The following is a 144,179-nucleotide window of genomic DNA, read 5'->3' as shown; positions in this document are numbered from 1 at the left end:
GCTTCAGTCAACTGGTGATGTTTAACCTTGAGTAGACTAAGGAATTACATGGTATCTATACATGTATGTAAAGCAGTAGTGCAGGGAAGAAATAATAGATATATTCTGCATATCCTGTGTTTCTTCAAAGGGGAGAAAAATAACAAAAGGCTAAATGTTGTAGAATGGTAGATCTCAACAAAATATATGGAAGCATTTTTTGATGCTTCAAATTCTTTAACAAAATAATGACTTCCACATTGGAAAAGTTGAAACATAGTCAGGATTACCACCTATGAAAAAGGTAGTTCAGAAAAATCCTAGACTGGAATGTTGAATAAACTATACAAAATGGCCATGAGGCTGCTTTCCCATTTGATCTAAGATACACTTAGTTTTCTGCAATAAACCAGCAAATTTAGAGGCACTCCCTTACCCAAAGCTCCAAAGTACTTAGAATACCATCTTAGGTGACACAGTAAACTTTCTGCAGATCCATGGAATGTTATTTAAGTGTTTTCCCAGTTAACACCAGGATCTAGATATGAAGTAGAAAGACCGAAAGACCACTACAGAGGAAGATACCTCTCATTAGTATTTGGTCTAAAGACTTTTTTTCAAGGCTTCTCCAGGATAAATGTATTTCTTGAAGCTAAGATTCAGATTCAGCTTTGGCTTCATTTTAAAGTAAAAACACTCTGGGTTACAATGATTTCTAAAATCTAAAGCTAACTTGCATATCACATAGTACAAAGAAGATAAGCACAAATCATTTACTGAGAATCATTTATTTAATACTGTTTGAGGCTTATCAGGAGGGTCCATTATACGCCATACATGTGTTAAACTTTCAGTCAGTAAACCAAAATTACACAATTCTTCTTCTTCTTTTTCTTCTTCTTCTTCGTCTTCGTCTTCGTCTTCGTCTTCCTCTTCCTCTTCCCCTTCTTGTCTTGCTCTGTCACCCAGGCTGGAGTGCAGTGGCACAATCATGGCTCACTGCAGCCTTGAACTCTTGGGCACAAGCGATCCTCCCACCTTAGCCTCCTGAGTGGCTGGGCTACAAGCACATGCCACCACACCAGCTAATTTTTAATTTTTTGCAGAGACGAGGTCACTACATTGCTCAGGCTTGTCTTGAATTTCTAAGCTGAAGATATCCTCCTGCCTCGGCCTTCCAAAGTGTTGGGATTACAGGCATAAACCACCATTCCTGACAGGATTTTTTTTTTTTTTTGAGACAGGGTTTCTCTCTGTCACCCATGCTGGAGTGCAGTGGCACAATCTCGGTTCACTGCAACCTCCACCTCCTAGATTCAAGCCAAACTCCTGCCTCAGCCTATAGCTGGGACTACAGGCATCAGGTATGCGCCACCATGCCCAGTTAATTTTTTTTTTTGAGACAGAGTCTTGCTCTGTCTCCCAGGCTGGAGTGCAGTGGCGCCATCTCGGCTCACTGCAACCTCCACCTCCTGGGTTCACGCCATTCTCCTGCCTCAGCCTCCCGAGTAGCTGGGACTACAGGCGCCGGCCACCACGCCCGGCTAATTTTTTGTATTTTTAGTAGAGACAGGGTTTCACTGTGTTAGCCAGGATGATCTCGATCTCCTGACCTCGTGATCTGCCCACCTCGACTTCCCAAAGTGCTGGGATTACAGGCGTGAGCCACGGCACCTGGCGAATTTTTTTAAATTTTATTTATTTATTTATGTTTTGAGACAGGGTTTTACCACGTTGCCCAGGCTGGTCTCGAACTCCTGAGCACAAGGAATTTGCCGGCCTCAGCCTCCCAAAATACTGGGATTACAGATGTGAGCCACCACACTCAGCCCCTGGCAGGATATTAAATTCTTAATTTTCTATGTAATACTCACAATTTTGGGTCCCTTAAAAGACATAGTTGTTTTTTATTTTTTCTTGAATAATAAAAAGAATGAGAGAAGATGAGTTCATGCCCTAATTCTTAAAAACAACTTAGAAATTATTGTAGGGATAATATAAGAACAGCAATATATCTGCAATACTCTTTATTAGATAATTGAATTAGTCCTTTCTCATATTGCTATAAAGAACTACCTGAGACTGGGTAATTTATGAAAAAAAGAGGCTTAATTGACTCACAGTTCTACAGGCTTAACAGGAAGTATGACTAGGAGACCTCAGGAAACCTACAATCATGGCAGAAAATGAAGGGGAGGCAAGCACATCTTACCATGGCAGAGCAGGAGGAAGACAGTGATCAGGCAGGTGCTACACACTTTCAAAGAACCAGATTTCCTGAGAACTTCATCACAAGAACAGCAAGGGGGAAGTCCACCCCTATGATTCTATCACCTCCCACCCGGCCCTTCCTTCAACATGTGGGAATTACAATTAGACATGAAATTTGGGTGGGGACACAGAACCAAAGCATATCAATAATTTTGCCTAATGTAATAATATTTCCTTAAATAGAAATGTGGAAAATAAAGCCATAGTCTTTTACCAGTTGTCTTTGAAATTAAGAATCTTCTTAGTTTTACCACATAGAAAATGGGTTTAACATTTATGTAGAATATATATAAACGTTATACAAACATTTATGTGTTATCTATTGTGCATTGAAGATGAAGAGCCTGGTAATTGTAAAATATTTTGTTAATAGTTTCATTTTTCAAAGTAATTAAGACATTAATCCTATTTTCAGTAGAATAACTTATATGAAAATGCTGACTTTAAGTCTGAAGTAAACTTTTTTGACATTATAGAGCCCCAGTGTTCTGAGCTCTTCCCCCAAGAGCCTGGCCCATATAAAAGCCCATTCTTCCATTGCTGTCTTGAAAAAAATCTTATGTTCAGGACTTTTTCTTATCATTGCTCCTTCAGGCTAAGCCTTATTTGTCCATCAGCTTTCTTTTTGTTTTTTCTTACTAATATAGATTAAGTTAAAAAAAATAAAGCAAAATATGCATAAAAACATTCATGTATTATGTATAATTGCCTTTCAAAACCTTAGTTACTATGCTAAGGTGTTTAGATTCTAGCTCAAAGTTTTTAAATTATTTGCTTTATAACTGAAAGGGAAAGTCTGTTTTTTTCACTTCTTATAAAGTACCTTCCTAGCCTATGAGCCTTTACCAGTCCCTGGGATCCACTGGGATTAACATTTATAAACTGCAAATACACAAAAAGCCAAGGGCCAAGGATTTCCAAATAGGTATAAATACGTTTTCCTTGCAATGGTAAAATGAGGTAATACAAATCATCATTAAGGAGAATGGAGAACTCTCATTTTCAATGAATACTGCAATTAAATTAAGTTTCTCTAAAAACTCAATTGGTCTGAGTTTAGAATCTAAAATGCATAAGAAAGTAGATTTCTGATAATGATAGGAGGATCCCACTTTTCATATTGGATGGCTATGTATGACTCAATGTTAAATATTAAAATACTAAAAAATTTAATGTATTTAGTTCCCTTTTTTGAAAGGGCTAGGGCTTCTAACTTCTAAAGCCACTTTAACATTATGTTTGTAGATTTAGTTTTAAGAATATTATAGCATAAACTAAGTAAAATGTTGCCAGAATGTTTTTCAATATGGAGTAAAATTTTTATTGATATGTACTTATTTTCTATAATGGGAACTAAACTCACATAATTTTAAAAGAAGATAAATTTTAAAGTATAAAATGAATGGATTTCTGTTTTCTCAACTGTCTCCATAAATTACATGCCAATATGAAAATCTCTCATTATTATAAGTATGTAGAACATTTATGAAATCCAATGTTCCTTTTCTTTGTCATAGTTTAAAGTTAGTTTTCACAGTACTTCACTTAAAAGAAAATTAATTCATCTCTGCTGTGTAATCCTTAGCCCTAATATATTTCAGTCATGGTTTTCCCTTTGTGGCTCTGATATTTACACTTTAATTCACAGCACAAAAATATGTGAAATGACACTATCAGTGCAACAAACGATATGCATTTCAATATTTTGGAATATAACTTCACAGAAACCTTGATACATTATTATATTTCACAAAAGCCTATGGTTAACTCAGTCTGTTATAACACTGTGGGACTATAAAATATTTTAGATGATATAATGAGGAAAGAAGATAGATTTAAGTGGAATACACTATTACCAGGGATTCATCAGTTACCTGCTCTCTTTCTGCCTTCCTAGGTAAAATCAAGATCAAAACCATCAATACAGTAGCACAAGTATTCAGATTGCATTTTTTTTGTTTTTGAGAAGGGTTTTAGGGAAACGTTTGGGAAATGCAGTCTGAAGAACATCTAACCCATAGACATACAAACGAATAGCAGTAAATAGTTGGAACAAACGGAATTGACAATTTATATTCTGAACGTGTCTCATATGCTGGAAGACTAAAACTTTCTTTAACCTCTGAGCCCTTGTCATGGTTTCTCAGTGATTAAAAAAGGAGAAAAGCTACTCCTTTCAGTAAAGGACTTGAGGAAGCTTTTAAAAACATAGGTTTTTAAAAACATAAATGGAATTAATTAATTAGAAAACAATTATATTTTATAAGGATCATTAAATTGTGAGCCTAGATGGATCTTTACTTATCTTTGTATCCTCAGACCCTAAAAGTATCCATCATTAGGTAGAAATTCACTAAATATGTATTGAATGAATTACTTTTAAAATAAAATAATACAATAATTTTTGAAAATTTAGCTTCTTTTGTATTTTTAGATTTGGCATTAATTCAATGATAATAACTCAAATTTTACTTTATTTTCAAAGGTCAAATCTATATCATTAAACATTAACATTTAACATGTAATCAAAACAATATAATTAGTCATACTTGTAACAATATTATTAATTGTATTAATTCCATATTAATTTTTACTTAAAAACATTTTCCTGGCAAAAACAAGAGTATGAAACATATCAAATAGGATGGAAATCTAAGTGAACTGTTGAGGTTGTCATAAATAGCTAGTAATAGAAATGTATAGCAGAAATGTGACTAGGCCTGAACATCTATCACTTAATTGGTTAACTAGAATAAGTATCTTTATTCAATTGAGTCTGGAGTTTATTTGCATTTATGACCAGATACTTGGAAACTAACTATTATTGCTGTGATTGTTGTTGAACTTTTAATGAATTACATGCTGCACCAATTTTAGCGGACCGTAATTTCTTCTCTAAAAGTACAAATGTGTGAAAATTACAGCAAAATGGAAATGCTGACAGATGTTCAGCTAAAGTATCACTACCTTGGACTTATTCCATATTGTGTTTTCAAGCCCTGTTTTTCTCCTCAGATAGTTTAAGAAAACCTCTAAACAACTCTTGAAATGACAATACATCTTCAATGAGATCTCTCATGAATTCTGCACATTTTAATTCTCAAATTATGTTAAATGTCTAGATCCACTCTAGGATGACTAAATATATACAACTAAGTAATACAATTTACTAAAAGAATTGCTCCCTCTAGTGAAGTCACAATATTATTTCATTTCCTGGCACTCCTGTACTGAGTAATTTAATAAATGTTATAAATGATGATGACTATTATGTTGATGATAGTGGTCTGGCCTACTTTTGTGATATTAAATTTTAATGTTTTCTGTGCTTGAAAACAGGAAAGTTAATAATGATTGATTACAGCTGTTTACTGGATATTTTAGAACATTACATTTAAAAACTCTGTGTTGAAAAAATAATTTATTTCTAAAACTCTTGAGATTATTTCTGAAACACTATTGGTACTATGTGATGTTGAGGGCTATGACAAAGTTGACATTAGCAGAGTAAAGAGGGGAATTAATGCAATTGTCCTAATAATTAAAAGTGTTCTGGGGAAAGTAAGTTTAACTGGAAATCTAATTTTAGCCATAATGCCTATCTTTGCTCTGGTTACCATATACCTAAGAAAAATTAGACATTATCAATCTTATTCCTCTCTACTAGTCAGAAATATTGTGCAACTAATCATACAGATGTAAGATATTTGAAATTATTGGACTTGTATTTAAATTGCTGTTACAACACCTGAATATAAATCAAAATAGTGGGGCTGCTGTAAAAGGACAAGTATTATTTAATTCTCAATTTGTTAATGCAGATCTGGCCTTACTTCATTTTAAATCACAGGAAAGAGAAATCAAAATGGAAAAGTTATCCAGGTATTTACATTTATACAAGTGATTAACTTAAATGTGACAATAATAATAAAGAAGAACAAAACAAAATCAGTGAGGAGATTCACTTTTCCTTCCAAGTAGGACCGCATTTTCTGGGGAATTTGAATTACCTGGATAATTATTTCTGTACTCCACCACTTTGTCTGAAAAGGCAAAGCATTTTTACAATAATGATTACATTCAACATGCAGATAGCCCGGGTTACCAGTCCCATCAAGTTACTGTTTTCCTGTATCAATAATAATAGAGTAATTCCACCAAATTTTATGTAGTTTTCGCCTTCCAAGTGCTTAGCAAATATTAATTCATCATTGTAGCATTCCTATGAGGAGGTAAGAATTTTTAATAAAAAAAATAATCTAGATTAATTTACTTGAAAGCACACGTGTAAGAGAAGCAGAGAAGCTCTAAAAAATTAAATGATTATATAAGGATATGAAAGAAGGCAATATTATTTTATGGTTCATTCTCTCTCCAAGTAATTTGAAGAGAAGCTCTTGGGAGTAACAGGCCCGTCAAGGTTTAAAAAGATTTTGTCTACAGTCTCGTCTTTCAAGTGAAGGAACAATTAGCAATATTTCCATGGAGACGTGACCAAGTCCCAGGCCAAGAACAACCCTCGCCCCAGGCACCCAGCCCAGGCCCTTCCTGGGGTTCACTGGACCCCGCCAAGAGCAGAAGCCTCGTGTCCCGCACGCTGGGCACCCGCATGAGGCTGCCTGTGGCTGCCCCGCAAGGTCCTCGAGGCAGAAATCTCGGTCGGCGGAATCCAGTTCGATGCTGTCAAGGCTGCCAGTCTCCTCCACACCTTCCCGGAGGCCTCCTCCTTTCCCTCCAAGGCCAAGTGCGCCATTTATTTTGAGAAGCCTGAGGCTTCGTCCTCGTCCTGGGGACCTTTCCGCGCACATCTCTTGCTCCTGCATCCTAGAGGGAACGGCGCTCTGACCTGGAGGAGGCACTAGCCCGACGCTGGACGCACGCAATCCTGAGAACAGGCGGGCTGGGAGCACTGGTGGGCCAGGGCTGCGGCGTCCCGGGCAGGGTCGGGCCGGGCCTCGCCTTCGCTGCGTTCCCAAGCGGGGCCCTAGAGGAAGGGGCGGAGAGGGTGATCCTCTGAGGCTCCTGAGGACCGGGAAGGGTGTCCACACCCGGGAAAGGGAGGCTATTGTTTTGGCCTTTTACTATTCCACGCTTTCTCCAAAAGCCTGGTTAAAAGTCAAGGGAAGGGCCGGGTGCGGTAGGTCACGCCTGTAATCCCAGCACTTTGGGAGGCCAAGGTGGGCGGATCACGAGGTCAGGAGATCGAGACTATCCTGGCTAACACGGTGAGACCCCCATCTCTACTAAAAATACAAAAAATTAGCAGGGCGTGGTGGCGGGCGCCTGTACTCCCAGCTACTCGGGAGTCTGAGGCAGGAGAATGGCGTGAACCCGGGAGGCGGAGGTTGCAGTGAGCCGAGATGGCGCCACTGCACTCCAGCCTGGCGACAGAGAGACACTCGTCAAAACAAACAAACAAAAAAGTCCAGGGAAGTGGTTGGTGGTAGGTAAAGTTCCTTGGTCTCTCTGATGGGGTGACTTCTATCCACCCTGAGTCACCCGTTTGTGTCCCAGCTTTCAGCAATTTCCCCCCAGCTCCCTGGTACTGTCCGTTGTGAAAATTTGAAACGAAAAAAAAAATCTGCCCTTGGGTGTTCCTAAAACTTTCTGATTGTTTCTCTGGATAGTGGACAGCTGCCATGATAGGCAATCCTCACACCGTATCACGGCGTGTTGAGTTTATCCCAAGATAACAGCGTCTTTGTAGCAATAACTGATGAGGAAGAACATTTTATTTATTCATTTATTTTTAATTTCATAAGTGATAAGAAACCAAGGGTTTGGATGATAGAGTTCAGAGGAAGGAGAAACGCAGGTGTGTAAAACGAGACATTTGGCATATTCAGTGTTGGAGAAAGGCGCTCCTTTTGGAAAGATGAAGTTCAGGGAAATTCATTGTTTCTCAGGTATTTCTGTTTTCCTTAGGATGTTTCTAATTTTGATCACCCTCATTTAAGGAGACAGAAAAAGCTAAGTGAGAACTGGACTTCAGTTCATCAAATCTGTCTTCATTTAGGCTTCAGTCAATCCTTTGTTCTTTGAAAAAAAATCCTCCCCCACCACATCCTACCCCACCATGATATTATAATAGTCCAGCTAAACTACGTATAAAAAAGAATATAAATAAAATATAAGTATTAAGAACACCCAAAGCCGGGTGAAATTATTCATACTTGCAAACGTTGATGAGCTAATTTGGCTCTGAGCTTGCCTAGAGCAAGCAGTAAAAAATAGAAGGCATTTTGGTTTCTGCAAGGCTACTTTGTAAAATCTTTGATCTGCCACTAGAGGCTGCTCTTAATTCTTAATATGTCAGGACTAATCCAGTGAGAAGTTTTTTTTTCCTCACAGCCAGTAAGGAACTGGAGATTACTTTAGAAGCTGCATTTCTTTGCTGTTATTTGATGTCTTTTTCCCGCGAACCGTTCTTTTTCCCTTCCTCTCTCTTCCCTCCCTTCCTTCCTTCCCTCCTTCCTTCCTTCTTTCTTTCTTTCTTGGGAGAGGCAGAATGGCACTACGTCAGTTCTGTTTGATTTTGGCTTGCATCCAAATAGAAAATAAAGACACTCTTAGTTTGGGCTTACGCTTTTGTATTTCAGCATAGTACATAGGCTTACGGTGTTTTTGGCTGCTGTTACTAAATTTTCCTTTTTGCAATTTGAAAGAAAATTCATCTTTTATTAAGGCACAGTTTATGACCAAAATGCATTGTTTCTATCGCTTTTCTTATTAACTATTATAGTGAATTAAATGGTTGTTCTCTTTGCCATTCCCTTTTTAATAAAATAAGGGATATTCAGAAAGGACTTTTTAAATAGGCAAGATATAATTAGATCTTAAGCAAATACAGGATGAGTACGAGGTGAAGTTTTATGAAATGTTCCAGTAGTGTATAGAGATTTATTTCTTATCAAACGCATATTGCATTAAAAAGTATTTGGATTTCTGACAAGTGATACCCACGCCTTAAGTGTCAGATGGCAAAGTATTAATCTGCAACATGAGACTTCAAATAAACATTTAGCCTTCTACATAATATACAAGACCTGCCATGATGGTTAATATGAGTGTCAACTTGATCGGATTGAAGAATGCAAAGTATTGATCCTGGGTGTCTCTGTGAGGGTGTTGCCAAAGCAGATTAACATTTGAGACAGTGGGCTGGGCAGACCCACCCTTAATCTGGGTGGGCGCCATCTAATCAGCTGCCAGCACTTCCAGAATATAAAGCAGGCAGAAAAACGTGAAAAGGCTAGACTGGCTTAATTAACCTCCTAGCCTTACATCTTTCTCTCATGCTGGATGCTTCCTGCCCTGGAACATCAGACTCCAGATTCTTCAGCTTTTAGGACTCGGACTGGCTACCTTGGCCTATTGTGGGACCTTGTGATCCTGTGAGTTAATACTACTTAATAAATTCTCAAATATATATATGTATATATATATATCTCCTATTAGTTCTTTCCCTCTAGAGAACCCTGACTAATACACCTGGCTTTTTTGACTCCCACATCTCATTGTAACTTGCAAAGGGGATGGATTCTAACATTTATTGAACTTCTGCTATGTGCCAATTACTCTGCTAGGTGTTTTATGTACCACTATCTCATTTATTCTTTATGACAGCTTTACGAAGCAGATATTATCACTTTTTTTAAAATGAGGAAATAAGCTTAAAAGTAACTCATGGCTGGGAGTGGTGGCTCACGCCTGTAATCCCAGCACTTTGGGAGGCTGAGGTGAGTGAATCACCTGAAGTCAGGGGTTTGAGACCAGCCTGATCAACATGGTGAAACCCCATCTCTACTAAAAATACAAAAAAAAAAAAAATTATACAGGTGTGGTGGCGGGCGCCTGTAATCCCAGCTATTCGGGAGGCTGAGGCAGGAGAATTGCTTGAACCCAGGAGGCGGAGGTTGCAGTGAGCCGAGATCACACCATTGAACTCCAGCCTGGGCAACAACAGCAAAACTCCATCTCAAAAAAAAAAAAAAAAAAAAAAAAGGAACTCATTCAGAATTCAACAGTGACCAAGGAGTGAAGCTGAGAGCAGATCTGATTTGGGTGATGCCAAAGCTCACCTTCTTTTTAATTCATCACACTATAAGTTTAGCAAGGACGGGCCAGGTGTGGTGGCTCATGCCTGTAATCCCAGCATTTTGAGAGGGCAAGGCGGGCAGATCATGGGGTCAGGATATCGAGACCATCCTGGCTAACACGGTGAAACCCCATCTCTACTAAAAATACAAAAAATTAGCTGGGCATGTTGGCACATGCCTGTAGTCCCAGCTACTCAGGAGGCTGAGGCAGGAGGATCGCTTGAACCAGGGAGGCGGATGTTGCAGTGAGCCAAGATGGTGCCACTGCACTCCAGCCCGGGCGACAGAGTGAGACTCTGTCTCAAAAAAAAAAAAAAAAAAAAAAGAAGTTTAGCAAGGACAAAAGTATTATTAAGGAATCATCCATACATTTGATAGTTATTGAATTTTATTTTTATTAGCTAAAGTCTATACTTCATTCAGATTACCTTGGGTTTTATCTAATATCCTTTTTCTGTTCGAGGATCCCAACCATGACACCACATTACATTTAGTTGTTTTAGGGCTCCCTGGGTTCCTCTTGGTTGAAACAGTTTCTCACACTTTCACTTTTTTTTTTTTTTTAATGATCTTGACAGTTTTGAGTAGTGGTCAGACATTTTGTAGAATGTTTCTCAATTGTGATTTGTCTGATATTTTTCTCATGATTAGTCTAGGGTTATGGGTTTGTGGAGGATGGACACAGAAGTAAAGTGCCATCTTCATTATATCGTATCAAGGGTACACGTCAATATGCTTTGTCACTGTTAATGTTGATCTGGAACACCTGGCTGTGGTATTGTTTCTCAAGTTCTCCACTTTACTGTCATTTTGTGTAGAGATTACATGTCCCTTTTTTGTCCAGGCTGGTCTCGAACTCCTGAGCTCAGGTGATCCTCCCTCATTGGCCTCCCAAAGTGCTGGGATTATAGGCATGAACCACTGCACCTGGCCCAGATATCTTCCCCCCGCCACTCCCTTTTTTTTACTGTATTTTTTGGGAGGAAGTCACTGCGCAGTCTGCTTTTATTTATTTATATACTTATTTTATATTTATTTTTTTGAGACGGAGTCTTGCTCTGTCGCCCAGGCTGGAGTGCAGTGGTGCAATCTCGGCTCACTGCAAGCTCTGCCTCCCGGGTTCACGCCATTCTCCTGCCTCAGCCTCCCGAGTAGCTGGGACTACAGGCGCCTGCCACCACGCCCGGCTAATTTTTTGTATTTTTAGTAGAGACGGGGTTTCACCGTGTTAGTCAGGATGGTCGCGATCTCCTGACCTCGTGATCCGCCCGCCTCCGCATCCCAAAGTGCTGGGATTACAGGCGTGAGCCACCGCGCCGGCCCACAGTCTGCTTTTAAGGAAGGGATAGCTATGCCTTACTTCCTTGAGGCAGAAGCAACTACATCACTTATTTGGACTTCTGCATAGGAGATTGTGTCTCCCATTTATTGATTTATACATTTATTTATATCACTATGGACTCATGGATATTTATTTTATACTTTGGGTTATAATTCAATACTATGTTATTTATTTTCTTGCCCCAGTTGGTCCAGCTTTGGCCACTGGGAGCTCTTTCAGTTGGCTTCTGTGTCCCTCTGACATACTCCAATCATGAAGTTTTTTTATTTTGCTTTGTTTGGTTTTTGAGCACTTCCTTGCTTTCTGATGCTATAAGATGGTACTGGCTCATCTTGTATATTTCCTGCCCCAGTCCTAGAATGAGCCATTTCTCCAAGGAGCCCTGGTTTCTTTTATGGGAGAATGGTGCTAAATGTGCTCCATACTACTGTGTCTTTGCTTCTAGTGTTCGTCAACTGACAGAGCAAGGAAAAATGTGTATATACTGACCCCTATATATACACATAGCTATAAATATCTCTATATGTGACCATTTGTCTCTACATTAAGCTAAGCATGAGTTAATACTGATGCCTTAAACTCTAATCCATTACCACATGGCTCATTCTAGCCTTCTTCCCTTGCTTGTCTGTAACCTCTCACTCCGGTAGTGTGAAACCTGGGTCCTGCCATCTTCTATTTGTGTAATTGTTCAATTACACCATATATATAGAGCAGATCAGAATTGTTAATCAATATTCCCATGGAAAATAACAGTCAACTAAAGTACAGTGCTTATGTATAGTTTCTTTTGCACTCAATCTTGCAAATTTCATTCATTTTCATAGTTACAGAGGTCAGCACTTTTTCCCCAACCCCTTTAAATGAGGTTGTAAATGTACTTGTAATACAGTTAGTTTTGGTTACTTTTTGTATTTGATCTGGGACCCCCCCTAAAGCCCCTAAATGACTTTTTTTATTTGCACATATTAAGGTTTATTCCTGTGCTGTATATTCTCTAGGTTTTGACAAATGCCTAATGCCATGTATCCACCATCACAATATCATCCAGTAGTTTCATTGCCCTGAAATATCCCCTGTGCTTCACCTATTTACCTCTCCCCCCGGCCTCAAGCCCCTGGCAGCCACTGATCTTTTTACTGTCTCTATAGTTTTGCTTTCCAGAATTGTATATAGTTGGAATCATACAGCACGTACCCTTTCAAACTGGCTTCTTTCACTTAGTAATAGTCTCTGAAGATTCATTCATGCCTTTTTATAAGTTGATAGCTCCTTTTATTGATGAATAATATTCCATTTTGTAGATTTATCATAGTTTGTTTTTCCATTCACTTATTGAAGGGCATTTTTGTTGCTTTCAGCTTTTGGCTATTATGCATAAATCTGCTATAGACATTCATATGCAGGTTTTTTTGTGGACATAAACTTTCAAATAAGCTAGGTAAATGGCTAGAAGTGCAATTGCTGGATCATATGATAAGATTATGTTTAGCTTTGTTAGAAACATTGTCATCCAAAAAGTACCATTTTGTGTTCCCAGCACCAATGAGTAAGTTCCTGGCCGGGCGTGGTGGTTCATGCCTGTAATCCCAGCACTTTGGGAGGCCAAGGAGGGCAGATCACGAGGTCAGGAGTTTGAGACCAGCCTGGCCAATATGGCGAAACCTCATCTCTACTAAAAATACAAAAATTAGCCAGGCGTGGTGGCACGCATTCGAGGTCCCAGCTACTCAGGAGGCTGAGACAGGAGAATTGCTTGAACCTGGGAGGCGGAGGTTGCAGTGAGCCGAGATTGCATCATTGCACTTTGGCCTGGGTGACAGAGCAAGAATCTGTCTCAAAAAAAAAAAAAAAAAAGTTTCTTCCTACTGCTCCACATCAATTGGTATTGCTAGTTTTTAAATTTTAGTCATTTAATAGGTTTGTAGTGATATGTTACTTTTCAATTTCCTAATGACAAATGATGGTGAGTATATTTTCATATGTTAATTTACCATCTACATATTTTAATCAGTAAACTGTCTTTCAGATCTTCATTGGTAAACAGTTTGTTCAGGCTTTTTTTTACTTTAATACATCAAAAGTTTACTTCTTATTTTTATTTATTTATTTATTTTATTTATTTTGAGACAGGGTCTCACTCTGTTGCTCAGGCTGGAGTACAGTTGTGCAATCAGGGCTTACTGCAGCCTCGACCTCCTGGGCTCAAGTGATACTCCCACCTCAGGCTGCCCTTGTCTCCCCACCCCCAGTAGCCGGGACTACAGGTATACACCACCACGCCCAGCTAATTTAAAAAAACGATTTTTTTTGTAGAGATGGGGTATCTCTGTGTTGCCCAGGCTAGTATGGAACTCCTGGGCTCAAGTGATTCTCCCGTTCAGCCTCCCAAACTGCTGGGAAAATGTTTACTTCTTACTCATGTTAAATGTCCACTGAGGTATGGTTGAGGGCTCTTTTTCACACATAACTGTTCTTCTCAAACTAGGCTGATGCAGCCACTATTTAGAACTTTGACAGTTGCTGCGCCAAAAGGAAAACAGAATATATTGAAGTTCTGTTTGCTCTGGAAGCTTTTGCTTAAGAAAGGCACATGATACTTACCCCTACATTTCAGTGATCAAACCAAGTACAATGACCATGTCTGATTATTGCTTTGGGGAGATGCAATTCTACCATGGGCCCCAAAAAAGAGAAAACTTGTAAACAATCAAAAATTCATGAACAATCCTAGTGAATACTAGATACAGAACACAGATATAGATATAGCGGTAGATGAAAATGTATTCATATTTTTTCATTGTGATAAAATATACACATCTTTTGCCTATTTAAAAATTGGACTTCCTGCACTTTGGGAGGCCGAGGCGGGCAGATCACGAGATCAGGAATTCGAGAGCAGCATGGCCAAAACAGTGAAACCCCATCTCTGCTAAAAAGACAAAAATTAGCCGGGCATGGTGGCAGGTGCCTGTAATCCCAGCTACTAGGGAGGCTGACACAGGAGAATTGCTTGAAACTGGAGGTGGAGGTTGCAGTGAGCCGAGATTGTGCCACTGCACTCCAGCCTGGGCGACAGAGCTAGACTCATCTAAAAAAAAAAAAAAAAAAAAATGGACATATTTTTTTCTCCTTTGTGGGTCTTAAGAATGCTTTGTGGCCGGGTGCGGTGGCTCACCTGTAATTTCAGCACTTTGGGAGGCAGAGGCAGGTGGATCACGAGGTCAGGAGATTGAGACCATCCTGGCTAACATGGTGAAATCCCGTCTCTACTAAAAATACAAAAAAAAAAAAAAATTAGCTGGGCATGGTGGCAGGAGCCTGTAGTCCCAGCTACTCAGGAGGCTGAGGCAGGAGAATGGCGTGAACTCGGGAGGCAGAGCTTGCAGTGAGCCGAGATCGTGCCACTGCATGCCAGCCTGGGTGACAGAGCGAGACTCCATCTCAAAAAACAAACAAACAAACAAAAAAGGAATGCTTTGTGTGTTTTTTATACAAGACCTTTATCAGATATGTGTCTTACAAATATTTTCTGAACAGTATCTTTCACAGAGCAGAAGTTTTTAATTTTAGTAAGTTCAACTTACCAGTTTTTTTATGGATTGTGCTTTTGGTGTTGTATATAAAAATTATCACCAAACCTAAGACTTTCTATATTTTCTTCTAGAAGTTTTATAGCTTTGCATTTTACATTTTGGCCTATGATCCATTTTGAGTTAATTTTTGTGAAGGATTACATCGGTGTCTGCATTCAGTTTTTTTGCATATGATGTCCAATTGTTCCCACACCATTTGCTACAAAGATGACATTCTCTCCATTTGAATTGCCTTTACTCCTTTGTCAAATATCAGTTGGTCATCTTTGTAGCTTGTTTCTGGGCTCTCTACTGTGTGTGTGTGTTTTTTTTTTAATCTATGCTTCTTCTTTCACCAATACCATGCTGTTTTGATGACTGTATTTTTATAGTAATTTTTAAAGTCAGAACGTTTGAGACTTCCAACTTTTTTCTTCTACTTCACTATTGTGTTGGCTATTCTAGGTATTTTACCTTACATGTAATATTTGCATTAGTTTATCGATAGCTACTACAAGCCTTGCTGGGATTTTGATTGGGATTATGTTAAATCTATAGATCAGGTTAGAAAGAATTGACATCTTAACCATGTTGAATCTTCCAATCCATGAACGTGGAATCTCTCGTCATTTATTTAGATTTTTTAAAATTTCTTTCACAAGAGTTTTGCAGTTTCAGTTATAGAATTTTTATTGTGTACCAGGTATGATGTAGATACAAGGATTACAAAGGTGTAACTGAGAAGAGTGCTGCCCTCAAGAAGCTGACAATTTAATAAGTGGAGATGGATAGTGGTAATGACATATGATAAGTGTTACAGGTTTGTGGGAAGAAAAGGTTGGAGTAGATAGTTCTATAAGAAGAGAAAGAAAGCACCATCATAGAAATGACATAAGTATTTGCTAAATGATAACATTTGTAGGAAGCCCTCTGGGCAGGAACAGTATTTGGTCGATTCACTTTTGGAACTTAGGGTTCAATGGCTTGGCAGTGAGGACTGAGGCTGAAGGGGTGCAGATCCCAGTAGATTGAGAGTGTCAAGTTGAGTGCTTTGAAATCTATTCTTAAGACAGGGTGAAGGGAAGGGACTGTGCGAGCTGGCGAATGGCATGCCAAGATTTTCATTAAGAAAGACTACTTTGCTAGTAGTATAGCAGGGTAGAGAAAGGTTATTGTAATAGGTTACATGAGAATTGGTAAGAACCAAGGTAGTGAATGTGGGGATAGAAAAAAAGACTTATATTTGAGAGATATTTCAGAAGTTAAATTGATAGATGGACAGGATTTAGTGACTAATTAATTGGATATAGGATAAGTGTGATTCAGAAGTTTCTGGAAAAGTGGTTATGCCACTGGCCAGAATCAGAAATACAGGAAGATTAGATTCGTGGGGGTTGTGGACAACAAGTTTCATTTTGGACTAAAACTTGACAAAGTTTGGGGTGCTTGGGGGTTATCCAGTGAAAGGTTTTCATTTAGCTTTTGGAAGTACAGGTCTCTTTAGGGCTACCTCCTCAGAGAGGCCTTCCTGACAACCCTATCTAAAATAGCATTCATCCCTCTATCCCCTTAATTTTGCCTTTTATTTTTGGTATAATATAGCTCATCGTGATCTGACGTTATATATTTATTAGATTTTTACCTCTCCCCCATTATGTCCATGTGAACATTGTCTATTTTACCTACTGTGTGGAATAATGTGTAGCTCATATAAACACTCAATAAATATGTATTAGGTTAATAAATGAATATATATGTCTAGGTAAGGTATAGGCAAGATATTGGCCTTCAAATACAAGTTTTAGAGGCATCCCTATACAGATGCCAGTTAAAAAACATGCAGCCATGGAGCCCTAGGGAATAGCATGTGGTATAAAAACAGAGGGAGCACAGTAGCCATATGCAGAAAATTGAAGCTGCACCCCTTCCTTACAATGTATACAAAAATCAACTCAAGATGGATTAAAGACTTACAGGTAAAACCCAAAACTATAAAATCCCTGGAAGACAACCTAGGCAATACCATCCTGGACATAGGAACGGGCAAAGATTTCATGACAAAGACATCAAAAGCAATCACAACAAAAGCAAAAATTGACAAATGGGATCTAATTAAACTTAAGAGCTTCTGCACAGCAAAAGAAACTAGCAACAGAGTAGACAGACAACTTACAGAATGGGAGAAAATTTTGGCAAACTATGCATCTGACGAAGGTCAAATGTCCAGCATCTATAAGGAACTTAAACAAATTTACAAGAGAAAAACAAACAACCCCATTAAAAAGTGGGCAAAGGACATGAACGCACATTTCTCAAGAGAAGACATAGATGAGGCCAACAGGCATATGAAAAAAAGCTTAATATCACTGATCATTAGAGAAACACAAACCAAAACCACAATGAGATACTATCTCACACCAGTCAGAATGGCTATTATTAAAAAGTCAAAAAATAACAGATGATGGTGAGGTTTTGGATAAAAGGGAACACTTATAAACTGTTGCTGGGAGTGTAAATTAGTTCAACCATCATGGAAAGCGGTATGCTGATTCCTCAAAGAGTTAAAAGCAGAACTAACATTTGGCCCAGCAATCCCATTACTGGGTATATACCCAAAGGAATATAAATCATTCTACCATAAAGACACATGCACTCATAAGTTCATTGCAGCACTGTTCACAATAGCAAAGACATGGAATCAACCTAAATGCTCATCAGTGACAGACTGGATAAAGAAAATGTGGTCCATATACATCATGGAATATTATGCACCCATAAAAAAGAACGAGATCATGTCTTTTGCAGTAACACAGATGGAGCTGGAGGCTATCATCCTTAGCCAACTAACACAGGAACAGAAAACCAAATACCACATGTTATCACTTATAAGTGTGAGCTAAATAAGAACTTATGAGCACAAAGATGCAAACAACAGATACTGAGGTCTATTTGATGAGAGGGACAAGGGAGAGGAGCAGAAAAGGTAACTATTGGGTACTAAGCTTAATACCTGGTGATGTATTAATATGTACAACAAACCCTCATGAAACGTGTTTATGTAACAAACCTTCGCATGTACCCCCAAAACCTAAAATAAATTTTTTAAAGGAGAAACTAAAAAAAAAAAAGTACAGAATCATAGAAAGCATTAATTTTTAAGCAGCAGGTGGAGGAAAATAATCTAGAAAAAGAGAATGAGAAAGAGTGGTCCAAGATGTACAAAAAGAAGTCCTAAGGATTCTAGGGGAGTAAAATTTCAAGGAGGGTGTTAACAGTTGAATTGTGTACCCCAGAATTCAAGTACTGAAGTTGTAACCCTCAATATCTCAGGATGTGACCTTAGTTGGAGGTGTGGTCTTTATAGGTGCAGTCAAGTTAAAGTGAGATCATTAGGGTGGTCTCTAATTCAGTATGACTGATATCCTTAGACAAAGGGAAAATGTGGCTACAGAGATGCACATACAGAGAGAATGCCATGTGAACATGAAGATGGCCATCTACAAGCAAGAAGACAGGCCTGGAACAGATCTTTCCCTCACAGTCCTCAGAAGGAACCAACCCTCCCCACACTTTGATTTTGGACTTCAAGTCTCCAGAACTGTGAGACAATACATTTCTCTTGTTTAAGCCACTTGGTTGTGATACTTTATTACAGCAGCCCTAACAAACTAATAAGAGGGAGTGGTCAGTCATCGTGCTTATTTTATTTTACTTTTTTTGAGAGAAGGTCTTGCTCTGTCAACCAGACTGGAGTGCAGTGGTGTGATCTTGGCTCCCTGCAGCCTTGACCTCCTGGACTCAAGCAATCCTCTCATCTCAGCCTCCCAAGTAGCTGGAACCACAGGCACGCACCACCATACCTGGCTGTTTTTTAAAATTTTTGCAGAGATAACATCTTGCTATGTTGCCCAGGCTGTTCTCAAATTCCTGGGCTCAGGCAGTCCTCCCACCTTGGCCTCCCAAAGTGCTAGGATTACAGACATGAGCCACTATGTCTGGCCCATCTTACTAATGATTGTTCTGGTTAGATAAGAAATGAAAAAAAAAAACCTATTGAGTTAGTGATTAATAGGTCAGTGATAGTTTAGCAAGAACAATTTCAGATGGAGAAATCCTATTTTGGTGGATCAAGGAGTGCATAGTAGCACACCAAATACAAACCATTCATACGTTTTACTTTAAATAAACTTGACACATGGAAGGGAAGGTGGTTTGTTGAGGCTCTCATCACTCCAGACTTCCTACTTAATTGTATTGATTCTCTGGCTACTTCTGTCCATCTTGTTTTTTTTTTTTTTCTAATTAAATTAGTCTTTCTCCTTTTATTTTTTTTAATGTAGGTTCTTACTCTGTCGCCCAGGCTGGAGGAGTACAGTGGTATGATCATGGCTCACTGCAACATCTACCTCCTGGGCTCAAGTGATCATCCTGCCTCGGCCTCACGAGTACCTGGGACTACAGGCATGCATCACCATGTCTGGCCAACTTTAAAAAATTTTTTTGTAGAGACAGGGTATTGCTATGCTGCCCAGGCTTGTCTCAAACTCTTGGCCTCAAGTGATCCTCCTGCCTCAGCCTCCCAAAGTGCTGTAATTACAGGTGTGAGCCACTGTGACTGGCTTATTCCTTCTAATTTTTTATTTTCAGCATTTTATTTCTCTGTTCCAAAATTTTTAGTGGTTCTTTGATTGCCTGTAGGATAAAGGCCTTGGGTTAGTTTTCAAGACTTCACATATTCTGGGCCCTACTATGCCAATTCAGATTTTCCTTTCTGCATTGGGATCCTAGTCCCTCACTCTCTCTTACATATATCAAAGTTATGAAAAACTCCAGCCTCCTTTTCTTTTTTTGTGTTCCCCTCTAGCTCTATGTAACTATCCTTCAAGGTAAAGTTTAAGCTCTATCTCCATTAGGACTTTGTCTCTTCTAACTAGTAATTAAGACCATCTTCTGTTATTAAAATGTCAGTTAAAAGCTAACAATTTAGTTTTATTTACAAATATACATTTAAAGATGTATCTACAGAGGCAAATAGTGGAAAATTGGGACTATTTCTGAATAATAGTAGTCAAGCAATCCTGCCTTTATCTAAAAATCCTACACAGGCCATTAGTTAACTGAAATCGCTAAGCAAGTAAAGCTTTGTGCCACTCTAGAAGGAACTCCATATTGATATTGGGTTTCAGTGCATCCATAAATTATATGCCTCCTTTTCCTCCAGCTGAATTTTCAGCCCACCAAGAGATAAATAAGGAGTTATTAAAGATTAAAACTAGATTGGAGGACATACCTTGGGCGTATGGTAATAACAATGAACCCAAAGAATTAGGTAGACTCACCACTCTGTCACAGCCATTCTGGGAAACTGCATCCTCACTTCCCCTATCCTATAGGGAGCCTTTATTGCTAAGTTTGCTTCATTGCTGAAAGCATATTAGAACACATGTTTCTTTGAACTGGTAGAAGATCCCTGAAAGAAAAAATAAAGGGTAGGTTGACCCATTTGTGCCTGATTCCTGCTGCTAAACAGGAGGGAGTAAGTGAGAGAGGAGCAGAGAAAGGCCAGTACTTTTGCTCTGTTTAAAGGTGCCTCCCCTTTAAGGGACACATTAGGAGTTAGCAATAAGTTCACACCTAACAGTCAGGAAAGATTTCTTCCTGAGAAGTTTCCTAGGGACTCATAGCACTTGGTTCAGTATTCTGAAAAACTTCAAGAAAGAATCCTTCCCCTCCACTCTCTCTAAAATAGCCCAAAGATTAACCTAACTCTTTAGTTTACTTTGTGGATACCTATACGTTTGAATTAATAGTTATAATTTCTAGTTTTTGGTTTGAAAAAGACTGGCAGTTAACAAAACAAGGCACAACTAAAATTATGTCCCTATGTGTGAGGTACCACTTGAAATCAAAGCATCCGCATCAGATCTTGTCACACTTAAATCTTACTCCTTATTGCCTCAAAATAAAGAACCTTTTCCTCTCAATGCCAACATAAAAAAATAAAATAATCCATGTGAGAAAATTTAAACATGACAGTCAGAACCAGGATTTAAAGTGGATTCCTGGGCACAATTACTTGAAGTATGAATTTGGTGAATGACAAAGATCAGATCTCAATTGAAACCCGGGACTCTTTGCTTCATAAATCAAGCCCACCTGCTCTAAATGTTATAGATCTCATGTTGCTCTGTTCTACTCTCATTTTGTGACTGCACATTTGACTTAAGGGTTTAAGCTAAATTTTGAAACTTTATATACAGTCATTGATTAACCTTAGCTGGATCCACAGCATAGTTGATCACTTTATATTTAAAAGGAAAAAAAAAAGCACAGCCCTTTGCTTGCCCCAAATTATGGATCTCTTAGTTTACCAGGCATTCAAGTTTTTTTATTGAGACATAATATGTTACATATTTATGGGGTACATGTGATACTTTGTTACATGCATAGAATGTGTAATGATCAAGTCAGAGGATTTGGGGTGTCCATCATCTTGAATATTTATCATTTATCATGTGTTGGAACATTTCAAGTTCTCTCTTTTAGCTATTTTGAAATACGCACTACATTGTTGCTAACTATAGTCACCCCACTCTGCTACTGAACATTAGAACTTATACCTTCTATATATCTGTATGTTTGTACCCATTGACCAACCTCTTTTCATCCCTCCCCTACTCTGCTCTCACCCACATACCCTTCCCAGTCTCTGGTATCTGTCATTCTACTCTCTACCTCAATGAGTGAGCACAGGTGAAATTTATATTTCTGTACCTGGCTTATTTCTCTGCTTAACATAATGACCTCCAGTTCCATCCATGTTGTTTCCAATAAAAGGATCCATTCTTTTTCTTTTTTATGGTTAAATAGTACTCCATTGTGTATATATACCACATTTTTCTATCCATTCATCTACTAATGGACACTTAGGTTGATTCCATATCTTTGCTATTGTGAATAGTGCTGCAATAAATATACAGGTGCAGTTATCCCTTTGATATACTGATTTCTTTTCCTTTGAATAACTGCCCAGTAGTGGGATTGCTGGATCATATGGTAGTTCTATTTTTAGTTTTTTGAGAAATCTCCATACTGTTTTCCATAGTGGCTGTACTAATTTACATTCCTATCAACAGTGTATAAGAGTTCCCTTTTCTCCACATCCTCACCAGCATCTGTTATCTTTTGGCTTTTTAATTATAGACACTCTGAGATAAGATGATATCTCATTTTGGTTTTTGATTTTCATTTCCCTGATGACTCATGATGTTGAGCATTTTTTCATATACTTATTGACCATTTGTATGTTTTCTTTTGAGAAATGTCTCTTCATGCCCTTTGCCCACTTTTTAATGGGATTATTTAGCTTTTTAGTATTGGAGTTGCTTGTATATTCTGGATATTCATCCCCTGTTGGATGAATAGTTTGCAAAGATTTTCTTCCATTCACAGGTTGTCTCTTTACCTTGTTGTTCATTTATGAAGGATAACTTTGCTGAGTATTGTATACTTAGCTGGAAGTTTTTTTTTTCAGCATTTTGAATATGTCATTCTCTCCTGGCCTGTAAGGTTTCTGCTGAGAAATCCTCCATTAGTCTGATGGGGGTTCTTTTATAAGTGACTGGATGCTTTTCTTTTGCTGTTTTTAGAATTTTCCCTTTGCCTATAACTTTTGGCAGTTGCACTATAATGTCCCACAGAGAAAATCTTTTTGAATTGTGTCTATTTGAGGATCTTTGAGCCTCATGTATCTGGATGTCTAAATCTCCTGCTAAACCTGAAGAGTTTCCATCTATTATTTTGTTAAATGGGGTTTTTAACGCTTTTGTTTTCTTTTTGCCTTCTGGGGCTCCGAAAACTCAAGTATTTGGTCACTTTATGGTGTCCCATATGTCACTTAGGCTTTGCTCATTTTCTTCCTCTTCTTCTTTCTTTCTTTTTGTCTGATTAGATTATTTCAAAAGACCTGCCCCCAGTTTGTGAGATTCTTTCTTCCTCTTGATCTAGTCTATTGTCAAAGCTCTGGAATGTATTTTGTATTTCATTCCATGAATTCTTCAGTTTCATAATTTCTGTTAGGTTCATTTTTATGATATATCTCTCTTTGGTAAATCTCTCATTCATATCCTGAATTGTTTTTCAATATTCCCGTGTATCTCACTGAGATTTTTTGCTGAGATCTGTTCCTAGCTAATTATTTTTGGGGTGTGTCTTATTTTTTTGCTTTTTCATGTTCACTGTGTCCATACTTTAATATTTGTGCATTTGATGTAACAGTAACTTATTCCAATTATTTGAATTTGCTTTCCCAGGGAAGGACTTTTTTTTGAAGATGGATCTATGGCGTTGGTCGGGTAGGGTACTTTGGCTTTGGTTCTGAGTACCTGCAGTAATGTAGTCTCTATATGATTTCTTTGGCTGTAAACAGTTTCAATAGTGTCTGTGATTTTCTCAGTGGCTTAGGGTGCAGTTATTAGTGCAGGCAAGTTCTGCTGGGGAGTGGTATGTCAGGCAGGCCAATCTTTAGGTCCCAGTGGTGGCAGCAATGGGCTGAACATGTCTGTCTTTGGGTTTCAGGGTGGTGTATACTGGCACTGGTGTCAGTGGGCCCTGGCAGGCCAATTATTGGGCCTCCAAATGGCTTGCTCAGATACCAGGAATGACAGCAGTGGGCCAGGCAGGTGGGTAGGCTCTTGAGCCCCTGGGCAGTGGGCATGGTGTGGGTGATATCAGTAGCAGTGGTGAGGCAACCCCCTTGGGCCGAAGAGGTCTGCTCTGATGTTGGTGGTGGCTGTGACAGGCTGGGCATATCAGTCCCCAGGCCCACAAGTGGCACATGTGGGTGGGTGCCAGATGTGCTGATAGCAGCAGGTTGAGAAAGCCCAAACTCAGACCCTGGGAGGAGTGCTCAGGTGTCAAAAGCAGTGGACTAGGCTGAGCAATCCCCAGGCCCTTGGATGGTGTGCTCAGGTACGAAGGTAGGGGATTGATCCAGGCTGGGAAGTACTGCCTTCAGGCCCCTGTAGTATGTGCAGGTGATGGCTCTTGTAGGCAGGGGGAGGGTAATCTTCAGGCCTCTGGCTGAATGCTCATGTGGAGGCAACAGTGGCTATACTGTGGCCTTGTTAATGGGGAGGGCAGAGTGGCAATAAGAGGGAGCAGCAATAGGCAGGTGGCTTGGGATGGGGTTGGGGGATATCACAGTGATGGCAGCTGCAGACAGTGGAATTTGTCCTCAGAACACATGAACATGCACAACCACTCTTTTGCTGGGGTGGCCAGGGTTGCTGATTGTGGCTACTGCCTCAGCCCAGGTGGTAGCCACTGTGAGCTGGCAATGTCAATGGGGCTCCAGAGACGTGGAGATTCACAGGCTATTGAGCCCCAGGACAGGATGCATTCTACTGGGGGCTGGGCTCTCAAAATGGTACCGTGCTGCAGCTGCTTAAGACTCAGTGGTTTGTGGGACCCAGCATGAGCTCTCTGTCTGGAGCAATGCCTTTTTACAGTCTGCAGGCAGCTCCCTATGTTATTCTCAAAGCCCTCAAGAGTCAAGGGACTCTCCTGTGCCTAGGATTATAGGGAATTGTAGTGCTGTGGGTCTCTCATTTTCCCTTTCCCCACATTAAGGATCCTCTTCAGCCTCCCAGCTGATCCCAAATGAACAGCCTGCCTTGTTTCCCCCTCCTTACTTGCTTTAGGTGCTTCCCATCACTTCTCTGTTGAATTCCAGTGTTCTCTCTTAGATGATCTATTGAAAGTGTGACTATCTACTCATTTTGATTCTTCTCCATTAAGGAAGCCCCTCCTCAGTTTACCAGGCATTGTGTCTAAATTTTTATAACTTTATTCCTAATAAACTTCAAGTTTGAACTTTTCTGAAAAATTAGAGAGCATGTAGTCTCTTCACAATCATGTTGTGCATAAATCTCTCGCTAAAAGCATACATTCATTTGAGCTTTTATAGATCCTTAGGCCTTTAACTCTTTGGATAAGAACCAGTTATATCACTCAGGCATAATCATTGTTATAATTTTGACATAGATCTTTTCAATTATAATACATGTTCAATTTATCTTGAAGTGTTAATTGCAAACATGTATTGATTAAAGTTATAGATTTTATGTTACTTTATCAAGAGTTGCTTTATTATTATTTTTCTCCAAGGGGAGATGGCTGAGGAGGAAGCTCGGCAATATTTTCTTAAAACATTTTATAGACTAAAACAACTGGAGCCATGTTCTGCATCCTGTAATTTTGGGGAACTTAATAATTTTGCCTCTGTGTTACAGTATATGCATGCAAAATTATTGATGTAAGAAAACCTTATCTTTGCACAATGGTTCTATTTTTGGAGTGGATTTTATTGAGATAGCTACCTCTCAACTTTCATAAGAATATGTCAACATTTCCTCAGTTCATCTGACTGTGAAAGTAGCAATAGAGAACATGTATACTCAAACTCACTTGTTTTCATGAAACTTACCAAAATTCAACTGAGTATTTTAGAGAGATTTTCTGAAGAATACAGATCATTTAATTTGTCAGATATTCTAAAATATAACTTTAGACTTAGCCAGTTATCAGTTAAGTCTGTACTTAGACATTATTATTTTGGCTTTCTGTAGAATTGCCTTGAGAACTGACTACTGAATTTAGAAAGGTGACTTCAGCAAGCACAGTGTTAGTGGAAGAGTGGGAATGAAAGTGTGAGTAGAATGGGCACAAGAGCGAAATTTTAGATGATCAGAAACAACTATTGAGACTAAATTTTTTGAGAGAGAGCCTTGCTCTGTTGACCAGGCTGGAGCGCAGTGGCGCAATCTCGGCTCACTGCAATCTCCGCCTCCCGGGTTCAAGCAATTCTCCTGCCTCAGCCTCCTGAGTAACTGGGATTACAGGCACATGCCACCAGACCCGGCTAATTTTTGTATTTTTAGTAGAGACGAGGTTTCACCATGTTGGCGAGGCTGGTGTCGAACTCCTGACCTCGTGATCCGCCTACCTCAGCCTCCCAAAGTGCTGGGATTACAGGCGTGAGCCACCGCGTCCAGCCAGATTATGTTCTTTTAATTAGACAAGTATGTGCATTCCAGAAAAGGCTGAGGATTCAAGAATATAGAATAAGCCTTTGCAGTTGACAGCCTTTTTCCTTCTTGTAGAAAAGTAACACAATATAAACTTTTTAAAAATTTGTGCTTGTCATAAAAATTAAAATTTTCCCTAGGCATTTAAAAATACATAATTTAATATGACACATGATTAAGTTAACAAACTAATATCTTTTAAGCCATTTGTTTTATCCTGCTTCATTTTTTTATTTTTTCCTTATGTAGTTTAGCTGCTTTCCCCAGTGCTAGTCTCAGTTTATGGGTGAAAGGGGAGAGTTTTTATTTGTATTTCACATGGACCCAGAATTTCAACAATCGATTGCCTTTATTTTAATGATAATGCATATAACATTGATCTCAGTTACTAGGACTACTGTTTAATGTTTCTATTTCTAAATTTTCAAATGGAAAAATAAAATGCCTGTCATTTTTCCCTTTGGGAAGTAAACTATTGGAAAAGAAATGAGATTCCTTCCATTCACATGCTGATATATGGTGATAATTATGACAATTTTATTATCTTCCTTTCCTTTTCAAGTAAAGTATCCCCTCACTTGTAGCTTTTCTTCCATCTTTACTTCAGTTTCCCTCCCTTCCTCTTTTCTGTCATTTTCTTCCTTCCTTCCTTCCTTCCTTCCTTCCTTCTTTCCTTCCTGTCTTCCTTCCGTCATTCCTTTCTTTTTTTTTTTCAAGAATACTTACTGGCTCCTTTTGTTAGTCTTAACAATTATTTTCCATAACATTCTTCCCTAGCTTATAAATTTTTCTTGGGGTGATGTAAAGAAATATTGCACTGGGGACTGTTTTCATTGAAACTGAGAGGCTCCATTTAAACCAGCTTACACATTGATATTATAGGCTCATTTATTTCAAAGATCTAAGGGATGTCTATATACGGGTAGCTATTAAATACATTTAGGGTCCCAAATAATGTCAGGTTCTCTGTATCCTTCCTCTCTTAACTCAGCTTTTTTCTGCTTGGTTTCTCTCCATGTAGCAGTAAAATGACCAGCAACAGCTCCAGGAATCTCCTAGATTAGTAACCCAAGCAGAAAGAGAAACTTTGCTGCCCTAATAGTTATGTACCATAACCCTGAATAAATACATTAATTTACTCTGCTCAGATCAAGTGAATACTCCTGAATTTACTACTGCAATTGGAGGATGGGATATTATGGTGAGAGGTAGGGGAAAATGAAGCTCTGTGATTTTCAGTTCTACCAAGATCACATGGAGTCCTGATGATGAAGAATCCAATATAAGAATGGGTTTTATCTTTGAATAAAAATATAAAGATTTTTCAGAATTAATGATGCAAATTCTTAAATCTGAAAGTAGAAGCAATTTGAAGGAGACAAACTTCATTAGCACCTTGACAAAAGGAAAATTATCACTATCTGTTGCAGGGACTATAAGACTTCTTCCTCAGCCAGTGCCACTCTGTGATTTATTTTAGTGAAGTGCTCAGGAGGAAAAATAAGTCTTTAAGCAGTAGTTTTATTGAACGATAAATATAGTATATTCATATACTGTAAAATTTACCCTGTTTAAGTATACAGTTCAGTGGGTTTTGGTATATTTACAGAATTGTGCAACCATCGCCATTATCTAATTTTAGAACATTTTTATCACCTCAAAAAAAAGCTTTAGCAGTCTCTCCCCATATTCCAAACCCCTGACACCCACCAATCTACTTTCTGTCACTATAGATTTGGCTATTCAGGACATTTCATATGAATAGAATCATATAATATGTGGCCTTTTGTGAATAGCTTCTTTCATTTAGCATATTTTCAAGGTTCACCCCTGTTAAAGTATGTGTCACTATGTTCTTCTTTATGGCTGAATAATATTCCATTTTGTGGCTGTACCCTCTTTGGTTTATCCATTCACCAGTTGATGGACATTTCAATTATTTCCATTTCTGCTTTTTGGTTATTTGAATAATCCTTTTGTAAACATTATTGTATATGTTTTTGTGTGGACATAGGCTTTGCTTTTCCTGGGTACATTCTGAGGAGTGGAATTGCTATATCATTTGGTAACTCTACATTTAACATTTGAGGAACTAGGGAAATCAATCTTGATGGTTTTATCAATGGTGCGTTCGAATAGGTCTGTGTGTCCTAACAGAAAAGAAAAACACATTGCTCCAGCTCTTTTCCCTTTACCACAGGAAATAATCTGTTCCAAATGCTACATGTAATCATTTATCTAATACTCCCAAAATTATCAAGGCTGAAGTAGACTCTCTGAGAGTCAGTCCATTCCATCAGTCTGTGCCAAGCAAAAGACCCTGCTTGCAGTTTTTTTATGCTACAGACAATGGGCAGGAAAGAAACACAGAGTTAAATGAAAATATAAACCAAAATAAAATCTGCAGTTCCATTTTTTATAATTCAGGCGCCAGTTCAGGAACTTCTCAAGGTATTCCAAGCAGAAATGGATTATTTCAGGAGATTAGGCAATTACATGCCATTAAAAGGCCTTGAGGGATAGAAATTAGAGGGTACATGCCAGCCTTTTGGTTTAAAGGTGGCATATCTCCACCTTTCTGATCCAGACATTAAAAACTGCTAAGATCACCCAGAAATGAGGACATTATGAGAATATATCTGAGCCTCCCTGAACCGCAGAGTTTTAGTAAATAGACAGGGACATAGAGTTCAGAGGCTGCCAATTCATGTCTACCCTCAACATTGTTTCCCCCTGCACTGTCATGGAAAGAAGAATAGCCTCTTCTCTCATTTCCTTCCGAATCTCATACGACTGCACATCATCAGCGGAACTGAAATCATGTGGAAGCCTGGGGAGTGCAGTCTTTAGCATCCCAGCCCTGCAGTTAAGGAGGACAGGATATAGAAGGTGGGAGAATTGGTGGCCCAGTGCCAGCAGACAATATCTAGCAGATCTTTTTACAATCTAAATTGCCATTAGGTCATAGACATTTTATTTATGTACATGGCAAAAGTTAATATTTAAGGGCTCTCTAGCGGAATATCAGGCCAACATATTGTCAACTGCTGAAGTTAGTCATTCTTCCTGCTCCATTTGTCTCATCCTATCCATTACTCTCTTAACTTGGTTTCTCTTTCCAATTGTTTTCTAAATCCACTCACTAATGTAGGACAACCAGTACCTAAAATAGGGTTTATTATATAACAGAAAATTTATAAATATTAGTTATTTGAATGAATGAATGAATGAGTACTTTATTCAGTTGTAATGACTAGTTTCATATGTCAACTTGACTGGGCCACAGAGTGCCCATATTAAACATTATATCTGGATGTATCCGTAAGGAAGTTTCCAGATGAGATCAGCATTTGAGTCAGGGGACTCATGAAAGTAGATTGTACTCACCAATATAGGTGGGCACCATCCAACATCCAATCTTTTGGGGACCAGAATAGAACAGAAGATGGAGGAAGGAGGAATTTGCCCATCCTTGCCCCTCTTTTTTTCTGTCTAACTGCTTGACTTTGGAGAGCTCATCTCATCTTTTCCTGCCTTTGTAAATGGGATTTACACCATCGGCTTCTCTGGTTCTGAGGCCTTCAGACTTAGGCTGAATTTCACCACTGGCTTTCCGGGATCTTCAGCTTGCAGATGGCAGACTGTGGGACTTCTCAGTCTCCATGATCACATGAACCAATTCCTCATAATAAAATTCTTTTTTAAGTCTTATATATCTTCTTTTATATGTAAATAAAATAAATTTCCATTTACACATATAAATTATATATAGATATAGCTCCTGTTGGTTCTATTTCTCTGGAAAACCCTGGCTTGTGCTAGCATTCTCTTTATTATTGCTCCTTTCCCCAGGCATTTTTGGTCTCTTGATTTCTGTAACCTTAGGTAGGACTACGTTAAGTCAGCAGCATTCTCTTACCATTATGGGTGCTTAAATAATGCCTGCAGCTTCTATTCACAAGTTTAAGGTCAGGCAGTGATTCTTAATTGAAGCTATTTGGCCACCCAGAGGACATTTGGCAATGTCTAAAGACATTTTTGGCTGGAGGAAGTGTTACTGGCAACTAGAGAATAAAGATCAAGGATGGTACTAAACATTTTACCGTGTGCAGAATAGCCCTAAAAAATTGTCAGGCCCGGCCGGGCACGGTGGCTCACGCCTGTAATCCCAGCACTTTGGGAGGCCAAGGCGGGTGGATCACGAGGTCAGGAGATCAAGACCATCCTGGCTAACACAGTAAAACCCCGTCTCTGCTAAAAATACAAAAAAAATTAGCCGGGCTTGGTGGCGGGCGCCTGTAGTCCCAGCTACTCAGGAGGCTGAGGCAGGAGAATGGCGTGAACCTGGGAGGCGGAGCTTGCAGTGAGCGGAGATCGTGCCACTGCACTCCATCCTGGGCTACAGAGCGAGACTCCGTCTAAAAAAAAAAAAAAAAAAAAAAAAAAAAAAATTGTCAGGCCCCAAAAGTGAATTGTGTTGAAGTTGAGAAACTCTGGGTTAGAGTGCAGAAGAAGAAGAAAAAAAAGAACTTTAGGAGGCTGAAGCAGGAGGACTGCTTGAGGTCAGGAGTTTGAAACCAGCGTGGGCAACATAGTGAGATGCTGTCTCTACAAAAAATTAGCCTGGGGTGGTGGCACATGCCTGTGGTCTCAGCTACTTGGGAGGTTGAGGCAGGAGGGTCACTTAGGCCCAGGAGATCAAGACTGTGGTGAGCCATGATCTTTCCACTGCACTCCAGCCTGGGCGACAGAGCAAGATTCTATCAAAAAAAAAAAAAAAAAAAAAAAGAATTGAATGCAAAAGGAGGAAAGGAGTAAAGATGATATCCAGCAGGGGTCACCAAACTTTCTGTAATGGGCCAGATGGTGAATATTTTAGTCTTTGTGGGCCATAAAATCTATTGCAATTACTCAGCACTGCTGTTGTAGCAGGAAAAGAAGCCATAATCCATACATAAATGAATGTATGTGCTGTGTTCCAATAAAACTTTATTTAAGGATGCCGACATTTATTTAAATTTTATATAATTTTTACATCATGAACTATTATTCTCCTTTTGATTTTTTCAACCATCTAAAAATGTAAAACTATGTTTAGCTTTCAGGCCTTACAAAAACAGGCAGGCAAAAGGTCACTAAACCCTGAAGTAGAAGAAGGAGGAGGAGAAAGAACAAGAAATAAATGACTATGGTAGAGGAGTATATTAGTTTGGTGTTTATATTAGGCTAGATTATGCTACAGTAACAGACAACCTCAAAATCTCAGTGATTTACAATAACAAAGGGGTATTTCTCATTTACAGCACATGTGTACTCTGTGCTGGCTAAGTTCTATTCCATGTTGTTTTTATCCTGGAATTCAGGCTCATAGTGCGGCCTCTATCTGGAATACTGCTCCATCTAGGAGCAGAAGAAACACGGAGAACATGGCAAACCAAGTGCTGGCTCTGGACGTTTCTGCCTAAAATTGACATACATCATTTTCACTCTGTTTCACTGGCCAAAGCAAGTCACATACCATGCTAGACTACAATGGGGTAGGATATAGAATCCTCTTCCAGACCAGGGCAATTACTATTTATGAACAATAACACAGGCTAACACATAGCCTACCCTTAGTGCCTTCAGTTGCTTAGGTTTGGTTATTCCTGAACCAAGGTTTATTTTATTCTTCAAACTAGTGTCTTAAGTAGGGATGGGGAGATATAATAGTAACAATAATAAGAGCTAACACTTATTGAGTGATTGTTATTTCCTATACATATGTCCTTTACATGCATTTTTGTATTTAATCCTCACAACTACCATTGAGGTAGCTACTATTTTGATCCTTACTTTATAGATGAAACAACAATGGAGAGGTTAAAAGCACTCAACTGCCAAGTAGTTGATATTCCAACCCAGGTCACTCTGATTTCAAAAGCATATTTTTACTCTAATACAGATTAAAATGTAGATTAGAGTGATAAACTGCCTGGGTTCAAATACTGGCTGGTGCCAAATACAACTTTTGTAGCCTTGTGCAAGTTCTATAACTTCTCCATCTCAATTTCTCCACTCTAAAATAAGAACAATAACAGTATCTACTTTAAGGGGGTTTTGTAAAAATTAATGTTATGTGGAGTGCTAGTGTTTATAAAAATGCTTGAAAAAAAAAAGGAAAGTTTGATGATGATGATTACCTAACCGTGTTTTAGAAAGCACCACTGGTAATTTGAATCCCCTCTTTTCTACTTCCTTCTCATCCCCCAATTCCCTTTGAGAATTATTGTTCTAGATTTTTGCCCCTACTCTGTTTTTTTCTACTTTTGGACTAACACTTCACCAACTTGGAGGGTAAGCTGTAGGAGTATCATTACCTTCAACCCAGGTATACATCTCACCCCTGCTTCCCAAACCTCCCTTGCCTGTCAGTTTTACATCTATGTTTTATTATTTAAACTCCTAATTTATAATTATGTGGGTACATAGCAATGATCTGGAATACAGGAGTGGGCTGCCTAGAGGGGAGGCAGTAATACTGGCCTTGCTTTTTGCTACATGACCTTGCTTCCCATATTTTCCAGTTAATTCTTGAAATTAAATGGTTACATTTTTTTCTATTAAAATTAATTATTTAAATTTACTGTGGCTTAATTTTGGAAACATCATATTAAATTTTTTGTCCCCTGTGAATACTGTGCAAAACCAAGCAAGCAAAGTAATAAACTGTGCTTGGCATAGATCTATCTATTGGGCATCAGCCTTTTAAAAAACAGGTATTGTTTGAGAAGGACCTGATGGTCTAGAAGACTTATTCTGACAAGGTATAGATCCATACTTTGAGTGTGGAGTGAAAAGAAGTAAACAATTTGTTCTCAGTTTTAATGCTTAAAATAGAATGAAATAGAACAACAAAAGGAAAACGCATGAAATAGAATGTCTTGTAGGCAAGTTGAAATCTGTTTTATTTACCACCCCCTTAAACTAACATTTTTCTTTTAAAATGTATTAATTTCATAAAACAGAAGCATAAACCATCTCACCTCATAATATGTCCTACTTGAAACAATACAGAGACTTCAGGTGCTGGTTCTGATTGTGGTCAGAATTTTAAGTTAATCTTATGAGGATAGTGGGGTTTTTCTGATAAGTTATGATGTTAATATGTTTTTGCTTCTGAAATAATTTAAAATAATATTTAATATTTTTTGGTCTGGAAATTTCTTCTTCTATATCTGCCACCCACAACCCAGTCTACATTTGAATTTAGTAGTTTGGCTGTACGGATTGAGAGGTGATAATTAAGAAACAGCAACAGGAAAGTTTATAAAGTTTCAGAGTACATGATTAGGGCACATTATTGTATAAATAAAGTTAAAGCTAAGGTTTTGTTTCCATATGCTTCAACTCTCATCAAGCCAATTCTAAATTACCTTACATTTTTGAAAGTTCCAAATAAATTTAGATTTTCTAGATATAGCAGATTGAAACATCGTAACTTACCATCTTTTCTGCCTATTGGACTTACATTATGGATCTAGGAGGTATCAAGTGCCATATTAAACATATTCTTGCCACCAGCTTCTATGAAATTGATGTCTTTAATCAAGTCATGCATTTAAATTTGATCAGTGCTATTCTGTATGGATTAGGATCTAAGGGTTTATACATAAAATTGATCTATAAGGAGATATATGCTCAGATATGCAGAGTCATGCTGGGGATGCCCACAGGTCTCCCCATTTTCACACTTAGATTGCGAGGTGAGGTCAAAGCTAAATTCTAATTCCATTTAGTTTTAAGAAATAATCTGCCTTCTCTCTTTCCTGAACAGTTTCCAATTATTTAGCTTTTTTCCTCTAAAATCCATGGAGCAGAGTTAAGCACTATGTTCCCTCTAATTTCATAGCATATTTGAAGGAGCTTTGTAAGGAATGGAGCAAGAGAAGAGAGTACCAAGCATGAAAAAGGCCAGATTCTTGAATCATATTTGCAATGTGTTAAATTATTTGGGGAACACTGCAGTTATTTTTATTCAAGAGTCAAGTGACACTGGAAAACAATACTTTTTCAAGATAATCATTTAGATTTATTTTTAAAAAAAGAGGAGAGTTCTCTTATTGATTTTATAAGAGCAAAGGCAACAGTCAGCCATTCTTCTGGCTAATTCATATGATCCTCAAGTAAAACTTAAGCCCAGGTTACTTTGGTAGGATTTAAAGTAGTAAGACATATGTGAATAAAATGATATTAGGTCTGTATAATTCTGAATAATAAAATAAAGATTAAGATGGTAATATTGGTCCCTCAAGTACTGGTATTTAAACTTTAAAAATCAATCAAGAGAGAAGATTAAGTGGTGTTTCTTTGGTACTGAAAATGTAAAGCTAAGACCAAATTGTTCTACTTCACAGATTTAAGATACAAAGCATGATATTTAAAGGTATTAAAATAACTATTTCATTATCTTCAGTTTGTAAAGAATCTCTTATGAAGTACACTTAGAAGAAATCCCTGAGTATATTAAGTACTCTATTAGTATCTTTCTTCATAAACAAAGAGGAACAATTTAAAGGCTTTGCAAGACATATAAACACAGTGCTTAGTAAAAGCATTATCTGTTTATAAGGCTCTCTCCATCGTGCTTGTAAATTAGGCCACCAAATGCTTCAGAGGAGAAACAATAGATTCACAAAATTAAACTCTAACATTTGAATACATTAACCACTCTCAAGTAAATTAAAAAACCATTCTCTGATGGTGTTTCTATGTTGTTTTAGCCACTCGATATTGTTTTTCACTGTTTCCAGCACTTGTTCCCTAGGTTTTTCTCCTGCTCCAGCTTGTGGATATTTTGCAAAAAAGCTCTCCATCTAGAAAAGAGAGGGGAGTAATTAGGATTGTCATTTATAGCCAAATTAGTCTTCAAGAATTTCATTCACAAACTGGATTTGCTTTCTTCTTACCTAGAAATTCAGTATCACTGCACAACATTGAGCTACACCTCTGGCGCATCATTCAGACTGAACCCATCTCTCAGATTAGCAATAGTTACCCATGGCTTTTGGATCCCCACAGCATGTCAAGCCAAAATAGGCTCTGACATTTTGGGGAAGGATGGCAGCATGTCAGTCGCTAGCATGCCCATTTCTGTTTCTGCTGCTTTCTCTATTTTCTCTGAATTCCCCAAGGTGTTCCCTGGAAAAATCTCACCTATGGAGTGATGGTTTTCCTTAGCCTTTCACTCCAGGAGTCTGGAGTATTTTAATGTACTTTCAGTTCACTTATTAAGGACTCATAAAACAAATCTTTCTTAAAATTAGTGCTGTACTCCCTCTGACCTCCAAAGCCCTACCCCAAACTCAACCATACTAGGATTATTTGCTATAAAAATAAGAATAATTTGGCTTTTTAACATACAGAAAACTCTTAGCATTCAATATCTAACACACAGATATTGAAACTTCATACAATCTCTGCCTGTTCAACATTAATAGACATCTCTCCTCCTTTGGACTTGAGATATTTGAAACCTGAAAGATTTGAGATTAGTTTTGAAATTGCAAAACTATGAATTCTGAATGGAATCAAATCTTGACCTACTTGTTCCAGAGTTACATTTACAGGAGAGGCGAGACTTTCTGCCCATGATTTCATGAGCTGAACTGTCTGGTGTGGCCTTCTCAGCCCCCCGCCACCTCAACTTTTGCAGCTTTTAAACTTTTTTAGAGGCTCTTTGAATTGTTTTATGTTTAGAAAAAAAATAGGTGTACATTTTATTAGATACAAGAATTATTTCTCAATTCACTGTGTATACTTATCAAGATAAATAAAGACATGTTTTACACCTTAAATATATATAATTTAAAAATACAAAACCAAAAAGAATTTTCTTTCTCATTGTCTTCTGTGATTTGAATTGAGAAAATATCATTTCTATTTGAAAAAATAGTTTCATTCTATCCCGTTACTGGGTATATACCCAAAGGATTATAAATCATTCTACTATAAAGACACATGCACATGTAGGTTTATTGCAGCACTGTTTACAATATCAAAGACTTGGAACCAACCTAAATGCCCATCAATGATGGACTGGATAAAGAAAATGTGGCACATATACACCATGGAATACTATGCAGCCATAAAAAGAATGAGTTCATGTCCTTTGCAGGGACATGGATGAAGCTGGAAACCATCATTCTCAGCAAACTAACACAGGAACAGAAAACCAAACACTGCATGTTCTCACTCATAAGTGGGAGCTGAACAATGAGAACACATGGACACAGGGAGGGGAACATCACACACCAGGGCCTGTCAGGGGGCGGGGAGAAAGGGGAGGGAGAGCATTAGGACAAATACCTAACACATGCGGGGCTTAAAACCTAGATGGTGGGTTGATAGGTGCAGCAAACCACCATGGCACATGTATACCTATGTAACAAACCTGCACATTCTGCACATGTATTCCAGAACTTAAAGTAAAATTTTTTTTAAAAAAGTTTCATTCTGCTCCTTCTTGGACAAATGCAGAGGAATTTATCTTCATACCTGCCACAGTTGCAGTTCAGTGTTGAACGGCTCTGCTATTGTGACAATTCGGCCAAGGTTTCTGTTATTGAGTGTATATCTGGAGAGAAATTTAGAGTAAAAGGAAGTGTAAGTGCTCAGAATGTTACATATTTTCTCTAAATGCAGATGTTTCCTTTTTATTTCATAGTTTTTAAAAGTAACTTTCAAAGTAAGCAAAACACAGTAAGAAAACCCATTTTACTTAAAATCATTCTATTCGAGATAAATTCTTAGTACACTCTGCACTTCTTTTGGTAGACAAATTGACACGACCCTCTCAGATATGGAAGACTGCTTGTTGTAGTCCCCAAATCTGTTTTTTTTTTTTTTTTTCCTGCACACATGAGCGCCCTGCTAGAGACTGTTTCTCAGGCTCTCTCATAGCTAGATGTCCACAGGTAACCCAATTCCTACCAACAGAACATTAGCACAATGTTCAGCTGCAGCTTCCTTGCTTAAATAAAGGGAAATTGCTTGCCTAGACTTCTTGGTTTTTTTTTCCTCTTCCCCCAAGCTAGAACATGTACATACCAGTGATTCGTCTTCAGCCATGCAGACAGGATACTGGCCTGGCCTCACAGAGCAGAAGCACGCTAACAACTTGGACCACTCACTTCAGGAGTCTAACCGTAGTGAGAACTAATTACCCACACATGCCCTTTCAGCGGCTGCCTTTCTATGTTTCCGTTACGGCAGAACACCTCCAGCATCGTTATGCTAATACTCTATGCATCTTCCTACTGGTACAGAAATTTAAATATAGGCTATTTATTCTGCTTTCGAAAAGCTTTATTCGTTGCTGGCATGTGGGGGTTATGATCTGTATCAGTCTGCCTAAGCAAAGAAACCTAAAGCTAAGTTCCAAGACAGAATTTTAAAGATGATATTCTATCCCTGTTCTCTTTGCATTTTCTTTCATAAAAAGCAAGAATCAGAAGTTTCCTTATAGACCACAACTGGTTGTGATAGAGGTAAAAAAATCTCATCACAACTAATCACAGTGCAAGAAACCCACAAAATTATGTATAAACCTTAAACCCCTGGAATGTTGAGGAGGGATACAAGAAAATATGTACACAGCAATAGGATAAATTTTACATTTAAAAATTATTACAGGCTGGCTGCGGTGGCTCACGCCTGTAATCCCAGCACTTTGCCATCTCAAGGTGGACAGATGGCTTGAGGTCAGGAGCTCAAGACCACCCTGGGCAACATGGCGAAACCCCATATCTAACAAAAATGCAAAAAGTAGCTGGGCACGTGGTGGTGTGCGCCCCACAAGTAGTCCCAGCTACTTTCGGGGGTGAGGCGGGAGGATCGCTTGAACTGGGGAGGTCGAGGCTGCAGTGAACCAAGATTGTGCCACTGCACTCCAGCCTGGGTGACAGAGTGAGACCTTGCCTCAAAAAAAAATTTATATATATACATATATATAATTTTTATAAATATTAAATATTTCCGTTCCTATATATATATGCAAAGGCAGAAATCATGAAGATAAAAGCTGATAGATTGTTTTATGCAAATTAAAAACTTTTATACTGAGCTGGGAGGTGATGGTTTGCCCTTGTAATCCCTGTGACTTGGGAAGCTGAGATGAGAGGATCCACTGAGCCCAGGAGTTCAAGACTAGTCTGGGTAACAAAAAAGTTTTATACAAAAAAAAAAAAAAAATCCTACCATATACAAAATTAAAAGCCAAATACTAATGGAGAACAAATCGTTGTAATATATATGATAAAGAGCAAATATTTTTGCCATATAAAGAACCCTTACAAATTGGTAACAGGGAGAAATATGCCAGCATGAATTTAGCAAAAGAATGAAAATGTACCAATGAGAAAAGAATAAAATGTTCTAGTAATCAAGCATGATTTCAGTGTACCAGGTCCAGTGCCCACTCTTATCACAGATGCCACTGAATTTAAAGCCAATATGTTTTTTCATCCCTAATGTCATCAGTCATTATCTAAAATGTGATTCTGAGGCATTAGTAATGCTGCCCCTAAAAGTGTGTACTTTCTTGCCTCTGACACATTTCCTAGATCTCCCCAGGCTCTTGAACCCTTTCACCTAGCCCTCTGGAACTGTCCCTTTACAGGGAACACTACTTCTCATTCTCACTTAGAGAATGTTTATATTCCCACATCCTTTGTAGCATCAGGTCAGGAAGTAGTCAGTGTGCTCATGCTCCCCATTGCTGCTTCCAGACCAGCATTCCTCCAGCCTCTTTAAAAACCTCTGTTCCCTTATGTTAGTCCCTCGCATTTAATGATACATTCTGGTACCTGACTCCTCCAAGCCATGCCATCATTCTAGGTAATTTCTAGATCCACATAGATGAATGATATAACATCTCGTCTCTTAGTTCCTTAACCTTATTTCCGATGATATTTTCTTCACTCGACTTCAGCCACCAAATTCCTATGATACTTTGTGATCATCCATAAGTCATCTGCCTCTAAAATTGCTAATTTATTCACCCTCTATGACATGTTATGTCTTTCAGTTTCCACTGTGACTGTTCTTTCACTTTACCTGGACTTCTGGCCCTTTGACTATTCCCACCCCTCTATCACTTAAACCATCAGATCTTCCTATTCTTGCATTTATTTCTTTATGTAGTTTAGATTCCATGGTCTACCATTTTGAATAACATTTTTGCCTAAGACCTGAACCTTTTTATACTTTAATAATTTATGTATAATAAAGTATACATGTATTTGTGTGACTCTTTACTTAAAATTTGTCTCTACTCAAAGCTTCATGACGACGGAGAACCAGGTCTGCTTCTCCTTACTACTGCATCCCCAATGCCAGTCATAATGCGTAGCACAGAGTAGGTGCTCCACAATATTTACTGGATGGAAGAAATGTAATTTAAAATGAGATATCAGTTTTCACATATTCAATTAACAAAGATACATAAAAATAACAACACTGAGCATTGAAAAAGGTTGGGAACATAGGCAGTTACTAGCAACAGTTTTTAGAATGGCAATTCTGCAACATTTATCAGAAACCCTAAAAATAAACACATCTTTTCACCCAGTAGCATTACTTCTACCACTACTTGTATTCTAAAGAAATTGTCAAGGACATTAAAAAAAACAACGAAGGATTCAGTGTACAAGACTGTTCATCAATACACTACGTATAGTTGTAGGGAAACAATTCTATTGTCCAACATATAGGGATTGGCTAAATAAACTAAGATGTATGTACACATTGAAACATTATTAAGCCATTCAAAATAATATTGAAGATGCACACTTAAAGACATGAAAAGACACCCACAATATAGGATGATGAGGAAAAAAAGCAAGTTATAAACCATATTTATAATATGTTTCCATTTCTGTAAATTAAGTAAACAGCCATGGAAAAACTCAAGGAGAAACAGTAATATGACAATAGGAGTTATTTCTTGGTGGTTGCATTACAGGTAATTTTTATACTTTTATTTTTGTTTGTATGCATTTTGTGCAAAAAACACATACCAGTTTCACAATAAGAAAATAGGAATTTAAAAAAGCAAATCACACTGAGTTGCTTTGATGAGATTCTATAGATTCAAAGAAAGTCTGCTAATTGCAGCTAATAAAACAATTTTTTCAGTGACCTTCTATAATTTCTGTAATATTTATTTCTGTTTTGTCTAAAGGACATATTTAGAAACTAGCAATGAATATGCTGAGTGAAAACTGCAACTACTTGTTTAAATACCAGAAATGCCAGAACAAAATATGTACACCCCAGGAAACTAATATCATATAAAGTATAGAAAATAAGGGAAAATATACTGCATGCTTATCGTATTGGTTATTTTTAAAAACTAAAATAAGGATTTAATTATATTTTAAATAATTTGAAAAAAATTTACAAATATTGTCTTCTTGGATTTAATATTTATACAAGTATACTGTTATCCAAGGAAATAATTTTAATACACACAAAACTTTTAAGTGCTTATTAAATTGTTTGGTTTATGAGGTAGTATTTGAAGGGTTTCAATCATGTCCTAATGACTTAGTTTTTCATCTACTGTCATAAACTAAAATCACACCACCTTATTATTGGGTCAACTCAACTTCACAGTTTCATCTAAGAGTTTATTGGAAGAAACAAAAGCAAAGAATAATTTCTGAAGTATCTTTGGGACTTTGTGGCTAAGTCTCAAACTGGCAAGGACATTAGCAGTGTGGCCATCAGTTGTCATAAAAATCACATGACAAAAGCTTTATTTAAATAGAAGATTATTTATTTCAGGATGACCATAAATTGTTCAGAAATGGAGATAGTAAAACTATTCATCCTGAAATTTGGAAAATGTTCAAGTGTTTGGGATTATTTGGATAAAGTTTTGCTCATTTTTGTTTAATTTTTATTATCCAATTTTCATAGGGAAGTTCTGTTTATTCAAGCCAAGTACAATTAATATTGGGTGTTTGTGTGTATTAGACATGTGGTTATTAGCAATTTTACGTTTGGGGCCATTTGAAATAATGTCTCATGAGAATTAGATCATTAGATTATGAAGAAATGCTAAAGCCTTGGGCAAGAGTTTTGGAGTACTTCTGGAAATAGTTTATCTTCTTATTTTATCTTGAAAAATAATCAATTTACCAGGCCTAATACATTTATTTTAAGGCCAGACACTTATGAATTTTATGACAAGGCAAAACCTTTTTTTTTCTACTTCTTAATTTTCCTGAAGTGAAACAACTAATTTTTAAAAATGAAAAATGCATTATTTGAAATAAATCACAGCATAGCTACTCAAATAGGCCTTGAGAAATATTTATTCAATAAACAATAAGTTAATGGCCATTTTATGCAAAATAAACCATTATTTACTTATCTTTTCATAGTAACTCAAAAGTAACTTTTGTGCTTCATCTACATAGGTTTCCTGCACCACACACCACAGAAAAAGAGATAGTTGTATGGTCTTTTCAACTAAAACAAAATACGCAGTATTTATCACTAGCCATATATTTTTCAAAATGGAGGGTATTACCTTGCATGATATAAACAGTTACATCTAGATAATAACATATTCTTAATAGGTATATTCATTCATTCTAAATTAAGCATTTCATTTAAACAATCATAAAAGATGAACAATGCACATGTGTGCGTGCACACACACACACACTCACATGCACACCAACCAATCTTCATAGAGATGGATGAACAGTGACACTCAATAGTTACAAGAATAGAAAAGGTAAAGATTTATCACAAGCAGGCAGAAGCAATGTAGTGTATTTTGGTTGGGAGCTAAAGGTAGAATCTGAATCTCAGAAGGAAAAGAAATGTAAATGGACATAATAGCACTCTGGTGAGCTGTGGGGTAGAAAAGAGAAAATAATTAAAAGTTATAATTAGAGTTGGTATTTCTCACAAGGCAGTCATTATCAATGAGACAGTGCCGCTGGATTGACAGGAGAGATTAAGAGGAGATAACACAGGCTATTTCCTAATGTACGGATTACAGATGGTAAAGGTCTTTTCATCAATGTTTATATGTTTATTTGGGACATACGTTTATTCTATATTCTATTTTATACTCTATCAAAGAACTGCCTTTTGGATGGAAATTGTGCATTATATTTAGAGTATCAGAACCAAGAGCAGCAATCTTTCTTCTGCACGGGCCTGAGGAAATACGAAGTTTGGAAAGGCATCTCTTTAACTGATTTTGCTCTTTTCCTTGCTATTTCCCATTTTAAAAGTTCTATTGCCTAGGAAATATAATTCCCTTTTAAGAAACATTCAAAATACTTGAAATTTCATTATCTGGTCAGGATAGGTAATAGTTATCACCCACATAAGCTCAGTATGATATAGAACTCTAATTTGAACCCAGGTCCAGTAATTTTTACCTAGCTTTCATCAAACATTAATTGAGAACTAAATATGTGCCTGGCATTATGCTAGGTACTAGCACAACAGGCAGAATTGTATTAACTTGTTTTAACCAAACTAAAAATAATGCAATTTAGTCTTCCAGATCTCAGAATCCTATAGGTCAGTTGAAACAATAATTGTTCTTAAAATTAACTAGTACATTGCTTCCCTGGAAGGATAATACCATGATCCTTTACCTCTAATAATATGCCATTTTAGATATTGTATAGATGTCAGAGACAGTGGCCCAAAGAAAAATGAAGGAACCAGTAGATAGTATGAAACAAAGAGAACAGCAGACCATTATCAGATCATCGCACCTGTTGACTAGATAGTCCCAGTTGAGTTGTATCCAATTCCAGGCCATGTTCTTCCCATAGCTGTTATATGAGATATATCGAATGACTGTAAACACATCCTGAGTTTTAATAAGGTTCGTGTCCTTGAGCAAATCCAAATACCTAAGAGAAGCCAAACAGAAAAACAATTCAAAGTGAACTTTTAATGTTCACCCTTAGCTAAATTCCAATACAAAATAGTTTTCATGCCAGCAATTCAATTCTTGAGGTATCAACTGACAAAGTTAATTAAATATGACAAATGATGAAAGACAACTTAAAATTTTCTGATATGTTTAACTGTTTTAAAAGACCAACTTATGATTTTAAAGACTAGTGGAATGTAAACTATAAAACATTTAAAATTAAATTATTTTAGAAGCACCAAAAACAATTTTAAAACACAGAATTTTAACCAATAATATTTTAAAACAGCATTTATTGAATAGAGTACTTCACACACTTACTTATTATCCCACTGGATTTTTAAAAGAAGCCAGTAAATTAAGAGAATGTATCTATGCTCTTATATTCTATAGGAAAGCAGTTGTTTGCTCTTCCCTAGATTGTAAGAAATAATCCTATAATGTAACCTATATGGCTATATTAGTTGGCAATAATTAAGAATACAAATAAGTACAAGATAAATTAAATGACTAAATGGATAGGTTTAATTGTATGCCATGGCTATACCTAGAGTAGCGTTTCTAGCCCAAGATCTTACAAGTGTATATTGTATTGAAAAAGTGTTTCCAAATAAGGTCAGCACACATTTTGTTCACTGTGACAAGGGAACCTCAAAAATAGATGTCTACTACTGATAGATTAGATGTATTTTCATGTTACTCAAGTCTTGCTGCCCCATGGCATCCTACCCATTGGCTTAATTCATTTATATCTTTAGGAAGATATTGAGATAATAACTACAACAAAGGGATCACTGTTCAACTTGAGTTGTGAGCCTTTGAGAGTCAGCCTTTGTCAAACAGAAAAGGTATTTCTAAATTATGTATGCTTTTATTAATATATCAAGACCCTTAGCATACTTGATGTAGAAATTTACCCTAAATGAGACTGGAGAAAACTCAAGCTTAAATAAATTCCATGCCACATGTGAAACTGGAAAACACAACCCCTTAAGAACAGGTCTATAGTTCAGCATGTACTTTTGTGCTATGCCAAAATGGCATGGGAGAGTGATAGTACATCGTAGGCAAGGTGAGGTGAATATATTACTGAGTTTAAGGTAATGATCCTGGTTCCTTCGACTTGTGGGTCCTGTTTATGGGAAGCTATCAGTTTCTTCAGCCTAGCAATAAGAGGCAGGGACACTGGAAGACCTGATGGGAAAACAAAAATACCATACATACAGCACAGGTACTTCATGAACAGAAGCAAGTGACTGGGACCACTGCTTTCATCTCTGGATGACAGATAGTGCACCAGAAGGTAAAATATGATCAATGAAAACTCAGCAGACTCTGGCCCAGACCAAAATAGGTAAACACCTTAAGGCCAAAGCAGCAAAAATCAGAGGTCTCTTTCTCCATCACCACAAGGGTGGCATGTCTCCCTGTGCAGAAGGACCATGAGGAAGGGAAGGAACTCTAGAAGACTGAACATTTACTCCAAGAGACTATTTCAATGAGAATTCTAGTTTAACAACTCATTTAAAAACTAGACTGGCAGACAAAGATAGTCAACATCAGTTGTTCTCCCTCTCACTGGCTCATCACTCAGCAGTGTGAGAACTCTTGGGAATAATCAGATAGAAAATCAAGGTCCTACATTTTCTTTGCACTTGCAGTTGTGTGGGTAAATCTACTTATATGAAAATACAACATATCAATCACATGTTTCAAATAAGAAAGGGATTCCAAGGAAGCTCGTACTGCAGCCTGGACTTGCTGCAGAATCTTCTTTTACTCCAGTCATTATTTGAAACTGGAAGACTCTGTACATGGTTAAAGTAACACACTCAAATGTGAGATATGTTGCTTCCAAAATTTAAAAAAAGTTTACTAAGTCCACTAAAATAATCTTTTTCTGTGGCATGTCAGTCAAGGTGCAACAAATTTCTTTTCCTTTGGAGGGAATGTTGTGATATGCTTTAAACTATTGAACTTCCAGAAATTGCACTAAAGTGGTGGGATCCTGAATTTATTTCATCCCCTAGTTCACAAGGTTCTTACTAAGGCATCTAAAGTTCTTGCTAATTTTCTTACCAGATACAATCAGCACAATGCCATCAAAGTAATGAATTAGTGATGTTTTGTGAAATGTGAAAATGATCAAGTTCTTTTTTTTTTTTTTTAAATAGATACGAGGTCTCGCTATGTTGCCCAGGTTGGTCTTGAACTCCTGGGCTCAAGAAAACCTCCTGCCTCGGCCTCCCAAAGTGCTGGGATTATAGGCATGAGCCACTGTGCCCAGCCAAGATGATCAAGTTCTTGATGAACTGTCATGGCAGAGAGCAGGAGAATTACTATATAGCCCTGAGGAAAGAGGCTGAAGGTATATTATTGGCTCTACCTGGTAAAAGCAAACTGCTTCTGGTCGTCCTTTTAAATTGGTACTGCATTGTAATTTACTGTTTACATTCTGCCTCTCCCATGAAGCTGTAAGTATCTCAAGGATAGATGTCATTTTTATTCATGTTTTATTCATTTTTATTTCCACAATCTATATATCTATACATAGAAAGGACACCATAAGTGTTGGTTAAATAAATGAAGTAAATAACTCAGACACTATAACTAAGCAAAAAATGAATTAAGGAAGAAGCTTGTTGATTTCAAGTATAAATGCAGAGTGGGAAATGAGTCATAGATGAGCTTTGTGCCTTCTGAGTAAAGTGTAAATACATTTGTGGCAGACACTCCTCTTTCTCTACTCACAGAGCCCAGTTTTGCTCTGATACCATTAGATATCCTTGATCTTAGGTAAAACAGACGTCTACCCCAGTCCCAGATAATTCTAATTGGCTCAAATCAGCCAAAGGAATTCAAGTTCACCCTAGTGAGCAAAGGATCAAGTAGCAGACCCAGAGTGTGACTCACAATGATGAAGGGTGACCCAGTTCTGGATTATGAGGAGAATTGGAGACAATTGTCCTGTTGGCATAAGAGACAGAGCCTTGTCAGGAAACTCTTTTGCTCCTGTCCTACCTCCATTACACATGTTTGTGTAAAAACAAAATGTTTCAAGCTCTGGAAGTCATGAGACATCCAACATGTCGATCATTGAAAATCAGAAAGAGAAGAGCCTGGGTCCTTGGTGAAAATGTTGAGCCGCTGCACACAACTGGAAGCTACCTACCTCCAGAATGTGTTCATATGAGATTACATTTCCTTATTGTTTAGGCCAGTCTTACATGGATATTTTGTTTCTTGCAGGGAAAATAACTTTTAATGGATTTTTTTGGAAACAAAACATCATACTTTAATCAGACTCTTAAAGAGACTGTGACACATAAACTATTAAATACTATTTATATATGTGAAATAAAAGCCCAACTTACCTTGACAAAAGAGTAACGTTCTTCACTGATGCTAATCCATACAGCAGTTTTTCTTTTTCTTGAGCTAATGAAGTTTTCTGGTATTGCTCAAGAGTGTAGTTCCATGAAATCTCATTGCCAGAGTTCTGCATCCCATACCGATACACCAGAAGCCTGAGATTTACGGGAAGGCTAGAAGAAGAAACAGTGTTTCAGAGATTTCAACTACTCTTTTCTCAAATGTGTCTTCTAAGCATAACAATGTGAGTAATCACCTTACAGTCCCATTTAGCCACTGCTCAAATAACGAGGAAGCATTGTTCAAGGCTTCTCTGTCTCCCATCTTGCACGCAAACCCTAACACGGAGGAACGGAGTAACCTTAAAAAACAAACAAATACAAATCCAGGGCCTTAAGCACTTTTCAACAAGTCTTAAAACAAAAAACAAATGTTAAATGAATTTTAGTTGTTAAAAAGTGAGAATAACTTTGTGACATGGTCTCCAGCATCATTCCATCCCAGAGAATCTGCAATAGGCTTCACTTGACCTTGGAAGTATTCCTGAAATAAAAGTATTATGTACAATAAGTAATAATTTACTACATATCAGTAGTATCCCAATTATTATACTCAGCAGCCCCTGTTATAATCTGTTTTCCTACTAATTCAGAGAACTTTGCGCTTGTCCTTAGAAAAACAATGTATTTAATTTTTATCACATTGCAATTTTTTTCAATCCTGAAAATATAAACCATCCCGGACCTTCCTGTAATGTTTTATAAAACTTTGGGTAAGGCCCTTTTAACCCCTATTTCTTAGTTAACATATGTAATAAATAGGAAAACACTCAACCTACTTTCTGCACTAAGATTGTTTAAGCATATATGAAATAATAAAAATAACTGATATTGCTTTAGGTTTTACAAAGCACTTTCATATTATTTGATCCTCACAATCCCATTACCGTAGGCAGGCAAGTGCTGGCATTCCTAATGTACAAAGGAAATTAAGACTCACAAATGTTAAATCATTTGTTCAAGATCTTTCATTTTGTAAATAGAAGAGCTAGAGATTTGAATCCAGAATTTGTTTAAAATTACAAGTGTCCTACTTACGTGCTACAGAAATCACAAAGCAAAGAAACGGTATTTAGAATGACTACATATGATAAAATCTCAATGTGGAAATACCAGCAGTAAGAATAAGAAGATATAATATTATATTTTAGAAGAATAATTCACTTTAACATAAATAAAGTCCATTTTAAAAAAGATCTAATTAGTATTTACTGTTTAAAATGTTGTATATTTTAAGTAAAATATTAATTGTTGTATTTCTTCTAACACTAAAATGCACCTAAGTGGTATGTATGCAGAACAACAAATTCTGATGTACTTCAAATTGAAAAAGAATAGACGGCATAGCTTTGCTTTGATTAGTCAAGTCATTGCACTTTCTTTTGATTCCACCTGGCAAGCAAACATGGTTTAGGTCCCCAAGAGATCCTTCTCTCAGAAAGCATCCTATTCTACTAATGGCTAAACATTTACTTTCATAAGATACCATAGCATTAACGTCACCTCAATCATAGGATATAGCTCTTTATCATCTTCAAACATGCTAATGATGTAGGTTACAGCTGAAATTGCTCTCTGCCATGGTAAAAAATTCTCTTCCCTTTTGAGATACTTGGTCAAGTTCAAAGCCACCTTATAATCTAGAAGTTGAGCTCTGAGAAAGACAAAAAAAAAAAAACCTCACAGTTAATTAAAAACCACAGACTTCAGTTTCCATTTAACTGAAAGTTTTGGCGATCAAAGCATTCCATGTTAATGAGGATTCTTCCATTCAACAATCAAGGAATTGCATTTATTGGTTGAAGCCCAATCAAAAAGTTTTGTCCGAAATTATACAGTAGGGCTTTCATACATTCAATAGTAAGGAAGAAGAAAGGCATTAAGATGTACATTTGAAAAAGCACAACAGCAAAATTTCAAATAAAACAAAAGCCATTTAGCTGTACAGTTAATATTGACAAATAGAAACTTTTAAATTTTAGGTTCCCAAGTGGATTATAACACATAAAGACACTATTATAAATGTATTTTGTTGAAATTATTTACATTTGCTTATGAAGAAGAAACATAAATAACAGTACTCATTAATCCTGAATGCTTAAAACATTCAAATTGAACTTTTATTGTCCTTTATAACATCTTCTTTCTTATACATTTCCCAGTAATATTCATTAAAAAAGTAAATTTTTCTCTTCTAGAAAATTTGAAGACACTATTGATATTTTAAAGGTTAAAGAATCCACTTTCTTCCCCTTTTGAAAGAATTTTAGAACCTTTTGAAATCAGCTCAGCTTTCCCCACTTCCCTGTCCTGTTTTTTGTATTCCCTGTCTCATGAAATTACTCTCTCAAGAAACCACTAGTACAAGAACCTCTATTTCTGACTCTACTTCTAGGGAACTCAACTCAAGACTGCTAGCATTCTTACTCAACTTTGGGTCTCAAACTCCATTTAAGTCCATAGACAAACAGCAATTCTGAAGGCCAGACTTGATTGAGAATTTTCTTTGTTCAAAAATATTCTGTTTATATAGTGAGAGCCCAGCCTGGGGGACTTAAATTATAGAAGTCTACTATATTCTATAGTGTAGAGAGGTTGGAAGCTATAGCTTAAAATTTCCACCAAATAAAATGAAGAAGAGGACAAAGGTCATATGAGAGCATTCTTGCTCTTCTATATTGAGCTAAGGCACCTAGGAAGGTTGGGGGACTCTTACAGCAGGTTTGTTTTTTGTTTTCCTGAGTGTAATTTGGAAAGACTGCACAGTGCTGCTTAGAGAAGCCTGAGTTAAGTAGTTAAGTATAGTGTCTTGTCAAACATGGCTCCCTAAAGGGACAATAAAAATTGTTGAGAGGTACCTGGGGGAGTAAAACTGACCCCATGTGCTTGGGTTCTTCGGCTAGTTTTTCAGGTGGTGTGAAGGGCATAAAAAGTTCCCAGCTGTCTAGTCACTCAACTGAACTTGCCAATTAAATTCAGGTTTCTGGCTTAAAACAGTCATTTTGCAATTAACTAAATCACCTTTGGATTCTTTTCCCATTCCCCATCTTCTCACTTCCTTTAAGGGAAGTCCATGAGAGGATGGGAAAAGTTGCTTATAGAGTTCTGTGTTGTTCTCTGGTCATCTCTGCAAACACTTACAAAAATGTTTGTATCTAAGGTCCATGATTTTGGCTTGACTGATGTTCACCTGCTGGTTCTTATTTGCTAACGTGGCCATTACCTTGCATATCCTTGGAGCCAGTGGTCCTTGAAACCTGGCTGAAATTCTGCTTAGATCATTAGCTTAGGTGGTCCTTTCAGCTGTTCTCTTTGCCATTCGTCCCTTACCTAGTGACTCCTGCCCCCACCCACAGCCTTGTCAGCCAGCATACTCTGCTTTCCCTTATGTTATTACCCACCCTCTCCTGGCTGTAGCAAGAAGTGGGCTGAAGAGGACAATATAAAGTAATTGCAAACAGAAAACAAAAAACAACAAAAACTATTGTAACAAGCAGGGGGTGGGGTGGGGGGAAGAATTATTTCTGTGTCTGTTTTGGCAAGGCCCCAAGACTAAGTCCTATGCTCCAATGCTCCAAAGAAAGACGCAGGACCCCAAAGCAGGACTAACATGGTCAAGAACAAGACTGTGTGGCTCTTTGCTGATAGCCCACCACCAGCCTATAAAAGAGGTTGGAGAAACTAAGGAGAGACATTTTAGTGGAGGCCTTTCAAAGAGTGCTGTCAGTATACTGAGTACACTGTAAATGCTCTCCCCTCCAAGGGCTAGGGGACCAGATGTTTTTCTGTCTAATTAAGACTCAGGAGAGAGGTTTCAGTGGGACCACTTGAAGAGGTTTACCTGTGTCTCCTGGAACTTGGAGGCACCGTGGCTTGGTGTCTGACACCCTGAGAAATCTAAAAGATGAGAGGCTATTTGGCTGCTGCTCTGGCCTCAGAGTGAAGAGATGGGACTGCATGGGGTGGCCTGTTCTTCCAAATATTGTCAGGACAAAGCACACATGACAACTTCCTATGGACCAGAAGTGGGTCAGAAGTGTCCACCTGCCCACCTCAAGGAAACTGCAGGAGAAAGATCCTTCTCAATGGAATGGATATGGGTAACAAAAATCCCATAAAAACACAACACAAGGAAAAGAATCAGCATTAAACATCAACAAAGTTCAGAGAGGACCAAAAGTAGGCAGCACATCAGGATTTTTCTCCCTCTCACCTACTCTCCCACCCTGTTCTCTTTGCCTTAACTTTGGAGAAACCAGAGGCAGCACGGTGACTCGGGAGACATAGAAGTTCCAAGCAGAGAAACGAAGAGGAAATCAATCACCCCATTCCCATTGCAGGTGACTGGCCTGAACCTGGCCTAAGCTGGGGGCAGGGAGAAGCTTTAAATGAAGTAGAAAGCTTTGATGATTTTACTTGACTGAGCAAATTATGGAATTGAGAGGGTTTGGATGAACTAGTGGTGATGGGTAAATTTCTTACCTTGAAAAGAGTCATATGCCCGCCAGGGCAGTAAGAGTACTACCTCTTCACATCAAGTTGGAAGAGACAGGGGAATAAAAAATTCATTTATTTTCAGATGTATCATTTAGTTCTGATTATTAAATATAATGGTTACTACATTCCTTTGAATACCTCAGTAGACTTGTTTAAATTCTAATCTTGCCACAGTTGCTCACCTATTTAACTACGCATTTCTTCTCTCTTCCACCCCCTCCACCAAAGTTTCATAATGGTCTTAGCTTAAGTGGTCTTTGAAGCTGCCCTCTTGGCTCTAACCAATGCTCGTTGAATCTGTTTCTCTCCGAGTCCCATTTTCCTCATGTGCTGCAGAACCTCATTGAGCCAGGTGATAGCACAGGTATTTTCTAGCTCTCTCATGTGATCCTACATATGTTTTGAATTTCAAATTTGTTTCATTTTCTTCCTCTCCATAGCTCTTCACAATTTTATGGGGCTGTGGCCAAGGAGCTGAGCAAATGTGAGCAAGTCTTTCAGTAGTGTAAGTTATTTGCTTTATACTCAGTTCCTCAGAGAGAGCTGTTCAAGAGGCTTTCACTTCATCCTGGAATAGAAAGGACCTCCTACATTGTGGTGCAAATTAAACTGTAGAGATAGTACAGTTCTTTGTAATTTCTAACAGTGAAGAAGCTGAGCTTTGGAACAGGACAATTTAAAAATAAAAACTAAATGATTCTGTTTAAAAATACTTATTGATCATCTCATTTCATCATTTAATTTCCCAGATTCTATTCTACACAGTGCCTGGCACATAGTAAGTTGCCAATGTTTATTTATTAAATGAGTGAGTGGTATACTGTAATATAGTGAAAATAATCTATTACATATCCAGGAGGTTAAACTTGGAGATTCACTAGAACATCATATTTTCTATTAGCTACAAAATGAGTGTAGATTACAAATTCAGAAGAGCTCTTCTAAACGCATCTTCACTACTAATTAATGGTGGATGCATTTTGGTCATGTAATACAATGTATTGAGTTTCTACATGCCAGATAATCTTTTAAGTGTTTTATGTCCATTATCTCATTTATTCCTCACAGAAGTCTTATAAGGTCATCTCTACTTTGGTGATATGAAAATTGAGCCAGAGAGAAGTTAAGAGACTTACTTAAGACTATATGGAACCAGGATTTTAATGGGGTTCAAGAGCCTGTTTTCGAACCCCATAATTCCTTCCTTGAAATATGTCAAGGTTTTCTGACTTTTAATATACTATCTAGGAACTCTGTGTAAAATAGTTTCCCCATGCCTTTAGTACTACTATACTATTCTGCCACCTCTCTATTTAGTCAGTATTTATTATCAACTATTATTGGCCACGTACAGTCAGGAGCTGGGTTTGGGTGCCTACCCTCATGAACCTTCAGTTTGATGGGTGAAATGCACAATTAATAAACAATAACAATAAAATATTATGAGGAAATATAGGGTCCCATAAGAAGGATACCCAATCCAGAGAAAGAGGCCATGGGAGGCTACTGAGGGAAGTGGCTCCTCATTCTTAGCACATTGCTCATATCTAGAATGAGGCCACTACAAAGCCAGAGAAATAAAATTGGCTGTGTCCTCAGCTTCTGCAAAGTGCTAGGAACTTAATAAATGCTTGTTAAATTACTGGTGTTAGACTATGTGAATTAAAAAAAAAATAGAGGTACCATGGATACTACTTAGTTCTCCCAATCTACACTTTTTCTAAAGAGCAGGTTACCTTCAGACTATGAGAAAAAGAGTCAAATTTTCCAAATGGTCCCCTAATTCTGATCAGTTCTAAAGCACCATAGCTCATTCTTCTTACCCCAGTGACCTGAACAAGATTTGACAATTCTAGCCATAAAATCTTACACTGGGCTTGGGCTCACAGAACTGAATTAATAAAATACATTGTTTGTCTTTATATTAAATCAAATTATGAAGGTACATTTTTGATCATTTGCAAATGTCACTTCTAATTAGCTCAAGGATCCTGATATAGACAAACCATACTCAAAGACAATAAGTTAGGTAAGTTTTTGTGTATACCTTAAGGGCTAATGTCAGTATTTTGACTATTAGGCTCATGTGAACTTTTGAAAAGAGAGTTAAGGAAAACAATAATGTTTTAAATAGTGGCTTTGGATATTTTAAGCTAAAATTTATTAATACTGCAATGTTTAATTCATTTTTAAAAGATTTATGACAAAACCCACAGTATTTTAAGTAATTTAGTCTCATTCTAAAACGCACCTTGCCAAGGCAAAAGCATCATCAATAAGACTTGCACGATCTGCTGAAGAAAACGTCTGGGAAGAGGGAGAAAGAGAGATAAAAAACACAATTCTTAAGGCAAAGCATGTTGAAAAAAATTAATATCATTAAGATGCTGTTCTTAGAACAAAAATAAAAGTTTCCAACCATTGCTATCTCTTACCTTGTGGTTCAAGGAGAGCGCTGTAGCTATCGAGTCCCAAGTTGCTACTTCATAATTTACACGATAAAACCCAATATGATCTGGGTTTATTTTGAGAAAAGCATTTCCACTAGGATTAGAGGAGTTCAAAGTGATTCCTGTAGTAGTAAATAAACACTAATGAGCAACATGTTTGCATGCACTGTGAACACAGAGAAATTAGACCCAGAGGGCAAAAATAAAATAAAAGAAAAGAAATATTAGCTCAAGGAGGCAGGTTTGATTTGGATCCAAAACCCAAAGCCTAATTTTTACTTAGTTGTCTAACGTTAGAATACCACTATAATGAGTGAGCTAAAAAAGAAATAAGTAATATAAATAATTATACTGTAATTTATGATGGATAGTTTTTACTGGCAGAAGCTTGTCAAATGGGCGAAATAATTTCGTGCTGGTCAATCCATCAATAAAAGAAAACAATGCCTCGAGACAGAGAAGTCCATGCCTTCAGGGGTAGTCCATAGATCCCTAATCATAATGGATTGATTACACAAAGAATATTCACCAGGGCAGCCTGGGGAGGGGATACAAATGTAAATACTCAAAATAATACTTTGTTTATTAAAATCAACATTGAAGTTGATGGAAATGGCTATTGCTAAGCAGGATAATACATTGATAATCAGCAACACTTTTAAAATGTTACTGTATCAAGAAGACCTGCAATAGAATTGAGATCTGAATGAAACGTTCTTGATTTTGTAATCGACTTCACACTTGTTCTTCCAATTTATTTATCTTTGTAAAGCCATCTACTTCCTATTTCAGTTGGTTACAACAATACTTTTCCATCAATGGATTTATCAAATTAGCATTCTTTCTAAAACAACATCCATATATATGTCAGGCTCTATTGTATAGATTTTAGAAGCCCAATGCTGAAGGAGCAGACTTATGTTTTAGGTAAAAGATATGTACTTAAAATAATAGCTATGCTTTGATATAACCATGTTCATTAGCGTTACTCCTATATTTTTCAGTTCATACATCATACACTCTTTTGTTTACATGAACAATATACAATTTAAATAATGGTATAGGAACATAGTATAGTTGAGAAGTTTCAAATATTTTAAGGTACCAACAATGTAGGTTGTGATATTGAAAAATAGGAGATGATGCTGGAAATAAAAGTCTGGCCTCCAGTATGAAGAGCCACATGCCATGTTAAGAATCCATCTTATGAGAGGGGAAAAGAGTTTTAAGCAGAAAAATAGCATGCTCAAGTCTATTTTCTGGAAAGATTTCACTAGTGGTATGGGAGATATTTTGGAGGCGATTCTAGCGACAAGAAGACTAATTTAGAGTCCACTGTAGTCATGTAGGGCAATAGAGGATGAGGGCTTACACTAATGTGGAGATGATGGAACTAGAAAGAAGTTGATGCATTCAAGAGACTTATCACAGGTAAAATCAATAAAATCCTTTTTCTGACTTGATGTGGACAGTCAGAGGAGGGGAAAATGGATTGCACAACTGGATGAATAATGGTGCTGCCAGTAGAGAATAGGGGAAGGTGAGTCAGTTTGGGAGGAAATATGATTTAAATTTTGGAAGTGTTTGCAAGGTCTGGAAGATATCCAGGACACAGTAGTTTTTCATAATATATGAGTAACCTCTCCAACAAGACAATAAGTTTCTTTAGGAACTTTCGGAGTAGGTAATTGATAAATTATAAACCCTTACCTCACTCATGTAGAATTTCTCTTTCTTTGTCATCCTCCCATGGACAAGTTGTTGAAAGGAAGCTAATCTTTTGGCATCTGTACACTTTGAATGTTTGTATCAGAAGGAGAGTTGCTTGCTAAGCATAAAGCCATATGTTACAGGAGAAAGAGCATGAACTTTTGAGTCTCACAGACCTAGGATAAAATCCTTGTTCTGTGACTTACTAGCTGTGTGACCTTGGTCAGATCACTTGACCCCTCTGTGTCCCAGTTCACCCCAAGGAAGACAGGGACAAAAATCCCTCACAGGGCTGTTGTGAAGATTAAATAAGATAACATAGGTAAAGTGTTGGTCACATAGTTATGTGCTACGTCTCCAACAGATGGTAGCTATCCCCATTATAATGAAAGGGGATATGCTGCCAGTTCTATAAATAGTGAAGCAAATATAAATAACGTTGAGAAGTTCCTGGCAATCCATCTAAATACTGCCATATTTTAGTGTGCTTTATATGTACCTAGTTAAGCCTGTCTAGAGTTACTGTGATTTTTCTCACTTTATAGATGAGGAAGCTGAGATCCAGGAAGTCAGTAGTTAAGGACTTTCCAAGTTCATGCTACTTTTGGAACAGCTGTCAACAGCAAAATACTGTTCAGTTGTTTAGTTACATAATGAGTAGAACTAAAATACTCTAGTAAGATTAAAATACAGGACTAATATACTGTATGTTTCCTTCTGTTACTCCATTTACTATTTTTTTTTCTGATTATAACAATAGTATGTATTCTTTATGGAGCACTTGGAAAATGCAAAAAAGTATAAAGAAGAATATAAAAATTACCCACCACAGTTAACATGTTTTTACCTGTTGTGTGTGTGTGTATCTTCTATCTGCACACATGCACAAACACACAACAAATATAATGGGACCCTACTGTTTTTATGATTAGCAATCCTTTTTCATTTGAAATTATATTTTAAACACCTTGCAATTTCATTTTATATATTTGGAAATCTAAGTTTAATGGACATATAATGCTGTATCAACTTAAAAATTGTTTTGTTCTGTTTCTTATTAGTTCTAGCTATGCCAAAAAGTATTGAATGAGTTATTTCTGAGTAGGAGCTCTTTCTAGAAAATTCTTACTTTTTTCTTTTATTATTTGCCTAGATGATAGAGAAAAGTGATAATCACCTTTTCAAAATTTTATCCAGAGCCTCTTTAATTTCAACCCTGATAGATTTCAGTAACAGAGCACAGGTAACAGTTCTTTAATGTTACTATCTATTATAAATAATTATAAAAAATTTTAGACAAGTAGACAGCTTATGATAGCCTGAGATTCCTAGAGAAAAAAACATTTTTCTTAGGTGATATGAATGCTGTGTTGCACTAATCCTTTAAGTGAATTATTTTTCAATGTAAAATTACAGAGTTTACCTCTTATTAAATTTTGTGTATCATTTGATAGTAAAACAGCTGAGGCCAGGCACGGTGACTCACACTTGTAATCCCAGCACTTTGGGAGGCCAAGATAGGAGGACTGCTTGAGACCAGTTTGAGACCAGCCTGGTCAACATAGCAAGACCCCCATCTCAATTTATTTAAGAAAGCAAAAAACAACTGAAAGACACGAGTAGTGCTTTTTAACTAATGACATGCAAAATATATTTGAAGAGCTAAAAGTTTCAAGTAGAATGCATTATTAGACTTTGGGGTCATAGAAAAAAATTTTAATTTCTGAAACTAAAGCTAACATGATCCATAATAAAATGGATTGGTTATCCATTTATGGTAATGCTTTCAACAAATTACCCATTCAAGAAAGTATTAGTCATTGTTTTAGTAATAATTACAGGGTCCATTCTGAATCTCAGCAAGTGGCCTAGAGAATCTGCCTGTAAAGAAAGGTGTACAAGCATACCTTACTTTATTGCGCTAGAGAGAAGTCACTTTATTGCACTTTGCAGATACTGCATTTTTTACAAATTGAAGGTTTGTAGCAAAGCCAGTCTATCAGCACCATTTTTCGAACAACATGTGCTCACTTCATGTCTCTAGGTTACATTTTGATCATTCTTGCAATATTTCAAACTTTTTCATTATTATTATATCTGTTAGGGTGATCTGTGATCAGAGATTTTTGATTTTACTATTGCAGTTGTTTTGGGGAGCCACGAACCACACCCATATAAAGTGAGAACTTAATTGGTAAGTGTTGTGTGTATTATGACTGCTCCACCAGCTGGCCATTCCCCTGTCTCTCTTTTTATCTTTCTCTTTCTCTCTCTCTCTCTCTTTCTCTCTCCTTCCCCTTGGGCCTCCCTATTCTTTTAGACACAGCCATATCGATATTAGGCCAATCAATCATTCTTCAATGGCCCTAAGTGTTCAGATGAAAGTAAGAGTTAAACATCTCTCACTTTAAATTAAAATATAGAAATGATTAAGCTTAGTAAGGTAAGTATGTCAAAAGCTGAGACAGGCTGAAAGCCAGGCCTCTTGTACCACACAGTTAGCCAAGTTCTAAACATAAAGAAAAAGTCCTTGAAGGAAATTAAAAGTGCTACTCCAGTGAACACATGAATGATAAGAAAGAGAAACATCTGTATTGCTGATATGGAGAAAGTTCTAGCTCTCCAGATAGATGGCCAAACTAACCACAACATTCCCTTAATCCAAAGCCTAATCCAGAGAAGGACCCTAACTCTCTTCAATTCTGTGAAGCCTGAGAGAGGTGAGGAAGCTACAGAAGAAAAGCTGGAAGCTAGCAAAGGTTGGTTCTTGAGGTTTAAGGAAAGAAGCCATCTCCAAACATAAAAGTTCAAGGTGAAGCAGCAAGTGTTGATATAGAAGTTAAAGCAAGTTAATAAGAAGATCTAACTAAGATCATTTTTGAAGGCAGCTACACTAAAAAACATTTTCAGTGTAGTTGAAACAGCTTTATATTAGAAGAAGATGCCATCAAGGACTTTCACAGCTAGAGAGAAGTCAATGCCTGGCTTTAAATCTTCAAAGGACAGGTTGACTCTCTCATTAGGGGTGGATGCAGCTGGTAACTTTAAATTAAAGCCAATACTCATTTACCATTCCAAAAATCCTAAGGCCCTTAAGAATTATGCTAAATCTACTCTGCATGTGCTCTATAAATGCAACAACAAAGCCTGGGTGACAGCACGTCTGTTAATAGAATGGTTTACTGAATATTTTATGCCCATTGTTGAGACCTGCTGCTCACCAAAAAAGATTCCTTTCAAAATAGTACTGCTTATTGACAGTGTGCCTGGTCATCCATGAGCTCTTATGGAAATGTACAAGCAGATTAATGTTTTCACAGCTGCTAACACAGTATCTATTCTGAAGCCAATGGATCAAGGAGTGACTTTGACTTTCAAGTCTTGTTATTTAAGAAATACATTTTGTAAGGCGATAGCTGTCATAGATAGTGATTGCTTTGGTGGATCTGGACAAGGTACATTAGAAACCTTCTGGAAAGCATTCACCATTCTAGAAGCCATTAAGAACATTCATGATTCATAAGAGGAGGTCAAAATATCAACATTAACAGGAGTTTGGAAGAAATTGATTGCAACCGTCATGAATGACTTTGAGGTGTTCAAGACCTATATGGAGGATGTAACTGCAGAGTGGTGAAAACAGCAAGAGAGCTAGAATTAGAAGTGAACCCTGAAGATGTATCTGAATTGTTGCTATCTCATGATAAAACTTGAATAGGTGAGGAGTTGCTTCTTACGGGTGAGCAAAGAAAGCGGTTTCTTGAGATGGAATCTACTCCTGGTGAAGATGCTGTGAGCATCTTGAAATGACAACAAAGGATTAAAAATATTCCATAAACTTAATTGAGAAAGCAGCACCAGGGTTTTGGAGAAGTTCTACTGTGGGTAAAATTCTATTAAACAGCATCACATGCTTCAAAGAAACCTTTTGTGAAAGGAAGGGTCAATTAATGCACCAAACTTCAGTGTTGTCTTATTTTAAGAAATTGCCACAGCCACCCAAGTCTTTAGCAACCACCACCCTAATTAGCTAGCAGCCATCAACACTGAGGCAAGACCCTTTATCAGTAAAAAAGATTACAACTCGCTGAAGACTTAGATGATTGTTAGCATTTTTAGCAATAAATTATTTTAGTTAACATATATACTTTTTTACACATAAGGCAATTGCACACTTAGTAGACTGCAGTATAGTGTAAACATCACTTGTATATGCACTGGGAAACCAAAAAACTCATGGACTCACTTAATTGTGATATTTGCTTTATTGCGTGGCTTGGCACCAAAACTGCAGTATCTCTCAGGTATGCCTGTGGCTTTAATATGTAACATGCAATGAATAGGAAACTGGAAAAATGCAACCCAATTATCATGAGGAAAGATTACAATTAGCAATAATTTTGGTAGTTGAAAAAAAATAACTGCAAAGGAGAGTTGGGTAGTGAAGATCTGTCAATGTGTCTCCAGTGTGCCCATGGAAGTAGGTGCCAAATTGAGCTGGAACATGTGTTTCAGGCTATTTGACAGGTCTGGTCCTACAGAAAACAGTGTATGTGACAGAGACCAATTAGTTGTTTACCACACAGTTCCCTTTTCTTCCTGGGTACAGAACTGGACTATGTTAGCCTTCCTTGCAGGACATGATTTGAGAACTGGCTATAAAATGTGGGCAGAAGTAACAGATGCACTTCTAGGCCTGATTCCTTCATTATCTTCCCCTGTCTTTGAGCTAGATGCAAAAGAACCAGTGAGGGATTCCAAGATGCAGGGGATGGTAAAGCCATAAGAAGGAAGAAGACAGGATTTCCAAGTCATTATTTGGTGGAGAGCCACCTAGGAAAGATGACAGTCAGGAATATCTCCTTTAGACTGTTGCATGAACAAGAAACTTTTATTGCACCAAGCCACTATTGATTGTTTCTAAAGTGCAATAATTAGACTCACCTGGCTAATGCAATATATCACACTATCACAATTTAAAGACATCTGTAAAATAATTAATCTACCTTAACTCTTCCTTAATTCTTTTTTTTTTTTTTTTTTTTTTTTTTTTTTGAGACAGAGTTTCACTCTTGTTGCCCAGGTTGGAGTGCAATGGTGCAATCTCGGCTCACTACAACCTCTGCCTCCCGGGTTCAAGCAATTCTCCTGCTTCAGCCTCCCGAGTAGCTGGCATTACAGGCAGCTATGTATAAAAAAGTATATATGTTAACTAAAATAATTTATTGCTAAAAATTCTAACAATCATCTGAGCCTTCAGCCAGTTGTAATCTTTTTTACTGATAGAGGGTCTTGCCTCAGTGTTGATGGCTATGCCTGGCTAACTTTGTATTTTTTCAGTAGAGACGGTGTTTCTCTATGTTGGTCAGGCTGGTCGCGAACTCCCGACCTCAGGCGATCCGCCTGCCTTGACCTCCCAAAGTGTTGGGATTACAGGCGTGAGCCACCGCGCCCAGCCCTTTAATTCTTACTAAGTAACTTGCTTCCTGGAAAGAGATACCTAATTAGGTGACATGAGTATTCAGATTCACTAACTAGTATATTTTAACTGTGTAAATTAACAAGTTAGCATTCTTAGTTAATCTCTTGTATGTTTGGTTTAGATAAGTAGATCTTCCAAGACTTGGTTGACTAGGGCTGAAGTGACAAATTGAGTTTCTAAACCAGCAAAACTGAACCCATAATCATCCAATCAAAGCTTGCACATTCCATGAGGCTTAGCTTGAAAAAATGAAGAAAGTGCTTCCCTCTTTGTCATCAAATACAAAAATACATGCCCATCATTATTTTGGTATTAAATATTTACGTATAATTATCACAGATGTTTAGTAAATCTATTTCTATAGAAACTGACTGGACAGTCTGGATAGTCCAAACCATCCAGAGGACACCCTCAAATCTGGAAGTAAGAGTTGCGAAAACAGCTATTGTAGAGTCCACACCACCTCCTAGAACTTAGACCCAGCCCAGATCCTATGCACTTAGAAATGTCTCTTTTAAAATATTATGTTTTAGCAAGATTGGTTACCTGATACCATATAACAACCTTCAATCCTTCTAAATGTTAGAAAGCAGTAAATTAAATGCAAAAAGGTGGTATGCTACTAAATGTAGATGCATTAACAATAGCCAAAATAGCAGCTGATACTAAAAGATGGAGACATAACTAAAATATATGCAGTTAACCTCTAAAAGTACAGCATTCTGGGGCAAACAACCCTTCATTAAACTAGGACTTTCTGAACTCAGAATGTACGTAGCACCTTGTTGATAATAGGGTGGACAGGAGACAAGAAATATGTGTAGTTTGTGTCATCAAGAAGCTTATAATTTAGTTGAGAAAAAAAAAAAGAGAGGCCAGGCGCGGTGGCTCATGCCTATAATCCCAGCACTTTGGGAGGCTGAGGCAGGTAGATCACCTGAGGTCTGGAGTTCAAGACCAGCCTGGCCAACATTGTGAAACCCCATCCTTACTAAAAATACAAAAAAATATCCAGCCGAGGTGGGGGGGCACCTGTAATACCAGCTACATGGGAGGCTGAGGCAGGAGAATCACTTGAACCCAGGGGGCGGACGTTGCAACGAGCTGAGATCGCTCCACTGCACTCCAGCCTGGGCAACAAGAGCAAAACTCTGTCCCACAAAAAAAAAAAAAAAAAAGAAAGAACGAAAAGAGAGAACATATGAAGCTTAATAACAATGATTTTGTTTGAAATATAAAGTAATAATACTAGGAATAAGGGCTGATGAAAGTGACAGGATAAAATATACTATATTTTATGACAGGAGATGATGACAGGAGAGATTATTCAGGGTAACTGGAGTAGCCAGAAAATGTTTTATAATAGAGGTTCTCTTCTTTCGTTAGAAATTATGAGTTTAGTTGTTGTTTTAACGCCTAAAATAGCACATACAATAGAAATGTAAATAAAAGACCTTGGGGAGAGTCCCACTATTGCCTGAAGAATTTCTAACTAATGAATCATAAAAGAAACCAAGAGGAGGGAGGTAGGACTGGTAACATGAGCTGGTTGCCCGTTTAGTACACTCAGGACATGTTCGTCATCCGTGCTCTAAGCTGAGAGCTGAAGATGTCCTCAAACAGGAAACAGGAACTTATTGTACAGCCTAAAAATGGAGCAGACACTTTGAAGTAGAAAAAGACCTCTAGTTTGCTTCTGGCTCAGTGACCAGACATGATTCTGAAGTTTCAGACAAAGGCAGATTTGTCATCAAAGCTCTGTGACTATCAGCCTCTTCATTTATTTGTTTATTCATTCATTTATTCAATAAACAATTATTAGATGCCTGCTGTAGATCCAGAACAGCAATAACAAATAAGCTCCATTTCCTCTAAGAATATTCTGTGGGGAGGGGAGACATAGATAGGTCAATAGTTAGAACAAAAAAATGTGTGAAATGTATTGACAAAGGGATACGAAGGAGTGTGAGAACTCCCTGCTCTTTCACTTTCACAGTCATGCTTCTGTCCAGAGCACACGTCTCCTCTACATTCAATTTTTATCACCCATTTATACTCTATCTTTAGCCTCTGAACTCTCAGCCTAGATATTTTTTAGGAATGCTTCCTGAACCCCCAAACCTGGGCTGATGCTTCTATGAGTGCTTTTGGTGATCTGCATTGCCACAGAGGCACTTAGGACACAGCATTATGTCTGCCTGCAAACCCATCCCTAGACAACCATCTACACAAGGGCTAGGATTGCTTTTTTTTTTTTTTTTTTTTTGCTCCAGCACTACCCCCATTCTTATTTCTGTGTTTTGCACATAAGCAATACGTGCTTGAAAGAATTAATCTAGTAATTAAGGATTAAATTTATTATTCCAAATATTCTAAGGAGTACATAACACATATTAGAACAATGTCTATTGCGAACTCTTGAAATGCATTTTACAAAGCACTTGAGTAAGCTTTAGTTATCTGGAAAATTCACTTGTATGGAAACTTCATTCCATGAAAGTGCTGGGTGAATTGTACTAGGGTAGATGAATTATTCATGCTTTCAAACTTGTAAACAGTAAATCAAACAGCTGCCGAGATATTCTTCCAATCCTCAATTAACTATGGTGACCAATGGGGAAAATATTTAGTAATAGTTAAACCAAATCCACTGAAAACCTTCCAGTGGAATTCTAACGTTCTTATTATGCCTTTTACCAGTGCTGTTACACATTGTTGAAAATGTCTTTTTTTTTTCCTGTCTTCTCCCTTTTCCTCTGGCAAGTGTACTTATGAATAAGAAAATGGTCAGAAGACCACAAAAGATAGAGCCCCGCACTGAAACACAGCATAAAATACTAAAACAAAGTGGCATTGATCTGGGAATTCTGCAAAAATTTAGAATTTTTTTTGATCACGATATTACAATAATTATTAATATAAATAAGCAAGAGAGAGTTTTGTTGTAATAGCAATCCCTGTGCAGAAGGGCTTCAGAAGGATTTCACCTCTATAATGACAAAGCTGGTAGTTTGTAGTAATAGTAAAAAAATCACAAAAACAGTTAACAATAAACTTTTTTTTTTAAAGGCCCAAAGGTGGAAAAAACATGCTGGATCCACAGAAAAACTTATACACAAATGTTTATAGCAGCATTATTCATAACAGACAAAAGGTAGAAATGATCCAAATATCTATCAACTGATAAATGGATAAACAAATGGTGGTATAGCCATATAATGGGATATGATTTGGCAATAAAAAGGAATGAAGTAGAGTTACATGCTATATCATGGATGAGCCTTGAAATCATTATGCTAATTGAAAAGTCACAAAATACTGCATATACACTTTTATTTATGTGAAATGACGAGAAGAGACAAATCTATAGAGGTAGGGAATACATTAGTGGTTGCTTAGGGCTGGGCATATGGGAGGCTGCAGGCATGACAGCTAAAGGGTATGGGGTTTCTAAAACTGACTGTGGTGATGATTACACATCTGTGAATACACTAAAAAACATAGGATTGTACACTTTAAATAGGTGAATTTTATGGTATGTGAATTATATCTCAGTAAAGCTGTTCTTAAAAGGCAATCTACTGGAAACAGAGTAAAAATTTATTGGCCAGGAGAAATCATACCTCATTAATATTTTAAAATATTTTACATGAGCAACTAGGCATATGTAAATAAAGAATGAGTGATCTACTTTTATCTTCAAGAAGACACAAGTGAAAGTCCCTACCAAATACTATTCTAAATCAAGTCCTCATGAAATGGGGCAAAGATGAGTCTGGTTTGTCTTAGAAAAGAAATAGTTTTGAAACACCAAAACAAATACAATGGAAAAAATATAAAAAGAAGGATTCTTCCAAGATCGCAGCTAAAGCTTGCCTTATCTATTATTTTTTTCATCAATCTGGAATTTCGTGAGAAGGTTTACTTGTTTTTATACAACTCTAACATTTTTCAAGTAAGGAAAAAATAAATCAATGGAGATAGAACACAAATATGTTTCCAAAAAATGGTCTAGTTTAATGGGAGCATTAAAAAAATCCTCAGGCTTGTCATATAACAGTTAAAGAAATTCAGTGGCTTATCTGATAAAAGAAAAAACAAAAAGGAAGGAAGGAAGGAAGGAAGGAAGGAAGGAAGGAAACTTACACATTGATCTTCCAATTGTTGGGCATGCGACCCTTCTCCTTTGGATATGGGTATTTATGATAAATCAGTCAGTCAAGATAAATCATTGAAAAGAATATCTCAAGGTAGAACAGTTCTGATTGTAGATGAAGATTTGGAATCATCAGTAAATTATTTAAGAGATCACTTAGCTGAAGTTTACATAAGTTCCAGCTTTACTGTTGCATCTTTATACTTATATTAGTTTAATGTGGTACATCAATTCAAAGAAGAAATAAATCAATTAATAATATTTACCTTCTTTTTCTGACCTATTAAATAACACACTGCTTGTTATATTATCTTCAGTCCATTTAACTGGGATATTCCATGTATAACTAAAATTTTTTTAAAAAGAAAAATTTAACTTTTATTACTAAAAGATAAAATTTCAAGAGTAAAAATCACTAAAAAGCAATAGACAAGTATATTTTTCTTTTAAATGATTATCTAGTCCATACTACACAATTAATGTAGTTAATACAACATTTTAGTGATGAAGATAAGCTGTGTAACTGTTTTCAATTTCTATAAATCTATAAAATTTAGAAATTGCACCAAAATTAGCTAAGCATGAAAAAGATTATTTCAATAACATGCTTTGGCATTTTAGAATAAAGATATTGCATAAATTACACAAATATAATACATCTTATTATAATATTGAACATTCACACACATACTTGTACACAGTCTAATATGCTACCATTTCCATCAAGGAACACAAAACATTTTTAGAAATTAGAAGACAAATAGTAAACTCTGTGAAGGAAATAACACATTTTAGAAATTATGCTGAAAGTCTACCACCACAATCATCCCCTAAAGCCTCTCATACCCTCCCCTAAATATCCCCTATTTAGAACTAGAACTGAAGTGCTCAAGGGAAGAATCATCAGGTAAGCATGTTTCAGGAGTTTTCAGTGCTTCTCTTTAGCTACTTAGTATTTTCCTACAGAGTGGGTAGGTGGGAGTTAACTTTGTATTTTGATATATATACTTAACAGTTTTGTCTTGAAATCTCATTTTTTTTGGTTTGTTCTTATATCATCTCATATCAGAAAATGCAGATCTGGAGAGAAGGTGAATCTACATACCATTGGCTGGTTTAGGTTTCAACTCAAAGTTGGTTTATCTGTCAACATTCAATTCCCTAACAGAGAATTAGGGTTAACATTTCACCTTTTCAAGATATAACAAAATTTATGTCATTCAAGGAGAATATATTTTTGCTATATACCTGAAAGAAGTAATCCCTTGTTTTATAACTATTGAAGTGTTTTACAGGATTGAGTTTTTTTTTTAATCAGCTCCTTTGGAGCATTTTACTGCAGTGGAATGTTTTTGGCTATACGTTTCATAAAACCAACATATAAATTGCTTCTTGGGCCTTATAGTGGACACTGTCAGTGCTTCCTCCATATCTCCTTAGACCCCTTTCTCTCTTTTTTTTTCTTTTTAGATGGAGTTTCATTCTTGTTGCCCAGGCTGGAGTGCAATGGCACGGACTCGGCTCACTGCAACCTCCGCCTACCAGGTTCAAGTGATTCTCCTGCCTCAGCCTCCCAAGTAGCTGGGATTACAGGCACCTGCCACCACGCCCAGCCAATTTTTTTGTATTTTTAGTAGAGACGGGCGTTTCACTATGTTGGCCAGGTTGGTCTCGAACTCCTGACCTCAGGTGATCCACCTGCCTCGGCCTCCCAAAGTGCTGGGATTACAGGCATAAGCCACTGTGCCCGGCCCCCTTTGTCATTTTTGTACACCTTGGATACCAGTGTGCTTTCCCTGCCTACAATCAATACCTGGGTCTCTCTGACAGAGGACTGCCTTCCAGCTACCTGAGCAAGGAAAGCCAGAAGTTCCTGGGAATTTACATCCTTCTGGATGTGGCCCTTAACAGTGACTGACAGGTGTGAGAATGCTTCCTGCCCCATCCATCAGGAGCACTCTGAAGTATGATCTGCACTGGCTCCAGGACTTTCCTGCAGGACTGAGTCAAAGTTACTCTCTTCAGGACCTGCTTCATACAGCACCTTTGCTGGGCTTCCTTTCCTTCTCTATCCCACTGCCTGCTCCCCCACTGATCTTTCCTGGAAACACTTCCTAACAAGTCACTTTCACACACATGATCATTTCAGGGTCTGCTTCTAGGGACACCAAACTAAGAGCCTTTGCACCTTCTCAGAAGACCGACAAAGAACATTCCTAAAATGCCACATCTTACCTATATATCTCACTTTCACTGGTCTGCTGAATTGGTGCTGCCATGTAAACTCACATTTTATGCTTCCTCTTCTTTCCCCAATGCCAATCTGACTGAAACAACAGAGCAGGCAGCGTCTGGATGACCTAGGCCCACAGTTAAGATTTCCTATTTTGACTATCCTCTCTAAAACATGGCCTCTGGGACTACACCAGGCCTCAAAAGGGCAGAAGCTGTTCTCCTAACCTCATGTACAAAAATACTGCTCTGAGGTCTTTAAGAGTATCATAAGATAAAAATGATAGAAAGTTGAGGCTATACAATTTTATAGTTTTAGAATCACATAATCTAATGTAATCTAAGCTGAGTAAAATCACAGACTTGAGAGTATAAAGTGTGAAGAAATGGAAATTACATAAATGAAACGATTGAGTTTTCTACATATTGGCTAATATTCAGGAGTATCAGGATTCATTTTTATAGACATAGTTCTTCACTATCTAACCACGTAAGAGGTTCTAGCAGTATGAAATATGGCCACTCTAATTTTCTCTAAGGAAACTGACTTTGATTGCACCAAGCTGACACACTTACTCCCATTCCCTCTGCCTGTTTACATGGAGTGGACTATCAAAGGCACATATGCTTTCCTGAGAGAGACATCCCGGGATGGAGATGTGAAACTGGCTCATTTCTAAGAGATGGTTGAGGACATGGTGTTAAAGCAATAACTTATACATGGGTGAGCCATTTGAATTATAAAAAGGTTCTAGTCAGTAAGAATTCCCTAATCTTGGGTTATTTAAACAGTGAGAAAATATTTATAGAAGATCATTGAACTCACAGTACAACTTAACTGGCCACACTGTCTACCAAACAGGAACACATCTGAACAGAAAGTAGATGGAAGTTAGGGTTGGAAAAAAAGCTAATTCCTTTATGGGTGCATGAAGGCATTTATTATGATCAAATTCTTCTTTTAAACAAAGAAGAATCCTTTTGCTATAATGGCTCTTTCTTATTTGTTCAGGAGCTACTACGGATTTTTAATAAACTTTCTCAACAGAGAAGAACCTCTTTTCTAAGTTTCTTTTCCTATGCATATATGACTTCTTAAAAAATAAAAATAGAATGAACATATTAACTTTATGATAAGCCATCACAAAAAAATTCATGCAACTAAGAATATAAATAAAATGAAAATAGTATCTGAAGGTGGAAACTGAAGACAAATATTAAAGACAGTATAAATGTTAATACGGTTCTATGTTCTAAGTCTTGGTGCATAAAATTTTAAAATTTATTGTTACAAAAATTGATTTTATACTGTGATGATATATTTAGTTCACTTGGCAGTAAAATTGTTTGGTTTGTGTGAAGAGAAATTCATAACCAACAAGCAGCTTGTAAAAATCCAACCCCATTAATTAAAAAAACTCCTTAGTTTAAATTGTTGACTGTCTTTGGCTTAAATTGTTGACTGTCTTTGGCTTAACAAATTAATGGATACATATGAGAGGAAGTAACATTTACTGGGAAATTTTCCCAGCGTAAGTTTATTTCTCAAGAGAGAAATACTTTTTAAATTTTAATATCCAGAGGCTCCAGCAGTATTAAATAGTTAATCTAATTTGCTAGAACACAAAACAGTAACTATAAAAGAAACACTTTATAGTTGTCAGCAGAACTACCACAGAGATTATTCCATGATTTTCGTAGTTGAATTATCACCTGAAAACAAGTCAGATCTATGTTTCAATTCATGTATCATGAAGAGGAAAAAGTGAAAAACAAATGTTTTCTCCATCGTCATCTAATCTTTCCTTTCTAAAATAAAGGTAAGGAGTACACTTACCTGCAGAGTTCAGGGAGTATACAGACACTCCCTGAAGAGACCTCATATTGGTCTAAGTTGTCAAATTTTCCTTTGTTGTGGTGTGACCTATTGATTTTCAGAACTCGCATTATAGCAGGATACCCAGTTTCTCTGAATGTCACTTAGTGTGGGAGGCTGGGTGTCTGAGGTTTCCAGGAAGAGAGGCCGGAAATGAGCCTCAACGAGGTGAGTACAATGGCTTTCTCAATGCTTCTCCAGTTCAGGTGTCAACTGGCTTCTTGGAAGCAGCTAATTTAATAATTCTGAGAGTTCATCATTCTCTGATGCCTTGGAAAGTCAAGTGCTTCGGCAATTTTAATTTTTGGAAACACCTGAGTGTGCTGTAGTGTGACTTATTTCCCCAAGCCCTGAATTGTAATCCAGGAAACAGGCTCTGTTACCCCCCTTATAGAGTACCCATCATGAAATGAGACTATAAAGATCTTTCTCTTCTGAATAAATATGGCTACGTTCACTGTGGTGCAAGATGAGAACAATATTCTAAAAGGAGATTGTTCTCTGCCAATTCACCTGATTGAATTCCTTCCACATTGTTCTTTAATTAGGAATTTTAGCTCAATAAAATCTTTGGAACATCTGCCATGCCCTCCAGCCCACAGCCACTCCTACCTAGCCCAGGCTTATTGTTTCCATCAACTATCACGTGGGCTGCTCATTGCAATATTGTCCTAACTGGTCTCCCTGCCTCCACTCCTCCCCAACTGCCCAGAATCTGTGATCAGTTCTCCACAGTGCAGCCAGAGAAGGGCTTTGAAAAATGTAAATGTGATCCTGCCAATTCTCTCCCTAAAATCCTTAAATTTGCATACTATTTTCAAAATCTTTAACATGGTCTGCATACCTGGTCCCTGCCTTCCTCTTCATCTTCACCTCACACCACTTTTCCCAGTCACTCTCTTCTATCCCATTTCTTGGAACCAGACTGCCTGGGTTCACATCAAGCCTCCATTATTTACACTGTGTGACCTTGAAATTACTTAATCACTTTTACCACAAATTCCTCATTTACTATAAAATAAAATGCATCTGAAGTGCTTAAAATAGTGCCAACCACTTGGTCAATGTTCAATAAGTGTTGTAAATCATGTGTACAAGACTTTGGGACTTTCACATATGTTGTAGTTTCTGTTTTGGGGCGGGGGGTTTGTTCTGTTTTTTTCAGACAGAGTCTCACTCTATCACCCAGGCTGGAGTGCAGTAGCATGATCTTGGCTCACTGCAGCCTCCGCCTCCCAGGTTCAAGCGAGTCTCCTGCCTCAGCCTCCCGAGTAGCTGGGATTACAGGTGTGTGCTACCATGCCCGGCTAATTTTTGTATTTTCAGTAGAGAAGGGGTTTCATCATGTTGGCCAGGCTGGTCTCAAACTCCTGACCTCAAGTGATCCATCCACCTAGGCCTCCCAAAATGCTGGGCTTACAGGCATGAACCACCACGCCCGGCCATAGTTTCTATTTTGAACATCCAGAGCAGTCACTTCCCCACACCAATTTGCTCACCTTAAATATCACATCCTTGGAAAAGAAAGCCTTCTGTGACCCTCCCTGCCCTACTCCACCTCCTGCTTCCCTCTCCCAATTAATTGAGGCTCAGCAAATCAGTGGACTCATATAGTAAGAGGAATAATTACTGTGAAACTTTCCAAATGGAAGCTTGTTTGACAAGAGACATATTTTTAGATTTAATATCCAAATATTCCAGTGGTTATTAGAGTTGGCCAACCTAATTTGCTAGAACATAGACCAGTAACTATAAAGGAACCAGTTTAGAGTTAAAGACTTTCTAAAACATCTTTTTGTGTTATTCTAATTGCTACAAGATAATTGATCTTACAATAATTTATATATGTGACTATAAAATAATGTCAATGAAGTCATTAAGGAGAAAAAGAAGACAAAGTGTCTCTTCAGTGACCATCAGGCAGTGGAGATTAGAGGACACGTGGGTGGGAACAGGTGAAAGATTCTCTCTGCTCAAGCAAAGCATTCAAATGTTGAAAGAGGGGGCAATAAAAACTGGGCATGGGTGAAATGGGAACAACGTCCAGAGGACTAGTGATGTGCTATGCTGCCAGGATCCACTCTAGGAGGGGCTCAGCTGGGTAACCCGGGCTAGGAAGATGTCCCCAGAGTGGTACATCCCAGCTCCTGGGGCCAGGCCCCGGACTGGAGTTCCTGAGATTTTGAATTTGTTTCCTTCAGATGGGAGCAGCTGGCACCCAAGAAATACATACGAAAATAACGATTTAGTTATGCAGAAATGTTTATAGTATTAAGATTTTTGTGCAAGTTGTATTCACGCAGGTGTGATAAGTTTTGAAATCCTCAGCTGTGCTTTGCATGCTTTATCAGCCTTTACAATATATAAAACATTTTTTAAAATTTGAGGTCAGCTGCGATGGCTCACACTTGTAATCCTAACACTTTGAGAGGCCAAGGCAGGAGGATCGCTTGAGCTCAGGAGTTTGAGACCAGCCTGAACAACCTTTTCTCTACAAAAACTTTTTTACACATTAGCTGGGCATGTTGGTGAGCACCTGTAGTCCCAGTTACTTGGGAGGCTGAGGTGAGAAAATCACTTGAGCTCAGGAGATTGAGGCTGCAGTAAGCTATGATTTCACCAATGCACTCCAGCCTATGTGATACAGCAAGACCCTGTCTCAGAAAATAAATTAAATAAATAAATACATTTGGCAAAGTAGAGAAAATGACATACTGGAATTGTTTTAATTGAAATACTTAGAAAATCTTAACTCAGTAGCCATATTTAAATGTCTAGAAAAATCCTGTTAAGGGTTTGATTTTTAACATAATGAAAATGTGCAAGAAATTTGATACACTATATTTGAGTTTTAATTTGTTGGATTCATAAAATATATAGAAAAAATTTTAATTAGATTTAAAAATCTGCTTCTTTGGTGGTGTTTGTATTTTGAAATTATAAATGAATTCGGTTAAATTTTAGCTAGTGTTGTTTAGAAGAATTTGGTTACATTTATAAGTTTCTTGTAAGTGATATATCCTTAAGAGGACTTGATTAAGTTTGTAAGTGCTGTTTAAATGCTCAGGAGAATTTAATGTGTGCAATTTGTAGATAAATTCATCACTACTCAAAAACTTAAAAAGTTAGTGTTGAAAAACCACCATCTCCTTACTCACCCTTCCCACAGGCCAGCCCTGCTCGGAAGCATCCCCTATTAAGTGATCTGGTTTTAGTACTTTTGTAGTCTAATTGGACTTTAAATGCCTCTGTTGTTTTATTTAGACAATATTTATTAACTTGCCCATTGAAAGAGGGTGATTGAGCTTATATATATATTACTTTCTCTTCCATTTCTCTTTTAATATAAAATTTAATAAAATAAAATTATTTTTAGATTTTCTGTAGTTTGTAATTGTGCCTCTAAATAATATACTCATACTGCCATTTCTTGCTTCATAAATTTTAGTCTTAACTACTCTCCTGACTTAAATGAGGATATCCACTGGAGTACTGGTAAATGTTTAACACCCAGTTTTCATATGGGCAAAACGTAGTATTTGCTCATTTCCACGTAATACTCCCATCAGGAGCATTTTCAAGCTACCAACATGTCACTGACAAGGAAATGTTACTAAGTTGGGAAGACAGCCGTTCCTGCACACCACTGAACTAGTATCCCAACACTTTCTCCCACCTTTTCTCCCTCTTCCATGTCCTTTTGTTGTCAGTTGATTTTTCTTGTTACAATGTCAAGACTTTATATTTGCAATTTATTCTGCCACCATAACAAAAATGTTTACATTTTCCATTGGCTGATTATAAAGTTAAAAGTCAATACCTAATATTTATGAAATTATAGCATGTATATTGTATATAGTGTTGGTCAAGGAGTGTGGGGAGATCTATTTCTTACACCATGGTCCAATTTCATGGCCCCTGAGCCACTTAAGTAAAATTTCTCTAATATCAGAGCCTTTTCTTATACTGTATCAATGGCATAAAATCATTCTATCTGCTTCATATTTTTGTTATTTTTTAATAAAGAAGAGAGGTTTAATTTACTCACAGTTTTGTACGACTGGGGCAGCCTCAGGAAACTTACAATCATGGCAGAAGGGGGAGAGGGACATTTTACATGGCGGCAGGTGAGAGAGAGCAAGCAAGAGCAGGGAAAATGGCCTTATAAAACCATCAGATCTTGTGAGAACTCCACTTCATATTTTTGGATTATAATTTTTATATACAGTCTTTGATTTGGGTTTTTTCTAATTTTCTTTTTTATAGTTGACCAAACGGATGGGCTTTCACCAAATCCTCAAGTTTTTTTCATCTTCCCAACCGCACTACCCACTGGAGAGAATTTCTCTTTTTCCTGGAGATCGCCTACCTCAGCCCCAGTCATCCTGCCCTTACAGGCACTCACAGCACCCTGAGCATTTCCTTTCGTGGTTTTCCTAGGTTGGATGTACCGTTTCCTGGATCCCGTGTCCCACGTATTTCACTTTTTAATTTATTTATTCATATCCTCCCTTCTTTTCTTTCTCTTTCTCCTCCAACCCCCAAAACCCTTTCTAAAGTGCAGCCTTGAGTAACTTTCAAAAAAGTGTTAAGTGGAAATCATTTTCTGGGGCTGCATTTCTGAAAGTGTCTTTAATGTACTTTCACACTTGGTTTAATTTTACTGGGTATAGAACCAGAGGCTGAAAATATTTTTTGCTTCAGTGTTTTGGAAGCATTGCCTCATTCGCTTCTTGCATTCAGGGTTGATGTGGAGAAGTCTAATGCCACACTAACTTATGTCTCTGTTTTCTGAAATTTTGTGAGGGTGTATCTACGTATGTTTTGGGGTTTTGGTTTTTCCTGTTTGTACTGTTTACTAAGTGGGGTCTGTTAATCAGAATCCTTGTGTCCTCTATTATGTATTTGATATTATTTGCCTCCAAGTTTCTCTGTTTTCCTTTTAAAGAACGCCTATTGGCCGGGCACGGTGGCTCACACCTGTAATCCCAGCACTTTGGAAGGCCAATGTGCATGGATCATGAGGTCAGAAGATCAAGACCATCCTGGCCAACATGGTGAAACCCCATCTCTACTAAAAAATACAAAAATTAGCTGGGTATAGCGGCGTGTACCTATAGTTCCAGTTACTCAGGAGGCTGAGGGAGGAGAACGGCTTGAACCCGAGAAGCAGAGGTTGCAGTGAGCGAACATCCTGCCATTGCACTCCAGCCTGGCGACAGAGTGAGAGTTTGTCTCAAAAAAAAAAGAATCCTATCTAGTCCAGGCACAGTGGCTCATGCCTGTAATCCCAGCACTTTGGGAGGCTGAGTGGGTGGATCACCCGAGGTCAAGAGTTTAAGACCAGCCTGGTCAACTCGGTGAAACTCTGCCTTCACTAAAAATACAAAAATTAGCCGGGTGTGGTGGCATGCACCTGTAATCCCAGCTACTCGGGAGGTTGAGGCAGGAGAATTGCTTGAACCCAGGAGGCACAGGTTGCAGTGGGCTGACATTGCGCCACTGCACTCCAACCTGGGTGACAGAGTGAGACTCTGTTTCAAAAAAAAAAGAAGCCAAAAAATAAAAACACCTATCTGCTGGGTGCTAGACTGTTCATATTTGTCTTCTCTTTCATATTTGCTAGCTCTATGTGTGTTTGCCCTGTATTTTTGGAGGATTTGCCAAATTTATTTTTAGTTGGTCTATTAATTCTTTTGAGAATCAGAAATCTAATCTTTCAGGTTCTTTTGTGTTCTCAATTTGTCCTTTCTAAGACATTCTGCTCCTAGTTCATTGGTGTAATAGTTCTTCATCTCTGAATGCATCTCATACGTTTATTTTGTTTCCTTAATTATGCATCTTATAAAGTCAGGAGTTGTTTGTTCACATGAAATTTTAACCTTTTATCCTTCCAAATTTTTTCATGTATCTTGTGATCTTTGTCATTCATATTTAAGAAAGAGTTAAATTGATTCTAGTGGCTGGCGTGTACTCTCTCTATTATCGAGAAGGGATTTTATACATACATATATGTGTATATATATAATTATTTATTTTATTTTATTTTATTATTTTTAGGGATGAGCTCTTGCTCTGCCACCTAGGCTGGAGTGCAGTGTTGTGATCATGGTTCACTGAAGCCTCAAACTCCTGACTTGAGATGACTCAAGTCGTCTTCACGCCTCAGCCTCCTGACTAGCTAGGACTACAGGCATGAACTACCATACTCCAGTGCCTTTTAAAAATTTTTTTGTAGAGACAGGCTCTTGTTATGTTGCCCAGGCTGAAGGGAGTTGTATTTTTGAAGTAAGTTTCTCTGCTGAGCAGAAGGTCTGACTGGGAGCTCTGCCTGTGTGTATGAGGGGTGCTGTCAGCTCCAGCCCACCCATCCTGCAAATAACATAATGAGGGAGGCTTTACTCTGAGAGTCTCAACCAAATGGAAATCCTTAGCTCTCCTCTACTGTTTTAGTCAATTTCTTTAGGAAACAAGCCCACTGTATTTTTTCCTGGAGCCATTGCCAGATTTCTGAGAGCTCTGTGCAGAGAAAGAAATGGTAGGTGGCGGAGAGAAAGTAGGGGTGAGGGGTGGGTCCAACTGGCACAAATTGTCCTGAGACTAGACTTTCAATTCATTGTCCTATTTTCAGCCTCGCTTCTTACTCTTACCCTTCAGTCTTCATGCTAACACTGAACCTAGAACCTGTCTAGGGTTAGGGAAGTTCCCTTATTATTATCTGGTTGTATTTTCCTCAGTCTGTATTTCTCCTTCTGCTTTACTTCTTCAGAACTCTGTAACACTTACAGCCCCTCCCTTTATTTTCTTTATTCTTGTAGGTTTATTTCTTTAGGTAATTCCATTCCTCTCTTCAATATCTGTAACGAACAGGATGCGGATGGATGTGCTCTGCCCACCATTTCAAACCTGGAAATCACTTGGCTATTTTTGAATTCCTTGTTCCCCTAAAGGCACTGTGGCTTCATACTTGTATATCATTCATCCATCATGTACTCAACAATAGGATATAAACAAATTACCAACATTTCTGCCAAATTTCTGTGTTTTTTTCAATGCATTATAGAGCCTTACCCAAGATGTGAAGGGGGCTGAGAAGGGTTAGCTCTTGGGTCCAACAAAAAGCGTTTCTGTGTGATGTTCTTGACACCGTTCACGTTAAGCACAGGATAACCCATCTGTCTGGTCCAGGTGTCCATTACTTCTTTCACTGGTAGCCTACTTGCCTAAGATTGAAAACAAAATGGAGATTAATTAATTAACAAATATGAGAAAATAAAAGGATAGAATAGTTAGATTAGAAAATGATTGGTAAGCCATTTGTAAATCAGACAAAGAAATATTTGGGGACATATACTCTTCCTTACCTCTTCCAGTGCTGCCCAAAAATCAGAAGTTTTTGCATTCTTGAATTGGTATTTTTCCAAGTATATCTGTGTGTAAAAAATAATCAGCATGTTAGAAGTCAATGTTTGCTTTTCTCATACTTTCACAAGATGAACCGAACCCCTGCTACTCAATTCTACCTCCATTGTGCAAAACCAGCCATAGATAACATGTACATGAATGAGCACGGCTGTTGCATTGATATTTGAATTCCATACAATGATCATGTATCATAAAATATTCTTCTTCTTTTGATTTTTTTCAACTATTTAATAATGTGGAAACCATATTTAGTTTATGAGCCTTAAAAAAAATACATGGATGGTGGGCCAGATTTGGCCAGCAGACAGTAGCTTGCTGATCTCTGCTCTAAGGAAATAAATATACAACCTTTTGAATAATAATGATGATGATGGTGGTGGTGGTGGTGGTGGATGAATTGGGGACATTATTCACTGTAAAGCATAAGTCTTCACTCTTCAAATATTTTAAAGTACAAGTCTTTTAGATTTAAGCTTCTTTTGGCAATTTTCTTTACAAAACCTCTTTCTATATGTGAGTTTTCAAATATAGTGTGATTTATCCCCAGAAAAAAATCCCAGTCTTCTAATCCCGTAACTGGGAGCCACTTGGAGTTTGCCAGTAAACTTTCCTAAGTTCCTGCTGTATCACTCCTCTGTTGCTTTCTAGAATTGTCCTGACTGAAAGTGGAGGTCTTTGATAGAAAATGGAACCATCTTCAGTGTTCTTAATGTTAACTTTGCACATATCATTTTCACTCTAAGTTGCTATAATTTTCAGTAGGTGCTGTACCTAAATCACGTTACCTCCTAAATTCCTCTTCTTTTCAGACATAGAGATAAAACAGTATTAGAAGGACTCCAAGAAGCCTGGAAGAGGGATGAAGCCACTTTGGAATGCTGCCTCCATATTTGTTCTTTTGGTTAATTCACTTCTTGGCACTACCACCAGAGGGCAGGCAAAGGAAGGGAGAAGCAGCAATCACTTTTAGGTATTCATTACAGAAAGTTGCACAAATCATTCATCATATCTTAATAAAATAATTGAATATTTGGTAAATCAAACGTCTAATATTTTTAAATAATAATAATTGAATACTTGGCATAGTAATAATTATAACCATAGCTGTGTTTTGATGACAATTTCTGTTGAATATCTTTTAAAATTAATTTAGAGGAGTTTGACTACTACAAGGTCTTGAGCTTAGAACCATGCAATCGTGGAACTGGAAGGGACTTTAAATATTATTTAATAAAGCTCCCACATTTTGAGGTGAAGGAAACTGCTCTCCCTAACTACCTGGGTGCCTTCAGAGGTGAAGAGATTTGCCTGAGATTATGATGAGGAGAATTCTGAACCCTGGATCAGTGTGTGTGGTTTTCATCACTGTTATTGTTGTTACTGTTTTTAAAATTGCAGTTTCTTGCTTCTCATGAACCACAGGCTGAATGGAAATTTATGTAATCAGCATATTAAAAGGTACTAATTTTATATTGTCTAGATTAGTGCTTTTATATTAAGACACTTCCCTCTTCACCTTGAATAATCATGTAATCATTCAAGTCAAAATTACACGATGACCTAGGTCACAGTTCATTATTAGTTGGAATCAGTAAGCACAAAAGGAAACGAACAATGTTTCTGTTACTAGTATCCCAAGAAGGGAAAAGACATTTTCCAGCTGACCCATTCCTGTCTTATTGACAGTACTACTGATACTAGAAAAAAAAGAAAGGAAGAATATATTCTCGGTTTCTATTTTATGACCACATATTGTTATGAATGTCCCCTTCTCTATTACATCTTTTATGTACACGTATAGCCTTAAAGATTTTCCAGTTGATAATTTTGCTCTTATTTCCCCCATCCTGCACCTATTTTGCTGTTTGAGGTTGAGTTTGGGGCAAGGTGATGAGCATGAAAGAGAATAGACAAATGGCCAGCCCCAGATTTAGTTCCACACCAGGTTAGCTAATAAAGAGTCACTTTGGGCAGAAAGTTAGTATTTGCAACAGAAATACCTTGAACTCCCATTCATAGCCTGTGGGATTTCAGGGCAACAATCATAGAGTGATGATGACAACTCAAGGAGGATATTGTTGGGATGCTCAAACTATGTGAACTATGGAACTATGTTCCAGTTGGTCTGAGGGTTTATTGGATGTGGCCCATATCGATCATATACTATTTTCAGATATTAGCTAGTGTTTGAAGATTGAAGGAAAAGGGTGTTTGGGTGTTTTGTGTAAATTCATTCCATAGCACTATAATGGCATGAAATATTAATATCTATTCTTCATAGTTCAGTTTTTAGCACCATCTGTGATCACAGTTAAAGGAAGACTTTTAACTTAAGAATTATTAATTTTAGACAAAACCGGTTTTTTAAATTAATTATAACATAGATACTAGGTTAAAGGAAATATGAGAGTTTTATGGAATTATTAGGATAGCTGTTCATTTTCAAGGAATCTTAGTACTTCTCTATCAAAGTCAATATGAAAGATTATTTAATTTGAAGCCAGCTCTGAAGATGCCAAAATTATGTTATTTATTAATTACAATTTAATTTAGAATCAAAACTATACAAACTGAATTTTAACTTAATTTTTGAAAATGAATCTTCTTTATTTCTATGTCCTGTATAATTTATTATAGGCTATTCACTCATTCATTCATTTAACAAACATTTTCAGGATGACGTAACATGTGTAATTAAACTAGGCCCTGCAGTATGGGTAAAGATATAGAAGACAGAGTCCCTGATTAAAGATGCTTACAATGGGCAGGGCACAGTGGTTCATGGCTGTAATCCCAGCACTTTGGGAGGCCGAGGCGGGCGGATCTCTTGAGCTCACAAGTTCAAGACCAGCCTGGGCAACATGGCGACACCCCGTCTCTACTAAAAATATAAAAATTAGCCGGGTGTGGTGGTGCCTGTAATTCCAGCTACTCGGGAGACTGAGACATGAGAATCGCTTGAACCCGGGAGGCAGAGGTTGCAATGAGCCAAGATCACGCCACTGCACTCCAGCCTTGGCGACAGAGCGAGACTCTGTCTCAATAACAATAATAATAATAATAATAATGCTTATAGTGAGGGAATATACGATAACATTTGAGTTTGAAACTTATGGAAAAGTTACAAGATGTTCTCATGATGCAGAAGCACAAGCACATAGCTTCTCTCTTTGCACCTAATGTCTCTACAAAATATTTTACTAATAGACAAAGGGTTAAAATATACTGATATACTTCCAAATATTTCCGAAATCTTGACTTTATTTCTTACTTTAATAATCACCTAGATGTTTCACTATTGGGTAGAAGGGGGCCGTTTTCTTTTAGAGTAGTGTAGAGAGGGCTAAATGCCACATAAGAAGGCTTGATGGGAGTGAGATCTATGTGAATGGTGACCTTCTCCTGGGGAATCACATACAGAAGAAGTACTTTCTGTGGCAGCCAGCAGGGGGCATTTCTCCAACCTGTTTTCTGCTCTCTGGGATGAATACCGTCAGCACTGCTACTCCTGACTACCTGGGTTATCGCAGCAGGCAGGATGTAGGTGGAAGGGAAAGAGTAGGAAGAGAACTTCATTTCTAGGCTGGAATGGGGCCAACCTGCAGAGACGGCAGTTATAGGGACACATTGTAGCTACTTTGATAAAATTAAAAATAAAAACAAACCTGGGACGATTGGCTTAGGGTCTGTTAGAAAAACGAAAATGAAACAGAAACATCTCCTGGAATAATACGCTTAAGTGGGATGTGTGAAATGTTTCAGAAAGTTTATTGTCATTTCTGTTACCAAAAGGAAATAAGCCTCTTTATTCACTGACTCCATTGTAATAAGCATACTAATATTGATCTTTTCTAATCTAATAATAAGGGAAAAGTCTTATACTCAGTATAAGGGATGACCTTTATAAATAAATTTAGATGTTTATATCATGTTGCTATGGAAAGAATTGTATTCCCTGAAATTCATATAAACCCTAACCCCCAGTGTGATAGTATTTAGAAACGAAACCTTTGGGAGCTGTCACATTTAGATGAGATCACGAGGCTGGGACTCTTATGATGGAACCAGTATCCTTATAAGAGACACCAGAGTGCTCTCTCTCTCTCCCTCTCTCTCTCTCTCTGCTATGAGGACACAGTGGGAAGTCTACCATCTGCAAGCCCGGAAAAGAGGCTTCACCAGAAACGGAATCAGCCAGCACTTTGATCTTGGACTTTCTAGCCTCCATAACTGCAAGAAAAATGCATTTCTATCGTTTAAGCCACCCAGTCTATGGTATTTCCTTATGGCAGCCCAAGCTGACTAAGACACATGTAAGGAGTTTCAAAAATAACTAAGTAATCTGTTTCAACTTCTCCATGAGACTTCTGCTAAATGATCATTACAGATACAATGTAGGTACTCAATTGGATGTAAAATCATCTTTTTATCTTTTGCTATATTATCTATGCCTCAGTAAAGAGATTAAAAAGTAATTATCCTTGATTAATCACATATCTTAACATTCACCAGCCACATATCAATGTAGTTTACTTTTGATATCACTTAAAGTAATAAATCATACCTGACATCCTTTTTGAAAATTCTCTGGCTTTATCCAGTCTTCAAGCATTCTCAAAATGGAAGATCCCTACAATGGGGAAAAAAAGACAAATGAAACTAATAAAGGCTATGTAAGGAACAATGATCAGTTATTACTCTTGCAACTAGTATTTCATGATCATATTTGTGAGATTAGTTCCTCAAGATGATTCTGCTAAATTATATGGCTCTATGATTTTAGGATGAAAATACCACTTGGCACAGTCCCTGTATCTATGCATCTAAAATAACTAAAAGGTAAAGAGAAATTGCTAAAATGGCCATCATTTCAGGGACTTCAGATTCAAATAATTATTGCACTTCCTGAAATAAACCAGCAGATGGGGCTTTCTTAATGAAAGAGAAATAGTCTAAAAAATCACATTCTTTGATGAATGAGGAAAGTAGTTTCAAGGTAAAATTCTGCCAACTTATTAAATATATTTTCATATTTGAAAATAAGAATTAGATTTAGCAGAGGGAAGTAGATAGTCAAGGAATTATCTGGTCAAATAGCTTAATATACATGGATACATAATTTAGGCATACAATCTTTCTCTTCTCAGTGGTCTATCTCATTTGCTTTCCTTTCATCTGAAGAATCTGATGAACATCTTGGCTCTGTACTTTCTTTTTATGTGTTATAAGGTTAGTACTGAAATGCACAATTTGTAATATTTTAAACCAATTTTCAAGTAACTGAATGAAAAAAGAACACTGCCCCCCACTTAAATTAGTAATTTTTACTGTAAGTTATTAAGCATTCTAAATTAATTTTATACCTATTTAGAAAGCTAAAGGCCTAGAAACATTTATTTATCTTGGACATAATATCTTAAACCTGAGGAGTATCTAGGACTAAGGGGAAAAATGATTGAATAAATTTAAACTTCTCCCATGTGAATAATTAGAATAGGCTATAAGTGGATTCGAAATTTTCATTTTGACATAAAGATAAAAGGAATCATTCATAATATCAAAGAAAAATGAATACAAGAAGGCTGAACATACACCATGGGAATCATATGAGAGGGAAAGTCAAAAATATGATGCTAAGAATTTCAAATGCTAATACATAGAAGCTTTTTCACTCAAGTATTCATTTTAATAATTATAATATTTTTGACTCAAATAAAACTTTAGGTATTACTCAGGATAACAAAATGTATTAGCTTGCAGTAGCTTCTAAGCACCTCAGTGTAGTGGGAAACCCATAAGAAGCTGAAGTAGAAAATGACTAAAATAAAAATTTAAATTATGTTACATACAGATGTGGAATATGTTTGAAGAAGAGACTATATGAAATATTATGGGACAGAATGTGTCACATAAATCTTGGAGTTACAGATTTCCAGCAACTTTTCATAAAATATTAGTGGAGAAAAAATCCTCACCTACAATATGCTAACAAATTCATCTTTACATCTTCTAAAAAGGAATAAAAGTATTTCCTTCTGAGTTGGATTTAAATGTTTATTGCAGGCATTAAAATGTTCTACTAGAAAAGCTGTGCACATATACGGCATTTCTTGTTGACCACGTAGAAGAAAAAGATTTATTGTCTTTTAAAAAATCAAATAAAACAATTTTAAATGTGATGCTTCAAGTCTAAATATTAAATTATCAGAATGAAAATAATTATATACAAATGTGTAAAGAGAAATTCTTAAAAATCTCTTTTAAAATTCTGTGACAATGACCAGCACTAAATTCTACTGAAAAGTACAAACTATTGAATATTCAGCACTCAGAATAACTTCTACACCGTTTTCCAAAGCTCACTGGCACAGTGTGACCATTCTTACCATTTTTAGGTATCCACTAAAAGAAAAGTCACTAAACAGGAAGATGTTCAAAACAATGTTCTATTTCTCCCACCTTGCTATAGGATATTCCATCAAAAACAGATGTTATTTCATCAGGGGTTGTCACAGTCACAATAATTGGATGCGAAGACATCAAAGAATCATCCTCTTGAACAGGTAATACATCTTCAAGTAACATTTGGTCACGCTAAAATGAAAGAATGAGCCAAAGGAATATAGTATTTCCTTTATACTAGTTTATAAACTAAAATACCATATATAAGAAAAATTGGAGGAAAATAAATATAAATGACTTAAGTTACTTAAACATTAGGTCTTCAAATTAATCATATTTTGCACTGATTGAGCTATATTGATTTCATTCCCTTCTTCTACTTCTAATTCCTTTTAATTTTTCCCCCAGATGACAGGCCGAGAAGACATCAACTTCTGTGAATTCTGCTTCTGCTACTTCTGTATGACTTTTGGATATGTGCCAAACTTTTCAAGCCCTATTTCTATATCTGTGCAATGAGAATGATGACATCACTCCACAGATTTGGTCTAAGAATTAAGAGAGGTTGCATATCAATTTGCCAAATATTGATGTTCAGGTTTTTCTAATATTAACTTGTTATTGGAATTTGGATACTTCATAATTAATGAAAGAAAATATTGGCAGTTTATCCTTTAGTTCTAATCACCTCTCGTTTCCCTCCTAGGTTTTGTCAGCAATACAGACTGGTTGACAGGCCTAGCAGTACTGTCAGATTTCCTTGGTTCAAAGCTCAGTCTTTTTACTTTCTAGATATGTAAGTTTAAGCAAGTTTCCTCACCCATTAAATAGAAGTAATTATGGCCTGTACTTTTTGGAACTGTGCACAGGACTCAGTGATAAAATTCATGGTTAGTACTTGGCATAGTACCTGGCACAGAATGAGAACCTAACCCATTAGCTGCTATAGTTATTTTGACTCTTAAGCAGTAAGATTCTGAAATCTAACTCTGCTAAATCACTACTAACTTTAAAAATTTCATTGGCTCTACTTAATTAAAAATATTTCCAAAACAGGAGTATGCTGTATTAGCTTACATTTTCCAATTATGCGGGTTTCATTTATAACAGGAAAGGTACTGCTGTCAAGTGATGACTGCCAATCAAGATAATTTTGACTTGCATTTTGATTTTTGTATACCTAGGAAGTTTACGTATGGTGAGTAGAAAGATCCTGTTCTCAGTGTCAGGAAGATTGACTATACCAGCTGTGTGTGTGATTTTGGATTTTGCTATCAGCTGTGTGTGTGATTTTGGATTTTGCTACCACCTATCTCTGTGATGTTGGAAAGTTCTATCATTTTCCTGGCCTTCCGATTTTTCACCAGTGAAACGAGGTATTCCATGATTGTGGTATTTATTGAGCTCGCTTATAAAATATCTTTATCTATCTGACCCTTCCATCCGCAAGACCTTAAATTGAGAACTCCTTAAGGGCAACAAGTGTATTTTATTCATTATTCATTTTGGAGTCCTCCATTTGCTGAATGAAGAATGAATGAATGGGCTGGGCTCGGTGGCTCATGCCTGTAATCCCAGCATTTTGGGAGGCCAAGGCAGGCAGATCACCTGAGGTAAGGAGTTCAAGATCAGCCTGGCCATCATGGCAAAACCCCATCTCTGCTAAAAATATAAAAATTAGCCAGGAGTGGTGGCGAGGGCCTATAGTCCCAGCTACTCAGGAGGCTGAGGCAGGAGAATTGCTTGAACCCAGGAGGTGGAGGATGCAGTGACCCGAGATTGCTCCACTGCACTCCAGTCTGGGTGACAGAGTGAGACTCCATCTCAAAAAGGAAAAAAAAAAAAAAAAAGGAATGAATGAATAGATGAAGGAATGAATTAATTGTTGTGTTGAACGATGTGATTAAATTTCATTTGAGAAGTGCATAGCAAATTCTTCTGGAATTTAGCCATTGCTTTTGAAACACAGAACTTGGAATATTAGACAATATTAAAATCTTATAATTTCTTATAACAGTTTGCTATAAGGGCCTCAGTATACTGTATGGGAGAAAATAAAGGACAACACAATTTTCCATTTATACAGTTTATTTTCAATAAATTATAAAATCAGCAATTTTCCATGTAGATGAGTAGTTTTCAACTGGAGGAGATTTTTGTCCCCCACGAGACAGCTGGAAATATGTGGAGACATTTTTAGTTGTCACAACAGGGGCTGGCAGGTTACTGGCATTTAGTTAATAGAAGTCTGGGATGCTAAGTATCCTATAACGCACAGGAAAGTCCCGCACAAAAAAAGAATTATCTACTCCAAAATGTCAATAGTTCCATAGTTGAAAAAAATCCAGATGTAGATAAGATTTTTAAAGAAGTAATTGTTGTAAATTAGACTTTTCGCTTTGTAAAGCAGGCTAGAGCAACTGTAAGGGCTTCAAGCATTTAACTTTTTTGTTCTGTCCAGTAGAGGGCAGTATTTTACACAGTACAAAACCTCTTGTAATTAGACACATCCACATATTTGCACATTCATATATGCAATCAAGAATACTCCCATGATATAAATGTAAATAACAACTATACCTAGCTTTTCTGAAAAAAAATTTTAGAGTTCATAAAAGTTTCTATTCCAGGCCTCTGAGGGACACACTACCTGTTAATAGTCATTACATGCACATTTGGGAGCTTTTAAGCTTACAAGATAGAAAATAATGTTCTATTTCATAAAGGAGAAAATGGACTCAGATATTATGTAACTTGCTCAAGGTCATATTCCCTGTCATGCATCTAAGAAATGATGTGTTCAGGATTTGAACTTCAATCTAACTAATCTAACTACTAAATTTATGTTATCTCTTCATCACACTGTTTCTGCAATCTGTCTGAAATAAAGTAAGTCGTTCACAAATGAGACTCTGACATGTTTTCAAAGGGTTAGTGCTATAGATACTTTCTGGAACACAGAGTTAACATTTTCTATGCCACCTGTTTTTTTTTTTTCCTGCCTTGATAATGTGTTTTGAGTGACTCTGTCAAGGATATCCCCAGATTGTGATGATCAGCTGCCCTTCTAGGTACTGGGAAAGGGCTGTAGGCAAGGTGTAGTCAGTGGAAGTCAGCTGGCTCCACCCTATCCTCACAGTGGAATTCCCCGCTCACCACTGTACTTGCCATCTGACTCGGGACCATTATCATAGTCCAAAGGCTTCCATCTGCTTTGCATGAGGAAAAGAGAGATTTCAAGTTTATGTGTTTAGGACTCACCATTTGCCAGTCTGTTTCTGCATGGTTTACTCCCAGAAACTCAAAGAAAGAAGCAAATCCTTCATTTAGCCACAAGTCTTCCCACCAGTCCATGGTCACAATATTTCCAAACCACTGAAATTATAAGCAATAAAGAGATAATTACATTCTTATGGGTATGGTAGAGAGGCCTAGAAAATGTCAAAACATTTATTTGTCCGTGCCAATGTTGTCACTGTGACAGAAGTGGCAGGCATTGTACTTAACATTTATTTCCTGCTTTATTCTGATTATTTAAATGATATTAAATTGTCTTTAGTTTATTGCCTTTATTTAGTTATTACTGGGGTATATAAATTTATATGAAGGCCTTGTGCATATTTCCTAAAGGCAAAACAATGTGGTTCAAAGTCTCTTTATGGCTAAATGTTTATTAGTACCAAGAAAGATTTTCATGCAAGTTTTTCTGAGTTGGCTATTTTTTATTTGCTAAGTCATAAATAATTTGAATTATTCCTGTGGTCTTAAGCCACTTTAAAAAAACAAGCTGATTCAGTGCTAAGATTCTGTACCTGATGCACAAGTTCATGGGCAACCACAGTGGCCACCCTCTGTTGGTTTGATGAGGCTGATTCCTTAGGGTCATAAAGCAGGTTCGTTTCTCTGTACGTGATGAGTCCCCAGTTCTCCATGGCACCAGTGCCAAAATCTGGAATAGCGATTTTATCTATAGAAGAAGAAAGAGTCCAGTGAGAAATACATTCTTTCCATTTGTTCATAGCTTTCCTTACCAAATAAAGTTATTTGGATGAATGTTTTTTAAAAGCCTAAAAATAATTTCTTAGAGTAAAGAACTGTAATCATGTGTGCGAACATTTCAGTCGTAATGCACTCAAAATTTCCATAGAGCATTCCCTGCTGGCTCCAGATATCAATGCTTTGTTTTTGTTTTAAAGAAGGACACTAATGGCAATGCCTCTATAATTTTATGTCTTTTGTTTCTCTCTGTATTTCATTTTTATTAGCTACATGTGTTTTAGGGGATAAGCCGTGAGGAAAAAGAGAAGTTTTCAAATTAGTATTTAGAAGTTCTGAGCTTCCAAGTGTATAGATACAGTCTTCCATCCAAAGACACAGATTATTCAAGAATATAAAACTCCATTTTTCTCTAATTCTATAAAATATTGATAGAAATACCAATCTAATAGCTTATCATCCGCTTTTATGTATTAAATTGGTTGGAGAAACATGGAGTTGACTATATTCTCTCTAGATTCCCTTACAGTTCTAAAATGTTGGACAGGAGTTTCTATAGTCTTACACATAATATCTGACAGGAGGAGGCAGTGTTGATCAGTTCTATGTTAAATCCCAAGACAGAAAATGCTCAGATGATTAGTGGCCAAAATACAGCTTCCCCAGTTAATGAACTGTAAACAGAATGTAATTTCTTTATTATTATGTATAATTTAAATGAGGCACAGAAATGAAAACAAATTGATTTTTCACTTAACATATAAGAGAAGGCCCTTTCTTTCTGGTTAAAATAAATATTCTTTCTTTTTTTTTGAGACAGAGTCTCACTCTGTTGCCCAAACTGGAGGGCAGTGGTGAGATCTCGGCTCACTGCAAGCTCTGCCTCCTGGGTTCACGCTATTCTCCCGCCTCGGCCTCCTGAGTAGCTGGGACTACAGGTGCCCGCCACCGCGCCCGGCTAATTTTTTGAATTTTTAGTAGAGACGGGGATTCACCGTGTTAGCCAGGATGGTCTCCATCTCCTAACCTCGTGATCCACCCACCTCAGCCTCCCAAAGTGCTGGGATTACAGGCGTGAGCCACCGCGCCCGGCCAAAATAAATATTCTTAAAGCTTTTTATAAAAGAATGAAGAGGGATGTATCTTAAGTAGAGGTCAAGATTACAATAGTAGTTTCCTTTTCATGTTATCTCATTTTTAGGTTTGGTTATTTTATCACAAGACAGTCATTTCAAAAGTAGAGAAGTATCTCCCCCAAGGGCCAATATTTTTCATAATGTTGTGGAGTGCAGTTTGCACTTAATCCTTGAACAAAAGGAATTTTTTGCAATCTCTTTTTTTTTTTTTTTTTTTTTTTGGTCAGTATTGGCATTGTAACTAACTAATTCTTGTATATTTAACTCTTTGGAGTCTAATAAATGCAGAAGTCACCTCTAAGGAGTCTAAGATATAATTAATTCTGAGAGGGTTGAAAATGCACATAAAACAGAATAAAGGAGTTGGGGAGAGGGAGAAAGAAAGAGAGGAGAAGAGAGTAATAAATGTGTGAGATTTCCACTTCTCAGGTTATCCTGGGTGCTACAACTGAGATAAAAGGCAAAGGATCTTTAAATTCATGTGCACAATATTTTATTAAATATTATTCTGATATTTTTAAATTGAGATGAGGTCTTCTGTCACCTAGACTGCAGTGACACAATCATTGCTCACTGCAGCCTCAACCTCCTGGGCTCAAGTGATCCTCCCACCTCAGCCTCCTGAGTAGCTGAGACTACAGGTGTGTGCCACAACACCTGGCTAATTTTTGTATTTCTTGTAGCGATGGGGTTTCACCATGTTGCCAGGCTGGTCTTGAACCTCTGGGCTCAAGCGATCCGCCCGCCTGGGCCTCCCAAAATGTTGGGATTACAGGCGTGAGCCACTGCACCTGGCCCAATATTCTGATTTTGATGAAAACTTGTTTCTTTTTCCAGCTCCTTCTCTAACATTTGTTAAGCAATCAAAAAATAGAATTGTATCCATTGAAGAGACATGCAGCATCTACAAGCTTGCTCTGAGCCACAGCCATTCCCATGCAGAGAATTTGGCATTCCCCTCGTGTGCATTGATAATTTATTAAAGTAAAGGCAGAAACAGAAACAGGAGGCCAACTGTTGGCTAATTTGTTTTCTTACTGCCTTCATTTCATCCCTACAAACATCTATATGGGTGTTATATTTAAAGTCTTTGTTAATAGCTCTCGAGCTTATTAATAAAGCATTTCCACTATTGATAGAAATGTCATATGCACACCATTTTGGTTGTAGCCCCACTTTTGCTTTATGAAGAATGATGTCTCCCTCTGTATTAGAAAAAATTATTGCTGGAAGGAGCACCAGTATTTCTTTAAACTGCTGGGGAATCTAGAATTTGCCTTGTACAACAATGGAAAGACTGGAAGCACATGGGGCTCTTACAACATCATTTATCCCTATTATTTTTTAACTTACTGATGACAGGGAGGCAGAGCAAGTATTGGGATGAATGCCGATTTTGAAATCAACTGATCTGGGTTGCTATTTGTGGCTCCATCACTACCAAGCTCTGCCATTTTGTGCACATACTTTCATCTTTATTTGGAAACACAAGATTATATATTCATCAGATAAGAACACAGTACAGGCTGGGCATGGTTGATTAGGCCTGTAATCCTAGCATTTTGGGAGGTCGAGGCAGGAGGCTTACTTGAGCCCAAGATATTGTTGGCATAGAATAAAAGGACTTAAGGATAACTGTTAACTGATGGTGACATAATTAGAAGAAATGAGTTAACTTAGATAAAAACAAAGGCAATATTAAAAATAAGAAAATTAAAAAATGATCCTCACCTAATTTAGGAAGAGAATAATTCATAGCAAAGTATTCTTCAAAATAATCAAACACACTTTTAGTTATGTTTGCAGCATATTCGGCTGTGTGCTTTTGCTCTGGCTGGACATAAATTGTAAGCTATTAAACAAAACACAAAAAATTCAGTGAAAATTATTCTTCATTCAACAAAATACAAAAACTGTGATGCATAACATACTTGAAAGAAAGTGGGCTTTGGAGCCAGATATGTCTAATTTGAATTCCAATTCTGCCTCATACTAGCCGTGTTGTCTCATAAATCACTTCACATCTCTGAGACTCTGGAGGAATTTTATGTAAAATGTTAATAAAACTTCACAACTCACTAAGTGATTTTAGTGACTAGAAATAATGTAAGACACAACGGTTGGTACGATGTCCCAGACATTTGAAAAATGTTATTAATTTTTTCTACTTAGAACATATATTATCTTCTTAAAATCTATGAATTTATCTATTCATCCATCCATATACCCACCTATCAATTTCTCTCTTGCGCGCTCTTTCTCTTTCTCTGTCTCTGTCTCTTTCTCTCTGTGTCATTTGTCCTAGAGGAATTGAATTAATGGGATTTTTCTCATGTAAAGAGCCCCTGAATACGTGTTATCTACTTGTGCTATTCTATCTAGTTATTTCAAAATAACTCTTCTGATATTCCAACTATTCAGCTCCAGAGCCTAAAATATAATGATCCAAACTTTCCCTGAGAGAAAGTCATCTTGGTAAGCTACATCAATTTTCTAAGTCACTACTTTGTGTCCTTATGACATAATTTATAAATCAAACCAAGTACAGATTTTTGTCCCCAATTCTAAGCATGTCTGGCTTTATAAAAAATTTTCAAGAATCCTCTTCAACATAGTGTTGTGAAAGCAGATGTGGTCTCTGGACAAGAATATTACAGGTGTTTAGGCATTTCTCAATATCTGAAAGAGGAAGCAGTGCCTCAGACAACTAGTGTCTGCTAAAAGTTTGTGAGAAATTCAAATAAAATATACCTGCTAAGCCTACAACCTGATTCAAAACCCTCAAGGAAAGCAAAAGATGTAATCATTTAGTAAGTTCAAGACCATTTACCTAATTAGAACAGCTGACTCAGGATTTAAACAAGAAAAAAAGAAAATATTGCCCACTCTCTTTATTATTCCCAATGCGTTGCTAGTTTTGGTATTCACTTAGGCACACACATCTTGAACCACCTTTTCCTAGAAGCAAAGAACACTGGAATGATTCATGAATATAAAGAACACATTCTGAAAGAGCATCCCTTAAATTACCAGTGCTGGCTCACTATTCTCACATCCACTAGGTAATTGGCATTCTTGCTTTATTTGCATAAATAAAGATGTGTTCGTCTTCACCTCTGAAGACGGCACAACTCACTCAATCATCTCAATACTCTTAGAAGTTTTTTTTTTCTTACAGAAGTGATGATACATTTTCTCTAATAGTTGTTAAGCCATCAAAAAATGAAACTGTTTGGATTACCCTCCTGTCCTCTTTGTGAACAATGACAGGTATTTTTCCAAGAAGTTGAGTGAAACTAAGGCTCCAGTTTTTGGCCATTGAACAGAGTAAAGGGAATTAACCGTCTAAAATAAAAGTCACCACGTTCGTACAGGATTGCCATGTCATAAACCAAGAGTCTCAGAATTTTTCTTCTGTGAACTAATTGGTGTGTCAAAACTCTCAGATTTTCTATCACATCTGTTCTCTGCATTAAAAACTTCAGGAAGTGCAGTCCTCTTGACCCACTCCACTGTTGTCTACATATTCAGTGCTTAGGTGCTGCACATAACATTTGGTGAGCGAAAGAGAATTGTGAAAGAAGTTGAAAGATCATGGTGAGGTCTCCCACCGTAGGTGGAGCAATGGGAAGGAGACAGACTCAATGTGTTCTTTCCACTAATGTTTTCTCATTTCCCATGTCAGTAAATGAACTCCCGTTAAGCAGTATGCTTCTGAGACAATGTAATTCATTTTTCTTTTTTTGTATTTCTGTTGGTGACAGTGGAAGGCAGTGTTTAAAGAAGATTGATGTTAATGTAAATTCAATCAAAATAAAAGCAGTCCCTTCCTCTTTTGTTTCTGAGAAACTCAAGTCCATAGAAATATGCTCTGTCTTTGCAGCCTGGTCAGTCTGCAGATCATCTGTGATCTATGACCCTTCATAATCAGGGTCAGCTCTTCACCAAGCAGGGACCTCAGCTCAGGCCAGCAGTGCAGTGGCCCCATCCCCTGGCTGAACATTCCCAGTAGCAGCAGCTCTGCATTTCTCTAAGGTGGATCTCCCAGAGGCAACTGAAAGCCCCTCTGCCATGGCTGCTGCAATGGTACTGCCCTTGCTGCCCTTGGACTAGGTATGGATCAAAGACCCTGAGTGCTTTAATCATATCTCCAGTAAGCTGCAGCCACCCTAAGGAAAAGAAGCCAGTTTGTCCCAGCCACAACCCTCTGTTACCCCTGCTCATCACCAGGCAGGCCCTTGGCTTGGGCCCACAATACAACCACCTGACCCCGGGCTGATTGCACCAATTGGTAGTGGCTCTGCATTTCTCTGGGGTGGAGTTCCAAAAGACCGGTGAAAAGCCCTCTGCCACAGCAACTGCCAAGGTCGCTTCCCCTGCTGCCTCCAGGCTGCAGAAGGAGCATAAAGCCTGAGCTTGCTCCAAGGCTGTGGTGAGCAGCCCAGGAGTGCCAAGCTGAGATCTGCAGCCAGTACTTGAGTTGGAGAGGAGCAGACAGTTTCAGAGCACTGAGAGAGAGCACAGCTGCAATCAGGAGGAAACACAGAGGAGCCATGTGGCTGAGCAAGAGCCTAACTACTGGCCATTATGCTTAAGCACCATCTACTGAATCATAGCCCAAACTTCAGCACCAAAAATACTTTGCTAACATAACACCCCTGAGAAACAAAGGACATGAATTCAGCCGCAAATAATGACCCAGCACAAACACTTCGTCCTCTGAAAACATCCAGGAAAGAAATCAACTGACTGTACTCAAATTACAGCACAGTTGAGGGAACATCAGCCACCACAGTTGAGGGAAAGTCAGCCCACACAGACGAGAAAGAACTAGTGCAGGATCTCTGGCAGCTCAAAAAGCCAGACTGCCTTGTTTCCTCCAAACGACCACACTAGTTCCACAGCAAGGGTTCTTAACCAGACTGAAACGACTGAAACGATAGCAATAGAATTCAGAATATGGATAGGAAGGAAGATCATTGAGATTCCATTGAGAACCATTGAGAAAGTTGAAACCAATCCAAGGAAACTAAGGATTACAATATAACAGTACAGGAACTGAAAGACAAAATAAGCGTTATAAGAAAGAACCAAAATGACCTGACAGAGCTAAAAAAAACACAGTACAGGAATTTCATAATGAAATCACAATTATTAACAGCAGAATAGGCCAAGCTGAAGAAAGAATCTCAGAGCTCAAAAACTGGCTCCCCAAACTAATTCAGTCCAACAAAAATAAAGAAAACATCGAGTTCATGTCCTTTGTAGGGACATGGATGAAGCTGGAAACCATCATTCTCAGCAAACTGTCACAAGGACAAAAAACCAAACACCGCATGTTCTCACTCATAGGTGGGAATTGAACAATGAGAACACTTGGACACAGGAAGGAGAACATCACACACCAGGGCCTGTCGTGGGGTGGGGGGAGGGGGGAGGGATAGCATTAGGAGATATACCTAATGTAAATGACGAGTTAATGGGTGCAGCACACCAACATGGCACATGTATACATATGTAACAAACCTGCACGTTGTGTACATGTACCCTAGAACTTAAAGTATAATAATTAAAAAAAAAGAAAACATCGAATAAGAAGAATCAATATTGTTAAAATGGCCATACTGCCCAAAGCAATTCACAGATTCAGTGGTGTTCCTATCAAACAACCAGTGATGGTTTTGACAGAATTAGAAAAAACTATTTTAAAATTTATATGGCACCAAAAATATAATAGCCAAGGTAATTCTAAGCAAAAAGAAAAAGCTGGAAGAATCACATTACCTGACTTTAAACTATACTACAAGCCTATAGTAACCAAAACAGCATGGTACTAAGACAAAAATACACACACAGACCAATGACACAGAATAGAGAGCCCAGAAATAATGCCATACACCTGCAACCATCTGATCTTCAACAAAGTTGACAGAAAGAAGCAATAGGGATAAGACTCTCTATTCAATAAATGATGCTGGGATAACTGACTAGCCATATGCAGAAGATTGAAACTGGACCCCTTCCTTACACCATATACAAAAGTCAACTCAAGACAGGTTAAAAAGTGTAAAACCTAAAACTATAAAAACCCTGGAAGATAACCTAGGAAATACCATTCCAGACATAGGACCTGGCAAAGATTTCATGACAAAGATGCCAAAAGAAACTGCAACAAGACCATAAGTAGGCAAATGGACTTAAACTAAAGAGCTTCTGCACAGCAAAAGGAACTATCAATAGAGTAAACAGACAACATACAGAATGAGAGAAAATATTTGCAAACCATGCATCCAACTAAGGTAAAATATCCAGAATCTGTAAAGAACTTAAATCAGCAAGCAAAAACAAACAACCCTATTAAACAATGGGCAAAGGATGTGAACAGACACTTTTCAAAAGACACTTTTCACATATGGCCCACAAGCATATGAAAAAATGCTCAACATGACTAATCATTAGAGAACTGCAAATCAAAACCACAATGAGATACTATCTCACCCAGTCAGAATGGCTATTATTAAAAGGTCAAAAAATAACACGCTGGCAAACTTGTAGAGAAAAAGGAACACTTATACACTGTTGGTGGGAATGCAAATTAGTTTATCCATTGTGGAAAGCAGTTTGGCAATTTCTCAAAGAACTAAAGCAGAATTACCAAATGATCCAGCCATCTTATTACAGGATATATATACCCAAGGAAATATAAACTGTTCTGCCGTAAAGACACAGGCCTCCATACGTTCATCACAGCACTATTCACAGTAGCAAAGACATGGATGGAATCAACTTATTTTCATCAACAGTAGACTGGATAAATAAAATGTGGTATATATACACCATGGACTACTTCACAGCCATAAAAAAGAATGAGATCATGTCCTTTGCAGCATCATGGATAAAGCTGGAGTCTTTTATCCTAAGAGAACTAGCATAGCAACAGAGAACCAAATACCACATCTTCTCACTTATAAGTGGGACCTAAACATTGAGTACTCATGGACCCCAAGAAGGAAGCAATAGACATCAAGGCCTACTTGAAAGTAGAGAGGGAGGAGGGTGAGAATGAGAAAACCACCTATCGGGCACTATGCTTATCACCTGAGAAGTGAAACAATCTGTACACCAAACCCCTATGACATGCAATTTACTATATAGCAAACCCGTACATATACCCCTGAACCTAAAATAAAAGTTTAAAAAAGAAATATTTTACAGAAGTTACCATAAAAAAATCAGGTCATAGATTTTATTCTATAACTGCTACTTTGATCAACAGAGCCAATCAGAGAATATATAGCTACAGCCCATTAATTTTGTAACATATTAAGCCAAAGCATAACTGTGTCTTAACTACCATATATCACAAACATTTTTATATTAAAGACTCTACCAACATGCCAACATTTTCTGTCATTTAAAGCTCCAACATGGTTTCTGTAATCCATGTAACAACAGAACATCTGTGATGTTTGGATTTGGTGATTTTGAAAGCATCCTCCCTTGTGCTGATGCCTTCACTCATCCTCACCACACTTTTCCTGCTCTCTGACCCCACCTTTAACGTATGCTCCATCTGCATCTCCTTCTCCTCTCTCTGGGCTTTGGCAGAGGTGACTGACTCTCCCCTATCATCTGCTAAGCCTCAGCACTTCTGTACATGATAAAGTTCAGGCAATTACCCCTGACTCGTCATCATTATTTAATAATTGACATTTTTCTAGTTTATGTGCTTGCTTTACTGAGATGATTTTTTAAGTGTGTGACAACCCATATTGAAATAACATGGAGTGAGGAGGGATGCATACATGTATTTTCTTTCTTCTTTATCTTTTAAAAGAGTCATATATGACTTTTTAAATTTAAGAACCCTATTAACGTTTAAATATAAAGTTCGTATGTCTACTTTATCACTTTATATGTAAACATTATATATAAACATAAATATGAAGCTTATAAGTCTTCAAGAACCTAACTTTCATGCATATATTTACTTTTTGAAGACAGTAACTTCCCTAGGCAAATTAAATTACCTGGTATACTACTGTTGGATACCATTAGTCATCTTTCAAAGCACTGAATCTATGGAGCTAGTATCAGTGGAAAAACTTTGGGCTTTATACAGCCTTATTCAGCTGATATTCTTTTGGGAGGTAAGATATATCTGCTTTAACATAGCTTTTGCTTTTCCCTTATCATATTGGAGCCTGCTGTAATGTAGGCTCTTAGAGTTCTTAATGTTATCCCTTTCATTCAAGTGTCTCAAACCATTTGAGAGATAGAACTTAAGTCCATGAGAATCGATTCCTGGTTGATTACCATTACTTCCTTTATGTGTCCCTTTGCCACACTTGACTTCATTTGACAATCATGACTAGATGCACTAGATCAATCTTCCTTGAACAATTTAATGAGGCTGTGCACCATCTTTATCTTCAATGATTATTTATGTCCCTGCAACCAAAACCAAGCACAAAGCTCAGCGATAGTATTATGATTACTTATTAGTCTTATTATTGAGAATTTAAATTTTTTCAAGGAATGTGATAAGCATTTTCCATGCAACATTTCTTTTACTCCACACATCAATTCTATGAATCCAGAATTATTAATAATAATAGAAAAAATATTTTGCATCACTGATAATTACCCCAATCCGTTCACTGGTCCAGTTCCCACAACCCCTAATCCACACTAATAAATCCAATGAGTTCTAAAACTTTTTATATGTTTAAGCAAACTAATTTGGCAATATCATATGACCTGAACTGTTAAGAGTTTTTCAAAAATCTTTATTTTTCTCACTATAAAAAATTGCTGCAGAAGTATCACTGATTATAAGACGTTGCCCCAAATCCCACTGTAGTTAATCATTAACATATAGTATTCAAACTACATTACCTTTCACAAATCTGAAAATTTCTGAATTCCAACATACAACTGGCCATGAGGGTTTGGGACAAGGATTGTAGACCTCTATTTATAATTTTAGAGTTTGAAGGTGATTTGAAAATAAACTTCCTCATTGTATACATGAGAAAAATGAAGTCTAAGACAGGACTGACGCTAGAGTTCAGGACAAAGTTTGTTTTCACATATCATGCTGCCTATTTTCTCTACTTGTAAGACTGAATCTTGACCTCCCCAGCTGTAAAATAGATATAACAACAGCACTTATGTCATAGGGTTATTTCGAGTATTAAATAACACATAAGCAAGTTTGACATGTAATAGTTCTATGTGTCCCATCAAAAGTGTTAGTATCATTAGAGATAATACACTGAATTATTAACCTCTGTAATTTTCTGTGTGCGTACTTCCTTATATGTGATTGATACTCACACTATGGTGTCCACATTGCCAGTAAGAACATTGAAAAATGCAGGGGAAAAAAATAGATGTTATGGTTTTGACTTTCAAAGTAGGCTCTTGATGCCCACACAACACATTTAAAAGCCCAAACTTTTTGGATTGTAAGGGCCTGGTTTCAAAAGACTTTTAGCAATAAAAACAGAAGGCCAGGAAAAAAGCAAACCACAGGGTTTTTAACTCTAATAATAATTGAAAAGAGAATAAAGAGATGTCCAGGCTACTCTGTCTCAAAAAACTAGACAAAATTTACCTGGGCCAGGGAAGGTGAGGGAAGGTTGAAGGGACAAGACCTGAAACAGACCCTGAAAGAGTGTGAGGGGACTGAGATGAGAACCTTGAACTTGGGAAGACCATGGAACAGAAAAGAATCAGCTTAAACAGACTGCCCGTTACCACTGCCACCGTCACCTGGGTCAGAAGCCAGGCAGGGCCCTGCATGGTTCCACCTGGGAGTGCCACAGCCCCGCCGTGCCCTGGATCCACATCCTTATTGTCCTTGTCTATTGAGTGTTTTCTATTGATAGAGGTGACCATACATTCAGGTTTGCCCAGGAATGTCCCTGGAATGTAAATCTGTTGCTTACCTGTTTATACGTCTTGTTCCAGTTTAATTAATAACACCTCCTCTATTATTTATTATATATATATTTATAGATGATAAAATATATTGTCACTCTACTTATTGAGAGCAGCCTGACTTTTCACTGCTGATCATCCCGCAGAAGTAGCACCATTTACCTCTTGAGGTTTTTTTTTGCAAGGTCTCATCTGAGCTGTTCCAAAAAGCCACATCATTTTAAATGACGAGCATGCTTAAGGGATCCCCCAAAAACAAGTTGAGATCCGTGGCACTCAGTGCTAGTAAGACCAAGAAAGACCTGAAAACACACTTGGGTGGCACAGGGCAATGGTGACTGTATCTGGTGCACATCTTAATTGAAGTACAGATATCAGCATATTTCACTCCCTTCAGGGTTTAGCATCCTCCAGTGCGCATAGTAGATGCTCAATAAAAACGTACACAATAATCAGTTTGAAAAAACTGTTTCATTATCAATACTGAGGTAGCCAGGATGAGAAAGAGAAAATAAATCTATATTGTTTTTAAATCTATAAATGTATATTTAAGGTACATAGCTGGTATTACTGAACATGCCATTAATGTGTTAAATTTTATAAAGTTTATGTTCTTTTAAATATTCTTCCAGTGGTAGGTGGAAAGTTAGCAGAGGAGGGTACTTAGTTGAAAGGAATAGTGATACATCAGTTTTTTTCTTTTTAAGTTCTGCCTTATCAATGTGATATATTCTTTCTAAATTTTAGTTTGCTCCTTCCTCATAGATAAATTAGTATGAATATGCAAAACCTTGGTTTGAAGTTTAGGTGAAAAAACACCTTTTTTTCCGCTGTGGCTATGCTGGTTCAAAACATGTTCGGACTCTGAGTCGGAACTCACCTGCTATGAATTGCTGTTTGAGAAGAAACTCAGCATGGCCATTAGGTTACACAAAGCATTTATTGGCCACTTACTTTCCATTTAAGTTAAAATTTAAGTTGTCTGACGCTTAGTGATTATTACTGCAGTATAATTTTTAAGAAATTAAAAAATGAACATTAAAAAATCTAAATAACCCATAAAATCTTACATTATTTTTATTATTTTGTTTATATTTTTGTAAATTTAAATAAAAAATAAGAATCATTAGCAATCCTCCATGGCTTACTAAATTAAACAGATTCCTTCAAGGAAGATTAATAACCTTCCATTTAAAGATAACCCTTCCAGTAAAGAAATTAATTAAATAAAACTAATTAAAATGTTCTAGAAATCAAATTCATTCTGAAAACTTAGCAAAGCCACAGCCAAAATAAGTTTTTAAAATAATGAAATGACCATATGTCAAAAATAATTCTGAGGAAAACAGAAAAATCACCTTTAGAACACCACAATAACAGCTGTTGTGGACATCCACTGGGGAATGCTACAATAAGTGGTCAAAACCTGAAGAACAAACAGGATATTCACACAGCCTTTAATTATCACTCCCTAAATATTTATTAATCACTGTGGTGGTCGTAATGTATATCCATAAATTCTTTGTGACTCCTCCCTCCAGGAAGTAGAGCTTAACTCTCTTCCCCTTGGGTGTGGACTGCATTTAGCGATTGCTTCCAAAAAACAGAAGATGGGAAAAAAAACTAGTAAACTGAAGCAGAGAAACCTAGCAGACACCATCTCAACCAAGTGATCAAAGTTAGCATCACCAGGAATAAGTCATGAGGATGTCATGTACCCCCTGATAGGATGTGATGAAAAGGACCCTTCACCTCTGTGGTATTCTCCAAAATCCAAAGCCTCAGTCTAATCTTGAGGAAACATCACACAAACCCAAACTGAGAAACATTCTACGAAATACCTGAACAGTACTCTTAAAAAGTATCAGGATCATAAAAAAGAAAAAAACTGAGAAATGTCATATATCAGAATGAATTAAGGAGACAGCATTGCTAAGTATAATGTAGATGTATCATCTATTGGATTTTGGAATAGAAAAGGCACATTAGTGAAAAAACTGGTGAAATCCAAGTAAAGACTGTTGTTTAGTTAATAGTATTGTATTACACTGATTTCTTAGATTTGATGAATGTTTGATAAATGGTTATATAAGATATTAACATTAAGGGAAGGTTACATGGAGACTCTTGTGTCTTTGCAACTCTCTGTAAATCTAAAATTATTTCAAAATAAGAAGTTTAAAAATATATCTCTGAGCATTAAAGCAATGAAACTTAAAAAATAAGATTATTTCTATGAAGAGAAATACATAAATCAAAGTCTATGGCACAAAACCTAAAACTGTTATAAAGATAGGCTGTTTTTAAAAATCCATGGCCTATATACATACATACTCTGCCTTCAGCCTATCTTTCTAATCCAGGCAAACAACGGACTAAGATGGAAGCAAGTTAGAAGACACAGACAATAGGAAGAACCCATTCACAGAGAGAATCCTAGATGCAATTATTCAGCGATCATCCTGTAAGATTTTTGGAAGAAAGTACAACATAATCCCTTCTACTGATATATTAGAATTAATATGGTCATAGTACAAACCTAATTAAATGGATAATATCTTCCACCAGCATTCTCTCAGTGAATAATTCCTCCCAACTTCCTCCTCTGTTCAGGAAAGCCAAGGAAAACTTGACTAGAGTTGAAATAATCTCCAACAAGGTAATTTCTTGTTTTTGCACGTACTTCTTTATAAAATACAGATGCCAAATGCCCCCAAAGAAATTCAAGGGCTCCTGAGATTTTTGTTTCTCAGGAACGAAATCACTCGTGCCATTTATTATTTATTTATTTATTTATTTATTTATTTATATTTTTGAGACCGAGTCTTGCTCTGTCACCCAGGCTGGAGTGCAATGGCACCATCTCGGCTCACTGCAACCTCTGCCTCCTGGGTTCAAGCGATTCTCTTGCCTGAGCCTCCCGAGTAGCTGGGATTACAGGAACGCACCATCACGCCCGGCTGATTTTTGTATTTTTAGTAGAGACAGGGTTTCACCATTTTGGCCAGGCTGCTCTCAAACTCCTGACCTCAAGTAATCTGCACACCTCAGCCTCCCAAAGTGCTGGGATTATAGGCATGAGCCACCGCGCCCGGCCACCATTGCCATTTAACTCGTCCTGAATTTGATTCCTTAAAGAATCATGCAAAGCGAAAGCATTCTGGGAAAGTTACTGTAGGTCAACTGTACCTCAGAAAGCAACACAAACCTAACAACTTCAAATGATTTTATATATACTAATACGGAGGATTTTCCTTTTTCCTACTTTGCGTTTTCCAAATTTTCAATAATGTACATGAATTAAACCTATAATTTTAAAAACTCAAAAATATATTTATAATGTACATTGTTCTTGGTTTGAAAATGAATTGCAATAAATTCCAATGGGGAACTTTGTGCTGAACTCTCAGGTTCATGACATGCTTATTGGGGATATTGTTTCCTCTCTGATGACTCCTGCAGGAACAATAGGATTACATTTTTTTTAAACAATAACTCAACAGTTTGTTCACATAACTAAAAAGTCGTATAATCTCTCTATAATATGCACAGTTCAGGGTGTGTCCACTTGTTTGTTTTTCTGGGGTGAAATTCAGTGATTTCATTTACTTTAAAACCCTAATCAATCAACTAAACCTGAAGAAGGCCTCAGGAGTAGATTTCTTGCAGAATTGTAAAAAATTCCTTCCATCAGTGGCTGGCTTCAATTGTTGCTAAACTATTCTAAGTAACTCTTCATGTTACTCTGTTTAGCATTGAATCAAAATGCAATGCAATTAATTTAAAAAGAAAATATGAAGAGTGAAAAGACTTCTGAGCTACCTTCAAAACCAATTTAATTTTTCTCATGAGCAACAAGGATATTTTAAACATAATGAATGGCTCAACTCTAAAGTCTGCTGTACTCTCTCCAACTAAACTATTAAGAATGCAGGCATTGATTCTGTGTTTATTGATATAAAGGAACTATTGTCAGAGAGGTGAATATACCCAAGCAAGTTGAATCAGGGCATTATAGATTCTTAGATTGCATAGTATAATCTGATTATGAATAGCAGGTGGTTAATGTACCAGAATAATACTGTCAGAAGAAGAATGGATAAGAATAGTCACCTATTAATGGTGTACCTAACAAATACATGGCTTCATTTTTTATTTTTGTTTTTTACTTAAAAAGTAATAAAGGACTTTGGGTACAGGTGGTACAGTAAAGGGATGCTTTGATGCACCCCACTAATCCTAATACTCAGAAATTAGTGATAAAATATAAAAATGGGAACAAGACATAAGGATCAGAAGCTATAAGCATATTGAGCTCCAGTTTTGGAAGGAATGGGTCGGAAACAGGTTCCTGGGGATCAGACCCAAGCCATGCTTTGGAAATCATGTTCTAAAACTCTGACTACTATTTCTGATTGTTTTCTCATCACTTTTTGGTTTTTCTTTTATGACGATCATATTCTTGAATTTTTGAATATATTAATTAAAGTTTGTGTGTGTGCATGTTTAATTTTGTTATGACTTTTTCGGAATTCTCTTTTGTTTCTCCAGTTATCACTATTTACTCCCATGGTGTTTCTATTTGTCTTGGATGTTTTTCTTTTATGTTACTTGTTTTCCTCATATACCTGGTTATTCTTAGCTTGTCTGTTAAGTTCTAAGAATGTAGGACTCTGAGGCTGGTGTGAGTTTCCTCTGATGTTACATTTCAATAGATTTAAGTAGGTTGGTTTTTCTGTAACTCTCTGGAGTGGGAAATCATACCAGGAGCAGTTTGTACTTGGGTGGGTGTCAACTATTAGATTTCAACTTACAGTGAGTGGGTAGGGAGCCAGGAGGGGAACCTCCCAAATGCCAAAGAGGAGGAACTCACTGTGGAGCATTTGCATTCACACTAGATGCCTTAAATTTCTCCCATAAGGTTCTGTTCAACTTTTAAAGGAAACGGCCCCACTGTTTTTTCAGGAGGGGAAACTCTGGCTGCCTGTCTTCTATGGAAGGGTTGAAGGAAGGGGAAAGTGGCACATCTCATTTTCTTGTAATTTTTCTGGCTCAGAGCCTCTGAGAAGTTTCAAAAGGGAATTTGGCTTCTGTTGATCTCTTATAAAATAGATGATTGGACAGTAATGTATTAAAACAATATTATGTTTGTTTCCCTCCCAAATGATGGAACGCATCACTTATTTAAGACAAAATGTTATGCTGTTAGTTTTCATAGAAGAACCATTTAAGAAATAATTACCACCTACAGGACATTTTGGGATCTTTTGCAAAACTGTATTTTTTCATTATGTCACTTCAAATCCTTTATATAAAATCCATCCTAAGAACCCAGCTAACTAACTGGTACAGGCTCTAGTGATTTACCTAGTTAGTATAATATTACAAGTAAATGTCCTTGGTCAGAGGACCTGGTGATAGAGTCATATTGGAAATTCAAGCTCACTGTCACTATTAGAAAATAACTCCAAGTACTATGTCCTCTGCTGATTGGTTAAATGCATTGTTCTTACCTATGAGACTTTGTCATCTTTAGTACAATTGCTTAGCCTTTCTGTTTCCTCTTGGTATTTCTACCTCAAATAGAAAAATCTGCTCAGAATGTAATAATAATTTTTAAAACTTGGTATGGGAAACACCTGCACATGATGAAAGACAGTCATGCAATTGAATTGTCAATGATGAAGAAAGCAGCTTCAGATGAAAATTGCATGTTTGTTATGAGACAGAAAGAAAAAACCAAGCTTGACTAATGTTCTCACCTCTATATTAAGCAAGAGGAATGCCATCGACTGCACTCAGCACAATCTAGAAAAAACAACTTCCTCTTTCTGATGCCATTTCCTTTTCATACCAGTATTATCTATCAGCCACTGGTAGTTCCCTTTACCACGACTGAAGGTTGCATCAAAGCAACCTATGTGTCAAGGGAAAGTTAGAATACGGATGAGTCCTCATGATATGCAGCCCCTTTGAAAAGGTCTGTGGACATCCCCCACTCGCTATAATTTGTATACGGTATAGGCAGCATGCTGGCAACCCAGGTTGAGGACATCTGAATATCATCTCCTACCACACCAAAGCAAAGGCAAATTTTCCCTTTGTTCATTTCACAGAAATAGAGGAACCCATCCCCTCTCCTCCAGTGACTGATGAAGAGGTTAAGATATTTTCAGAATATCACACATCAGAAGGCTGAGCAAGATACAGTATTTGGAAGGAGTTTGGAATTTAAGTTTCTACCACTTGCCAGCTGGGTAATCTTGAATAAATAGCCTAAATTTATTAAACTTCAATTTTTCTCATCTCTAAAATGGGGGTGATGACTTCCTCCTTATAAAATTATATTGCAAAGATGATGAGGCTTTATATATATGACATATATGGCACAGAGGTGAATTAACTGGCTTAATAGACAACCTAAACATATGTTCAGGACATAAGCAAAATGGGGGCCTCCAAAATGAAAAAATTAATTAGGTAAAAGTATGTGGTTCTTCAAAAGAAAACGATTGGGCCGGGCTCGGTGGCTCATGCCTGTACTCCCAGCACTTCAGGGGGCCAAGGCCAGTGGGTCACCTGAGGTCAGGAGTCAGAGACAAGGCTGGACAATATGGTGAAACCCCGTCTCTACTAAAAATACAAAAATTAGCCGGGCGTGGTGGCGGGTGCCTGTAGTCCCAGCTACTCAGGAGGCTGAGGCAAGAGAATCACTTGAACCCAAAAGGTGGAGGTTGCAGTGAGCTGAGATCATGTCACTGCACCCTAGCCTGGGTGACAGAGCCAGACTCCATCTCAAAAAAAAAAAAAAAAAAAAAAAAAGAAAGAAAACTATTGAACTAGTCGTCTTGATATTTTTAAAAAAGCTTATTTATATTTTATCATACTTTTAAAAAATGCTTTTGGATACTTTGTTGCTACCTATTTTGATTACATATAGGAATGGAGCCATAAACTTTTCAGTGCCTTGTCATTCGAAGGATGTTCCTTTACCTCAAGTTTCCTCCTCTCTCTCTAGTCTATATCTGGGAGAGTTACACATATACCCAAACATTTTATTACACTGGGCATACCCAAACATTTTAATATATTTGTGCTGGTATAATTAGGAGCTAGCTTTTGACTTACAGCACATGTTTCCCTTGAAATAATTTAAGGCCATAAATATCTATGTCTGTTGTGTTGGTTTATTTTTTACCTGTATCCTTTCAGCCTACATTTTTCTATATTGTTCTATGTATTATCAAGTCCACAGACCCTGGGGACTAATGGGCTTTTCTGGCATGTTGTTTGAAAAAAAAAAAAAACTACCCAAAAAAGGTAGATAATTAATTACAAATGCATAGGTGGTAAATTTTTAAAATATAATGAGACTCACAGGTTTTCCACTATTTGATATTCTCTTTACAGAGTCAAATTGATGTACAGCAAAGCACACCAGGTATGTGCTCATGGGGACAGACTTCTCAAAAGTTGTTTGAGTCCATTTATCATCCACTGACTCTTCTTTCTATTGAAAAGAAAAGATAAACTTTTATCGATCAAAATATCAATCATATATATGCAAGACAAACAAATAAACGGTTGCCCCAAACCTTGCTTTCTAGCCAGAAGTCCTTTGTCAAAGCTTAGAGGTCAAATTGTTTGTGGTGATGTTGAAAAGACTATAGGAAATTTTACTTTGTTTTTAGAACTGTTAAAGACTGACTGAATTACACACTGTATTAGGTTTTTCAGGGAGAAATAAAATTTTGAGTGGACTATCAGTTGAATAGGAGTTTATCTGTCTACACTAAATACATCATGCTGACCATAATATTTGAGAGTACTGCAATCTCCTAATGAAAAACAGGCTCGTGCTCAGATATTTGCTGATTCGACTGGCAGGAGGGCAATTGCTGTACCTGATGTAGTGGAACATTGGCTTCTCTTTTCCGTCTTTGGTTGTCTACATCAAACACCAAAGGTATGGTCACCAAAGTCAGTGGCTCGGTCTCCATGGACAGAGAGGAGGATTCTATTGCTTGACACAACTACTGAACTATCTGGCTTGTTTTGTCCATGCCAGCTCTGCTGTCCTCACTGTCGATCACCAATCCTAACACTTCAACCACGAATACTTGCCCAACTTCTGCTTCCATTATTAAACATTTCTACATCTCCTGCAGCCACTCTATTTGGGATGGTTTAAAAAGAGATTAAGCGAGGGAGGCTGGATTAGAATGGGTGCGGCTGACACTTCAAGCACGGGTGTGCATGCCCTTGTATAATCGTGGTGGGGCTCCAGGCTATATTACTCTACCATAAAAACCTAGTAGTGTTAGTTTTGATCTCCTAAGAACCCAGAATATTCTCCTTCTTCCAGGACTACTATCGGGATCTAGTAGAAGGTAAAGTGTAACTCTGCACAGTGAAAAGGCCATAAGGGAAGATCTTAAGCAGAAGTTGGTGAATTTGCCATTTTTTCCCCCCACCTTCATCTAGATTGGTGTGTCATACTTTAAGTTTATCCTTTCCTCTTTCTTCTCCAATCAAACCTTAGAAGAAAACAAATTGATAATTAACTCTCACTGAGGCGTGGATGGCTGCTAAGAGTACATTTTAATCCTCTTAAGTGTTTATTTGCTTTATTTTGTTGTTGCTTTTTCAAGGAATATTTTATCATTTAAAAAGATGAATTTTAATGACAATATTTCAAATAGTGGATCAGAAAGATGGGAGACATAATTTGGGGCTGGTGTCCTTCTGATTATTATACCTAAAGATGAGGCTGACCCTTTTACATGTCGAATGTGTTAAGCATGTAAACCTCAACTTTGAGGCAATGAAACTCTAGGTAACAACATTATCCATTATAGGGATGAGACACAATAACAGAGAGAAGTGTTTTATGTTAACAAATAATTTATACAGCAGAAATTATCAGCCTTTTTAAATTCTTTTTTCTTTTTTTAATTTTATTTATTTATTTATTTGTTTATTACACTTTAAGTTCTGGGATACATGTGCAGAATGTGCAGGTTTGTTACATAGGTATACACGTGCCACTGTGGTTTGCTGCACCCATCAACCTGTCATCTACGTTAGGTATTTCTCCCAATGCTGTCGCTCCCCTAGCCCCCCACCCCTTGACAGGCCTTGGTGTTGATGTTCCCCTCCTTGTGTCCATGTGTTCTTGTTGTTCAACTCCCACTTATGAGTGAGAACATGCGGTGTTTGGTTTTCTGTTCCTGTGTTAGTTTGCTGAGAATGATGGTTTCCAGCTTCATCCACGTTCATGCAAAGGACATGAACTCATCCTTTTTTATAGTCTGTTTTTTTTTTTTCTCCAGACATTTAACAAGCACTTCCCACTCACCAAAGGAGTCTATGGGCAAAGTGTTCCCTGGAGTTTGCTTCCACAACCCACTATTTAAGTGATGATTTTTTAAAATAGTAGCTTTATCTTTTTTAAAAAAACGAAACAAAAACTGGATTTATATTCACCTGAAAACTAAATAGTGAGTAGCCCTCAAATATTTTCAAGTCTGTAATTCCATTAGTTTGCCATTACTGTAATCTGTCACGACTCAGGGATCCTGGCAGCTAAGCAGAGCCCAAGCTGATGTGTGTGTCTATGGCATTGTCTCTTGCATAGAAACACCAATCTGGCTTTCTTACTGGACTGTGATACCTTACAGACTTCTAGGACTCAAAGAAAAAGATTGCCAAAATGTATTTCACTCAGCTAAATAAACTATTAGTGCACATTTAGTTTTAGAATTCAATGGGTTCTCTTTCACAGAAAATCAGGTAACTGGCCTAATGTTGTCAACAGACTCTCTGCATAAACAAAACATTTAAAAAATACTTACCGCCACTGGCATATTTGAAAGTGCTCCATATTCTTTGGGATGGGTGATAGATATTGTATAAGTTGCCTTTTTGTTGGGCTCATCAAAACAAGGAAAAGATTTCCTGGCATCTGTCGGTTCATGATCAGTGGCCGCTATGCTCCTTAGAAACAAACACACAAACAAAATGCATGCTGCCTCTTCTGACAACCCCTATGTCTCTATTCCTAGGGAAAAAAAAAAATCAGCTATGCAATTATAACTATTACATTTCTAAAAATTAGGTTCCATCTAGAAGACTATCAAATATTTGTCAAAGGTTTTCCTGGAATTTTTAGGTCAACAAATTTTTTAAAAATTCTGAGTCAGATTGCTTCAGATATTTCATTCACATATTTATTTGTCAAAAACCACAGTTACTTTTGCATCAACCTAACAGCTATTTTGGTGCCATAACTAAAACTCTGTGGAGGAGCAAAAATAAATCCAATTATGAGCTAGTATTCTCTCCACCCCAAACCCATTGAGCAACAGGTAGATAAACACAAAGCCAAACTTAAAAGCTTGTGTCTAACTGCCCTTATGGGAAGTGAACAGCTGTCTTCTGTCATAGAGTGGAGGTTATTCCAGAGTCCCCAGTCCCTGTCCCTAATGGCACATTCTTTGTTATTTATGTTACAACAGGGACAAAACCCCCAGTTTCATTTCCATGTAAAGGCAGTGCTGAGTAATCTCCTAGGTGAAGTAACCTTTGTCCTAGTTTAAAGCTCACTCTTAAAAAGAGAGAGCAGCATTTTTTTTTTATGGCTCTAACTAGGCATATGCTGGTGTAAACTAAAATGTTAATGTTTAGTATTTTCATAATTTCAAGGTGAAAATATTATTTTCTGAGCAATTGCTCAAAAAAATCAATAGCATACACTTTTTACATGTAAACATATTACAGTAACAGAATATTGTATATTGGCTTATTAGAAAATGAAGCAAAGTAAAAAGTATAAAAGTAAAGAAATGGTAACTTCTATTCATTAATAATTTGTACAAACAAAAATTTTGTCCTTCAGGATTCTGGAAACTAAGAAAGACATATCATAAAGAATATCAGGCTAAATTATTATATCATCCATTCATCCAAGAAATATTAATTGAGTCCCTTCCACACACACACATGTGCACACACAAGCACCTATGCATGCATGCACACATTTGCAGACATTTTTCTAGCTGCTGTATGAAACCGCCTTTGCAAAATTATAACAGAGGAAATTATGACAGTGAAAAAAGTCAGACCTAACTGACTCCATCTTGCTTTTAACCTTTAAGCTGCACTTGTTCATTCCTGAGCATAGGCCGAACTAATTTTGGGAAGGAATTCAGTTTATGGTTTGACTCTGAAACAAAATTGATAATAGCACTTTCCTGAAAAGACCTCCTTCTTCCCTGGGGACCAGTCTGCCTTTGCAGGACTAACAAATTAGCTACAAGATTAGAAATTACAGTTTAGGGGTCATGCAGCCTCTGACTGCAAGAGTCTCAACCTCCACAAATTCCTCATGGGGGATAACATTACTACTGTAAAACCTAAGATTAATGCTCGAGATATTTTGCAGACTCCGTACTTGATGGATCAGCTGACACCACCCAGACCAGTATCTGGCTCAACCAGTTCTGCCATCCCACCCAGGAACAGAAAACAGGAAGAAAAACTCACTTCGACCCTCTATGACTCCATCTCCAACTTGACCAATCAGCATTCCCCACTTCCCAAGCCCCTACCCGCCAAATTATCTTAAAAACTCTGATCCCCAAATGCTCGGGGAGACAAAGTTGAGTAATAATAAAATTCCAGTCTCCTGCACAGCCGGCTCTGTGTGAATTACTCTTTCTCCATTTCAATTCCCCCCATCTTGATAAATCGGCTCTGTCTAGGCAGCAGGCAAGGTGAACCCATTGGGCAGTTACATGTATAGATAAGATTCCAGACTGCTTACAGAGTGTCAGACAAGAGACACACAAATAAATAAATAATTTAAGAGAGTGATGACAGCTACATAGAAAATAAAACACTGGAAGAGACAGAGAATGACTAGGAAAAGTGGTAAACAACATTAGGTAGAGTGGTCACAATCTCTTGGTTTGCCGAGATCTGAATAATGAGAAAAAGCCAGGCAAGTGGAGGTTCAGGGAAACATGTTCAAGTAGAAGGAACCATAAGTGCAAAGTCCCTAAGATGAAAAAGAACCTGCTGTGGTTGAAGAATTGAAAGGTGTCCAGTGTGGCTAAAGAACACTGAACCAGACGGACTGGAGCCAGAGATAAGTTTGACATGAGGTCAGCAGAGGCCAGATCAGGAAAATATCAGAGATCATGAGAAGAGCATGCATTTTATTTTGATTCAAGGACTTATTACAGCCAAGGATTTGACTGCCTTTGGCAAATTACGGGAGTATTGGAACATCACAATAAACAACGGGATAATAACTCATTGAACAAATTAACAATCTCTGAGTCCTTACTCTGATTTTTTAAAATGAATAAATAAATGGGTGAGAAGGGAAAGTTATTCCTTCCAGTAGATTGCCTACTAATAATATTTGAAGGAAAAAATTATTTTAAAAAATCATCAGTGGATGCCAAAACCAGGGGGTGAAAGTTTGGTGAGGAAGGGATATTTGCAAGGTTTCAAAAACTCCCTGAAAGTTACCTAAAGAGAAACCTTGTAACTTTACAATGGAGACACTTGGTGGACACTACCTTAAGCAAGCTATCAAAGGAAGCATCACTAATGATAGTTCAAATCAGCACAATGTGTCTCTAATGTGATTTCCTGAGAGAGACACATCACTTCTGTGATAGTCCTGACAGAAAAAAAAACAAAAAACTTAACTTGCATTTTTAAATCATGAGGAAAATCAGACAAACTACAACTGAGGGACATTCTCAAAATAGCCAGCCTGTATTCTTCAAAAATATTAACTTTAGAAAGACAAAGAAGGACTAAGAGACTGGTTTCAGTTTAAAGGAGTCTAAAAGGGCATGACGCTAAGTGCAATGCACCATTCCAGACTGGGTACTGGACTGGGAAAAAAATCGTTTATAAAGACATCATTAGGTTAGTTGACAAAATTTTATTACAGACTGTGAATTAGATAGTTGTATTAATGTTAAATTTCTTGATTTTGATGACTGTACTATGTTTATTTTAGAGAATGCCCCCGTGCTTAAGAAATATGCTCTGATGTTAAGGGGTAAAGGGAGAGGATGTTTCCATGTGCTCTGGAAAGGAAGGGGAAGGGGTACAGGCTAAAACGTAAACAATTGGTGAATCTAGGTTAAGTATTTCTAGGAATTCCTAGTACCGTTCTTATAACTTTCCTATGAGTCTGAAATTATGTCACAATAAAGTTACCCAAGAAAAGCCTCAGTTAAGAATTCATTCTGCAATAGAACAATCATTGATTAGTTTTGTGACATTAACAGTTTAGTCAATTGAAGTTTCTAAACATCTTGCAGATTGTAGTTAATTGCAAGTATATCAGACTCTAAAAAAGCCTGTACACTTTCCCAGAGTTTGAAAGTTTTATAAGATCCACCAAGCTCCAACCCCATGTTTAGTCAGCTGCCTTTTCCTTCTGAATTCTTCTGACTTCTGATGTCTTCCAGAGGCAGGGGAAAAGGAAAAGTCACTCCTTGCAAGAATGTCTCCTCTGAGTCACACCTCAGAAATAGGCCAGCTAACTAATTTGAGAAGATGAGTGTGTGTCAGTGTGCGTGCGTGCATGCGCGCACCACACACATCTTCGTGTGTGGGAGGTGAGAGGAAGGAGGAAGTGGAATTACACTTTCCTAAGCTATAGCCATGGGGTATGTTTTCAAATACTCTATTTTACTCTTGGCTGGATGCCAGAATATGAATATATATATATAATATAATATAATATATATAATATAATATAATATATATATAATATAATATAATATATATAATATAATATAATATATATATAATATAATATATATAATGTATATTCCTAAGATCCCAGGAAAGAAAATAATTTTCAATCCTTTTCTCACCTTCTCTCTTTAAAAGACATTCTGCTTGATTGTAGGCAAAAACTACCTTCCTAAACTAGCGTATTCCTGAGCTTGCCAACGGACATGGAACAGAACAGTGTGGGAGATTTCTCTGTGCGGTGTGTTTGGTCCAGCTCAGTGGTCCTCTCAGCAAATGTCAGTCACAGCAAGTCTAACTCAATCACAGTGACCCAGATATAGATACAGTGACATTCATCAACCCGAAGAGCTATCTAATGTTTATTTTCTTTTTCTTTTTTAAAGTTCAGAGCCAATATGATTTTATGGGGAAAACCCTTTTCTAAGAGCAAACATTCTTACATTCTAATCCACTTCAGCTACTAAAGTGTGGTCTTGACCAAGTCACAAAACCCCAGACTTTTAGTGTCCTCATCTGTAAAACCTGGTCACCAGAGCATGTATGGCCTCCTCACAGTGTTATGGGGAAGTGAGAAGGGGTAGATTACATGTAGTAATACATTTGAAACTCCCTTAAAATATACATAATGCGGTTAGGATATACCTCATTCTACATCTTATAAATCTAGAATGCTAACCGTGCTTTCTGACATAGCACTTTCACAATCTGAATGAAATATTTCAAATCCTTTCATTTGACTGCAATATATACTGGAACAAAATTACTTGGTGTATATACACTATAGGCAATATAAGCATTTTTAAAATGGTAACCTGTTCTTTTTCTCATGAACTTCAGAATAACTCAAAAGCTCCTTTTTATATATCCTAAATTCCATCAGTTGGCCCTAAACTTTTCTAAGTGTGTGCAAAGTTGAAAACAAGGAATAAGAGATAACAATACAAAACAATTCTAGATCACAACTTCTTTGGGAAGATTTTATTCAGTGATTAAAATCAGATGACTTGTGTTGCAAATTAAGAGAAAAAGGCTGACTAATAGCACAATATGTTCAGGAGTGACTTGTGGGTACGTCCTGAATAATTATCGCACCAGGCAAATGTGTTGGAGTAAACCACCTTCCCACAAGGGCCTCCCTATGCCACATTAATAAGTCACTTTCTAGACCTAGCACAATAAAATGATAGTCTATGCAATTTAGTCATTTCCAAAAGGGAAGAGCATTTCTCTGGCATCTCTGAGTGGATCAGATCAAGGTGACTTTAAGAAAACTGAGGGAGAAGGGGCGATGGCACAAGTTATGGCTTGGATCACTCTGAATTGACTCTAAAAAAAAACCCAAAAAAGGTACCTAATTATCTCATAAATCATCTGGCATGCTGTTTCCAGTGAAGACTCTCTGGCTGTGCTGAGCAATTTTATAAGTTGAACCAGCAAAATAAACAGCAAGTTTTGGGTGAAATCCTTAAACACAGAGCTTCTGATTCGGGACAGGTAGTCACAATTGCTAGGGGTCTATATAGACTAAATAAAGGGTTCCAGAATTACATAGAGGAGCAGATTGGTGAAAAACAACCCCTCTAGATTGTTCAGACCTCTATGTATTTTTATGGTGGTTTGAATGAACCAGTTAGTTATTTAACTTTATTTTCCAATTTTTTTTCTATGTAGAAGATATTCAAGGTCAAGTAAAATTTCTTTTTGTTTTCTTGCTTCCAAAATAAAAGAAATTTACTTAGCCTCCTGCAACAAGTAAACAAGACCAAAAAGAAAATGTATTCTTTTTTTGTTTGTTTGAGATGGAGTCTCTCTCTGTCACCCAGGCTAGAGTGCACTGGCGTGATCTTGACTCACTACAACCTCCGCCTCCTGGGTTCAAGCAATTCTCCTGCCTCAGCCTCCAGAGTAGCTGGGATTACAGGCATGTGCCACTACCCCCGGCTAATTTTTGTATTTTTAGTAGAGGCGGGGTTTCACCATGTTAGCCAGGCTGCTCTCGAACTCCTAACCTCAGGTGATCCGCCCACCTCAGCCTCCCAAAATGCTGGGATTACAGGCATGAGCCACCTTGCCCAACCTAAAATCTATTCTTTATTGACATTTTTATTGACAATGGGATAATAGCTCAGCATACTAATCTAAGAATATAATGAACAAACTGACATACGACAAAAATTTCAAGATCAAAACTACATGTGCTTGAGTATACATACACATCCATGCAGGTAAGAATACATTACACACACACACTTAATGATGATTATCTCACCGATGTTTCCACTCAACTCCTAAATCTTTATTACAAGCTCTAACCTTGTGTTTCAGACATACTTATGCAAGTGCCTACTAAGTCATCTCTTCCTAGATGTCTGACAAGCCATCAACACATCTGACACTGAACTTACGACCTTCCCTTCTAACCTGGCTACTTCCCACCTATTTCCAATATCAATTGAGGTGAAGGCTAGCTGGGGTATCCTAGACCCATAACTTTAACTCACCCTTCCTCATAGTCAATCAATCTGCAAATCTTGACTACTTTACCTCCAAACTATTTTCTCCATTGTGCCCTCTCTTCTCTATCCTGAAATCACTTTTCCTATCTGATCCTTATCTTCTCTTTCCTGGATTGCTCCAGTATCTTTCATATATCCAAGTGTATGGTTGAGTTAACTCTTTCGCCATCCGTATCCAAAAAGTCATGGGGTAATTTCTCCTTCATAATGCCTATCATGGCTATTTTTCCTTTTCCTCCATAAGGGTTTTCCTCAGTGATACCTAGCTAGCCTGTTCATATAAACTTCCCCTACAAACTAATTTTCTTGTCCCCACTCTGCTTTTCTGACTTGGTGCCTTTCCTTTTTGCCTGCTTTTAGTTTCTCACTTGTCTCTGCTGCTGAACTCCCACCAGAACATCAAAATTCAGCTTAAATCCTACTAGCGCTACGAAGAACACCTTGGAAGCCCAAACTAGAAATGATCTCTAAAATTCCGGTTGTACTTCCTGTCAATTCCACTGTTTCTCTGCCTTTAAACTATGGAGATTGCATTCCTAAGTACAAATATATATATATATATATATATATATATATATATATATATATATACACATATAAACTCTTCCCTTCCACAGGGTAGGCAGAAAAGGAACCAAGGGAAAATTTTCACCCTAAGTGGGAATGTAGAGATGTTATTGGTGGAAGTTAGGCTCGTTTATGGGAGAGCAGCTGTGGTAATGCAATGTGTCCCAGCATTTGCCAGAGGATACTAGTCATGTGAGAGCTTATATGAAAATATTTCCATATATTCCATTTGACAATATTTGAGTGCTCACTGTGTGCCAAACAGTAAAGGAAAGACATATATCCCTACTCTTAGGAACCCCACAGAAGAATCCATAGTCACAGACAGTTGGGAAACTACATAGAGGACATTATCATATAAAAGCCTCTGAAAACCCTATAATCCCAGCTACTCGGTAAGCTGAGGTGGGAGGATCACTTGAACTCATGAACTCATGAGTTCAAGCCAGGAGTTCTACCCCAGCCTGGACCTCATCTCTTTAAAAAAAAAAAAAAGTATCTGAAAAGTTCCATAATTAAAAACAAAATCCAAAACAGATCATTTTGTATTTAGTATTATTGCACAAACTGATTTAGCCACAGAATCTGTCCCCTGCTATTTTTCTGGTAATATCTACTAAGATCCCCATGCAACTAGAATTCTGCGGTACATACTTTGGGAAGTGCTAAGTAAGCATAATCCAAATGCTGACAAGGAAAAGCCAAATCTTGGAGAGAAGAAAATATATACTTTGGAGTTTGAGTAGAGGGAAACTCTTTTAGGGAAGGGAACAGCTGGAAATCCTACATAACACGGTGAGAAAATGGGAAGAAGGAGGGTGTGGTCAGAGAAACATTCCAAAGGTTCCAATCCTTCCAAGTGGTTTTCCTCAGACCCTGAAGAATAGACTAGCGAGTAGGAAGAGGTAGATCGATAAAGGAAAAGCGACTGGATGTTTCTCAAACTTTCTCCTTCCACGCCCCACTACAACTCTGTCCCCAGAAAGACAATGTGGAATTCTAAATTTTGTCCCCTTTCTTCCCCATGTCTCAATCTTGAGAGAAAGCAACTTGGGTAACTGTGAAGTTTGTGAAGCTCAAAGTCCTGATTGTATTTGCAGAAATTAAGTAATTTTGGTTACTACTGAGTGCAATCCTGTTTAGTTTGCATTGTGGTTGTCACATTAATATCCCTAACTGCTAATACTCAATCCTGGAGTTACACTTTACGTTAAGGTCAGAAAATATAATTTTGACTCCGTACTTCAAATGTATTACTATGATGACGTTTAAAATGATACAAACGTCACATACGACGAAGCTCACTCTATAGTATGAAAGAAAGGCACTGCCCCCAGTGAACTCCCTCTGGTGGCCCTTATATGGAGCCTGTGGATGAGAACTCCTAGAGGCTGCATTGCCAAAATATTACTCACAGGCTAGAAAAAAAGCATGATGCACTTTTCTCATATGCTTGAAATATTTCAGACAAGGATAACAAAAAGTATTCCATTTAGCCTAAATGAGGTTATTGAGCTGACGCCAGATCTGTTCCAAAACCATGTGTGTGCAGTACAGAACTGGCAGCATCTTTTGTAATGTGAGAGCTTCAACTGCTCCCAATGAAACATACAAACTTGGGAACACCAATCCTCAGTGAGAACTGAACTGAGCATCAGCCTTCCTCACCGATGTTGCCATCATTTCGTAATCTCCAATCAAAAGTTAAGTCAACTGAGCTTCAGAAGGGCGGCTCTCTGGTATATATTTTATGGCAAAATTAACTGGTACACTAAAATAACTCAAAGAGTGAGAGTATTTGTGTATATAATGCTTTTTTTAGACTTATAAAGTACATAATATAAACTTATTAATGGAAACTACATAGTTCCAATTTTTGGCCTTCCTAATATGTGTAAAATTTTATTTTATTATTTTATAAATATTTTGATGGTTTTACTCAGATAAAATTTCTCTTGTCTGTATGATCTAAGAAGCAGTTTTAAAGTTTTAGCAATAATATTTAAAAAGTCTTGACTCGCTTTCACTTCAATGAATTTTTAGAATCTCTTTAAGGTGGATATTCTTCAGAATATTGCCCTTCCCTCGACCATTGGCAAACACTTTTAAAAAATCATTGTATTGTTAGTAAGGCTCAGAGGAATAGTCACTTTCATACATCGTTGGTGGAAATGGAGTTTGGGACATATTTTTTGGAAGTCAGTTTGGACACACACACACACATGCATACACATGTTCATGCATATATATGTATATGCATGTACACATATATACACAGACATACATGCATTTATACACAGGTAGTTTTGGCCCATCTTCTAGGAATTTTCTTAAATATTAGAAAATGTCCATAAATAGTTATTTACAAGGATAGTCAATATAAGGATGCGCCTTCTTCTAGATCCTTATAGGTGAAAAAATAGGAGCAACTTAAATACTCATATTTAATGGAAAAGTGAATCAACTACATTGTAGTCATACAATGGCCTACCATGTATCCATCGAATCATTTGTGGAAGAACATCAAATGACATCTTAAAGCATTGATGCTATATTGAAAAAGCATGTTACACATTACTATGTATAATATAATTATGCCACAGCTATCTATGTCCAGAAAAGTACTAAAAGAGTCTCTGCCTAAATGTTAACAATGGCTATACTTGGGTAAAGAATTTATGGATGAATTTATGTTTTCCTATAATTTTCTCTGTTTTCTGAGTTTTCTTCAATAAATGTGTATTATTTATGTTATCAATAAACAAAGTAACTATTACAATATCTTGGTATATTTGTACACTTTGACCCAGCAATTCTATTTTTAGGACTATATCCTAACCTAAGGAAATAAACAGATGCACACACAAAGAGGTATTTAGAAGTATGTTATTTGATGATTTGTTTATAATAATAAAATACTAGAAACAACTCGAATGCTCAACAATATAATTTGTTTTAAAAAATTACAATGTATTCAAACAATGGAATATTTTACATCTTTAAAATCAGATTCTTGGCTGTGTGCAGTGGCTCATGCCTATAATCCCAGCACTTTGGGAAGTGGTGGCAGGAGGATTGCTTGAGTCCAGGAGTTCAAGACCAGCCTGGGCAACATAGCAAGACCCTGTCTCAATAAAGAACAAAAAACAGATTCTTGAAAACATGTAAGAATAAGGGGAACTTCTCAAGACATTAAGTAAAAAAGGCATATAGATAGACAGATATAATGCAATTGAAGGTTTGATTGCCTAGAAAAACATTAGAATATACATTAATATGCTAGCAGGGATTACCACTGGGCAGTGAAATTACTTACAGATTCTTTTGATTATCGTTTTTGATAATTTTTATGCTTTCAATGATGTAATTTTTATGAACAGAAAAAATATCTAAATGGTAAGAGTGTTTTTTTGCTAGCAGTATTAAGGTATAAGATCTATATAAGCATGACCCCTACAGATATTTTCTTCAAACTATCACTTCTACTCAATTTATCAGTTTACCACACAGGAATATAGGAATATTTAAATGTTTTGTTTTAGTCCGTGGGTCTGTCTGACAAACAATAGAAAGAATTTTGACCAAAAAATTTGCTTGCTCTGTAAGATGCTTAAAACAACAGAAAAAAAAGGGATATTTGTGGGTGGACTGGCCCAAGACTCACATCTCTAAACTGTGACAAGAAGCTTTCTTAATCATTTACCTCTTCAGAATCTAAGCCAGCAAAGGTCAAAGCAGTCCAGAGACAACACAAGGTGTAGTGTAGCCTTCCTCCCTGATGCAAGGGCTACATCCACAGTGTGAAGGAAGTTTTTTGGAGTTCAGTGAGAGAGTTTATGCCTTTAACATAGCTCTGGTAGTAGCCACTGATCGATACAAAGGCTAGACAAATAGGTGGGAAAGTGGAATAAATACCTATCTATCTAGATAGATATTTGTATACAAATATTTGTATGTATTTAACTACTTAATATATCTTTTATGTTGTAAAAGGCTTAGCATTATGTTTGCACATTGCATCATGAGCAACAAGCCTCCAAATTTACCTATGCCACTGATGTGTAGACTCAATGAATATTTCCTGAAAGCCTATGTGTAAAGCATGGTCCTGGCCATTGGAGACAGAAAAAAACACAGTCCTGTCTTCCTTTCCAGATGAAGACACAAAGACAATTCTGTGGATCACATGTGATTTTTCAATGTCTCTCTTCTCCAAAAAAGAGATATTGGACAAAAAAAAAAAAAAAAAGGACAAAATAATAACTGAAATTTACTGATGTTTCACGTAAATTTAGTGTAATACCACTTTAAAAGTTCATATATATTGCTATATATATATTGCTACATAGCCTGGGAATATCACTAGTGAAATTTACCAAAGGCAGTTCTCAAACCTGAGATAATTTATGGAAATCTTCAAGATAGGGTGCAGTATATTATGATTTCTCCCGATGGAATAAAAGACTTACACTGACTTTTGACTCTACGAAGCTCATTCACTACTGTCAAGTTTTATGACAGGGTTTGGAAATACAATAGGGCAACAATTTTGGCTTCCCAGATGGACAGCCAGAATTGAAACCAAGAGCCGATCAAGATCAGACCAACAAAATAATTAAAAGTGGAAAGTGAAAAGGAAAGGAAAAGAAATGGAAAGCAGATATGTGAGCTTAAGGGAGGTAAAGCAAAAATTAATATTTACTTGACTTGTCCGTTCTCCGTGTAGGTGGTTCTATAAAATCCCACGAGGGAGCCGTTCAGCCAGCCGGCGAACTCCATGGTCAGGAGATACAGGCCATCTCCACTGCTGGGGGTAAGCTCTTCCTCCGCCTCGACCACCACGTACTCCTGCTTTTTGTACTCGAAACACCTCCGGACTTGCACCTGGTCCCCAGAGGGCCTCTTCAGCTCCGGGAGCCGGGTGATCCTGGTCTCCCGGAGGTGCAGCCACAGGTACCGGGTGGGAGCGCTCAGGTTGATGGAGATGCTCACGGTGCCCGTGTAGGTGTCCTCCTCCAACAGGGGCTTCACGTGCAGGTCGTAGTGGACTGGGTTGACGAAGTCCGGCAGTCGAAAGTTTTTCCACTGTCCGCTCTCATCCTCACTGCCCGGGCAGATGTCCTGGTCCGGGGCAGGAGGACCTGAGGGGCTGGCCGTGGAAGAAGGCAGGTGGGAAGGAGCTGGCGCAGTGCCCGGCCCGCCGTCCCCGCTGGAGTCACACGATCTGGTCAAGCCCACGGCAAGTCCCACTATTAATCCTACACCCACCACCACCGCACAGAGAATGGCCACATGTTTCGTTTGAATGCAGTATCTCTTAGAGCCCTCTCTCTCCGCAAAGTTCATTTTTGCTTCCAAAGTCAAGTGTTACACATAAAAAGATGTTAAATTTAACTAACTAACGTCAGCAGACTTCCTTTTTAAATTGGAAGGAATCCCCTGATTTGGCAGCCTGTTTTCGCTTTTCCCACACCCCTCTCTCTGGCTTCTTGCGCCTTTTCCTCTCCCTTTTCACGTTCCCACCAGCCACTCAGGATGAATGCGGAAACAAGGGGGGTGGAATGAGGACTCCGTAAGAGGAGCCGAGTGGGAGGAAGAGGGCTGGCAAGAAGATTGTCACAGCTCCCCTTATAAACGACGCATCTCCACCCCTACCCCTCCTGCACTGCAGCGAGTTAAATATAAAACAGGGCTTCGCTTATCAGCCAACGGGAGGATGAGCCCTCGCCAAAGCTCCGTCAGCAGCTTTCAGGGAGCAAGCGTTTGGGTGAGGTGTGCTTACGATAGAAAATCTCAACCTTTGCCACTCAGCCTGGGGCTTCTTCCTGTTGTGTTCGCAATCTCTCCCTCCTAACTAAAGGGCTTCTTGAATTTCAGCTATTTTATCAGATAGCTTGCCAAAGAAGCTAAGTGTTTTCTTTTATTTTTTTCCCTCATATTATGTAAACATTCCAATTCTGTCCTTTGAAGAAGTCATATCCTGGAATTGGGTGCTCAGGGTGATTCAAGGACCACCTAGGTACTCAGTAAATATTTGTCGAATTAGATTAGGAAAGCATAGCCAGGTAACCCTAAATCAGTTCAGCTGGTGCTGGGTGAATGAGAGGGGGAACCCAAAGAAATTAGCCAAAGCAGTAGTGGAGCTGGAAAGCTTAAGAAGAGAGAGGGAACAAGAGGGGGAGAAGTCTGAAAGGACAGAGGGACAAGGAAGAAGGCCTGCTTGTCTCTGCAGTGTGCCTCCAAGTGAGATTGACTTCCTTAGACTTTGATGTGGTAGAGCACGTTTAAAGTAGATTCCAGATGTGAAAATTGACCTGTTAGGAAATCCATCATCCATGCAAATCTATCATTTTGTTTCTGAATGACAAGCTCAGGAAGAAAAATCGCAATGAACTTCATATTTACTGGCAGCTTAGCTATGGACTGACATTTAGAGAGGTTAAGCTATTGCTCAAGGTCACACACCTGGCAAATAGCAGAACTGGGGTTTGAACCCACGTTGTCTGAGTCTAAAGTCCATATATCTGGCCAGGTGTGGTGGCTCACGCCTGTAATCTCAACACTTTGGGAGGCTGAGGCAGGTGGATCACCTGAGGTCGGGAGTTTGAGACCAGCCTGGCCAACGTGGTGAAACCCCGTCTCTACTAAAGATACAAAAATTAGCCAGGCGTGGTGGTACACATATGTAATCCCAGCTACTCAGGAGGCTGAGGCAGGAGAATTGCTTGAAGCTGGGAGGCGGAGGTTGCAGTGAGCAGAGATCGTGCCATTGTACTCCAGCCTGTGTGACAGAGCAAGACTCCATCTCAAAATAAATAAATAAATAAATAAAATTAAAAAAATTAAAGTCCGTATATCAACGATCGCATTCTACTGCTTCCATGCTCTGAGGAGGATAAATATTCAAGGGTTAAGTAACTATGAAAAACTTGGTATTTCCCCAGATACAATCCATGGATATTAACAGATCTACTTGCCAAGCAAACAATGCTGGGTTAAAGTGAAAAATCTTCTTTTACTACTCTCCATTCTTGCAGAGCCTCCAGATGGTGACACACATTATGAGCCTCCCAGAGAGGAAACGCAACGGAGTACTTTCCCCATTTAGTTGACAAGACAGCTTTTTCTGGTGAGGTACCTTTTGAGGCCCCTATGTTCCACAGAGCACACTCTGAGAAACGTTGTTTCAAACGGTTCTAAATTACAAACTAAACAAACAAACAAAAAAACAAAACTTTAAAAGCAAACGGGTCCATTTTACTCTGTAACATTTCTGTTGTTTTTCTCACAAAATAGTAGTAACAGAAAAAGAATTAAAGGAAAAAGGATGTTTTTCTAAATTGTAGGCCCATCTTGTATGGACTAATTTTACATTCTGAAGCAATCCCAAACTTCTTGAGATCACAGTATGTTTAAGTTTGGCACATTAACTTCCTGAATTTTAGCCCTTGAAACCCTCTTTTTATTGAAAAGATCATCTGACATTTCAATAAATGTTTGATGGGTCAAATATTTTGATATGTTTCTTAGGAATGAAAGGCAAAAATGTGGCTCAAATTTACCTAAACATAGTGAAAGGAAAAGCAAAAAGTATTTGGAAGAATGTACATAAAATTATGTTAAACTGGAAGTATTTTTTAAAATCTCAGATGTGACAAACATTTGAAATCTCTTAAACTTGACCTTGTGGCAAACATATATGAAATCTCTTAAACTTGCCCTTATTTAGAAAGACAACAATCTTATCACCAGGTCTTATGTACAGAGAAGATAATAGACCTTTGGGTTGGGTACACTTAAGGAAGATTAAGAATGGCCACCTGCTATGAAAAAGCTCTACTATTCTGCCTGAAATTCTACCATAAGGAATATACTATTTAAATGCATTTTTTTTTGCCAGAAGAAATAAAATACCCTAAGTCCACATATGGGGTGTGTGTGTGTGTAGGTTTTGAGTCCACAGCCCAGTTCTAGCCACAGTATCTTATTAGTACCAACCTGTGTGAGCTGACTGCATCCAATGAAGGGCACCACATCTTGTGAGGATCAGCATATTAGGGTGACCTAATACAGCCAGATGAGCAGAGGTAGAAGGGCCAGCATGTGCACCATCACAGGCACCCTCCTAGATTAAATAGACGATATTGGGTAATCTTACGTTGAATGAATCTACGTTGGATATAAATAATTTCAAAAGACTACTGCTGGTCAATTTCCACTTATTAGGTCCAAGCCAGTGGAGTGAAAGAACAACAGTTTACTGTAGGTTCTATATGACAATCTCCATCCCTTTTGATACATACATTATCGTGATCTACTTTGAGTACTAAAATTCCAGTATCTGCTCCTGTTCCTTATTTAACATTCAATAGATATCTGTTCCCTATTCAATACTCAATAAATGTTTATTGATTGCTTAGTGAATAACAAATGAACAAATAAATGAACAAGGAGAGGAAGGAAAAACAATAATCCAGAATGGGAGGGGTTAACAGACATACTGTGCCAGGAATGTTGAGAGAAACTCTGTTCGAATTCCAGAAAAGACTAGAAAGACATTCCCTGGGGTGAAGACCTGGAAATCACATCTGATCTTGAGTAGGTGAGGAAATTCTTGGCAAATTCCTTCCCATAGGCGGTAGACTGATGCAAGAGATTCACTGTAACATCAAAGGCCAAGTATGCACCTCTCTTTTTCACTTACAGCTTCCATTTAAAGCTTTTCTATTAGGTACCAGGAATTACACATCCTTCAGAGCTATTGGGCCTTCTGTGTATACACGGTGCTGTCTTAGTCTGTTTTTTGTTGCTATAACATATACCTGAGGCTGGGTAATTTATAGAGAAAAGAGGATTACTTAGCTCACATTTCTGTAGGCTAGGAAGCACAAGAAGCATGGCACCAGCACCTGCTTGGCTTCTGGCAAGGGCTTTCACACCATTACAACATTAGGGAAGGTCAAAAGGGAAGCAGACACGTGTAAAGTTGCAAAACCCAAGGTGCATCCTGGCTCTATGACAGCGCAGTCTCACGGGAGCTAATTCATTCCCACAAGAACTAATTCAGTCTTGCCAGAGCAAGAATTCATTTACTGTTGTAGAATACAGAAGGGCACCAAGCCACCCATGAGGGTAGAGTTGTCATGACCTAAACACCTCCCATTAGACCCCACCTCGCAACACTGCCACTGGGGATCCGATTTCAACATGCGTTTCCGTTGGAACAAACAAGCCATATCCATACCATAACATGTGCTGCTGGCTCACCTGGGCACTAGGAGCATCTCAGGAAATGTAGTCAGCAATTAACACTACCATGTGATTATTTGGCTGGCCCTTTAATCAGTGATCTGAGCTGAATGCTATGGTTCAAGGCTGATCACCTGAGGTCAGGAGTTCAAGACTAGCCTGGCCAACACAGTGAAACCCCGACTCTACAAAAATACAAAACTTAGCCGGGCATGATGGCGGGTGCCTGTAATCCCAGCTACTCGGGAGGCTGAGGTGGGAGAATCCTGCTTGAACCCAGGAGGCGGAGGCTGCAGTGAGCCGAGATCATGCCATTGCACTCCAGCCTGGGCGACAGAGCGAGACTCGGTCTCAAAAAAAAAAAAGTGGCAAGTTAGATTCACAATGGAGGAAATAGAATCTGCAAATTAGGCTGTATACATAGGGAACAAGGAGGGCCCGAACCAGTTTCTTTCCACCTTGCCACAGGGCCACTATTATTAAACTCATAAATTCTATAAACACCCTTGGTCAATTCAGCCATTTCCAAACTTTAAAGGTGTAGTGAGCTGTGAGAGTTGAAAAAGGAGAGAGTCATTGCAACTGACTTGGCTAACCATGAGGTCTAAAGCCATATTGGCAATGTTCTTTCTGATGCTGGTAAATTCACCTGTATTTCCAATGCCTGTGCCCTATTTGTCATCTTTTATTTGGCGTCAACAACTGTTTTAAAAGGTTCAGTTGGTTTTAAGACTAAGTGAACTAGATTAACTTTTTCCAAGAGCTGAAAACTGATGCAGATGTCAGGAGTAGTTTTAAGACATAAAATGTTCAGCATGCCACATCTAATTTTTATTGGTGGGAAAATGATGAATTTGTCCAATGACTGGCACAATAAAGGGAGAGGGAGGAAAGATGAGGAAAAGGAGAAGAAGAAAGAGGCAAGAGGCAAAGGAAAGGGAGAGGAAAAAGGAGGACTTTCAAAATAGATGAGAAGGAAAATAAACCTCCAAAACACACCAAACATAATTTAATAAAAAATAAAAATCAGGCCAGGTGAGGTGGCTCACGCCTGTAATCCCAGCACTTTGGGAGGCCATGGCAGGTGGATCATTTGTGGCCAGGAGTTCAAGACCAGCCTGGCCAACATGGTCAAACCCCGTCTCAATTAAAAGTACAAACATTAGCTGGGCGTGGTGGTGGGCACCTGTAATTCCAGCTACTTAGGAGGCTGAGGCAGGAGAATCGCTTGAACCCAGAGGGTGAGGTTGCAGTGAGCTGAGATCACGTCACTGCACTCCAGCCTGGGCAACAGAGCAAGACTCTGTCTCAAAAAAATAAAAAATAAAAATAAAAATCAGTGAAACAATAAGTTTCTATCTTCTCTATTCCTTGTTGTTTCCAGGCTGATTTGAGAATTCTCTGCAGTTTTCTGGGATACCCAGACTGATGCTCGTAATGTCTCTCACCACTAATCCCTGAATGCCAGGAGATGTCATTTCACAAGCAAGAATTATGCTCCTGTTAGCCATTTGGATCACTCTAGAGAGAATCTGTTCACTTCACTTTCTTCCCCCGCCCCCCCCACCCCCTGCTGCCAGAAAAGTGTTTCTCAGCCACTATTTATTTATTCATTTATTCATTCATTCAATAACTCAACAAATATTTGTTGACTAAATAAATATTTACTTTTAACAAATATTTATTAGGTAAGGAATGCTAAGATAAACTTCAAAATGTGAGCCTTAAAAGAAATAATAGTGAATATTCTTAATATTCTTAAAGGCATATATGTAAAGCCCTGCCTTGTTCTCAGCAGGTAGAGATTTTGAAAATATTTGGAAAAGCAAACAAAATAAAACTAAAAAATTTATGATTCCTATAATTTTTAACTGCATTTGTATTGAGTTCCCTAATGTGCAATAATGCATTGGGAGAAAGTGGTTGGATATAAAAACAGCAGGAGAAAAATAATAGTGATAATATAGTCTAGATTTCTGTTGTTCTAAGAATTTTGAAATTATATATATTTTTTCAGTGCACTAAATAATAGTTCTGTATTCTGAAGAGTTTTAAAACTTCCTGAAATGTTTAATTTACTCAACATTTCCTTTCAGCCTTTATGGTATCAGAATTCTTGGCAATATTTTCTTCTCTTCTATCTGCAGAAGTCTGCAAAAATAACGTTGGTATAGGGAAACTATTTCATCCAATATTCTTTTACTCCATAAAGAGTCCAAGTGAATTATACTAGCAATGATTATTTTGGATTATGTTCTCCACAAAAATTCTAATAGACCCTTTCTTTACCTTAGGTAATATTAATTCTTTATTTCAAAGAAAAGGCCTATAATTTTACAATTTTTATTTATTAGTGCTAGCTGTTTGGTTTGAAAATTTCTTTATTGCCACATTAACTTTAACCAAATAAAGTTGTCTTCAATTTTTGTTTTCCTTGGGAGTAAAGACTTTAAATGCGATAAGATGATCAAAGTCATCCATATGGGTAATAGAAACATTATTTCTCCTGTTGCTGTTCTCTTTATTTAGCATCTCTTCTGTTTTCAGTTTATGACTTTTTTAGAATGCTTTTGCCTTAAGCTAAAAAAAAAACATGCCCCCCTCCAAAAGATATCCACTTGATAATCCCTGGAACCTGTGCATGTTACAAAATATAGTTTTTTTTAAAGTGTCTTTGCAGATATGATTAAGTTTAAGATCTTGAGTTGGAAGATTATCCTGTACTATTAGGATAGGTCCTAATATATGATCTCATGTGTCCTTATAAAAGGGAGGCAGAGAGATTTTACACACAGACAGAGGTGATGTAAAGACAGAGCAGAGAGAGATTTGAAGGTGCTGTTGAAGGTGCTGGTCTTTAAGATTGGAGTGATGCAGCCACAAGCCAAGGAATGCTGGCAGTCGCCAGAAGAGGGAAGCAACAGATTCTCCCCTACAGCTTCTGGATCAAGATGACGCTGCTGTCCTTGATTTTGGCCTAGTGATATTCATTTTGGACTTCTGGCCTCCAAAAATGTGAAAGAATACATGTCTGTTATTTTAAGCCAAGTCTGTAGTAATTTGTTACAGCAGCCACAGAAAAAGAGTACAGCAGATTTTACATATTCACTCAACAAACATTTATTGAAAACCATAATGTCCCAGGCACTTCAAATGTTGGAAAAGCACTAAATAAAAACACAAATGAAAACATAGCCTCAGGACAGAATAGTTGTTTTTCAAGTAGAAAGAGGATCACAATGAGATAGAATATTAGCTTTTTGAATAAGAACACACTCTCTTTTTTCATTCACTTCTGATTTTCTAAAGATATACTTGACAACTTGGTTTTTGTTCTTTGGGAGGTATTTTGCTCAAGGTTTCAAAGATTTTTGTGTGTTTATTTTCCAGTTGTCTTCATGGCATAATATTTGTTTACAGTGTTAATAAATTATTTGTTCAGTTAACAGGCTGTATGTCATTTTGTATAAGCAATATGACTCCCACTGATTTTATTTGAATCTTTCATTAAATTTATGTCTGGGGAAATCTTATACCCACCTCTGATTTTGAAGCTTTCATTACAGATGCTTTTTTAAGGTCAATGATATACAAATCCAGGACAAAATAACACTATTTCTTGGGGGTACAGTAATTTCCTTCCATCTTCTGAATGCTTTGCCTCATTTATTTCTACTGTCCTCAATGATGGCTAGTCTGGTGGACTGTTTGACTTCTGTATTTTAGACAATTTCCTTTGATATCTCGCTGTCCATTCAGCTTTTAAAGGGTTTTCATGTGACTCTTTCATTCTTGGTTTATCATTTGTACCTGGGCTTAAGATATTTATGTGCATGTATTGTAAGGGTCTTAGCTTCACTGTTTAAATCTCTTTACTCAGGATTCAGATATGTCTCCATGTGTGAAGTCATCAGCTACAGCCCACCATGGGTTGGAGCATACAAAAACTTTAGATATTAATACCTTTTGAGAAGGAATTTATTTTGGAGTAGTCAGGAATTCTTCTAGTTCCAAATAACAGAAAACTTAGCTAATTGTGGCTTAATCTATAAAGACATCTAATTATCTCTCATCATAAGAAGTCTGGGGCCGGATGTGGTGGCTCACGCCTGTAATCCCAGCTCTTTGGGAGGCTGAGGCAAGTAGATCGCTTGAGCCCTGGAGTTTGAGATCAGCCTGGGCAACAAAATTAGATTCTGTCTCTACAGAAAATACAAAAATTAGCTGGGTGTGATGGTGCATGCCTGTAGTCCCAGGTACTCGGGAGGCTGAGGCAGGAGAGTCACTTGAGCCTGGAAGGTCGAGGTTGCAGTGAGCTGTGATTACACCACTGCACTCCAGCCTGGGCAACGGAGTAAGATCTTATCTCAAAAAAAGAGTCTGGAAGTAGAGACTATCAACATGCCTTGGCGCTCAATGATGCTATCAAGAAACTAAGCTCTGCCTATCTTTTCATTCCACCATCTCTACTGTGTGGACTCAAGCTGACTGCCACAGCTTCAACTATCACAATATCATTTGAAAGCAAGAAGTGGAGAGAGGGAAGAAGAGTAAAAGATTTTCTCTTAGGTAGTTCTTTCCTTTTATCAGTGAAGAAGATCTTTCCCAGAAGCCCTCAGCAGGCTTCCCCTGATATCACCTTGTCCAGGCCTGAATCACGAGTTCCTTCTGTAATTTCAACCATATTCTGTTGAGAGGAATGTAATAGAAGCGACTGACTTGAATAACACCAGTTCATCTCCAGAACAGGACACATTGCTGCCACAAAGTCGGAATATTTGTTGGCAAATAAGAAGGGGAAAATGGCTTTTGGGTGGACGATAATACTGCTGCCACACTTCGAGGAGCACAAACATGGCCCGAGTGCAAGATACTCATGGGAGAGTGAAAGACAGGGCTGAGGAGAACAGGAAGTTCTCACTTCCTGTCCTTCACTACCTGCCACCCGTCTCCTCTCCTGCACCTTAACTGGCTGGGTTTTTCTTTTCTTTTTTCTCTCCTATCTCTTCACTTTTTCGTAGAATCATCTTTCACATTGCCATTGCACTATGCAAACATCTTCAGTGAGTCCCACTCACTGATAAGATAGGTTCTTGGTATGGGACTCAAAACCCCACTTCCTTTCTCTCCAAAGGGTTCCTAGCCTCTCAAAATCCCTTTTCAAATTTACCTCCAAGCCAAACTGATCTATTTATGTCTTAAAGATATAAATTACACATTGTCATGCTCCTGCCTGGGTTTCTTTTCCTCTCCCTCTTTTCTAATACATTCTCAGGACCCAACTTACCTCTCTTCCCAAGCAAACCTTCATTGATCCGGACAGACCTCAATGATCAATCCTTCTCTAATCTCCTGTAAATTTTACACTTGATATCATTCACTTGCCAGCTATCTTCAGACCAACCCCAATCTGGCCAATTATGCTGTGTATTAATAAGATGAGTCTAATGTCAAGATAAAGAGTACCAATGTATCTGTGGTAGAACACAGTAAAAATTGATTTCTCACTCTGGCCACATCCAAGGTGCATATTCTTTGTTGGAGAACTCTATTGGGAAACATTTTTCCAAGCAGTGACTCAGGGATTTAGGCTCCTTTCATCTTGCGGTGCCTCCCTCTTCATATCGCCTCCAAGGATGCCACAGAAAAGAATGTGAGGAGCTTCCACTGGATGACTAGTCACCTCAGCCGAGAAGTCATGCACATTACTTTCACTTATACTCATTGGCCATTCTAATCTATTCTAATCTAATATAAGGAATCATATGACTTCTCTTATTTTTTATTTTATTTATTTATTTTTTTCTGAGAAGGAGTCTCGCTCTGTCACCCAGGCTGGAGTGTAGTGGCGAGATCTCAGTTGACTGCAACCTCCATTTCCCAGTTCAAGAGATCCTCCCACCTCAGCCTCCGGAGTAGCTGGGATTACAGGCATGCACCACCACACCCAGATAATTTTTATATTTTTAGTAGAGACAGGTTTTCGCCATGGTGGCCAGGCTGGTCTCAAACTCCTGACCTCAAGTGATGCAACCGCCTTGGCCTCTCAAAGTGCTGGGATTACAGGCAGGAGCCACTGCACCCTGTCCATATGGCTACTCTTAATATCGAGGGGGCTGGTATACATAGGTATCAACAACGCTACCCTTAGAGAGAGAAGCAGGTGTCTTTGGTGATCACCTAGCTGCTCTGTCCCATACTGGCCTCCCCTCATTTTAGGACTTACTTTGTTGGTACAGTGCAATGACTCAGATGGACAGGCCATAAGAAGAAAAATGTTTCACTGTTGCTGCTAAAATTTGTACAGAAGCAAAATCTCTTCTCTCTTCACACTTGTAGAAAAACTATTCAGCTACATGCTCACAGTTTATGTTTATTTCTTGTCATGGCTGTTCTGAGTATTTATTTTAACTGTTTTTTTCCTGAGCAGACTTGGTTTACTGTGAGGGGTCACATGCTAAGTGATTTGCCCTAGACCCCACACTGCTTCTAGAGATGGCTCAGGTACTGCAACTCCTTATTTTATTTTCCAAAAGATAATTTTATTTGTACTTCAGAATATCATAGAAACAGATGGGAGTTAAGGTAATTATATTCAGGTGGAAGAAAAGAGTAAGGAAACTGAATGAAATAGAACCAACCTTCATGGCACATACTTGGTCCCAGATGTCTTTTATTTGCTGTCTTTTTAGTGCATCCAGCAAAGTTATGAGTTTGTTATTATGAGTCCCAGCTGCCACTTACCATAGCAGGCTGACTCCAAATCTAATAGAAAGAATTTGGTACTGTTTATGGCCTAGTCCAGACCTCCTCATGAATAATTTTGTATTTTAGCTACATTATGGGCTATCCAGACCTTTGCAGGTAGCATTGACAACAAATCACATTTATAATACAGTTTCTAAAGAAAACTGTACTACAAGATCCAACATATGTATTTATCTGGGTGTCAAGCCTATCAATACACTGAGAGAATCCCCACCCCAACATGTGCCAATTGAGGTGGACATTGCATTACTTTTTGTCCTCTAGTGTCCTGGGGGTGTCCCTAACTGCTTGGCGTGTTCAGAAAGTAGCCTTGTAATTTAGGTAGTATAAATACTACCTAGTTTATATGTTAAATGATGACAAATGTTAGAATACGGAAAGAACAACAAAAATAAGGTGGCCAAGTGTGATGCACTAATGTTGTTTAATGCAAACTGATTTTAATTCTATTTTTTAAACAAATCATAGATTTAAGAAGTCATCAAGTCTTCTCAATTTTTAGATGATTTTAATTATGTGATTATTTTAATTGTCTATTTTGCTTTCTCAATGATTTTTTTTATGTGTTTCAAATATAGCATTATAGATATAAAGTAACTTTACCCACATCCACATCCAGGAAGTTGGCCACATCATTTTCTTGTGGTGATTCTGGCTATGATTCAAGTTCTGAACCATTCCTGTGATTTCCACCATAATACTCGATCCTTCTATTCTGCGTCTTTCTGAAGGCTGGCATTGCTCATTTTCCCCAATTGCCTATAAAATAATTTGCATAATGACTATGTGTCATTTAGTATAGAATTATTTGCTTTGTTGCTTTTCTTTAGCATCTGAAACTCGATACTGCTGACTCTAAAACAACTATGTCCATACATGGCAGTAAAATACATGGACATTTGTCTAACAATTTGATTAATTTGACCCATGTAGACATTCACCTTTGATAATCGAAGACAAAATTACATTTGAGGTTCAAGGTAGCTTTTGGCTTATTGGCAGTGATTGGCTAATTGTTCATGAAATATATTTCCCATCTTCCTGGACTCACAGTTGAACAGAATTTCTCAGCCATCTTTACTGTGGAAATGTGACTCTGTTTTGGCTAATCGGATCTGGAGAGAAGTGGTATATTTTCTCCCAGACCTGGTGTATAAAAACCACCTGTGTAATCCTGTGCTCTCTCTTCCTTTGGCTCCAGATGACGTTGCCATCCAGGGAGATCTCAAATGCCGTATATGGAAGGTGGAAGCATCACAAGATGGAAGGAGCCTGAGCTTCCAAATGAACACATCCTCCTTTCCAACGCCACACCACCAACTGATCTTTATGTGAGCAATTAACAAAAGCCTGTTGTATTAAGCTACCAAGAGCTGAAGGAAATACCTGCAAGCATGACTTTAACGAATACCCTTCACCATAGGTATTCTTTTTATTTCATCTCTCAATTGTTATTTTAGGTCAGTGGTTGTCAATCAAGAGTAAGTTTGGGCCAAGCACAGTGGCTCACGCCTGTAATCCCAACACTTTGGGAGGCTGAGGTGGGCGGATCACCTGAAGTCAGGAGTTTGAGACCAGCCTTGCTAACATGGTGAAACCTGTTTCTACTAAAAATATAAAAAATTAGGAGGCCGAGGCGAGTGGATCCCTAGGTCAAGAGTTCAAGACCAGCCTGGCCAACAGAGTGAAACCCCGTCTCTACTAAAAATACAAAAGTTAACCAGGCATGGTGGTGTGCACCTGTAGTCCCAGTTACTCAGGAGGCTGAGGAAGGAGAATTGCTTGAACCTAGGCGGCAGAGGTTTCAGTGAGCCGAGATCATGCCATTGCACTCCAGCTTGGGCAACAAGAGCAAAACTCCATCTCAAAACAAACAAACAAAACAAAACAAAAAAACGAGTAATTTTGCTATCCTCCCAGAGGACATTTGGCAGTATCTGGAGATTTTTGATTGTCACAACTGAGGAAGAAGGTGGATTGGGGTAGAGGTCCTGGATGCTGCTGAACATCCTACAATGCATGGGACAGCCTCCCTATGCATCATTTAATCCAAATGTCAGTGGGGCTGAGGTTGAAAAACTCTGCTTTAGCTATATCTATTCGGCAAAAATACATATAATTAAATATTTAGTGGCCAGGGGTGGTGGCTGAGGCCTGTAATCCCAACACACTGTGAGGCCAAAGCAGGTGGATCACTTGAGGTCAGGAGTTTGAGACCAGCCTTGCCAACATCGTGAAACCCCATCTTTAATAAAAACACAAAATTTAGTCGGGCGTGATGGCCCACACTTGTAATCCCAGCTACTCGGGAGGCTGACGCATGAGAATCAACTGAACCCAGGAGGCAGAAGTTGCAGTGAGCAGAGACTGTATCGGGCGTGATGGCCCACACTTGTAATCCCAGCTACTCGGGAGGCTGACGCATGAGAATCAACTGAACCCAGGAGGCAGAAGTTGCAGTGAGCAGAGATTGTATCACTGTGCTCCAGCCTGGGCGACAGAAAGAGACACTGTCTCAAAAATAAATAAATAAATAAATATTTGGTTACTTTTATTATGTACCTTATTTAGTAATCCTCCAATTCTGTCTGCTTAGTTTAGGTTCTTGTTGTGGTGGTGTGATCCCAGTAGCTTTGGTTACCAGTTGTCATTAATGCAAATTTCAGTGATCTCTAAATTCTTCTTTCCATTTCCATAGCCATCCTTGCTTGTCTCCCCTTTCACCACACTATTTTCTACACCACATATTTATTGCTGTATCTCCAGAAATCCTCACAATACCTGACATAAAGTAGGTATGTAATAAATGTTACTGCATGAAATTGAACTAATATAAATAAAAACATGGAGAAAAAAATGAATGAACCATTCCTGCCCTCATCTTCTTCTCCCTTGGCTTCGATGACACTACATTGCTCAGCTTCTTCTCACCCCATGCTTGCTGTCTTCTCCAAAGTCTTCGCCTCCTCCCTCTAAATGCACTTCCTCCACAAGTCAGATATTTTCTCTTCTCCCTCTCACACCTTCGGATAACTCAATCTTATGACTTCAACCATCACATCTACTCAAAGAACCCACAGATTTCATCACGAGTATGAATTTTCTCCTGAGAGTCAAGGTCAAAACTATGCCTACCTGTGTCCACTTGCATATTCCACCAACAATTCAGTTGGTCTAAAGCTAAAGAGTATCACTCCCCACAGAAACACTGTAGCTCTGCACTCCTTGCCATGTTTCATTTCTCCATCAGCATTACAATCATTTTCCTCAGTATCAACCAAGACCTTCCCTCTCTCTCACAGACGGCTAGATATATTATAGGTGCTTGTCAATTTGTAGCTTCTCTTTCTCATCTCTTGGCACTTTGTATAGGTTATTTTGTATAGCTTTAATTTGCCATTTTCTTGTTTGAATTTTAAAAATCCAGAGCAGCACCAATTAATAAGAGATAGTGTGAGCCATATGTGTAAATATAAACTTTCTTAGTAGCCACATTAAAAATTCAAAAACCAGGTGAAAATAATTTTAATATTATGGTTTATTTAACCCAATTTATCTGTCTGAAATATTATTGTTTCGTGTGCTCAAAATAAAAATATGTACTTAATATAAAAGTTAATAATGTATTTTACATTTGTTGGATAACATCAAAACCTAGCATGTTTTATGCTTATACCACATCTCACTTAGGACTAACCATTTCAAGTGCTCAATACGCACATGTGGCCAGTGGCTGCCCTAGTGAACAGCACAGCTCTAGAGCTTTAAGGTTATCTTATGCTTGCTTGTGTTCATGACATTTTGTACAATGTGTAGCACAAAAATGTGTTTGGTCAAAGAAACTAACCTCGCTTTCATGGAATTGATTTATCTTTGTTCCAAGGTACTGCAGAACTTATGTTGTATACCATCTTATTTGCTATTTTAAGTTATTTTGTACTTTCTTGACATAATATGTGCCTTTTCCCCCACACACACACAATATTTTGAGATTAGAGTCATTCATTATGTTTTCTAATCCCTTTGTATTCATACTACATTGCATGGTACCAAATTCATAGAAGACATCATCTGGATGGAATAAGTGGATAAAATAATGGCCAGATCAAACTTAAGTTGAAAAAAAGTTTATTTCCTGTTTTAATTATAAATGTAAAAGTTTAACTATGTTCATATAACAGCATTTAGGTAGCTTTTCTCTGTAAGATACAAATAGATTTTTATTATGATGCTGTATTTAACTGTTTTAATTACTAACCAATACAGCCTTATTGTAGAAAAAGAAGAACATGCAAATAATTTACTATACATATACATAAAGTGAAAAAAGCAAGCAACAAAATGAAATGAACTATATAAAACTGCTATTGCAAAAATATATACATAGAAAAAAGACAGGAAATCAAATAATACAATATTAAACATTGGTTTTCTTGAGCAGTATATACAGCTATGGGAAAATTCTTTTGCTGCTTTTTTTTTTTTTTTTTTTTTTTTTTTGTGAGATAGAGTCTCGCTCTGTAGCCCAGGCTGGAGTGCAGGGAGTGCAGTGGTGTGATCACAGCTCACTGCAACCTTGGCCTCCGGGGTCCCAGTTCAAGCAATTCTCCGGCCTCAGCCTCCCAGGTAGCTGGGATTACAGGCATGCACCACCATGCCCAGCTAATTTGTGTATTTTTAGTAGAGACAGGGTTTCACCATGTTGGCCAGGCTAGCCTTGAACTCCTGACCTCGTGGTCCGCCCACCTCGGCCTCCCAAAGTGATGGGATTACAGGCATGAGCCACCATGCCAGGCCTCTTTTGCAGTTTTATGTTGTTTTTATTTTATTTTGGAGTATTTTTCTGAAGATATGTTTCTTTAGTATTATGAAAAAAATAAACATACACAGACATACGCATACATTATCAGTATATGGGCCAAAGTCCTTCTAGAAAACTAGAGATGTTTATTAACATCTGCTACTTCCCTGTACTGTAATAATACTCCTCCAAATCTTGATTCAGTCAGCTTATTAAACCAAGAAAAGAGTATGGAATGATGATAGGAATGGATTTACAAAATCACAAAATCCCTTTGCATTTGGATTTTGTAAATCCATTCCCATCATCATTCCATGCCTCTAGTTTACTAGGGTAGGTTTAATTCCTTATCTGGGCTCCCCTGTTTTGCATTTTCCATACATTATGTTTTTGATTGTTGACTTCCTCATTGTGCTGAGATTTACATTACATGGGTTATACACTCCCCTCTGGTCATCTGTCCCACTTCCCACACACTCTGCCCACCCCGGGTCTCTTTTTAGGGTGTTATTACATATTACTCCTTCCCTTGGAGACTGTTTTTACAACATGGATTACAGGATGGTCAAATAACAAATATACCTTAATAAGCCCTTATTGAAGACATCTGACATTCAGATACACACGTAGATAAAGCATGTGTTTCACATTTTAAATCTGATTTTATTTTTTATTAATGAAAAGCTTTAGAAACTTTTTCTATATAAAGTTTACTTTTTCTCATGAGAAAGAAAAAAGTAAACTTTATATAGAAAAGTGCAGTATCTACAGCAGCCATAGTAATCTTTTAAAAACATAAATCGCAATACTCTCCTGCTTAAAACTCTCCATGGCTGCCCAGTGCAATTGGAACAACAATGAAACACTTTTCTTGGCCTGCAAGTACCTACAAGATCTCTTTTCTTCTTTTCCCCTAGGTGCCATGCTCTTGAGCCTTCTTTCTGTTCTGGGAATACTCTGGAGCCTCATTTCTGAACTATTCTGCTTGCTTAAAACACATTTCTTCAACATCTTTACAAGCCTGTCTTCTTGCCATTCATGCCTCATCTCAAATGTCATCTCCACAGACAGGACCATCTCCTTCTACTGCCTTCTCAACCCTTTCTGTTCCATTCAGAGCCTTTTCTCCATCTGAAGTTACTTTACTTGTTTGTTAATGTGCATTCTCTGTCTCCCCAACTACAATGTAAGTTCCACCAAGCAGGGACTTTTTCTTGTATCCTCATTGCCTAGAAATGTTCTAGGTATAGATAGCAGGTACATAATAAATGTATTTAGTTTTGGGATTTAATAAAAATTAACTTGAGTAGTGCACAGTACTGCACCCTGTTTACTCCTAAAAAAAGGCTACATGGTCTGCTGTTCAGGAAACAAGGAGCACATTCTCCTTCTCTCTTCTACTCTCTCTCTGAGTAGAGAGAGTCCTTTCTCCTAGTTCCTTCCGTTTCTCCTTCACCGTTCTCAAACTGTTAGAGCCTTCTCAGGCCACCACCAAAATGCCAATGGTCTGATTTGACCCCCACCCTTCAACACTCAAGTACCTGGAGAGATTCCCATTCGTTCCAGTAATGGAAAATCAGCCTAATCAATGAAATTTCATGTTGTCCTTTGATCTACAAAGGTGAAACTGTAGTGCTATTAGAAGCAGGTGCTTTTAGTGGAATTGTCTTATCTAGCCAAGTTCTTATCATGCCTTCTAACCACACCCGTGCCCTAATCTGCAATCAGAATGTTCATCTGCAAGGCTGGAGAGTGTCTGTTTTAGAACTTAGTTCAAAATGGGAATTATGAACATGGCTTCATTAGCATCATGACCTAATCAATTTTTCTAATTCATCCTAAAAATGTATTCAACCATAACTGCTTATACCTGCAATTGACTTAAAAATAAAGACAAATTTATCTTTCATAAGAACATGAAAATTTAAGGCTGCAATGTAATTTAGATATAATTGCAGATAACAGATACGACAACTAAAACCCAGGGTGAGGCTAAGGAACCTTCCAAAGGTCACTGAGACAGGCAAAGGCAGAATCAACTTTAGACACCCAGTCCAGGGCTCTTTCCACTACATCTAATAAGATTGAATGTTTATTAGTTATGGGCTTACCTATTTCTATAATATTAATATTTCTCTGTCACAGTGCCTGCCACATAGAAAGCTAACAATAAAATTGGCAATAACTAAATCAACAATTAACATAAAGTTTTGAAAAACATTTTTGAGTTTAGGGATTTGGCTTCAAGTTGGAACGGTGATTATAAGGTCTTGGTGTTTTTCATTTATCTCTGTCTTTTGAGGATGTAAAACTCAAGCATAAGTATCACACACAGTAGCTTCAACAGTATTAATTTACATGGTTATCTGTCTCTCACATGCTTCATTCCACGGTTACCTCTGCTTGGCGAACATGCCCTGGGATGTGAATCCATCTTGGTATTCACAACACAATATACATAATTCCACTACTGATGTGAATAGTGCAGTAGTGTTATTTTATTTAAGTATTGGTACTTTTTTTTTTTTTTTGAGATGGAGTCTTGCTCTATCACCCAGGCTGGAGTGCAATGGCACGATCTCGGCTCACTCCCGGGTTCAAGCAATTCTCCTGCCTCAGCCTCCCAAGTAGCTGGGATTACAGACATGCACCACCACGCCTGGCTAATTTTTTGTATCTTTAATAGAGATGGGGTTTCACCATGTTGGCCAGAATGGTCTCAAACTCCTGACCTCATGATCCACCCGCCTTGGCCGCCCGAAGTGCTGGGATTGCAGGCGTGAGCCACTGCACCCGGCTGGTACTTATTTTTAAAAGGAAAATAAATTAGGGTACAATTTCTGGATATAATTATCAATACATACTCTTCAGGTTGAAATACTTATAAAATTTCTGATAAGTACTGGAATAATAAAAACAAAGATTTGACATTATATCTGAAAAGTATAATTTTCAGATATAATATTTTTCTGCAATAACAATTGCATGACGTCCTCTCTTCAAGCAATCATAGTGCTTGAAAATTTACATGGTAAATTCACAGCATGAGAGAAAAGTTCAAAGCAACATTACAAGTCAGATGCAATAGGAAGTGGACAATAAACTAAAGAAGACTTTCTGAAATTTCACCCTTTGAAAAGTAATTATAATGGCAACTGTACTTCTTTTAATACAATAAAATATCAAACTTTATGTGAGATATTTTGAAATTCATGCTTTATATTTTGAGTGACACAATCAAGTCAAGCTAGGAAAATAATCTCATAATTCTTGGGCATGTTTTACCTTCACTTATAAGCCATGCAATGGAGGGCTCATCTATTAAGTTCTAATTATAGTGACTATTTATCCATACTCTTATCTCACCAAGGGTATGCACCTTTGTCTAACTTGCCTTGATTTACCTTTGCTCTGAAGGAGGGCACGTAGCCTCCTCATGGGTTTAATTATCTTCGTTCGTCCATTTCTGAGTGTTCCCTTTCACTACCTCTTTTTAACATTTCTCTGCTATATGCAGAACATTATTGCTCTTCTGTGCCTTTGGGGAGGTCAACAGCATACTGTCTCTGCTTCATCGGCAAGCACTTCCACATTCAGCAGTTTTCTTAGCATCTGACTATAAGATACTTCTATGGGCAGTAGAAAAATGATGCTACCAGTCTTGCATGGACATACACAGCAGTATTGCAGAGGTCTTGACTGTTGTCCATTAGTCATGTTCACTGAATCAGGTAACGATTAGAATGATGGGCAATTTCTCACACTGTTATGGACTCAATGAACTAGTGCTCATGGTGCCCTTCTTATGAACAATGTGTCTCCCTCCACACCTTTGTGAGGTAAGAGTTTAAAAGCAGTTTTGTGGCACTATCCTAGCTGAGAGCCCAGGAGCAGTCGGGAGTCCACTGTCTCTAAGATGTAATATTTTAGAGTTTCTACTGTGGGGAATGCTAAATTTTATATTCATTGCCAATTTACCTTTCTTGAAACTTTCCTTTTTCTCTAAAGGTGATGCTATGAAACAAAAGTTATATGGAAATAAGTCACAACAAATCTTGTGGGTGAAAAAATTTAGAATTGCTCATTGAAATCCCATCAAGTACAGCGCAAGTTCGCAAGTTCCGTGAGGCCATGGGGTCTTTCTTTAAGCCATCCCACCCTAGTGGCTTTCACAGAGGAATCACATTCCTCTGATTCCTCTGAACTTAAAAATATTATGAATTTTCTCTACTATTTATTTGATTACCCTATGACATTTCTCCAATTGGCACTTTACATTATTTACCTCACCTCTTCTCTTATGATACTTTTGATAAATGTGTAACTTATTTTCCTGTTAGATCACAGGCACTTCCATTTTAGACACTTCTATATTCCTTGCAGCATCTTAAGCTGTCATTTTTGCAAAGTTATTTTAAAAATTAAATGATGGGTAGGGCACAGTGGCTCATGCCTGTAATCCCAGCACTTTGGGAGGCTGGGAGGATCTCTTGAGCCCAAGAGTTCAAGACCAGCCTGGACAACATGGTGAGATCCTATCTCTATTTTCTTTTAAAATAAAGAAAAATAAATTATTTTTAAAAATTAAAAGATGAATTTATTTCCATGTGAGCTAATGTAGGTTCTTTAAAAATATGATCTCTGCTTTGGAGATGTTCTGTAAAAACTCAGACAGGGAGTAGGAGTTTTCTTAGATCCGTCCATTCTCATGCATAGAAAGGAGAGTAAGTTCTCTGTCTTCCTCTAATGGTCCCCATAACTCTGGAGAATCACTCAGGTTTCATGCAGGCATGTGCTGGGATGCTTTGTATCCACTTGATATGTGGATAGTGCACTAAATCTGGCAAATGTCAGCATAGCATCTTTGGGGTGTAATTGTTGACTTTATCCCTCTCCTGTCCTATCCCAGACTGGGTTCCCTTTTGTATTCCATCCCACATCCATAAGTAAGCAGCTAAACTATACAAAGTTCCAGAACAGAAGAACATGCCATTTAAAAACAATAAATCTACCAGGTATTCTCTTTTGCATGGGGTGAGTTGAGAGACAGTGGGTAGAATTTTAATTCATGATGCTATGCCAGCTGTGATGAATGGAGAATTTCCTCATAGTACCTAGGTTTCTACTGTAATAACAGGTAGAAGCAGTGAAACATGTTCTGGACCCCAACTTCTCATAGCATTTATAGAGTTCATCATTCTTAAAGGGGGGCAATCTGAGTTCCAGCCAAAACTCAGTTTTCCAAGCCAAAAGAAAACATGGCTGGTCTGTGTAACAAATAAGCATTCTGTGGGACTCTGGGGCATACTAAAGCAAAGAAAACCTAGAGAGGAAGATAATCTGATCTTCCTGTTCATATAAGCATGAGTGTCATACTTTGGATTGTTCCCAGGGGACAGCTATTGTGTGCCAAATTGAAGCTTAGACACTCCAGTTACATAGGGGAAGTTGTAGGTGTGTTTCTTATCTCTTTGTCTGCTAAACTGCTTCTAGAAGTAAGTAACAAGATAAATCAAATAGTTACAAGATAAAGATTTTTGGAAATTCTTCCCAATTTAACCTTCTCCTTTGGATTCTAGTAAACTTCATCTCTTGGCATTTTGCTGTGCTGTGGAGGGAGTTATTGTGATGAATATGTAACTCTTACTCTTACTCTTATCCATTGATTTTTATCTACTACTCCTACTATTCTACATGGTGAAAGCTAATTCAAATATGAATTTATTTGGTGCCAAGTGCTATTCCACACATTGATGTAACTCATTAAATCCAGCTCACTTAAGAAGTCTCAAATCTAGCCCTCTCTGTTCATAAAAAACCACCATTAGAATGTGAAACATTTTCTGTGGTGACAATCCAGGGGCCCGTAGTTAGAAATAAATGGCGTTTGTACAAAACTTAACTTGATGTGGAATTAAAATTACTTACTTCCAGATTTCATATGATGAAACTGTATTTGGATTGTCTTTTGCAAAAACCTTATCATTCTGACACACAGACATGCTTACACTTAAATGCTGTGATTTACAGACTGTTACACAAAGATAGTTGTAACCATATGTGAAGCTGTGTACATTACTTCTATAAAAATGTTTTCCTCTAAAGTGTACTTGAAAGAAACGAGACTAAGAGGGAGCAGTGGTAGGAGGAGATGGCATGAATTTAAACAGAGTTGTCCATGCATGCAAATCTCAGGAAGAATTCCAACAGTTTGTTATATCCAAGTAAATCTCTTTCCTGATTTACAGTCTCTTCTCCCTCATTACAAAAGAAATACTCCCAACTACTTTGTAACTTTTTAAAAAAATTTCCATACTTCCTAATTATGATTCATACAACTGTACCAAATATAGATAGTCCTGTATTTCCAAAGTGAAAATGCCAACCATACTTTCCTTTTATCTATTTTTGAAGAAATATCATTCTCAGTGTTTCCACTGAAGTCAAATAATAGATTTCTATGTGAATAATCCCAAGAGCATGAGAACTAAAAGCACAGTAACTTTTAAAAGCCACCATTAGAATGTGTAAATATACTCATGTTTAGGAACTAGTAGATTCTAGTTCTTTGTGAGTTTTTTTTTAAAGGAAATACCTTTTCAGTGGGTGTTCTTGAATTATTATACTTTAAAAATCAAATGAGTTTTATAATCATAAAACATTGCAGAATTTGGAGTAATATTTAAAATATTTTAATTAAAAAATAAAATTCCTAGGTAATTATATCATTTACTTATTGCTAGCATTTCCATATGTTGAAAAATCAGGCATTATAGCATTTCAGATTTAAGGGAAAACTAAATATTCAATTCTGCATGAATTAGAGAAATTCTAATTTCTCTAGATCCCAGACTTATTAGAGAAATTACTTCATGGGCAAGAAATAAATCAAGATAGGAGGTATGTTTACTCCTTTAGGCCACTAATTAAGATTCAACCTTAATGTACTAAGTAAAATTTTCTTTGCCTAAAAAGTGAATGTAACATCAGGAAAAATAAAAAGCTAACTTTGCCCCAAGAAATAGCTTATTCACTCATATAATTATGACCAAGAAAAGAAATCAAAAACAAGAAACAAAATTATGCATGTTAGTCATCTTTCCTTTCTAATGTTAAAACAGACTGTTCCAAGAGATTATGCCTTAATCTCCAGGCAAAATAACACATTGAAAATCACATAGATGCAGCAAATTACACTAAATAGGTAGTTTCCCAAAATGAATTATCCAAGTTTTATTATCAAAAAACATTTTTTAGCATATCAAGGTAAAAAGTCAGTCTAATATTTTTCATGAAAGTTATTCTTTCCCCTGTGTATGAAAACATTTATCAGAACAAAAGACATCAGAAAAAATACTTTTTCAATCTGTTGCTACTTGTACAATATGAATAGTAATGTTAGTTACATGGAAATTCAGTGCCAATGTCTTGGCCCAGTCTACACAGACATATCTATTGAGCAGTGCCAAACACTGCATCTGAAGATATTATTGTAGGGATCACAGCTTAAAGTTAATAGAACTTAATAGAGACTCTCAACTTTGTCTCAGTATGTCTAGATTGAGGAGAGGTGGTACAGATCCTCCAAGAGTCTGTTTATATCAAGACTGAATTGCCTCTTAAAGAAACATTCATCCTAAGGGAAGAAAGTAGGCCCTCAAGTATCGTCTAGACCAGTACTCAGCATGGGAGGAAGAAGACTTCTGAAGACAGCAGTGTCTGTCTCTTAGCTCAGCTTGCCCATTTTGACTTTTGCCTGTGCCTGTCGGTGTAAGAGAGACAGAGAGACCTGGCTCCTAACATCAGGCAGCACCAACAGAAGATCTGGCCAGCCCTGGTAACACTGCACCTGCTGGTTGTTGGGGACTGTATCTGGGCTAGCAGCCACAGCATGCATGGAGGGCCATTACAAGACAGGGCCAGCAGGGGAGTACAGCAGCACAGCAGCCTTTGCCTTCATGAGGCTTGACTGGCTCAGGGGCCGTAACCTTGAGGAACCAGAACACAGCAGGGATGTTAGCTACACAGCAGCTCAAAGTAGTGTGTGCATGGGACCCACACATGTAGGTCTCTATCTATGACTAGAGGGCTTTGAAAGGGCCTCATTAGGACTATGCTATAGCCAGCTGTGCTAGTGAGTTAGAATAGGAAATTCTAGTGATCAGTATCCCTTCATAAGAATACATATTTTTTTCTCTCAGGCTATTTTAAGGTTGGAGTTTTTAAAAAATATTGTGTTAGAACACTTAACATGAGACCTACTCTCTTAAAAATTTTCAAATGTATACTACATTATGTTTTACTTAAATTTACTTTAATTTGGGCATTGCAAAGACTTTGTATGCTAGGTCTAAAATAGCAGCTTTATTTTCAATAGCTTCTTTTATTTCTGTCTCTTCTTTAACATGTCTTTTGCTTCTCAGTCGTAGAGATAAGGAAGTTTTA

At 37.6% G+C, this 144,179-nt stretch overlaps 1 protein-coding gene across 1 annotated transcript; it reads right to left on the bottom strand.

Annotated features, from left to right (window-relative positions):
- Positions 1–34,941: 34,941 nt before the first annotated feature.
- On the bottom strand, positions 34,942–120,936 carry ENPEP (glutamyl aminopeptidase). Its single transcript, XM_003830026.6, has 20 exons — positions 119,619–120,936; positions 107,900–108,041; positions 105,424–105,555; positions 89,832–89,952; positions 86,781–86,935; positions 86,230–86,343; positions 83,026–83,160; positions 81,131–81,196; positions 76,506–76,571; positions 76,213–76,364; positions 65,300–65,379; positions 53,671–53,807; positions 53,487–53,542; positions 48,242–48,392; positions 47,149–47,222; positions 46,936–47,040; positions 46,682–46,852; positions 43,144–43,284; positions 36,890–36,968; positions 34,942–35,208 (listed from the first exon to the last, which is right to left on the bottom strand). The coding sequence occupies exons 1-20, from the start codon at positions 120,260–120,262 to the stop codon at positions 35,056–35,058; spliced, it is 2,874 nt and encodes a 957-aa protein (XP_003830074.2). The 5' UTR covers positions 120,263–120,936; the 3' UTR covers positions 34,942–35,055.
- Positions 120,937–144,179: the final 23,243 nt, after the last annotated feature.

Source organism: Pan paniscus, chromosome 3 (genome assembly GCF_029289425.2).
Source record: "Pan paniscus chromosome 3, NHGRI_mPanPan1-v2.0_pri, whole genome shotgun sequence".
Lineage (NCBI taxonomy): Eukaryota > Metazoa > Chordata > Mammalia > Primates > Hominidae > Pan > Pan paniscus.
Note: the sequence above shows the minus strand (reverse complement) of the source record. Positions and strands in the feature narration are given on the sequence as shown.

What these genes read in the sequence shown, in the direction of transcription:
- ENPEP (XM_003830026.6), bottom strand. Translation starts at nt 120,262, where the DNA reads ATGAACTTTGCGGAGAGAGAGGGCTCTAAGAGATACTGCATTCAAACG. An exon ending in GATGCTTTTGCCTTGGCAAG is followed by an intron (nt 48,393 to 53,486) that starts GTGCGTTTTAGA and finishes TGTCTTTCTCAG; the next exon opens with AGCTCAACTTCTAGATTATA. An exon ending in CTGAACTGCAACTGTGGCAG is followed by an intron (nt 35,209 to 36,889) that starts GTATGAAGATAA and finishes TCTCTTTTCTAG; the next exon opens with ATGGAGAGCTTTTTTGCAAA.